This window comes from Ambystoma mexicanum, chromosome 3q, assembly GCF_040938575.1.
Source record: "Ambystoma mexicanum isolate Mex_15411 chromosome 3q, UKY_AmexF1_1, whole genome shotgun sequence".
In the NCBI taxonomy this organism is placed as follows: domain Eukaryota; kingdom Metazoa; phylum Chordata; class Amphibia; order Caudata; family Ambystomatidae; genus Ambystoma; species Ambystoma mexicanum.
Window position 1 is genome coordinate 138927741 of NC_090926.1, and position 144179 is coordinate 139071919.

Sequence of the window (144179 nt, forward strand, 5' to 3'; positions counted from 1 at the left end):
GGGCACACGTGCAGCATGGGTGAGGTCCCATGGTGATGTCGCGCATGTTCTCCATTTGGACGGCTGTCCGCAGGACACGTTTTGTGCAGAATATTTTGTGCGCATGTGCATAGGTGTCCTATGCACACCGTTGGGATCTCTGCACTGATTAATAGTGTGACACACGTGTGCTGACCATTTTGGGACTTGCTGGGTGTTTGTAGGGTATAGTAGGTGGAATGTTTACCTGTACAGCTACCTGTAGGACGTGGGTGGGCACCTCGAACTACTTAAAGTTCATCACAAGTTTCTTTGCATATGCTGGACAGGCGCTGTGTTACCAGGTGATAGAAAAAGAGATATGCATGCGCGTACTTGTGCAACGGACAAACGTCCTCTCCCACAACTAGTTATAGGTGGTTCACAAGGTGCAGACATGCAGTTCGTACTGGCATGGTACAGATGCATCCATTGTGATTGCGGATAGGCTGGGCAGGTGCATTGTCAGTAGGACACCTCCCTTTTGCTTAATTGTGGTAATTTCCACGAGTACTGTGCGCCGCTGAGTCATAACTGCGTTTTAAAACCAAAGGAAAAGCCACATGTACACTCAGCAACAACTTACATATCAATGTTTACTTCCACCCATTCATACATGCCATTAGGAAAGGGGTGGGGTAGCAGAAGGGGATACTTATTGTGGGGAATTGGGGATTTGCACAAGTTAGTCATGAGGGGAGGAAGTGATTGAGGTAGCAGCGTAACGTCTCTAATCACATGGATTTTGAGGGGATGGCAGGCTGCGAAATGGGGAAGGGGTACACATGCAGGTCGGGCAGTGGTGTACATCATCTTTTAAGGCGGCAAAATTGTTCGCCAATTCTTCCATTTTGCCTTCCAGGCTGTCCAGTTTGCTATTTACAGAGTTTCTTTCCTTTCCTGTGCCCGTATGCTGTTGCCGAAAGGGTGCTGCTTGTGCTGCCTTGCTTTCCTTTCCAATATGTTCTCTTAAAGAAAAATCTGTTAGGTGGACATGAAGCAATAGATATTAAATATTTTACATTTCAGACTATGGTGCGTACCAATGGGGTTACTATCGTAAGTCATTGCGTCATGAGGGACATTTTCTTCCAGTCAATTGAAGGTGCTTGCCATTACTGTGTAAAAAAAGAAACGTTATGCTTCTCAACTGTTGTATACTGCAGCACCTGTGCAATTATCAGACAAACTTCAGTGTGGTTAATACGCTGTAGTGACGTTCTGATCTTAATACTTTCCAGTCCTTACTCTGCCCATTCGTTCTTTGTTACTATGTAAAGTAGCAGTACGGTAAGATTATTGAAGGCAGACGTCACTTCTCTTGTTGGTGCATTCCGTTATGGTGTACTCCCTATGCCTTTGTGCTGTTTGTTTCATAAGTACACAGTTTGCAGACCTCCTACGTGAGAGAACCCCAGCTTTTCTAACCAGGTTGGATGCCACCCGAAGTCTACAACCAGATGCATAGTCTGCGACTGCTGTGAGCATTAACATGGTGCCAGCAAGTTCAGTATGTTCTACAGTACATCTTTACAAACTAAGGGTATCCTGGTAAAAAGTTATGAAATTCATTGAAAAAACGTTTTTACAGGGACGTTATGGTTACAGGTAAAACCAAAAACCCCCAGAAACTTGCCAGTTATGTTGAGCTAAGAAACCATAACTCGCGCTACCACTGTGCACTGCAAGTATTCGAAGCAGGGCAGGCTTCGAATATGCCATTGGCCATATGATTGCCAAATCAATTTGATCCTTGGCTCAAAAACCCCATGCAGCAGAATTTATGCCCTAACTGAACAAGAAAATATTAATTTGAAGACCTATTTAGATAATTACCTGGCCAATGGGTTCATTCGACCCTCTAAGTCCCCCACGGCATCTCCTCTGTTTTTCCGTCAAGAACCTGTACCCCCTTCCACTTATTCCAGTGTTAATGGATCAAGTTGAGGATGCCAAGATTTTTACCAAACTAGACCTTAGAGGAGCTTATCACTTAGTGAGAATCAAAGAAGGAGATGAATGGAAGACTGCTTTCCGCACAAAATACGGATTGTATGAATATCAAGTCATGCCCTTTGGTTTATACAATGCTCCAGCAGCCTTCCAGATTTTGATGATTGATGTTTTATGTGAATTGCTAGATGTCTGCACCATAGTGTACCTTGACGACATTCTCATTTACTCAAACTCGATCCAAGAACATATAACCCATGTAAGAGCAGTACTCCAGAAACTGCAACAACACAAGCTCTTTGTTAAACTAGAAAAATGCTCCTTTCATGCGACCTCAGTGGAGTTTCTGGGATTCGTTTTGTCGCCTATGGGAATCCAAATGGATAACCGAAAAGTTGTCGCAGTTCTAAATTGGCCTTCCCCTACATCAGTGAAAGGAGTCCAAAGTTTTTTAGTATTTGCACATTTCTACAGACGCTTTGTTGCAGGATTTACACAACTGGTTCACCCAATAACTTCGTTTTTGCGAAAGCACAAGACATTCTCCTGGACCAAGGAAGCAATTTCCACTGGTCCCATTTTGAGACACCCACAACCCGAGCTACCGTTTGTAGTGGAAACCGATGATCCAATGCAGCAATGGGAGCAGTACTATCCCAGAAAGATACCGAAACTGGGCAACTACATCCAGTGGCCTTCTGGTCCAAGAAGTTCACAACAGCCAATTAAACTACAGCATCACAGACCAGGAATTCCTTGCCATCAAACACGCGTTCAAGGAATGGAGAAACCACTTGTTAGGGGCCCGACATACTGTTACAGTTTTCACAGATCACCGAAACCTACAATATTTGCACAACGCCAAAGCTTAGTCATCCAGACAACTCCGTTGGGTGTTATTTTTCGTGTAATACGACTTTGTCATCACTTATCACCCAGGGGTACGTAATGGCAAAGTGGATGCCTTGTCAAGGATTGGACAAAGAGAAGAGATTCAGAGCACAGCAGATCCTGTGAGCATAATTCCTGAAGAGAAGGTCCTGGGAGTAACTGGATCCTCCGAAGAAGACTTGAAGGCACAAATTCTACTTAACATGACCACTTCAGAATTAGAGGCTTGGAAGTCAAGAGGACCTAGGTTTTGTCTTCAAGAAGGTCTACCTTATTTCCAGAGTCGGCTCTATCTACCCCATCAGCAGTTAAAAAAGAAAGTTATGGCAGATTATCATGGAGCCACAATGGAAGGCCACCCTGGAATCGCTAAGACAACGGCCAAAATCAAGAGGCATTTCTGGCGGCCAACATGGCGCAAGGACATCATAGATTGCATTCAAACTTGTGGTATTTGTGCTCAGAATAAAAGCCTAAAGCAGAAACCAGCAGGACTGTTTCCACCGTTACCCATCCCACCAGCGCCATGGCATACCATTTCTATGGACTTTATTATGGAGCTACCTCCTTGTTTGGGGTATAACACATTTCTTGTTGTTGTGGACTTAGTTTCAAAAATGGCACATTTCATTGCCCTTAAAGGGCTTCCTACTTCCTCAGCCTTAGCAAAGGTATTCCTGGAACAAATGGTACGCCTTCATGGATTTCCATCTACTGTGATCTCTGATAGAGGGAGCCAATTTGTATCCCAATTCTGGAGAAAATGTTGTGAGATGGCCAAAATTGAAGTGCGTGTATCCACCAGTCACCACCCACAGACGGACGGTCAAACAGAAAGAACCAATCAGACTCTTGAACAATACCTTCAATGTCTCCTCCACCAGATAGATTGTTCTTGGGTGGATGTCCTTTGAATCGCAGAGTATGCTTGTAATAACTCCGAACACACTTCCATGGGCTATACTCCCTTCTACATACAGAAAGGTTTGCATCCTCAAACCTATACCTTCGATCCCACAGAATCTTTCAAGCTACTAGCAGTATAAAGTCTTCATGATAACATTATCAAGGTACAAGAAGAGGTTCTACGACATTTGGCAGCAGCAAAGGAAAATCTCCAGAGTGTAAGGTGGGGTACAAGGTATGGTTGTCTTCTAAGTACATTGCACTCAAAGGCCCACACAAATTCCAGCTAGGTTTCTGGGCCCATTTCCAGTGGAGACCATTGTCAATGCCACAGTAGTACGATTAAAATTGCCATCCCACATGCAAATCCATCCAGTATTCAATGTTTATTTGATAAAACCCCTGAGTCCAGGGACCAGATTACAGCCACCACCAAAACCCATAATCATAGAAGGAGAACCAGAATTCATAGTAAAGGAAATGTTTAGATTCCAAGATTGTCAAAAGGAAATCATTCTACCTGATAGATTGGAAAGGGTTTGGTCCACAGCATAGGACTTGGGAACCCAGCTCAAACATTCATGCCCCCAAATTGCTTCAGACGTTTCATCAAAACTACCCTACTAAGCCAGGACCGGAGGGTTCATCCTTGAGAGGGGTTTTGTTGGTGGGGGGGACTATCATGATCCCAGTAAAGGAGCAGAGTTCCCATTCAAGCACACCAGGGAAGCAAAGAACTTCACATCAGTCAGTGAGTCAACAGTGGCTACAAGCCTGGCACAAATGGCATTTGTCTCATTCATAGCATTGCACCCATAGGCTCACAAAGTGCTTACATTGGTTATCATACTCTCAACAAGGCCATCGCCAAGTCCATTCTTAACTTACAGCACATACTACACCTATTGCAGAGGGAGCTACTTAAGACCCGCCTCCGTTGGAGCGCCCGCTTTGCGTCTTCTCCGCTGATAGGGGGTAACGCTACCAGCGATCTCCTGACAGAACCTGTCAAAGAAAAGAAAGTTCATAGACATTAGTTTCCACAGAAAATCAACAGAATTCCATTGTTTTTGAAAGGACTTACCGAACCGAAGTATTTTCGAAGCGTTTCTTCAGTCAGCTGTCTATTTCGTAGTCTCTGCATCTTCTGTCAGAAGTTCTGTCACAGCCGCAGCATCTTCTTCACAGCAGTCTTCGTTCACTGTTGTAGTTCCTTCATGCAGAAGCTTCCTCAGCTGACTCTGCATCATCCGATGGCATTTCATCTACAGCTTCCCAAAAACTTGCAAACAAAAAGGTATTTTTTATTAATTAATGAACTTATAGAAATAAGAAAGAAGAGGTTTTACATACGTTGCTTACCTGAAGTTCCAGCAAGTTTTCTTCGCTTAGTTATTACCGCGCTCGTCTCTGAAGGCTGCAATTTCTCAGTTAAGACGAACTTACGTTTGTTACACGTTTCCTCAAACCGAGTTTAGTCGCAGCCATCCCGCAGCATTTAATCTTGTCAGAGAACCAAGAACCTGCAAAAATAAAAGGAAAATATTAGAAAGCGAGATCTCTCCAACATAGGGACAGCCCAGAATCTGATGAACTATAATCTCTTTTCACCAAATACTTTACATTATTCTGACAAGAATCATTTGAACACCACAGCCTTTCAAGTTAAACGTTTTCAAACCAACGCGCCCCTGTAGAATACAGGATTGAGAGCTCCACAAAAGATAAAAATAGGTGAGAAGGGAGGGATTCTCAAAGGGGCACTGCTATACAGTTTTTTTCCCCAGCAAAATAGAATAGTTCTATTGTTATTATTGTCGTTTTCACAGAAAAAGAATCCAAAAAGTGCCCAAATAACAGATCCTTTGGCAGGGAAGGCATTATGCTCCCGCGGAGTCCCAGGTAAGCGTTACAGAGACTAGTCCTTGTGGTTCCCCTTAGTGATCACAGAGTATGTGACATAGAGCATGGAGCACTGAAAGGGGTCCAGTTCCGATTCCAGAAGCCTGGTTGGACTTTCTTCAAAATGCCTGTGTCAACAGTGCTGTGCATGGCTTCAGAACTCATAGGGGTTCCACCAAGGGAGGCACTGTGATCCTAGTGAAGCGGTGGCCGGGGCCCTCTAGCAGTCACCCCAATTATCAGCAGGGACACTTTGGCCCATCAAAGACTCCTCACCACAAGAATGGAAGACTCAGCCATGGGCAAAGTTACTGTCTTTTATTAGCATACAAAATGACAGGGATCACACCAGAAAAACAAGTATTCTCCGGAGCTCTCGTCTTCTGAGCATGCGCCACTCGGTTTCATCCCGGTGTGATGTCACAAGTTCAGGTTCCATACAAGAAACCCATCACACATTAACATTGGTCAGTTTGGGTGAGCTACATATAGAAGATATACAGGTTAGTTCAATTGGATTGCCATATCTAGTGGCTCATCCTAGGACCACCTCTACTAGTATCAATCTACAAGGTTGATGGGTTGCAGAGAAACCATTGGACCTTGCAACAAATTATATCCCCACGTGAAGGTTGAATCTGAATTGGGCAGAATTGTCCTACCATCCTGGGACCCCAGGTGGTTACCAGATGATTTGGCAATGGGAATGAACATGGAGGTGCAAAGCGTTCTCGAATGTTGCCATCTCTGATCACCTAAGCCTGGCAGAGTGCATTCAGTTAGCAGTTTGTGGGCAACACTTGTAACTTTTCCCCATCTGGTTCGATGGGAACAGTCCTTTTCGTCTACCTCAATTGAATGAGCATTGTTCTGTTTGGCTGGGTCACGTGTGTTGAGACCACACAATTAAGCTCTATTGCCTGTAATCATGAGGATTTTAGCCTGAATGTCTGCAGGTGGCTCACTGTCTTGGTAACTGGAACTTTCCATCTCCACTGGTCCTTGGTTGTGTGCCTTGTCTCTACACACCTCAGCATGTCCATGTACTCAAAGCCTGTCTATCCTTTGCCATCCATTTCAGAGACCTATAGCTTCTATATTATTCCTTATGGCTTCTCCATGTTAGTAGCAGTCAAGCATGTGCAAGCTAAATATATGAATACTTTGCATCTTGCGGTTTCAGTTTTGGTGAAATTTATGAGTATAAATATCTGTACATGTATCTGTCCTCTACCTACGTGGGTCATAAGCATGTGCTTCATGCCTTTATGCAATAAACTAGTGCATGTTCGCATAACTTCATGAATGGATGAATATGTACTTCATGTATGATGCAGCTACGTCATGATGTCAGTGATGACATCATTGATTTCTGGCTTTGCAGTCAGTCGACTTGCTCGATCGATGCCATTTACATATCATGCAAATCATCGATTGGGTATGGTCTGAATGGCTGCCTGAGAGAATAATGCTTGTCACACCTGCAATACATCAATGATTGCAGTGATGGAGCTAAAAATGTGGCACATCTGTTGTTTCTCTGCCTTCGTGTTGCAAGTTGTATGGGGGCATGAGGGTCAGATTTAGCCCCCCATCTGCACCCCAATGCCCAACAAATGTAGGAGTCGAGAAATGTGACAAATTACTGCTTAATTAATAGATTTCAAAAGCAGTGATAGGCACACGAAGTTCTGCAGATTCCAATGTACTCTCAACTCAATACAGGCTGGTAACAGGGTTTTTACTGCATGATGACATCACAACCAAATTATATATTCTGAGTCTTCACAGGGAACAGGATTGGGTGAACAGTATAAGCAAACATACGTTCTATAGGGGATAAATGATCTAATTGGTCTGGCCATATCGGCTCTCTCCGCCTAGGACCACCCACAAGAGACCAGCATGAGCCTTCTTAGCTTCGGAAAATTGCCAGCACATGAGCACAATGAAGGGTGGGGAGAATGGCCTCAGTGTACCGCCTGTTTCCAAATAAGGTCACCACTTCTCTGACTCCTCTGGCCTTTAGCAAGAACATTCCAGCCTCCAACGTCATGCTGTGTTACATTTTGTATCTTCTGTCTTCAGTTTGATGGGACCAATAGTCACTGCCTGCCTCGAATGAATGGGCCTTGTTCCCTAGGTTCAGGTCACGTGTGTATGGACCGCACGTTTGAGGTTCTCTGCTTGCATTTATAAAGAATGTCAACTTGCTGCATTTTCAGGTGTTCCATCTTTTCTGATGACTTGAAACACTCAGTGTTCTTGGCAAGGCTGGGCACAATAGCTGCACTGCCAGCTCTGTCTGCGTTTCTCAGGGAAATTGGTGCGCCAGGCCTCTCCCTGTGTTTTTGAGCCTTTCCAGTGCCTTCCATTCATTTCAATACAGCTGTGTCTTCTATCTTCATTTTCATGGCTGTTCAAGTTAGTTGCTTTTAGGCGTGAGCGAGCAATTCATGCGTGTTCTTGTGCAACTAGCTTAGTGAGTTATAAGCATGTTCTTCGTGTTTAAGTGTAATGTGGCCTAAGTGTCTGCGTAGCTTCGTGCAGGAATGAGTGTGCTTCATGTATAATGCATCAACATATGTTCTTTACGCCATGTCACCTCTTCATGATTACTTTGGTGATGTCATCTGGTTATGGTCTGTAGGGCTGCTTCAGTGAGTGGCATCTGTCATCTTGGTGGTATGCTTGGGGCGTGGGGTGGTTTGAGACAACCACAATACTAGGGGGCAGTGATTCTGTGGAGGCCAACTTGTGACAAGAGGAACTTGAGTGAGGAAAGATGAGACTGGGGTGTGAAGCGACATATTTGACAGAATTGAACACTGTACCTGGCCAATTTGGAGCTCATTTTGGGTTTAAGGTGAACATTTAATTTCAAATGGATTCACGATTGTGGATTTGTTGCTTAGAGTGTGGCATGGAATCAAAAATGCGCTTCTGTCAAGTAGTCTTAATTTTTAGTATACTGTGTGACTTGACACAGGGTCATACATGAGCTCATGTGTAACTCCGGACGAGGGCCATAGCTTGTTTGTTTATGGACTGGCAGAAACAGTATGGGTCTGAGCCATTATACAGAGCCTTGGAACAGCCTTCTGGAATGTGAAGTAGGAGCCATTGCCTAAATCCAAAAGTGTACAGCTAGCACTATAAGAACACTCATGCAAATAAAAAAAATTGCCACAGAACTAGGATTGCCTAAACAATATATAATCAACTTATTAAAAGGTAAGGGGCCGGTTTAAAACAAGGCTGCACTCTGGCACCCTTGCTATTTAGCCTATACCTGTCTGATTTGGGACTATCACAAAAGGAGATTGGAGCATTCCCTCCTAAGCTAAACAACTGTGAGGTTCCCTTGGTCCTATACGCCGATGACATTGGGCCTCATTACGAGGCTGGCGTCCGCGGAATGAACGGTGCCGGTAATCGACTGGCACCGTTCATTCCAGGCTGCCACATTACGAGGTCTGCAGAGGGTCCCGCTCTGGACGCCTGGCAGATCAGATGTGCAGATCGGGACCCGCTAGCAGTACAGGATACGAACAACGGGCCAATCAATAACAGGCCCGTTGTTAGCATCCTCCCCATTCCCATTGAGCCCTATGCAGGCTCAAATGGGAATGGGGACGTACCGGGTCCGGGTCCCGTGAAAGGGAATTACCGGGCCTGCTAATGGTCATCATGACCCGGTAATTCTCTATTTTTGGAACCCGGACCCGGTACCCGGTATTGGGGCAGCCATGCCGGTAAGAACGGCATGGCTACCTCCAAACTCGTAATGAGGCCCATTGTCTTTTTAGATCCAACGGCCATTGGCCTTCAGCGTCGTATAATGGCATTTAGCAAATACCTGGAGGAGAACGGTATGAAAATAAATGCCCAAAAATCTAAGGTAATGCTGATGACATCGGCAGGTAGGAAACTTAGGGTGCCCTTTAGGTGGACGGTAGAAGAAAAACCCCTGGAGATTGTTGAAACAATAGTTTACTTGGATACCATCATAAATTAAAATCTGAATGAAAAAGGCCACTATACTTTTCTGAGGGACAAATTGAGAAAGCTGACCCTTGTATTGCTCTCCCCAGAGTGGACGGAAAAAACATAAATCACCAATGCAATTACAGAGCAAATACTTTGAACGCAGACAGACGCAATAACTCACAACCACACACTCTTAGAAGATAATCAGCTCTTATACGGCTATTTATTCAAAGCTTACAAGCAACCAATAATAACATAGAAATAACTCAAAGAAGTAATATAGACATAAATCACAGAAGAAGTAAAGAATTCAAAAGGAAATACATCACTGTGAGCGTAACAGGATTCCTCATCTAACCCAGAAGCGGCTGGAAGACCCCGGGAACAGCCAGGCCGAGAGCACCACAGCTCACAGGAGTGCCGGACGTAAGCGTCCTTCTCCGGCTGAAGTCTCACCTGACCACCTCTGGGTTTCCGAATATATACACACTCCACAAAGGGGAGTCAATTCTCAAACCTTCTGGAAATTGCACTTGCGCAGTTGATGAGCAGCCGTCGGTTGCCAGCTGGGTCAATCAAGAGCTACCCTCAAGGAGCAGAGTGCCTCCCGCCTCTAAAAACACGCTCCACGGAGAACAGTAACAAACCCATAACAAAGTTAGCTTTCCCAGCAGAAATGTCCTTGACCGCATACCAGGTTTGGAAAGCATGTTTTCTCAGCACCATGAATCTAACACTCAGCAAAATGTGTGCAGCTTTTCACTGCGGCATGAAGTAAACATCCATCATGGCTCCGAGCGCTCCCAGAATGCATTGCGCACCAGCGCCATTTTAGTTCAAGCATAACAATTCCACCCTTGGATATTTACCTTCCATAGCCCGGTGGCAAAGGAGCCGGTCTCTGAAACCTACGAAATGTTAAAACTAAATTGGGAATACATTGAATACAACAACAAAAAGCTATTATGACAGCTACGATAATAAAAATGCAAGCAAAAGCATAACGTAGTGTACCCCCAATATCAGTATACATGAAAATAACCAATCCCACCAATTCCCAGTACGATCTTGAGACACTTGAGAAATGAGATCCCTCAAACCTCGAATATGACTTTCAATAGATCGTGAATGGTCACTTAAATTGAAATAACACATACCTTCAAATGCGTTGCACCCTAAATTATGCTTTAGCAATAGATAATCAACAGCAGCTCTGTTCTGCTAAGTTGCTTTTCTAATAACTTGACTATCAAGGAGTAATTCTTCTAATGCCTGCGAAGTATGATTAAGGCATTTGACTACTAAACATGCTAATTTCATCAAAGATTTGTAACCTCCAGCCGCTAAACCCCAAACTGCCACTAATGAAAGGGTTAAGGCTAGAACCTCAGCTTCTTATAACAAGTGTACATGTGAATCACAATCAGGTGATAGACCTACAGATTCGAAAGTTGACCTTTTACCTCGAGTTATCGCTGGGTGTAAAGGAAACATCATTAGTCCTAATCGAGTTAAAGCACATGGACCTCGGAAATGTTAGCTGGAATATAAGTATATGTGATGTTACCACATGAAAAGAGCCATCCTGTTGGAAGTTTCACATGATTCAAATGACTGGCAGCTATCACTGTATGATTACAAGACATTGGGCCTCATTACGAGTCCGGCGGTAACCGCTGCGGTAAAACCGCCTGGTTACTGCCGGACTTGTATTACCATTCCGCCTCCGTGATTCCCGGAATTACCGGGGCATTACAACCCCGGTTTTCCGGGAATCACGGAGGCGGAATGGTGTAAATCCCCATTCCCATCGAGTCCTATGGGATCATGGAAACACCGGCAGCATCTCGTAATGCCGCCGGTGTTTCCTCGTCCGCCTGCAGGCGGGCGGTGTTAAACCCGCCAGGTCAGACCTGGCGGGAACATCACCTCCCGCCTGCAGGAGTTGTGATCGCTCGGCATGGAAACAACGGTGGCGGCGGGTTTACCGCCACCGTTGTTTCCATACCAGGCAATTTGTAATGAGGCCCATAGTATTATTTACACTGGTGCATTTGCGTGGCACTCGCAAACATAGTCGTCTCTCAAACATTGTATGATTATGCCGGTTGGTTAAGTCGATTTGTCAGCATTTGCCAATTTCTTGTGCATCGCAGGTCATAAAATAACATACATCACCTTGGGTTATATTATAAGTAATAACACGTGTCAAATTTCTCCATTTACGGTCGGTCTCTTGCAGAATCTACAATATTCGTAAACTGAAAAAGATTGCCTAATATCTGAGTCTTGAACTAAAGAATCATTGTGTGTGACACCGAAGATATGCTTTAAAACCGGAACAGGCGTCGGCACTGCTACTAAACACGTAGTCAATAAAGCTTCAGCATTGGGCACATCAGTAAGACAAAAGTGTGATATGTTGAGTACTTGCTGTGCCAGATATATTCACATATATTCTGTTTGGGTGATCATAGGAGATGTTTTCGCCTTCCTGCAAATGCATCTTGCACGACTGGCATCAAGGTTGTTTTCACTTGCTCCTGATGTGTTTGCCGCATTTCACGAATCCATGTCTTCGGTCTGGCTGGCTTTTCGGCATCGGCATAAGGCTGCTTTGGGACAACATTATTCATCACTATCCCCTTGATCACTGGCACAGATGTGACATTTTTCATTGGTAGCAGCAGGCTGTTTAACTCTCCCAAATATAGTCCATTTAGTACCACAATTACACCAGCCAGAAACAGGATCTACAAGGCAAACCCAGAAAAGAGATATCAGTGTTGCACATCACTCTCTCAGGTAACATTTGTCTGCGGGTACATATTGCCATTTCTTTCTATCAGGCTCCATAACTAAAATTACTTGATCTTTGCCTGATGCAATGACATCTGCGGGTACTAGTGGGCCACTTGGCTTTTCCACCCACACCTTTGCACCCGGTACCATACTATCTGAAGAGCCAAAACCGCGGTCCCCACGGATAGTTAACACTGTAGGAGGCTCCCCCTTCTTAATCATGGACAACTTAACGGGAATAATTATCAATTGGGCCACTCGATCACCCTTGTGGATTGGTAACAATTGGTCCCCACTATTCATTAGGATGACTTTAATCTCGCCTTGGTAATCAGCATCAATTACCCCTCCCAACACTTGAACTCCCTTCAATGCTAGGCCAGATCTAGGGGCAATCCATCCCATATGCTCTGGGGGAATTTGTACTCCAATTCCTGTTTCAATTACAACTATTCCTCTTGGATCTAATCTGATTTCTTCATGGGAATGCAAGTCTACCCCTGCTGACTCTGGAGTTGCTTGATAGGGAGCTAAAGAACCTGGAGTAATTTCCCAGTACAATAGTGTTTCTCTGACTGAATTAGATTGAACCTGTAAAGTAGGAGTCATTAATCGCATCAAAGGAGTTTCATGTTCATACACAGGACTATTGTTTAATACTTGCACCACATCAAACACAAGAATACACCAGCCTGCCAAACTGCCGTCTCCAGATTTGCGCAACTGTTCTTTCAGTAACCCATTAATTTGTTCAATTAACCCTGAAGCAGCTGGGTTATAGGGAACGTGGTACAGCCACTCAATGCTCTTTTCCTGACAAAACTCCTGGATTCATTTGCCTTTGAAATGTGACCCATTGTCACTTTGAATCTGCAAAGGCACTCCATAATGTAGTATGATCTGACTAACAACCTGATGGTGTTCAGTTGTGTTGCACGTTTGCATGGCAAAACCATCAAATATCCTGAGTATGTATCCACAATAGTGCATGCATACTGACAACCTCTACTGATTGGCATGGGACCGATATAATCAATCTGTCAAATTTGACCTGGTAATTTTCCTCTTCTCAAGGTGCCTCGAACAATTTGATAGATAGGTCTATGCAGTTGGTGTTGGTACACGGGACATTGCAGAATGATTGTTTTCACTACTTCTAAAGGAAGACTGATTCCTCGAGCTTGTGCCCACCTGATAATAGCCTTTTCTCCAAGGTGCCCACATTTCTGATGGGCCCATTTGCCCAAACCCTCCAAATCGTCTTCCTGAGCCTCTGCATCCACAGATGAAATCTTGGTGTGCTCGTCTGCAACAGAATTAAACCAACGTTCTAATGGGTCTGTGGCACAATGCGCATCCACATGATATACAGTGACTTCACTTTGCAATAACATTTCTGCAATATCTTGCCACAGTTATTTTCCCCGCAACTCTTTTGAATGAATCTTCCACCCGTTCTTTTGCCAAGTTGGCAACCACACTGCCAATCCATTCGCCACTGACCATGAATCTGTGTACACATAACATTGACCAGGGGTCTCTTGTTTCAATGCTTGGTAAACTGTGTAAAGCTCTGCAAACTGACTGCTCTTCCCTTTCCCTGTCTTTATCTTTTTTGTTTTGGGATTGTACAACACTGCTTTCCAGTACCGCTCAGTTCCCACATATCGAGCTGAACCATCCGTGAACCAAGCATGCTCTCTTTGCTCCACAGTCAAATCGCTGTAAGGTACTCCCCATTTCACGGGAGACTCACGTTTTTCAGGCACTTCCGGTGGTATGTAATCTGAGGGCGGTATGTTGGCTACTTGCTCATGTAATTTTGCCACTCCACCCTTTCCTGATTTGGCTCTGTCTTGAATATACCATTTCCACTTAATTATGCTGGCTTATTGAGCATGTCCTATTCTATGAGTTTTAGGAGAGCTCAGTACGCACTGCATGATTGGTATTTCTGGTCTCATGAATACATCATGGCCCACCGTCATCTGCTCAGTATCAACAAGAGCCCAATAACACGCCAGCAATTGCTTCTCAAACGGAGTGTATGAGTTACCAGCGTCGGGCAACTTACGACTCCAGAACCCTAATGGCACACATTTCCTGTCTTGTTTCTGCCATACACTCCAGTTAGCATAATTGTCTTGTACAGACATGTTTAATTCCACTTCGCCTTCCTTCAAGGGCCATAAATCAAGCACCTGCTGCACGGTGTCTTTCGCCATCTCAAAGGCTTTCTGCTGCTCCTCCCCCCACTGAAACTCATATTTTGTTCATGTCACCTTGTAGAGGGTGGCCAATATCTGCCCTAAATGGGGAAAGTGCTGTCTCCAAAACCCAAACAGTCCTATAAACTGCTGAGCTTGCTTTTTGTTCATTGGAGTGGTGAATTCAGGTATTTTCTGTCAGGCTTTTGGCACCATTTCTCGATGCCCATGATGCCACTGAATCCCTAGGAATATCACTGTTTCAGCTGGACCTTGAATTTTACTCGGGTTAATCTCCCACCCTTCCTTCTTCAATCCTTCCATAATGACATCTAACTGGCTTTGCACACTGTGCTCATCCTTGCCCTGGATCAAAATATCATCAATGTAATGAGAGATTTGTATGTCATGTTTACAAGGTATCTTGTCTAAGTGCTCTGCCACCAGCTGGTGACAGATAGTCGGGCTGTGTATGTACCCCATAGGTAGGCTCGTGAAAGTGTACTGACGTCCACTCCACGAAAATGCAAACTGCCCTTGACACTCTTCAGCAATTGGCACAGAGAAAAATGCATTGGCTAAATCGATCACTGCATTCCAAGTACCCTCAAACCTTTGGACATTTTCAATCAAGGTAATGGCATCTGGGACTGCGGGCACTAAGGGAGGAGTGTGTTTATTCAACTCCTTGTAATCCACCGTCATCCTCCACGACCCATCTCCCTTTTTAATAGGCCAGAGAGGATTGTTCCATGCGGAGTTATAATAGGGCGTAATACACCCGCCTCCACGTACTCTTTGATGGTGTCTGAAATTTCCTTGTGCCCCCTCAGGAATGCGGTATTGTTTCATTGCTACCCGCTTGGTTGCCACTGGCACTTGCACTGGAGGCATCTTCAATTTGCCTACGGTAATGGGTGTACAGATTAATGCACTCACCCCAAACTGGTACGTTTTACCGCCAAGTCCCAAGGTTAACCCTTCCAAAATGTCAAAGCCAATTATATATTCAGGTATCGGGACAATCAATACTTGGTATTTCTGCCTATTCAAATTGCCTATTTTCATCTCCACTTTCGTTTGTACTGCGGGGGTCTCCTTTCCCCCTAGACCTGTAATAGTAAACTGTTTGCCTTTAAATCGTGTTGGATTACCATGAATCAAAGAGGCCTCCGCCCCGGTGTCTATCAATGCTCGCACCCCTTGTGTATTTCCTGGCCCCCAAAAAATCTTAACATTAACATGAGGCCGCCTATCCACTTTTATGCGGGCAGACGCTGCTGGAGCTTGGCCGAAGCCCTAGTCAAACTTCGAATGAGTGTGGCTCGACTCCGCCTCTAACATCACACTCACCACCTTTCTCAAATCAGCGTATGTTGGCTGGTACGGGGAAGGTGTCCCCATAGACCCTTCGTCTTGTTCTTCCGCAGGGGGAGCAGAAGGTGAGATGTCACCTGTGGCATGGTGACTACTTGTTTCTTAACCTGTTTATAGCACTCTTTGGCTGCAAGTCCTCGTTTTTTGTATAATTCATACATTACACTGGTTTCAATGCCATCAATTTCTTCGTGTGGCACACCATCTTTTAACAAAGCCAAAAACATGTATTTTCGGGACACTCGGGAGTCACTGCTATCTTGCCACCTGCCTTCGGTTCTTCTCTCACTACGCCCCTCTCTCTCCCGTGGCTTGTTATCGCTCTTATCCCACTCCCTCAAATCTGCAAGTTGCCGAATGGCATCTGCTACTTCATCAGTAGACTGGCCCGTTCTACCTACGAGCAAAGTCATAATGACACTTTTATATGCGGGTGGCGCAGTTCTAATCACCATGTTTCGAGTTGAAACTGAGAGCGGCACGGCTCCCATGTGATCAGGAGCATCTATGTGAATAGCCTCTTTCATAGCATGCTCTCTGACTTTTTGAATTGCTTCTCTCAACGTATACCACTTTGTTTCTTCACTAGGCCAATCTGTGCTAATAGGGTATTTATGGTTACATGCTTGGGCTACCTGGTGCAACAAAGACACCTGAGTATCTTGACCATTTGCATCAGGGGGCGGTCCTGCCCTTAAGACCTCCTGTACATTGGTGTCAATTGACAGGGGTAAAAAACACAGTGAATCCGTAGAATCTACCAACAACCCTGCAGCACCCCCATCTAGTAATCTCACCATCCATGTCAATAAAGCTTCCCCTGATTTTTGCCTCAAACGGGTAATAATTTCCCCAACCTCCTGTTGTGTGTAATCCTCCAGCGTGGTTAAATCCACCATTCCGCCAGCAGGATTCTGCGGGTGGGGTCCGGCTCGCCGTCTTCTAACAGGCTTAGCCGCCACTGTTTTCTGTTTCACTTCCATTTTGGGGTCAGACTCATTTGCGGAACTACTTTCTAGACTGGTTGAATCAAAAATATCACCATCCCACTTATCCGGATCCCTGTCCACACCAGCGGTAGCGATTACAGTTGCCACCTTTCTTTTGTTGACCCCTCCCCGTCTTTTCCTATACTTATACCGGGCTACTCTGACTGCTGCCCTCTCAGCCACCGCCTGATATGTGTCGGCCTTATCTTTAAACAGTTTCATTTGAATCTCTTGCATTAACGCAGTCTGCCGTTCTGCAGCTAGCTCTCTTTCTAATCGCAAAACCTCATTTTTCATTTCCACCTTCATTTGATGTATTTTCCTATAAGCATGCAAAAGAACCCAACCTCGCCTACCTAATGCCGCACATTCTTTGCCACGTTCTACTGGAACTTGTTGCAAGCATGCCATTACATCAGCTGGATCGGCATCTCCCAATCCTTGATCCCATGTTTCACTTAGACCTGCACCACATGCCCACGCCTGGGCCAACTTATCATATGGACTCTTAGTCCAGCCTGGAATAACAACATCAGAACAGTCACCGCCAGCGGTAAGTCTCTTCTCCTGAACAAACTACTCATTATCGCAAATCAAACAAAACCTCATTGTATCTATATATTTTTCTCTCCACGCTGCAATCACTCCCACAGGCACTCACACACTGACAAAAGGAAAAAAAAACTTCACTACTCAACAACTTCACTTACAAGACAACCGAATCCTATCTACGTTTCAACAGATTCTTGAATACTTGGATCAACTCATCACAAGTATCCTGTTCGCGACGCCAAAAATGTATTGCTCTCCCCAGAGTGCACTGAAAAAACATAAATCACCAATGCAATTACAGAGCAAATACTTTGAACTCAGACAGATGCAATAACTCACAACCACACACCCTTAGAAGATAATCAGCTCTTATACGGTTATTTATTCAAAGCTTACAAGCAAGCAATAATAACATATTCTCACAGAAGTCAATTCTCGAACCTTCTGGAATTTCACTTGCGCAGTTGATGAGCAGCCGTCGGTTGCCAGCTGGGTCAATCGAGAGCTACCCTCAAGGAGCAGAGTGCCTCCCGCCTCTAAAAACACGCTCCACAGAGAACAGTAACAAACCATAACAAAGTTAGCTTTCCCAGCAGAAATGTCCTTGACTGCATACCAGGTTTGGAAAGCATGTTTTTCTCAGCACCATGAATCTAACACTCAGCAAAATATGTGCAGCTTTTCACTGCGGCATGAAGTAAATATCCATCATGGCTTCGAGCTCTCCCAGAATGCATTGCGCACCGGCGCCATTTTAGTTCAATTATAACAACCATCCAGGGGGCGGCCATTGCTAAGAGATATGGTAGCTTCTCGTTGACACCAGTAATCGCCTTCTATAAACAGAAGGTGATTCAAGTGTTAATGAATGGAGCGGAAGCACTGCTAAACCTGACGTGGCAAGTGTGGGCCCTATTGGAGAGCTACTTTTGGCATACAGTTTTGAGGCTGCCAAACTTGCTTCCTGTAGCACTGATTTGATATGGACTTTGCCTGCAATCCATGGCATCTGTAGTACTATGGAAATCTATATCATTATATAGGAAATGTACGATGATTTGCGGGAGCGCTCCCCTTCGCTATATTAAGGGCCCCAAATCAGGATCAAAGGATTATCAAAGATTGAAAATTAAAGACAGAGAAAGTCCTAATCCATCATAACATCAAATCTGAAGTTCTCACAGGTAATCCATCAAAAGTTAAAGTCCTGCTTGAAAAATCAAATTGGATAGAAATTTCAGAAGCAAAAGAGAGGGCCACCCTAAACTATGGTCTGTGGAAAGAGAAGAAAGGTCTGAATGATATACCTATGTACCGTCAGAAGTTTCCATTGGCTCACTATAGAGACCTCCTAATGAGATGTCGGCTGAACATCTTGCCTATGAAAGAGGTGCAATTAAGAAGGCACCAAATTCAGGAGGAACATGTCCACTGTCAATATTGTGAGGAAAGGAGCCAGGATGAATCATTAGCCCATTTGGCAATTAGATGCAGGGCTTTAACTGAACTCCGAACATTCTACCTAGGAGAGCAACTGGGTAAAACACTATCATTGACAGCGGAAGAATGGTGGGAGTTGGTGTTACTGGGGGAGGGGCTTGGGTTGGTATTGGCGGTAATGAAATTCATTGAGTGAATTCTAAGAGTGGAAATTTCGCCTGAAGGGATTGATTGATGTTCTTGTTTTTGTTTATATTACTTGACCCGGGGAAGTCCTGTTCACTCTGAACGAAGGGAACGGCTGTCCCTTCGAGCTTCTTTTGTTTACTTTTCCCGTCTGGGAAAGGACTTCATAAACTCAAGTACTAGGATTTGGTATAAAGGTGATGCTTATAGTACCGGTTTTAATTTGCTTTGTAATTGGATGAACTGTTGTAAACTGTTAAAGGTTTCTTTTTGCTCTCTGGTATGTTTGCATGAAACCAATAAATTTATTAAAATAAATTATTAAAAAGGCAACGTAATGTACCAGACCCTCTACCTGGTGCAGGGAAAAATAAGGACAGTATCATTTCTAAAGATTATTGTGTACTGGTGTTGTTGATCTGTGCACATAGCAGCATCTGACTTTGGGGATTCCATACCTACCCGGGTTATCATATTAGATGTGGCTGGAGCCACTAAACTAATCATGCTTGATGTTCTGGTAGTAGTGTTGTATGGGCTGATTCACAGGACCAAAGACTGAGATCTGCAGCTGTGGAGGCACCAGTTGCCAATGCATGTATGACAGATTGCTATTGGTGGTTGTGCCAGATTAGTAAGCACACTTATTTTTTTGTTTGTTTTGTAAGCACCTTATTACAACACAGTCACTTCAAAGTGGTGTGTCTTATGAGTGAAAGAATGTTAGGGAAAGGGTCCTGGGCATTCATGTTGTTACTTTTATAGAGCTTGATGAGTGTGTGATTCAAAGTAGAGTGGTTGAGCATTGATGGAGTGGCAACATGGATGGTTGAGCCCTGTTGCAAAGGAGTTGTCAATAAACTACCTGGAAAATACATACACATTTGAGCTCATGAAGAGCACAACACATTTGGTGACGAACGAGGCAGGGAACATAAGGGGCCGACGGTCGGCATTGTAAGCGACACTGGAAACTCATGAGGGTTCTGGTGTCACACTCCAGGCAACACAAAATTCAGGTGTTGGGAGAAAGGGAACCTAACAACACGAGAACTACAGGTAAGGTGCGAAGTTCGATAGATTATCAAGTAGATAAGAGATTATCACAAAGAACCATCCGTTACGGGAGTCGATGAGTGTGAATGTAGCACTTCAAATGGTTAAAGGAAAGAACCTTATGATGGCATAGTACGCGAAAGATAACACCATGGTAACAGCATGAGTTAGATGGTTACTGAATAGATATCGTTGAGACCACCATCTACTTTAGAGTGAGGAGCAGAGAATAACAATAATTAGTATATACACATTTAGTAAGAGAAAAACTCACTCTAAGAAGTAACCATGCCAATAACTATGCCTCCTCCTGAAACCTTTTTACCCCCTCCCGGGGAACCAGTCATTCCCTGGCTAGAACGGAAACACTATTGGGGAAGTTATCTTAATGCAGTAGAACATTACAAACTAGCAGCAAAAAAAACACATTTTTTATCACACAAACTAGGACCAGAGGGTCAAAAGAGATGCAGAGAAATCTGTCTCTGTCATCTGAACAAGCAAGTGTGGATTTAAACATACATTATCTTGTTAAAGCAACTTGATGAATATTATTTACCAAAGACAAATGTTGCTAATTACAGATTCGACTTCTATACGGCATGAAAATTGCCCCATGAAAATGTGGAAGATACCAACATTACGCACTTTGGCAGTAGCATACATTTTCGGGAATAGCATTGGAGTGGATGAGTTGACCAGGGATCAGATCATTATACATACAAGTGATACCACAACACGGGAATGGAAGTGTGGAAATCCTTGAGTAGAAGAGACAATAGCGATTGCTAAAAAGGTGGAAAATACAACATTATGCTCAAAAACATTGAACGAAAAGAGATCCAAATAGAATGTAGGATACACAAAGGAGACAGAAGTACAACAAGTAAATGTTATGCAACCAATTGAGAAAATAATTGAAGAAAGCATTAAGAAGGATGAAGGAAGAAGAGAAAAATGTAGGTAGGATAAGGACAACATAAAATGTTTCAGATGTGGGAGGCAAGGACGCATAGCCAGCTCCCGAATACGTCCTTCAATACACCAGAAGTATGCTACATGTGTGGGTAAAGGCCATTTCATAGCAATATGTCACAGGAAGATGACAGTAGCATGGGAGAAAGATAATGACAGTTTAGATGAAGAACAAGTGATGTGCATCCAAGTTGTCCCAAGACAACAAGATAAGTTGAAATGTTCTTGTTGTGTTTTGTTGTGTTATGAAAGCTGAAGGTACAGCTGTTAAAATGATGTTAGGCAGCTGCTCACCATACACTATCGTCGCAAAAGAAAAATGGGAAACAATTTCAAGGAATGGACTGACTGAAACATTGAGAGAATCTGACATATGGGACCAGAGCGGATTCGAAGGATCACAGATTTCTGCTGTTGGAATGTTGCATGCTTTGATTGAATTTAAAGGCAAAAGGGACTTTGTAAAGGTCTATGTGGCTAAGAATGATGCAGAAGTACTGGGCTGGAAGGATCAAACTTCCTTGGTATCAGATTAGATCTCAGCATGGGGGATCTGGAATGTTTTGTTAACTAACAATTGATAGAAGAAGAAGAATGTTTGGAAGTATTCAGTGGTAAAGGTGGATGTTGGAAAGGATATAGAGACAAGATTATAGTGAAATCCAGAGGGATTCCAATAAATCACAAAATTAGGATAATTCCTTTGAGCTTAAGAGAAGAGGTGGCTAGAGATCTGAAAGGGTTGATGAAGACAGGGATAATTGAGCCAATTGATTCAGCAGAATGGATTAGCCCTATTGTAGTGGCAATAGTAGTGGCAAAGAAAAAGAATGAAAATATTCATGTGTGTGTGGATTTGAGAGATGTTAACAAGAGCATCTTGGTGGATTGCCATCCATACAAGAGATAGCGGAAATGTTGAACTATATACACAACGCAGATGTGTTTACCACACTGGATTATCAGATTTGTTTGACAGAGGACAGTAAACAGATAACTGCATTTATTGCACCCTTTGATCTGTTCCTGTATCAAAGAATGCCTTTTGGATTATCGTCTGCAGCAGTAGTTTTTCAGAGGGGGATGAGTCATATGTTGAAGAATGTTTCAGGAACATCGGTTTATCAGGATGATATTTTGGGATTTGGAAAAGGACCCATGGAACATGATCAATGACTTGTACATTGTTAGGTGGATTGAAAACGAAGGGTCTGACCATTGATAAAGGAAAGTCAAAAATTAGAGTCTCAGAAGTCAATATTTAGGTCATATAAATAGCATTAAGGGATATAAACCAAAAGCAGATGCCATCAAGGCAATTAGAGAAGTGCTTGAGCCTATAAATAAAGTCAAGGTGAGAACCTTCTTGGGAATGGCAGCATTTTACAGTACATTTATTGAGGATTTTGCCATAATATGTTATCTTGTATGACAGTTATTAATAAAAGAGGTTACATTTGAATGGGCTAAACAGTGTAGAAAGGCAATGCTACAGATACAAATGGAATTAGTGAGCAAATACATTAGGGGGGTTTGAAGCTGTTTATTTTCATTTGTAAATGTTTTGATATATTGTTGCTGAGATTGGGCACTGTCACAAGAAGGGGTAATTCTCTAAAGCATGTTTTCTTTAAATGTACAAGTTTATGTTTTGTGGTATGTCAGACATAGGAGACAGACACAAAGACATAGCTCAACCTATCTTTCTTCATAAAAATAAGAAGAAATCTACTATAATTCCTATCACTAATAGGATTTCCCTGTTCCATAAAACAATAAATGACTGTTCGTCAGGATGTCTAAAAAAAAAAACAAGTTCAGTCCTGGTCCAAAACCTATGCTAATATATCACTATCCTAAATAGTTTGAAAAGAAAGAAGAAAGAAAAGAACCCTAAGCATGTGCTTGGTTTGGGTTATTTCAGCCTGGTGGGACTGTGGCTGGTTTCTGATCTCTCCTCCAGTGGTTTGATCAAGTCTCTGGCAGATTCCTGTTCCAAATGGTTTGATCAAGTTTTTGGTAGTTTCAAACAAACAGAAAACTGGTTTACCCAAAACATAAAAGAAAATGTTTTTCAAAATGTCTCAAAGTTCTTATGGCCATGAAACAATGTTCTCCTTAGGTACCTGTATTTTAACCCATCTCCAGGGATATGTCACTCTGACACAGGGAGGTTGGTATTCCAGAGTCCTGTAGTGTTCATTCTCTGGCCCTTCTGGGCTCTCCCTTACACTTAGCTGGGTGTTCCCCTGCTCAGCCGCAGGTGGGCTTTGGGTGTCTTTGGCCAGGTTAGCTTTTCTGTCTCTTGGGGTTGTGCTTTGGAGGGCCCCTCATGGGCTACATGCTCCTTTGCCCTTGGCAGGTCTCAGTTTTCATTCAGCCCTGCAGGGTGTCCTTCCTCAGTGAGCTTTTTGTGGGCTACAGGTTTCATTGGCCCTTGCAGTTCTCCTGTTCACCCTGTGGTGGGATACTACTTTGGTGATTCCCCTCCCAGGCTATGGGCTTCTCTGGCCTCTGCAGTTCTCTGATTCAGTTCACCCCTGGATGGCATATTACTTCGGTGTGACTCTTTGGCTGTGGGCTTCTTTGGTCTCAGAAGCCCTCTGGTTCTGTTCACCCCTGGGTGGGGTATGGCTTTGATGAGCCCCTTGTGGGCTTCTGTAGCCCCTAGGGTTCTCTGGTTTTGTTCCTCCATTGGTGGGATATTGCTTCAGTGCTCCCGTTTTGGGGTGTGATCTTCTCTGACCACTGTGGTTCCCTGGTTTTGAATCCCCCTGTGTGGGGTATTGTATTGGTAAACCTCTTGTGGGCTATGGGCTTCGCTAGTCCTTGCTGTTCTCTGGTTTGGTTCCCCCCTTGCTGGGTATTGCTGTCATGACTCGCTCCATTCGCTCGCATTCCTGCCACTAGGTGGCCTGATTTGGGGTTTATTCACTATTAGACTTTCCTTCCGAACCTTATGAGACCGTGCTGTGGTGATTTAGGAGAGCTAAATCCTTATTTTCCATGTTCCTTCCCTTCTAGATCCATTCCAGGTTTTTGGCAGCTAGTATGCCGCTTTAATCAAAGAACTATGCTTCCCAGAATGCCTGGCTCACTGCTTCATCTCCACCCCTGCAGTACAAGGTTTGGTGGAGGATAAGCTGCACCTGTGGCTGGCAGGTGCTATGAAGGTGCACACCTTGACGTGTGCTTGTTAGCCCGCTTTAAAAGCCTCTGTTTGCTTCAGTCCAGTGCTGGCCATTGATGCAGTGTTCCTGTTTGTGTCCGGTCACTTGTTCTTAGTTCTTTTCTTAGAGTCTAGTTCCTAGTTTATTATTTCTTGATCTCTGGATTTCGAATTGAGTGTGCTTATAGCATTTTTCTGCTTTCTGGATTCCCTTTCTGTCGTCCTCTGTTTTGCAGTCAGCATTTTCCAGTGCTTTCCTTTTCCTGTGCAGCCCTGTTTGTCTGTCTTCTTTATTGCTTTGACTTTGCCCTATTCTGCAGTGTAATGTTGATCCTTTAGATACCCCTCATTTTCGTCCCATTTTCCGTTCCTTCTCTGGGTGGGGAGATGGGAGATTTAGCATTTGTAATTCCATTTCCCTGCGCTTGTTCCTTTACTTTCTCTTGGAGTCTGTTCCTGATTTTCCCTTGCACTTCTCCCTTTGTTCCGTATTGTTAAGTGTAGCGTGGTGTAGTACCCAGCTCCTGAGTGAATGTCTATGCTTTCCTCACTATTCTGTAATCACTATTCCTACTTGCCCATTGTCAGGAGTCTTATGTATTAAGTTATCCTCCCTTTGCTATTCTAGCCTTTCTGCATTCCTGTTTGATCAACAGGGTGTGTGTGCTTCGCTGACCTTTCAGGTGGTATTTCTTGTCCTCGTTAGTATTGTCTTTAAGTTACCTTATACAATACTGTCAAGTGTGTTAGCTCACAGATCCTGTCGTTGCTTGTCATGTATATGGGCTTAGCGCTGAAAGTCCATATAACAGCAGTTGCGAGTGGGGAACTTGCCGACTTTCTTTGTGATCAGAAGGAGCGTTTAAGTTGTCATGACCAAGGGGAGGGGTATCGACACTCCCTCCCGAACAACAGAAGCTGAATGTGTACGACCCCTCCCACCATGGTTGGCAAAGGTTCCTGATCCTAGATTTACAGGTAGACACGAGCCAGCCAGTGGGAGGAAGAGGGATTAGGTAGAGGTTGTGGATAGGTCGTTTTTTTAATAGGAAAACCGGAAAGCGGGTTAGGGTAACAAAATTGGATAGGACGGGGAGTTTAGGGAAAAATACATTGCACTTAACAGCCACTGATATTTGTGACTCCTCACGCTCACCTGAACACTTCGTGATCAACTCAATCCTGAGCGACCTCCTAATTCAACATGCAACCTACAACCTGTCAAGCACACCCTCTGCCCTTATCACCAGCGCACATTGTGTTGCTATGACTTCTGCCAACATGGCTGACCTGTTATCACCCTCATGGATAACACAGATGGAACATGACACTCATGGATAACATAGAAACATAGATATCACATGATACTGATGAAATAGTGGATAACATAGAAACATAGATATCACATGATACTGATGAAATAGTGAAAACATGTTGGGGAACAAGAATGGATAATACAAAACATGTACATGGAGACAGCTACACAATGAAACTCGTGTGAGCAGCTTTAAGAAGCATCTAGCAGCATGTGTTCACTTCATGTTTATCCCCACTTGTTCGCTTAGCATGTAACCATGAATTCTAACATAATTGCAGTTGAGTTCTTAGAAGCGTCCAGCCACACATGCTCACTTCACACACGTATATGAATTCAGAAATAATTGCAGTTCATCTCTTATAAGTGTCTCTCGCCACATGTTAACTTTTAAACATAATTGTAGTTCATGCTCCTTATTATATTGCAGTTGTACTTCCCTGAAGCTCGGGAGCCTCGCTACGCGCCCTGGGCGTTGGTTGCTGTGCAGAAATATCCCTGTCTCCTGGTCACCGCCTCGACTCGGGCTGAGGAATTCACTGCCGAAACCTGGGAAGGGACGCCTCCTGCCCTGTGTGCTCGCAGCATTCCTGTAGGGAAGTCCGTCACTCACCGGCGTGGCCTGGGAAATCAGCTTACTAACATCCAAGTCTGTGATGGCCTCCGCCCGTGCCTCCAGGCGATAATCACCAGCACCTGGTCCGGGCGGAGGCGGGCCTTATGCAGGCCAGCACATGTGACGTTCTGAGGTGAATGCACGCACCTGGACTCCTGAGTAATGTAGCCCGGGGCCCAAAGCACTACAACGCCTGGGCTTATTAGCCCGCCATTGGTGGCTAAGGCCACAATGGCAGTGACATCAGGGACGTCATTTGGGGGTCGCCAGAGGTCGCAAGAGCGACCGCTGGCGATTGGCCAGCGACCCCTGTCAATCTCTTGCGACCTCTGGCCGTTGACCAATCAGAGGAGGAGGGGGCATGGCCACAGCGTGCTGCGACGCTTGTGTTGGCCTCCATTTTGATTATTGCACGTGCGAAAAGCGTGTGGTGCAGTGCTTCTCGTCGAGTCGCTGCTGAGGCAGGCTGCATCGGACCCGAAGAGGAGGCCAGGCCAGTGACTTCGTTCCAGCCGGTGAGTCAGTGAGTCCAGCGGCGGTCGCCACCGCGCGGCCGACGGCAGGCAGCACCAAATTCATTTTACTGACGTGCAAATATGTGCCGGCGGCGGCTTGCAAGCTGCCAGCGGCTCATATTTGCAATGTAGTAAAATGAATTTGGTGCCGACGGCAGTCAGCACCAAATTCATTTTACTAACGTGCAAATATGTGCCGGCGGCGGCTTGCAAGCTGCCGCCCCGCCAGCACATATTTGCACGTTAGTAAGTAATATGAATTCGGTGCCGACGGAAGGCAGTACCAAAGAGGTCTGTGCATGCTTTGCCGTCCTCACAGGGCCCTGCCTGAGTCCACTGGCATCGCTGTGGTGCCTTGCTGCACCTCTCTCCCCCAAGCAGGAGCAGGAGGGCACTGTGATGTGGCAGGGCAGGCTGGGCCAGGGGCCCAGCCCAGGGCGTCTCTGTTTTCTCTCCCCCGGAGCAGCCTTTCGTTCTCCAAACAAAAAAAGAAGAAACAAAGAAATCGGGAGTCCTGATTTCTTTGTTTATTCTTTTTATGTTTTGCACGTGCGCTGGGACCTCCTGCCGCACACACCAGTAGGGGCCTTGCCGGAGGAGCCAGCCGTTGTCGGCGTCGGCTGCCCTCATTTCGCCTCGATGCTGTGAGCTCACACATCTTTCTGCATGTTCTTTCCAGGGTCGGATAATTGGGGAATCGGCCGTTCGTGTTAAGTTTCAGCACGTTACGCACACTGTTTGCCTGTCTGCAGGCTGCGGCCCTCCAGCAGCCAGGTCGCAGAGCGGATGGATTCATTAAAGAAAGTTAACACCTAAGTGTTGCCTTTGCTTTGATGAATGCTTCAGAGCTAGGTCGTGCTGGTACTGGCACAGTGCCCCAGCCATCCGCTGCGCCAACGTGGCGCCAATCAGGATGCCGAGGCAGCGGCTCCTATTGGTTTTCACATCATAGTAACAAGTGCACTTGCAACAAATTGTTCTGGGCAAGGGGTGGGGTGGGCCGGTGCTGAGGTTAGAGAGGCAGGCTGAGCTTGTGCCTCTCGCTCTCTCAACTGTTGCTGATGTAAGTTTGCTGCTTTGGGGTGAGAGGGTTCTCCTGAGACTGACCCTTGGGGCTGTCGCAGGGGCCCAGGGCTTGCCTCTTACCTGTTGTTTCTAGGCCACTACCTTCAAGCAGGCTGCTGCGGCAGCCAGTCATGCGCCTTGCCGGCCTTGACGCAGCACCAAATGTCCAGTCATGCACATGGTGTGGGGTGAGCCTGCGGCACCGCTTTGCACACTGCAGCGAGAGCAAGGTGCAGTGTCCGTGTGTCGCTTTGTAATTTTCACCCTGAGTCAAGGCTGACCTGGTTCCATCTCCTTGCATGTGCTTAACGCGTGTACTTATCGTACTCTCCTTTTCTTTGTGCCCATAGCGCAGCAGAAGCTTTGATGGGATAGCATTCCTAGTCTTTCTCCCTTCAACATGCAACGCCTTCTTTAGAGCCTTCATTAGAGCCTATCAATGATTCCAAAATAATGGAGCCATAATCGCACAAGCCCTATAAAATACAGGTATCTGTTTAAAAGACATGTGATATTGCACTGTTTCTATATATACCTTACTTACTAATTCTGAGGTGCTTGGTTTTCTTCACATTATGGCAGCAGGGGCCCATTTTCTTCATTGAAAGCATCCCCTACAATCACAACATATGTGGCTCTTTGCTACAAAACGGTGATGTCTTCAGTCTGCTTGACTCACTACCAATGAGGTGCATGGCAATGATGAGTTACAATTTTTTGATCTGCTGCTTTAACTATTATAGTTTAGCTAAATTTGAGGCACTTTGCTCTTGTTTTTACAGTGCTACTTGTGGTAATTAATTCTGTTTCTGAACACACTCTTTCTGGGGCCATTTCGCTGCATTAGGCTTCCCATTGCCACTCAAATAAGGGAGACACAGTGAGTGTACACTTTCCTTCTCGTCATTTTTGAGCGTGCATAGCATAGGCTAGCAGCTGTAGCTGTTTCAATTTAGGAGTTCAAATAGGTCTCCTTAGAGTTTGGCAGACTATATGATAATGATGCCAGCCTCAGTTTTTAACTGATGTGTTTTTTAACACTTGTTACGTCAGTAATAATGTCTTTGAGTGTACTTATAAGTTGCAAAAAGCACAAATAGTGCAATAAAGCCACATGACAACATGTAAATACTTATAGCAATGTTAAGCCAAAATAATATTATTGAGGCTTTAATTTTCACATCCTGAACGATGAACTATGAGTCCCAGAATGCACGATAATGCCAACCTGAAAAATCTAGTTATCTTCACTGTGTTTTCAGTGATTTAAGACATGCAATGAATGAAGCTGTGTAATAACAAAGATAGATGTGCAAATTATTTGTCCCAAACTTCCAGCTCCTTGTTATTCATGATGTTGAAACAACTTGATTAGCAACTTTATTGTTTTGCATATTAAGACAGTAGACATCATGGATATAACATCTTTTTAAATGGGTGCTTTGTGTTGCTCACTAGACCTCTCCTTTGGTTTCCGGTCACCTAAGCAACAACCTGCCTTCGAGTCAGATTCTTCACCTCACATGCCATTAAAACAGCAGCACCGGCACGTCTGTCAATCCCCTGTTCTGCTCAATCTGGTAAGAAACTACATTTTAAGTCTTATGATCAGAGTGAAGGAAGAGCAACTGTTGGGCATTATCCCAAAATCTATATAATAGTACTAATTGTTGGAATGTGTACCATTGTGGAGAGGTGCGGGGTGTGGAGGACAATGAACATGTAGGAACAGAAACCTAGGCATATAAAGAGTGTTGGTGAGTGTGGGAGTAATGCAAAATGCAGCCAGGATTTTTTCCCCCATAAAATATGGGGACAGGACTGATGAGGCTTTTGGTACTGAAGTTTGTATCACTCAGTAATGCACTGTATGCCTTGAACACATTTTGAACTAATCTTTTGGCCGCCAAAATAACACAAGAAGAAGAATCATTAAAAACTGAGGATGCCTTACATGTTTGCTGTTGAAATATTCTCCCTCTCCCATTTTATCCTGGCTTTCCCCTATCCCTGTCCCCCCAGAATGTGATTTCGCTCTGTAGTTCTGTTGACAATAACAGGGCAGATCCACATAAAGAGGGGATTGGGGTTCATACACTTCACGTGGCAACATGGACCTTGACACTGCTACATATGATGATCCATTCTTGTATGAAATGTCACAATACACTGATATCATAACCATTTTTTTCTTAGTGCACTGAGGGATAATGCTTTATGAGGCCACTTCCTGTGATGTCATAGTGGGGGCGTGGTCAAATGACATCACTTCCTGTGGGTGTGTGTGGTCTAATGACATCACTTCCTGTGGGGGTGTGGCCAAATGACATCACTTCCTGTGATGTCACTCTTGGGGGTGTGGCACTGTGATGTCACTTCCGCTACCCCTGGCATTTTGGTGAAATGACGTCCCTGAGTGACATGCCCCCACACGCCCACCATTCGTGCTTACCCCACACGCCTTTTCTTATATTTGTATCCTGATCATGTTCTACTTGCTCATCCTGGGTTTGAGTATACATGTTACTTGGTTGGAGTGCATCTTGTTTGACACAAAGCTATTCACTGTGTGATCTTGCGCTCATTTCCCTTTCCATGAGCCCCTCGGTGGTTGTGGGCTTCTCTGCGCCCTGTGATTCTTTGGCGTTGTGTCCACCTTGGTGGGGTATTGTTACATGCTCCTTGGGCCCTTGCAGGTTGGTGTCCTTGACTCACTTCGGATGAATGCCGTCTGCAGTTATGCGTTGCTTACCCCCTTTGGGAGCCTCAGAGTGGGTATGACGGAATTCCGGTTCCACTCACCCTGGGTGGCGCTGCCTCCTGTCTCAGTGGTTCCTCAGTCGTTGGGAACTCTGCCTTGGTCGAAGATACAGCACAACATGTGATGCTTGGTGTCTCCACCCACCACAGCGTCTGACTCACACTCTGTTCTGCCTCTGCGCGGCTCCGCAGCTGCGTTTCTCAGTCTCTGGTGGATGCTATCTCTTCCGGCTGGTTTCCAGTCAACCTTATGCTTCAGTCCATGATGAAGATAACAATTCCATTGGTCATCACTCTTACATGGGGGTGGTAATGAGTACAGGTCAGAAACCCAGCCATCCCTTCTTAAAGGGGCCCTGTGTAATATTGGTGAGTTCAATTCTCATTTAACCAGCAAACATTGTGGTTGGGTCATGCAAGAGTGGTCGGGTGGAATTGCCATTTGGACATACCTTGTCCTCAGAGGGAGGAAGACACCCCCAGAGGGATACCACTTGCTCTGACCAATAGAGAGGGTATCACGTTGCGGGCTCACCTCTCTAGTCCCAAAGGGGTTGGCTTCCCCTTGGGGCAAGGGACGAATCTCCAGTATTTGTTACAGTTTGTATTCCCCTGCTAATCAAAGTGTTATCTATCAGGTTAGTATGTCTTCATGTATGAGGAAAGGTCTTTTAGGGCCAAAAGTGAGTACCTTTCATTGAACAACAAAAATAATTCTAAACAAAATCCTGCATTCTACAGGTAACTACTAATGCAGGACGGTAGGGCCTGGGGAAATGGAGCCCTATGGTTTGAGACCTAGAATCATTTGGAATGCGTATTACAGAATGAGTCGAAATTCACATATTATTGCCTTATTATATACCTAGATTAGTCAGGGCTAATGTTTGGGTCAGCTTGATCTTCTGGCACGTCTCTAGATAAGGTAATATTTTCCTACGCATGTGAAAGTGGAAAAGTCATTTAATTTATTTGTGGGATGAATGGCAGATCTAGATCAAGAATAATGCTCAGGTTTTTTTCCCTCACGGAATGGGTGGGGAGGGTTACCCCTAGAGTCTGGCTGTTTCATTTGCAGGATTGAGGAGTAGGTACTCCAGTTTTTGAGACATTGATATGCAGATTGCTGTCAATCATCCCACCCACACCCGTTGGAGGCAATTGGTGATCGTGTGGTTGATGGCCTGATCAATATCTAGATTGAAGACGATTTGAGACACATCGGCTTAGTGTTGGAATTTTGTTGAGAAGGGCTACATTGGGAATGTCAGATAATGAATTTACAACTTAATGAGCCAGAGGAGAGGGTATAACCTCTTGGTACCCCGATTTTCAGAGAAGGAAAATGATTCTAACTTGAGCTGACCACCCATTTAGATAAGGTGATAGCCATTTCAGTGCTGTGCCATTTATACCCATTCAGGACTGTAGCCTTTTAAGTAGAAGTTCCTGTGGTATTCTATGCTGCTGATAGATTGAATAAGATTACTATGGCCAAGGACTTTAGAATCTGTTCTCTGATAAACAAGAGGAACATCTCTGTGCTCTTTCAGGGTATATACATCCTCATTGATTTTCATGTAAAAGATTGTGCTTTTCACTATAGTCAGATAGCCAGATAAGAGATATTGGAGATAGAATTATAGTAATTTGGGTTAGATGCAGCTAACTTTGTTTTTTCAGTCTGTGGGTAAAGATAGTTTCCTTCAGGGCAACAGGAACTGCCCTGGTTAAAAAGATGTGTTACCGGTTCTGTTTGTTAAAGGGAGTGCTTCATAGAGTTGCAGGACATGGGAGACTGTGTTCATAGGGAAGCTATGAAGGATCTTACTATTTGCATGATGCCATTAGTGGAGGCTAGTAAGAGATCAGAGAGATGTGTGTGTCCAAGATGTTCCTTCAAAGGGGGGTACCAAAACCGTGCACTTTTGCTCAGGGATCGATTGGATAAGATTTTGTTCTGGAAGGCTGTGACTCGAATGTTAACCAGATGTTGAGTTGGGGTGGGATTGGAGCTGATTTAATTGGGTGAGCCCAATTCCTTATATATTTTGAAGACCGCTGCTAATTCTTGTTATGCTAATTTGATGCAGCTTTTAAAAAATGCTTGCTTTTTCACTCACTAGTATGTGGTAGACTCTTGATTGTATTGTAAAGGTGAGTTTACCTCTGTCTAACTTGCAGATGTCTCATCTTTCACTTAATCATGTGCACCTTGTTGTCCAATGATGTAGTCACTCTTTTTACCTGGTTTTGGGCAGCTTTGAGATATGGAAGGCAAGCCCGTCAAGTGTTCTCATGATTACCTGATTGGGGACATCATGGAGATTATTTGGTTGGATATTATGCTTACTTTCAATTGGGCCGATACTAAATGCACTGCAGGGGTTGATCTGGAAGAAGGTGCTACATTTGCCCCTTTCTATGCCTAATTTGATCATCATTCATGAGCTAGGACTCAATTCTCTGGCATCTAAACTCTTGTGGCGAAGACTTGCTAATTTTGGAAAAATGTTAGATCCTGTTAAAAACTCACTATATGAAGATCTAGAATCCATGGTGATGAAAGGTATTCCTATATCCTTGCAGAAGGCAAATGCCGAATTACTTAATGTCCTGTCTATGATTGCACAGAACCTATCAGATTTGGTCCGATATCCTCAGATTGTAAAAAAAAAACTTTACATGTGTGATTGGGCTAACACCGCTGATAAGTGTTACTCACCGGACGGGAAGTATACCAAATCGGTGGCGGGAAGACACAGGACTGAACTATTGATTGAAGAGCTAGGTCGGGGCCTCCAACCTAGCCTCCTCTCTGTGAGGGCACAAGACCTTTTTAACGATATGACCCTCTGCGAGGTAGGACCAGGCAGAGGGACTGATCGCTCAAAAGGGCGGGGAGGACACGCCGCCAAGAACCCAGCTGTAAAGGAAAAACAAGAGGTGAGCAATTGGAAATTTAAGAAAGATCCCTTTCCCTCGATACTTCTTTCTAGTAGTACCTGAGCTACGCCCTCCCCTTGTTTCAAGGCAACCGGAACCACCTACAAGTAAGAGAGGAGAATGTAACCTATCCTGACTATAGTGGTCGATTAGCTAAGGAATATGGATAATCATACAACAGAAAACCCTTACCACTGATGTGCTGTTGAGTCTGTGTTGTCCCAAAGAGTTCATAAAAAACGGAAGTGCAAAATAACAAATGGGTAGGTTAGTTAGGGAGACTGAACCCGGGCGGAACGAGGGCCGCACTAGAGTCGGTAGGTGCACTATCCGCAAAGCGTCCCTGTACACTATTGAAGAATGTCCAATGGAAATCTGATTGTGGAGAGGATGGTAACAGCAACAATAAGGGACACAATTGAGTTGGAGTATTGCAGGTGATGTAGTTCAGCGGCAAGGTACAATGAGTACAGGAGATATGCTTGTTAGCAAGTGGTGAAAAGAAGAGTCTTACCGATGCCGTGATCACAAGGTTCCAAAAAGCGACAGGCAAAAGCAGTCTGTGAAGGAGGAAACAGGTCTGGTACACGGGTAAGTAGTTTTCCAAAAAGCGGCAGGCAAAAGCAGTCTGTGAAGGAGGAAACAGGTCTGGTACACGGGTAAGTAGTTTTCCAAAAAGCGGCAGGCAAAAGCAGTCCGTGAAGGAGGAAACAGGTCTGGTACACAGGTAAGTAAAGTAGGATTGAAGACAGAACTTCTAAATACCGGGATGCAACTTTAATCAGAAGCAGCGTTTCGCCAGGTTCCGAGGTTTAAATCGGGAAGGAGAAGGCGGAACTGGACGAAACCGAGGTTCACGCATCATCGCCTCTCAGCTGACAGCGGGAGGCGGAAGGCTGGGAATCGTAGTCCAACTTGCCGCAGAGTGCTGCGGAGTGAGCCGAAGCCACTATTTTCCAGGGCAGTTGCCAGTGGACGTAGAATGGGTTTGCAATATGACACATACCCTTACGGAGGGCAATAACCTTCCTCCGGGCCTGCTGAGGCGTAACAGCATCCACCCCCAAAGGCGGCACCACCCCCCTACGGGCATGAAAGCGGCGAAGCAGGGCCAGGGCATGAATATTAGATAAAGGCTCCCAAGACCTATCCTCAGGGCCAAAACCCTTCCAGTCAACCAGGTAAAAAGGACGTCCCCTCCGAAGTCGAAAATCCAGGATATCAGCCACCTCGAACTCATCATTGCCATCCACCCGCACCGGGGGTGGGCGGACCGGCAACCGCATGTTGGCCGGACAAGGCTTCAGCAAGCTGACATGAAACACTGGGTGCTGTTTCCAGGACGAGGGCAATGAAAGACGCACAGCAACTGGATTTGAGACCTTAGTGACAGGAAAGGGACCCACAAACTTGGGTAAGATCATTCGTTTACCAGGCATTCTCAGGTTGTGTGATGACAGCCAAACCTTCATACCCACACGGTAGTTGGGTGCAGGTGTCCGATGCATGTCAGCAAATTTCTTAGCCTTTGCCTGAGCATGCAGCAGGTGTTGACGAACGACCCCATGAATGGACTTGAGGTCCCGAACACACGCATGAGCCGCTGGATTGTCAATGGGAAGGTCAGGATCCAGGGGCAAGGACCGCGGATGGTGTCCGTAAAGTGCAAAAAAGGGAGATACACCAGAAGCGGTATGCAGAGAATTATTATAAGCGAATTCAGCAGGTGGTAGCAACGCCAACCAAGAGGACTGGAAACGAAGTGTGAGGCAGCGTAGGTATTGCTCGAGAGTAGCGTTGAGCCGTTCAGTTTGCCCATCTGTTTGTGGATGGAAGGCAGAGCTGAACCTGTCATCAATGCCAAGAGATGCCGTCAGAGCCCTCCAGAAACGTGACGTAAACTGCGGTCCGCGATCCGAAACCACAATAGAAGGCAGACCAAAGAAACGAAATACGTTTTTAAGGAACAATGAGGCCAATGTCGGAGCAGAGGGCAAACCCACACAAGGAATGAAGAGCGCCATCTTTGTGAAATAATCAATTACCACCCAGATGGTATCAAAACCGTCAACCGGTGGCAGGTCCACAATGAAATCCATAGAGACCATGTACCATGGCTTGTGAGGAACCGGGATTGACTGCAACAAACCCACAGGTTTAGACCGGGAGACCTTACATTGAGCGCACACAGAAAAGGAGGCCAAATAGTTAACCACGTCTTGAGACATAGACGGCCACCAGGCCCAACGACGGAGCAAGTCCAGAGTCTTCTTTTGGCCTGGATGAGCCGCTATCAAGGAGTCATGGGACAAAGCAAGAGCCTGGAGACGAGCTTTCCCCGGGGGCACAAACAGGCGGCCCTGAATATAGGGAAGTCCTTGTACCACGTCAAGATTTAGGGCTACACATTCCTCTTTATGTGTATTCACCCAGTCCGAGATTAAAGAACGGAGCAAAGGGCGTGGGGTACATGCACATACTATCCTAGAAGGCAGCAGAAGAGGGCAATCGGGTTTGCTTTGCTCCGAGTGAGAGGGCAGGCGAGACAAGGCGTCTGCACAAACATTGAGACGGGCTGGCCTATACGTGATGGTGAAATTGAACTGAGAAGAGAAAAGGTGCAAACGGGCCTGCCGGGCAGTGAGACACTTCATTGACTTGAATGCCAATAGACTCCGATGGTCAGAGAAGACAGTAACCGGATGACGGGCCCCCAATAGGTGATGACGCCATTCAGAGAAAGCGTCCTTGACTGCCAGCAATTCTCTTTCCGTGATAGGATAGTTGCGTTCGTATGGTGTCAGTTTTCTCGAAAAGAACGCAACCGGATGAATGTCACCCGAGTCCTGACAGGGTTGTGACTGTATAGCCCCGATGGCCATCCCAGAAGCATCAGCTTCCACAAAAAAGGGTAGGAGCGGATTGGGATGTTGCAGCACTGGAGCTGAAGAAAAAGCCGCTTTTAAGGCCTCGAAGGCGGATTGCGCTCCTGGTGTCCATCGGTATGGCTGTTTTGAGCTAGTTAAAGCCGTAAAAGGAGCCGAGATGGTAGAAAATGAAAAGATAAAGCGCCTGTAAAAGTTCGAGAACCCCAGGAATGACTGTAGGACTTTGGTTGTAGTAGGAACAGGCCATTCCAAAACGGCCTTAACCTTGGACTGGCTCATCCGGATGCCCCGATTGGTAAGGTCATAACCTAGAAACTCAAGCTCCGATGAATTGAAGATACACTTCTCGGCTTTGACGAAGAGACGGTTCTCTCTCAGCCTTTGTAAGACGAATCTCACATGTTCGGTGTGTTCACTCTTGGATGAGGAGTAAATCAGTATATCGTCTAGGTAGACCACAACAAACCGGTCCAGACAATCGTGAAAGATATCGTTCATGAAGGCCTGAAAGGTGGCCGGGGCGTTACACAACCCGAAGGGCATCACCAGGTATTCAAATAACCCGTACCGGGTCTTAAAGGCGGTTTTCCACTCGTCCCCCTCTCTTATGCGAACTAGGTTGTAAGCACCCCGCAGGTCAAGTTTGGTAAAGATTAGAGAAGATCCTAGCTGATCCAAGAGTACAGATATCAGGGGAAGAGGGTACTGGTTCTTAACTGTGATTGCGTTTAATGCCCTGTAATCAATGCAAGGGCAAAGGTCGCCTTCTTTTTTAGGAACAAAAAGCAGAGGAGATGCTGCCGGTGATCTCGATGGTCTGATGAACCCTGTAGCCAATGCCTTGTCAATGTACTCTTTTAGCACTTTGTCTTCTGGCAGTGTGAGCGAATAAACCCTGCCAGCAGGTATTTTATCCCCCGGTACCAGGTCGATAGGACAATCATATGGCCTGTGTGGGGGCAACTGATCTGCTCCACCTTTATCGAAGACGTCCCGAAAAGAAGCGTATTCCACAGGGATGCGAGGTTCGATGGCATTGGTAATGGCACCTATCAAGGCCATTGAGGCCACCAGGGCTTGACAGGAAGTACCGGAAATGCTACTAGTCTGAAAACACCTTTCGTTACAGACAGAGGAAGGAAATTGTACCACCTTCCTGGCCCAGTCGATGTCAGGATTGTGGTGTTGTAACCACGGAATGCCCAAGATTACACGAAGCTGGGGGGCCTTAATTAGGTCAAATGTGAGTGTTTCAGTATGTCCATCGTCCGTCTGCATACGGACGAGAGACGTGCTTTGAGTAACCAGACCCGAGACCAGAGAAGAGCCGTCTACCACATGTACGGCTTCAGGTTGTGGTTTAGAAACCACAGGAACGTTATTGCTCATGGCATAGTCATAATCCATATAATTCCCAGTAGCACCGGAATCAATTATAGCCTGAGAAGAGAAAGAACAGTCAGTTGTAGTGGTAAATACCACTGGCAGACTAACAGGTATGGTAATTGCCACATTCGAGTCCAAAGATAATACCCCCGGCGTAGGGACTCCTGCTATCGCCGGGTTCTGGCGTTTCCCGCCTTCTTAACGGGTCTTTTTGGACAATCCTTGAGTTGGTGCTCAGATGAACCACAGTACATACATAAATTGTTGGATCGTCGGTGTTCACGTTGTGCAGGAGACAACGGACCACGCACTGCCCCTATCTGCATAGGTTCAGAAGAAGCAGAGGAAGGAGGATTAACGGTATCAAGGGAAAGGGGTACTGGAGTCACGTTTTTCCGTTCTCCCTTCCTTTCAGATAGTCTAGCATCTATTTGTAACACCAAATCAAGCAACTCCCCGAATGTGGTAGGAATTACTGGCACAGTAGCAAGGATGTCTTTTAACTCCTCAGACAATCCTTTGTAGAATACCGCAGATGTCTTCTCTTCTGGCCAATCCGTCTCGGCTGCCAACTGATTGAACCTAGTGAGGTATGTAAACAAGGAAGAAGTACCCTGACGTAAATTTAAGAATTCTAGGTCCGTGGCCTGTGACTTGTACCGGGTATCAAACACCCTATTCATGGCTGTGATAAGAGCGTCACAGTCATACAAAACATAGCTATTGGATTCAAGCAAGGGATTAGCCCAGGCTGCCGCCGTCCCTCCAAGGTATGAAAGGACAAAGGCCGCCTTCGTGGTGGGATTGGGAAAGGCAGAAGGGCGACAAAGAAAATGCAATTTGCATTGGTTGATAAATGTCCGGTACTGCTTTGGGTCACCAGAAAAACGTTCCGGAGGGGCCAATGGGAATTGGGTGGCCATCAGAACAGGGCCAGAGGTGAACCCAGAGGCGGAGGCTGAATGGGCTCCAGAACCTGAGGCAGTAGCACCGGACGGATCAATCCCCAGAGTCTGGGGTGCAGGAAAGGGCCTCATGTTGTCAATCCGCTGGTGTAAGGCATCATGTGCGGCAGTCATGTCTGCCCGTAGTTCGGATACCAAATGAACTAGAGTGGCCAACGGATCCGCTTCTTCCATGGCTCCTGATTTTGTTACTCACCGGACGGGAAGTATACCAAATCGGTGGCCGGAAGACACAGGACTGAACTATTGATTGAAGAGCTAGGTCGGGGCCTCCAACCTAGCCTCCTCTCTGTGAGGGCACAAGACCTTTTTAACGATATGACCCTCTGCTGGGTAGGACCAGGCAGAGGGACTGATCGCTCAAAAGGGCGGGGAGGACACGCCGCCAAGAACCCAGCTGTAAAGGAAAAACAAGAGGTGAGCAATTGGAAATTTAAGAAAGATCCCTTTCCCTCGATACTTCTTTCTAGTAGTACCTGAGTTATGCCCTCCCCTTGTTTCAAGGCAACCGGAACCACCTACAAGTAAGAGAGGAGAATGTAACCTATCCTGACTATAGTGGTCGATTAGCTAAGGAATATGGATAATCGTACAACAGAAAACCCTTACCACTGATGTGCTGTTGAGTCTGTGTTGTCCCAAAGAGTTCATAAAAAACGGAAGTGCAAAATAACAAATGGGTAGGTTAGTTAAAGAAACTGAACCCGGGCGGAACGAGGGCTGCACTAGAGTCGGGTAGGTGCACTATCCGCAAAGCGTCCCTGTGCACTATTCAAGAATGTCCAATGGAAGTCTGATTGTGGAGAGGATGGTAACAGCAACAATAAGGGACACAATTGAGTTGGAGTATTGCAGGTGATGTAGTTCAGCGGCAAGGTACAATGAGTACAGGAGATATGCCTGTTAGCAAGTGGTGAAAAGAAGAGTCTTACCGATGCCGTGATCACAAGGTTCCAAAAAGCGGCAGGCAAAAGCAGTCCGTGAAGGAGGAAACAGGTCTGGTACACGGGTAAGTAGTTTTCCAAAAAGCGGCAGGCAAAAGCAGTCCGTGAAGGAGGAAACAGGTCTGGTACATGGGTAAGTAGTTTTCCAAAAAGCGGCAGGCAAAAGCAGTCTGTGAAGGAGGAAACAGGTCTGGTACACAGGTAAGTAAAGTAGGATTGAAGACGGAACTTCTAAATACCGGGATGCAACTTTAATCAGAAGCAGCGTTTCGCCCGGTTCCGAGGTTTAAATCGGGAAGGAGAAGGCGGAACTGGACGAAACCGAGGTTCACGCATCATCGCCTCTCAGCTGACAGCGGGAGGCGGAAGGCTGGGAATCATAGTCCAACTTGCCGCAGAGTGCTGCGGAGTGAGCCGAAGCCACTATTTTCCAGGGCAGTTGCCAGTGGACATAGAATGGGTTTGCAATATGACACATACCCTTACGGAGGGCAATAACCTTCCTCCAGGCCTGCCGAGGCGTAACAATAAGATTGGACAATACAGCAATCATACGGAATATGCGAAATTCCGCCACAAACAGCAATCTCTTCTTTTATATCTTACACAAATACCCAGTAAATGGGTGAGAATTTCTTTTATGCGATTTAGATTTGACCTTGTATTGACTAAAGATCGCATGAAAAATTGGAAAAAAAACATTCAACAAATAGACATGAATTGCAGATTATGCATGACAGGTGCTCAGGAAACCCTGAAACATCTTGTATTATATTGTACAGCCTTGGAATCAGAGAGGGTGAAACTTTTTGGAAAATATATATTTTCAGCTACTGGCGTTGCCTATGAAAAACATTGAACAAATAGACATGAATTGCAGATTATGCTTGACAGGTGCTCAGGAAACCCTGAAACATCTTGTATTATATTGTACAGCCTTGGAATCAGAGAGGGTGAAACTTTTTGGAAAATATATATTTTCAGCTACTGGCGTTGCCTATGAAAAACATTGAACAAATAGACATGAATTGCAGATTATGCATGACAGATGCTCATGAAACCCTGAAACATCTTGTATTATATTGTACAGCCTTGGAATCAGAGAGGGTGAAACTTCTTGCAAAATATATATTTTCAGCTACTGGCGTTGCCTATGAATCCTTGTGGGTTCAATGTATGTGGGGATTTAGGGTGCCGGTTGTACTTGCTCTGGTACGTCTGCTTCAAATTATAGAAAAAAGATCAGGCACGGTAAATGTTGACTGAAAAAGAAGAAATTAAAATATGGTTGTAAAGATATCTAGTTATAGCCTCTAGTTTGAAAAGGGAATATACTGTTCCTCTTAATCACTATCATAACATTTAATATCAAATGTGTGATAACAATTTATTTGGAAGCCTAAACTTGAATTGTGAAAATTGAATTTTCTTTTATATTGGACATGTCTGTCTGATTCTTTTATTGATTTTTATATCACATATGTGTTGTTTTAGTATGTATCGTTTGAAAAAGATGTTTTGTAAAGCTTGAAGTGTTTTGATTTATTGTATTGTTTAAATTATATGTTGTAAAGATGTTCCATCAAACACAACAATAATAAAAAAAAAAATGTTTTCAACATGCACCTTTGCCATGTGTCTGATCGGTATTTCCTGTTTTAGATCTGCCCATTGGTTTGGTTTGATAGCGTATTTCCTACGTGTTACCTTGTGGTCTGACCATGGAATTGGAATATGAGTCTTGTAAGTAAGATGTAGGTTGAGAGAAAAAATGTCAAGAGCATAACCATCTTTAAGTAAGGGAGTGGATGAAAAATCTCACTATATCCCTGTCAAACCAACTTAGATAGTGGATGACAGATATGGCAAATTCACGGTGATAAATTGTATTAAGTTTTACGAGGGAAAAATGATTTGCAAACTCTTATACGGGGTAGAAATACAAGCATTAACCATCTTAGAATACTTGCCAACACTGGCAGCGCTGATTTGGAGAAGTGCTCTCTGGATTCCTACCTCGGCCCCAATACATGCCATTAGATATGAGCTTGGTATCACCTCAATGCAGTCAAGAGCGTAATGGAAATTCATGTCACTCTTCAGGAAGATCTTGAGCCCAGTTGAAGGTTCCTTGTTCGCCGACTTTCAGGTGATAGATATGATATGATTGGTTATTTACAACGCGTTTAATACCCAGAGGTTTCTAAGAGCGGACCCGTGGATCAAACCTGTGTTGCTCTGTGTCGTCTTGCTTCCAAGGCGAGCACCATGCCCCTGGGTTTTACTCCCGAGACTAAGTACTGGAGGAGAGAGGTAGTGGGTTAATTCTAGAATACTCTGTGTTTTGCTGTGACCTCCTTAACAAAATTGGCTCCTCAATGATAGAACTAGTTGGGAATCCAGGGAGAGTCAAACGTTTTCTGCATGAATTTGACTGGATAAACACCTCAGTGGGACTTCACACGCACGTATTGCTTAACCATTCACATAACGAAGACAAAAAGTTAGTCATATTAGCGCCATATCTGGCAATATATCCAGACAGGAGCACTAGGCGTCCTTTCCTTTGGTTTAGATGGAACCGGGTCCTGACCAAGGAGATCTTGGTGAGATATGGTACGCTACAACCCGAAACTGACACAGTGTAGTTTCTGCAATAAAAACGACAAAAGCGAGTCACTAACATATCTGTCGGTTTCCTGTCCCGCAGTGCAGGGTCAAAGGTGGAATTCATTGAACGTGAGGGACTATTCATTGTGGTGATGAAGCGATGGTCTGGAAGTACCGCCTTGCCGGACGGATTACATCCACAGTACTGGCAGTGGTTGCTTTCTTGAAATAATTGCAGCTAGAACCATTGAATGATACAACATCTGCCTTTAGACCGTCATTCGCTCGGTCCGAGCTCATAGTCATTTGGCTCCATTTCTTGTATCGCCCTCCCCTTCTTCTCTTGCTGGGGATAATTCCGGTTATTGAGCAGGAGAGGCTAGGGCTTTCATTCATCCCACTAAATTGCATATGAGATTTGATCAAATTCGAAATCAAATAAAATGTTTCTTTTTAGAGATGCAGTTCTGAATTTGATTTTAAATTCACGATTACAAATTTAATGTGTATTGTTTTTTCTTTTTTTTTTGGTATTTTAATATTTTATTATTCTCTTTTTCCTTGTGAATTACAATGTTTCCTTTACTAATTATCTGTTTTTAATGTATTCAAAAATGTTGAAGCTTAAATGTAACGTTGTGTGTTTTTAACCATCTACGAATAAAAAAGAAAAGAAAATAGGCGTATTTCTGAGTAGATTTTGATATCCACGTGCCAAGACCGATTTTGGTGTTCATTCAGGAGTAAAATGTGGGGCAATTTTGTTATGGTAGGAATCTATTCAGAGATGTTTGTTTCTAACTGGTATTATTTTTGAAAGGCACTAGGCTTATTCTTACCAACTTGGCGCAATGGCATTGCAATAATATAGATTACCCCTGCTATCTGCGCAGGGAGTATTAATTCTATTAAAGACTAGGAGGCGAGCATTATGCATTATGCTTCAACTTCTTTAATTCACTACTCTTCAGCAGTTTCAACAAACTCAAAAACCATAACAAAACACTGAAAAATTAGTCTGAACAGACTTTTCTTCTTTAGAACTACAATCCCCATAGTCTCTGTAGTCCATCTCATTCCTTGCTCAGATATGACCACATCCTGCCCTGAGCTCCTCCTCTCTTTTACTCGCTCTGAAAGTCACACAGCGAACTCCACCTGCGAACTCCACACTAAGTCCTGCAACCGGCAATGACTTGAACCACTCCAAACGAAATGTCGAACTTCCTCGACCCAGGCGACTACCTCTGCTAGTCTCCTACATCAATTATTCTTCTGCTCCTCTCCTAGGAATAAAAGAAAGCAGAAAAATCAGGGAGGTGTCCATGTATTGACGATATCATCATATCATTATCAAATACTATCATCCAATATTATGCTCAATACATTACTCGGGTGGGAATTTAATGCTCGCCTCCTAGTCTTTAATAAAATTAATACTCCCTGCGCAGATAGCAGGGGTAATCTATATTCTATGACAAGACTGGAGGCGAGCATTATGCTTGTTCAAAGCTTCCCAACACTGTGACCGCTAAACCCTCGGTCGGCTTGAAATAGAATTCCTTAAAAGTTTGATCATTCGACCAGTCTGCTGCTAGCATGATATCTCTAAGAGAAACCCCTGTCTTAAAAGCTTTAGATGCCATAGCTCCGCGCACTGAATGCGCTCCATACTTCCCCACATCAATGCCTGCCGCTTGCATGATCTCTTTCACCCATCTGGCGATGGTTGCCGTGGATACCCCTTTGAAAGGCTTCCTGCGCGCTATAAGCAATTGCCTAGCGTTCGCTGCGCTGAATTCTGCCGTCCTACACTCGTACTCCTTCACGCAGCCGGCTACACACCACTTAGGTCTACTTGGAAAATATGGACAGTGGACGGAAGATGTCCCAGTCTTAGTTCTACCCACTATTGTAAAGGATACTCCCTCCGGCCCGAAAGCCTTGCGATCCACCTCTAGGGCTCTTACGTCTGACACGCGTTTACAAGATACTAGACACAGCAGCATTGCCAGCTTACCTGACAGATGCTTTAGTGACAAATATTTGTTGCTTGGCCAACTCTCCAGCAGTTTAAGCACCGACATCACATCCCAGATTGACTTATATCGAGGCTCTGGGGGTGCCGAAAACTTGACTCCCCTAATGAGTGGAACCACTGCTGGGTGTTCTCCTGCTGGGACGCCCTCGATAGGGAGGTGCCCCGCGGATATGGCAGACCTGTACACCCCTATGGTGCGAAACGCTTTGCCTCCTTGTAACAACTGGGCCAAAAAGTTCAAAATCATCACTACAGGTGCCGAAACGGGATGAACACCTCTCCCTCTGCACCAGGCAGTCCACTTGGCCCAAGCCACGTCGTAGCTCCTTCTCGTAGACGGGGCCCAGGATTCAGCGATAAGCTGGCAGCCTGAGCCGAAATGCCTCGCAACGCCCAGCGTCTCCTGATATCCTGCACGCGATGAGCGGGAGTGTCCCCTTCACTCTCAGAGGATGATATGACCCAGTTGGGTCCGTGAGCAGGTGTTCTCCATCTGGGAGAATCCTGGGGTAATCCACTGCTAGCTCCATCAGCGTCGGGAACCACACTTGCGCCTTTCAGCATGGTGCTACTAACAGCAGCTCCGCTGCCTCCCTCCGACACTTCGCCAGCATTCTGCTCACCATCGAGAACGGAGGGAACGCGTAATGAGGGCCTCCACTCCACTCCTGCAAGAATGCATCTGTCCCTTGAGCTCCCGGGTCTAGCCTCCAGCTGAAATAGTCCGCTGTTTGGGCGTTCAAACGGGATGCGAACAGGTCTATGTGTACTGGTCCCCATCTTTCGGTCAACTTCCGAAACACCGCCGGATCCAGTTTCCAATCGCTGGAATCCGTGAGGTAGCGAGAGTTCCAGTCCGCTATCACATTCAGCGTCCCGGGGAGGTACTCCGCTGTGACCGACGTCTCTGACTGTAGACAGAGGTGCCAAAAGTCCTTCCCTAGCTCTGCTAGCATTCTGGATTTCGTGCCGCCTAGATGGTTTATATATCGCACTGCTGAAATGTTGTCCATCTTCAGCAGAACACATGACCTAATCTTCCCTTTCGTGAAGGCTCTGATCGCAAAGGATCCCGCCAACAGCTCTAGGCAATTTATGTGCAACTGGAGCTCCTCCTCGCTCCAATTTCCCCCTGTCGGCAGGTCTCCACACCGAGCGCCCCAGCCCAGGCGACTGGCGTCGGATTCTATAATCAGATCTGGCTTGTCTCCGAAAATGGCACGACCATTCCAGGTGTCCATATTCTTCAACCACCATTCCAGCTCCGTCTTGGATTCCTGATCCAACGGCACTAACTGATGGTATCGCAGGCCTTGCCGCAGATGTCTTATCTTCAACCTCTGCAGAGCTCGGCAATGTAACGGCCCTGGAAATATGGCCTGAATAGAAGCTGCTAACAGCCCTACTATCCTCGCTAAAGTTCTGAGGGACACGACCTGCTTCGGAAGGCATATTCTCAATTCTCTTTTGATGTCTCGGATCTTCCGGGATGGAAGCTCGAGCGTCGCCTTCCTAGTATCCAGTATAAAGCCTAGAAAGTCTAGCCTCTGCGCTGGCTCGGTATCTGACTTCTCTATGTTCACCAGGAATCCTAGGGAAGCTAGTAGATCCTGGACCCAACGCGTCTGATACTTGAGGGACTCTCGATCCTCAGCCAGAAGCAGGAGGTCGTCTAGATAGATGATTAGTCTTATTCCCTTCTCTCTTATCGCTGCCGCTACCGGCTTCATCACCTTGGTAAAGGCCCAAGGCGCTGAGGCAAGCCCGAAGAGCATAGTCCTGAACTGCCAAAGCTGTCCTCTCCAGCGAAAAGCTAGGAAAGGTCTGAACTCCTCCGCTATTGGTATCGTTAGGTAGGAATCCTTCAGATCCAGTCTTGTCAACCAATCCTTCTCTCTGAGCGAATCCCGGAGCTGATGGATGCCCTCCATCTTGAAGTGACGGTAAACTACCCAACCGTTCAGCTCCTTCAAGTTTATAACTGGGCGCACCTTCTCTTTTCTGTGCACCAGAAACATATTGCTTACAAACATGGGGTCTTCCCGGCATCTCTCTATGGCGTTCTTTGCTGCTAGTAGGCCTAGCTCCCGGTCTAGGAGCAACTGCTCTGCGCGCCCCAGATGCTGCTGATGCGGCCTGCGCTCTTGTACGGGCGGGTGGATGAACTCTTAGCCCATACCCGCCACCGTTCGTAACACCCAAGCGTCGCTGGAAAGCTTGCGCCAGTTTCTCAAGAATTTGCCAGTTCTCCCCCCTACTGGGGGATAATACGCTGCTCTCACCTTGGGTGAAACCTTGGCCACGGCCGGCTCCTCTTCCTCTGCAGCCCCTTGGGAAGCGTCCTCTGGACGGGAAGAAGGAGTCCTGCTGCCTATTCTCCCAGTACTGTGCTCTGGGATTCTGGGATCTTCTTCCTCCTCGGTTGCAACCAGTCGAACGACCCCTGGAGCGACTGGTCCCTCCAAAAACTTGGTTGGGAAAGATTTTCCTGATGGAAGCCTGTGCTTTCTCAAGAGACGTGTAGGTGCCCACGAAGTGACCCATCTCTTTGCCGAAGGTCTCTCCGAAGAGAAGTCCTTGAGCCGCCTCTCCGGCCTCGTAAGAGGCTAAATCACTGAGCTTCTCGTCTATTTTCAATAGCAGGCCTCTCCGACGCTCGAAAGCGATGGCGCAGTTTGCATTTCCCAAAAGGCACACGGCCCGCTGTGCCCAGCCTGCCAGGGCGTCAGGGTCGACTTCTTCCCCTGTATCTCTGGCTCTCTCCGCCAGGTCCATGATCTTTGCGAGTGGCCCAGCCAGGTCCATCACCTTCTCCTGGCAGCTCCTCCAAGATCTATCAATGCCCTTACGAGGGTCCTTGCTCTTCTTTGAGACGAAAGTCAGCATCTTGGGGTCTAACTCCGACGTCTCGGCCACCTTTCCTGGGAGGTCTGGCCTCGGGCACTCCGCTCGAAGTCTCTGGCAGACCTCCTTGTCCAGCGCTTTTCTTAGTCTCTTGGTCATATCCTGTGTCACCCTCGGCGAGGGCTGCCAGTCTGACGACCTCGGATTCCGAATGCTGTCCGGATCAAACATCCCTTCCTCCTCTTCTTCGAGGTGTTTCTCCTTGCAGAGTCTCTTTCCTCCGCTGGGCTTGCACTCTTCCTCCTCTCTCGATTCCTGCTCCTCTTGCGAGGGAGGCTCCTCATCTTCCGGCTCCTCTCCAGAGCCTGGGTCATCATCTCCATCATACTCTTCCCCTGGAGCAGGGGTCGTGAGGTCCGGCACTGTCTGACGCCGCAGATATGCTTCCCGGAGCTTTGCGAAGGCGTCAACAACCTCTGGGGCCTTGTCTTTTGCCCCTTCCAAAGGGCCCGGGGGGTCGAGAGGGGCTGTCCTCTTTCGGGCCTTGATACTCACCTGTGACCCTCTCTCTGAGGGTTCTGTGGGCGTGCGTTCAGTCCGTATGGTGCTGTCTATAGGCTTTTGCAGTCTCGCTTCCAAGGACTCCGGCCTATCTTGTAGAGGTTTAACCGCAAGAGCCACTGCATCTATCAGTGAGTTCCCCAGCACCTCCTTGAAGCTGGCAGCCAGGTCGGAAGGCTGCTCTTCCTCGCTCCACTCAGATTCTGACATTCTTGAGGATGCTGTGTGCCTTAAATACCTTAAAAAGGTGTCGCAGCACGCCCCTTACACTATAGATGTTGCTGACGGGCCAGAGATCCTACAACCTCTTTATTCTTCCTCCCGTCTGTTTTATGTCAAATTATTGACAAAATATATATATATTTATTCATTTATTTATTTTTTTCACAAATCTCGTGGCTGCACCGGACTGTACTTTTTCTTGGATGCCTGGGATGGGCGTGTGTCAATTAGCGGCCCCTCTGTGCTGGGCCTCGCGTATCAGGCAGCAGATCGCCTGCTTTTGCCTCCAGCTGCTCTTCTGCACTAGCGTGCTGCAGCCTGCTCACGAGCGGGCAGCGCTGTCTCTGAGCGCTCCGCCCGCGTTCCGCAATAATGGAACTGCTGCTTCTTCTGAACGAAGCGCGTTCTTATTCACCGCCGGGCCCGGCTCCCCAAACATAGACCGCTCCATTCTGCGTCGCGAAGAAAACACGCGACGCGGAAGCGAGCGGGGATAAGGCCCCTCCTTCCCAAAGGAGGGGGCCGGGAGACTCCTCTGCTCCCTAGCGTGGCCGACCACGCCTCCTCGAAGGAGGGGGCCTGCTGCTGCTATGCGGCCCCGACAGCTCTCCAATGCTGTCGCCTCGGCTACCCCGAAGGGGATCCGGGCGGCACCCTGCTAACGCGCCTGAACGCTGCAGGTCCTCGCGACGGCGGCTCACACCCCCGCAGTGCCGGTCATATGGCACGGGGCGGCCGCGCTGCGAGCAGTGTTCGCCGCGAAAGTAAAAGTAAAATGCACACGAAAACGAAACGAACGCGTTCGAGCGTCTACGCGCTGCAAAAACTAAACTTGCGACCTAAGCTCACATCAGAAACACATATGAAGTGTACTCCTCGCCCGCCTATGCAGCATCCTTCCTCAAATAAGAGATTAATCCCCCACAAAACTCTAAATACTACAGTATAGTAGGGAGCTTAATAAAAAGGCACTTATCTGCTTGAAGAGCAGTAAAAGAAGAGGAGGAGCTCAGGGCAGGATGTGGTCATATCTGAGCAAGAAGTGAGATGGACTAAAGAGACTATGGGTATTGTAGTTCTAAAGAAGAAAAGTCTGTTCAGACTGATTTTTCAGTGTTTTGTTATGGTTTTTGAGTTTGTTGAAACTGCTGAAGAGTAGTGAATTAAAGAAGTTGAAGCATAATGCATAATGCTCGCCTCCAGTCTTGTCATAGAATAGAGGAATACCAGTGTGGAAGGCTGCCAGTTCAATGAAGTGAAGGTGCCATTGTGTGAGGGTGCTCTTTCGAGGGTGGGGTGTGTGTTTGGGGGGGATGTATTTTGGCTATCAATGCCTCGTGGATGGATCCGGGCCTGTGTGTGAAGGTGCTTGTGTGCCAGGACGGAATCTTTGTGTGTTGGGCACCTTTGTGAAGAGCTGTGTGTATTGCAATCTGGATGAGTGTGCAGCTGTTAGTGTGTGCTAGCACCATGTTAAACGCAATGCATGGTGCTTGGCAAATGCTTTGACCCCCGCCCCCCGTACCCTTCTAATATAGACATTTGCTTTCCCATTGCACATTTCTTTTATTTAATGGTTACAGATCTGACACAATGGGCTTCATTACGAGGTTGCCAGGTAAGCCGCCACTACTACCCGCAACCTTGGCTTAGCGTTTCTGCTGCCTGATATCTCAGTATTACTGGGATATTAGGAGCGGCAGAGGAACGGTAAGTTCCCATTGCCATGGAGTCCCATGGAGTCCCATAGGACGCATGGGATTCACTGAAGCACCAACGCTGTTGTTAAAGGTGCTGGTGCTTCAAACAGTGCTGGTGCTTCTGTGAATATTCTGTGGGTAGGGGCCTGAACTACTGGCAGGTCAGGCTTGCCGGTCGATCACTGTCCCTAACTGCAGACTTGGAGTATGCCTGTCTGGAAAAGGTGCTGGTAACCGTTATTACTAGCATCTTTGTCCGGATCGCATGCTCGTAATGAGTCCCAACGAGTGGTGCTTCTTAATGGCTATAAAAACAGACAGGGCCTCATTACGGACCTGGAAGTAGCCGTGCCTGTATGGCAGGCACGGCTACCGACATGCTCGCTACCAGCAACGCCTCCCGCGATAGGGCAATAACCGGCCCATTACGAGATGAATGGGCCGGTAATTCCCATTCGCGGGTGGCGGTATTGCCGGGCTACTGATCCCTGGGGGTGGGGAGCATGGATGCGCCGGCACCGTTGATAACGGTGCCGGCCGCATTACGAGTTATGCTCGCGGGTGCCACACAGCCCGCCAGGTGAGACCTGGCGGGCTGTCAGGAACCTGCGAGCAGGACTCGTAATGCGGCGGGACGGTATGAACGGTGCCGGTGCCTTACCGGCACCGTTCATACCGTGACCGCCAGGGTCCTAATGAGGCCCACATTCATTTTACGTGCAGTAAAAAGAGAAAATGCCCTAACTAAAATAATGTATTTTGAATGTAAATGTCACTGAGTTATGAGTCATTTGTGATTCGCCAATCTGTTATTGACTTGGCCTTGCAGCGCTGCTGCTGTCGTGGAGTGCAGACTTGCACTGATCTGGAATTCCCACAAGTCCATGGGCCCACATTGCATAACAAATGGCATTTCATACAAACCTTGCAGACTGATATGCACAGTCTACAGGAGAGATGGGTGGGGGGGGGGCATTTCCAATGATGCTCAGTGGCCCCCTTTCCTGCAGCTAGGAAAACCTACCTACATGTGTTAATAACAAAAATACATTGGGATGGTATAGTTCAAGGTTTTCAAATGCAAAGGGCAGTGGAAAAGGGGTACATATGTTTTTGGGGCGCACACAGTTGGATCTGGCAAGGTTGTATCCCAGCAGCACCTATCCGGTCACACAATCAATATATGTAACACAGAACAGGAAACATTCATTCAGTACAAGATTAGTAATGGAGGCAGCAACTAGGTGGTTCATTCATTTAAATGGTGTATATGTATCATAAACAAAATTCCAACGTGTGATGTCCCTTGTTTTATCATTAAGGTTGCATAACATGAACCCTACCAGGAACTTCATTAAACATTGATCAGCAAATGCATGTTTAAAGTAAGTGACACAGCCTTTTGTTTGTGAACACTGATGCCTCCTAAGGGAATGTGTGTATATCATCAGCCCCACTTTGGGGTTTCATTCTGTAGCAAAATCCCAGATAAATCAACAGAGGGAAGGAGCGAGTAGCTGCTGATTATCACAGGGCAGGTTTATTCCCCTCTGCAAAACAGAACCAAAAAGGCAGCCACTTAGTTAGCCCAAACCCTAAATGATCACCTACAAAGATGTAAGCTTTCCTTGTTTGAATTACAGCGGACCCCAAGATGTTGGGGCCCTTTGCAATTGAAAAGGATGAAAGGCCCTACCGGGCCTGGATATACATTTCAACAATGGCATGCTTAGGTTGCACAGGCATCAAACATTGCATGATCAATTGCTTAACACACAGAGGCATGGTCCTGAATCCCTTAAGCGTGGCCTGTGGGACAGTAGTGCTGCAGGCAGTATGTGTGGTTGCAGGCAGTGTGGTGTGTGGGCTGACTGTATCAGCAGATAGTACTGGATATGTGGCCAGCGGCGTAGCAGTGTGGCCCTGTGGTAGACTGCATGACGCTGCATTGAATTTGTGCATGTGAGTTGTGGATGAAGGTAGTGAGGTTGACGGCCAAATGAATACATTTCAGGCCAACTGGTCGTGGGCACCAAAGTATTTACTCCTTTTGGCAGCTATGAATTTCATACATTCTTTAGTGACGGGGTGGATTTCAGCAATTGTATGCTTGGATTGCTTAGATATCCTAAGATGTTACATGATGGGCTGTGTAACATTACAGTGGTGTATAGACTTCTATCATTTAGTTGTGCCATGGATTTAAAGATATGGCACACTCCAGATCAGGACTCTTTCCACTGGCCTTGGATGTGGCGCACAATAAATACGCTTTTCATTTTATTGATTTCGGATTCAGCTTTGAGAAGGCAGCCAACCCGTCTCACACCCCCCTTAACGTACACCCGTGTCGCAATGGACCGCGAGCCAGGTCGGTGTTTAATAATATACTATTTATTTATTTTTAAAATTCAAATGAAAATCAATCAGATTCAATATAGGGCAGCAATCACAAGTGGGGTGATAATTACACAGCAAAATTATAGGATACACGTAATTTAACTTTCTAACATTAGACACATCATTGCAAAAATGAATGAAAGCAAGATTACTTTTGGGTAATACTTTTAAATGGCACCAAGGTTATGCATCCCCCTGCAACACTCCCTCTAACCCCTGTTAACCAAGCTTTGTGTGTGTGGAGTGGAGTAGCAAGGAGTCAGGTATAACAGGCAAAAGTCAGATTAGAAATTCGACCTAACACCCCTGAATGGGAGGCTAAAATCGAATTGAAAACCCTTGAAAATGAGCGAAATGGCACTCAGAATTACTGAATATTTATTTTACATGTGCGGTTGAATGGATAAGACAGGAATTTGTGTGGCTGTACTAAATAGGCAAGAAAACTTACAAGATACAAGGCAAGGTACTAAATAGCAGGCATACAGGTTAGAAAATCGACTTTGGCCAGGAAAAATAGTGGAGCAAGAATCACACGTGGCAAATTTGCAATTTCTTAGTTTTCACGGGTTTAAAACAAGCAAACAGTTTCAGAAATGAGCTAAACAGACAGAATGGAAAATCGGTTTTGCTGATCAGGTACAAAGGCACACAACATGTATGATACTAAAGTGAAATGGTGACTCTTTATGGTTGACAGTGTGGGATTCTTAAAAGGAAAGGAAAAATCAGATTTTTAAAGGGGAAACACTTTCACGGGCAAACTCGGTTTTGTTAGCAAAATGATTTTTTCTACTGCAACTATATTTTAAATGGCTAGATTATTAAACAAAGACACGGTACGCAAGGAGGTTAATTTGCAAGGTTAACCTATTCACGCCGCGTTCATATCTATGGGAAATTAATTAATTTATTCAAAATAGTACTAAGGACTTACACAAAGGACTGAAATGATTGGAAAGAATTTTGCTAACACATGGAGAATAACACAGATTTTTCTAAGGACAGGACACACACAGCATTGTGACAATTTAAGAAGTTATTAGGGTACTTATAGGATTTCTTATAGGATTGGACAGAAGCAAGGTATGCAGCTTTTTGGTTACTGGGGAGGGGTGATACTTACAAAATGCACTTGAATTGGGTAGTTGGGACAGCTAACCGGGTCTCGTACAGTGGGACAAGGATCTGGTCACTGCGCAGCAGCGGGGCTCTCCTTTAAGGGAACAGCGGGGCAACTGGGGTCTGGTCACAGTGGACAGCAGGGTGCTTCAGCAGGGCAAGGACAGGTCTGGTCACTGGATTCAGCAGCCTTTCTCCCTTTCTCCCTGAATTATTGGGATTTTTGTAGGGTTTCATTCTGGATATGTGGTTCTGGATAGGTAGTTCTGCCTGGATAGGAGGTTCTGCCTGGATAGGATTAGCTACCTCTGGCCTGCCTCTGGAGTCTGAAGTCTTGCAGGGTGAATTGGGAATGTCTGGATCTCTGGATGTTGAATGCCCTGAATTTGGAATTTCGGATTTTGAATGTCCTGACTCTCTCTTTGCTTCCTCCTTTTATAAGCAGGATGACATCAGAGGATTTTTACTATGTGGGCAGAAATAACCTGGAAATACCTCTAAGATGGGATAGGCCAGGCTGTGGATGTCACCGCCTCCCTGTAAGTGGATTGGATCCAGGGAAGTGACATCAGTTTTAGGGTGGGTGTTTTATGATGTGCTTTCTTATACAACAATTACTTTTGCCAAAATCAGTTATGAAACAAAACCCTTATATTTACAATAGTTATCCTCCTAAAAATCAGATGGGCATAACCCATATTTTACAAGGAATATTCCATTCCAAACCCCAAGTTTGTGCAATGCTGTTTGGTCCTTGGTCAACATGCACTCTGGACACTTTTCAGTGCCTGCACAACACTATGGTGGCATTTTATGCAGTACACATGGCATCGTACTTGCCTAGCATTTTATTTCATAATGCAACCTGTGGAGAAATGCCGGGAGGTTAGCTCAGGGGCAACACGTTTGTCTTGGGAGCAAGACAACACAGAACAACACTTTAGAGACGGGTCTCCGGTATTGAGTGTGTTATAAAAGATTAATTAATTCAATGCAATTACCAGTGCAATTGCAGAAGCGTGAGATGTCTTGAATCCCAGAGAATTCTCACACACATTTACCAACACTTGGACTCATACAGAGTTTGGCCAACTAGATTACTGCTATCGAATGCGATATGGGCAGGATAATGGGAAGGATTTGCATGCTTCAGAGTCATGCAGACCCTTCAATTATTCGCCATTTTTGAGTCCCATAATACTCAGTGGGGATCAGCTATTACAGCATGCTGTAATTACTGCATGTGTGTAATGGTTTTGTATGGAAGACATTTTCTCCACACAAAATAAGGTGGAATTTCAGAGTTGCTTTTAGAAACTCTACATTAGGTGGTGTGGGAAAAGCAGCGGTAGCCCCATTACCACCACTTTTATTTTTACAACTCCACCACCCTCTGATTTGAGGCCATTTTTGCAAGTTGAGTAGCGCAGGGCCTAAAGGTTCAGGTACTAAATTGGTTTCGGCAAGAATTATCTATGATCTGCAGTGAATCCTTCCCTCATACATGCATGATCATGGGAACTTGAAGCCAGAGTACGCCACAATATTGAAAAAAAGAAAACATACATACACAAGATCTCAAACATATACGTTTAAGATGTCTTGCAAATTAAATATTGAAAAGTTGAAACCTGATCCTTACTGTGGGACAAAGCCTGATTTCCATATGGTCTTTCCCCTTTTGTAATGGCTTGACAGGCAAAGAACGATGGTCTGGAGGGTTGCACAGAGCAATGCCAGAGGATGATAACAATTGTAAACCTTCCAGCCATCACCCCTTTTGTTTGGCTACAGTCACCCCGAGTGTGACGGAAATATACCCAGATGTGGGTCCTGTGCCTACTGGGCCTAGAGACCTGAGCTACTCCTCACTGCTGAGACCCAACAAGGCCAAAACATCTTTGGGGATGCTTGTGGTCTCATGCATACAGGATGTGACCAAGCAGGTCCAGCTGGACTACTCCTTTTGGGGTGGGACTAAGCCTGATTTGCATATGGTCTTTCCCCTTTTGTAATCACTTGGCAGGTGAAAAAGAACGATGGTCTGGAGGGTTGCCTAGAGAAATAGCAGAGGTTAAGATTAATTCTAAACCTTCCAGCCATCACCTCTTTTATTTTGCCTTACTGGTATCCACCTATTGATCCAGGCGCAGTCCAACCTTTCTTTGTGGCCAGTCGTGAACCCTGCCATCAGCAGGCTAACTCTTCCTTGTGGTTCCAGGTCAGCCAGCAGAGGAGGACCTGTATAAATGACAAGCGACTTCCCGCTTCTTAGCTGGGCTGTAGGAGGGTGAGCCACGACTGATCCACTCTTGGAGGTGAATAGTCAGTGAGCGAAAGAGGTAGGAGCTTTTTTTATCGTATTTTTTTCTTTATAAAGGTAGCTCACTTGGTGTGCTATATTGGAGGTTACCTTTTCTTATCTTTGTTAGCTTAATTCTCGCTCATTTTTTCTTTGTGGGATTTGCTTTTGTTCCATTCATTTCCATCTCCTTATTTGTTTTCTTTTCCTTGTTTGCTGTTCTGTATTGTGTAATTCTTTTTGCGGGTGTACTCAGCCCTGGAATCACCAGAATGGGCCACATCAGAGACCTGGAATACCTCTCCGCTTACCTCTGCAGAGCCGGAAATGCACACATCAACACTGCAGCAAAAGCAACCCTGTGTTCTCCAGCTGATAACGTCCCACCCACACAAGCTCCAAGCCCCCCCATCGTTGACAGGGCACTAAGCTCCAAGAGGCAATGGCATTGGCAGACGTTGCGTTATAGAAGACCCAACAACACACATTACATTTGAACATGACATGACAGGATTCTGAGAATGTGGACACACTAGTGAAGACAGTGATGCCAATATCGACATGCTCTCCTCCTTTTAATAGTGCAATCAGGGTCGGATTGGCCCGTGGCCGGGCCAAACTCGTCCCTGGGGGGTGGGGGCCAGTTTCTGGCCACGCCTGGGCTGGTTTTGAAAAAAAAGATATTGAAAAAAAAGAAACTTCTATTTTTTTTCTTCCAAAAAAGCCTTTCTTCTTAGGTCGATAAATGAGCACCAACACAGGTTGGGTAATATTGTATGCATATTTGTTCTATGAAAAAGAGCTTAAGCGTAAGTGCTGTACAATAATATATTATCATTTGGCCTTGGACGTCTGCTTGGATTCACAGTAATTTGACAATATGGATCTATACACACAGATAGTAATGATACATATGGTGATCTATTCTTGTATGAAATGTATATCACACTAATGAAATCATAACCATATTTTTCGTAGTGTGCTTAGGAACAATGCCATTTGATGCCAGTTCCTGTTCTGTCAAGGGTTGAAAGGTCGTGTGTCATCGCTTCCTGAGATGTCACTTTGGGTGGGGTCAAAAGACATCTGGTTCTGTCATCAGAGGTCAAGGGTCGTGAGGCGATGGGTGGGCCACTTTTTTGAGGCAAGGTGTGGGCCATTTTTTTGGGTGACCGGGCCTATTTCTTGTCCCAGTCCGACCCTGCCTGGCACCCAAGTTTGGCTTCCTTGGATGTTGCTGCTGCTTCTATGCCAGTGACGACGAACGAAAAGGCACAGCAAAATGGAGGAGGCACCCCCGATAGCCCTGGCAGTGTCCTCATTGTGTCCTCCCTCCACTGGAAGGAGGGGGAGGCGCCGGGGGAAAAAGCGGCAAAAGGGAAGAAAGCCCGCGAAATGGAAAGCATAGCAGAACTGGGGCAAAGCCCGCGAAGGGCAAAACAAAAAAAAGGGGAGGGGTTTCACCCTTTATAACGAGAAGGTCAGCTCGGGAAGCAGCATCCAGCCGCAGCCGAGGGACACCTGCCCGTTACACAGCAGAAGAAGAATTTGTTTGGAGGATCGCTACAGCTACAGTCGTGAGCGTGAGAAGAAGGATCGCTGTAGCTACAGTCGGTAGCAGGGAGATCGCTGGATTGGACGGAGCGGGAGCAACAGCGGGAGAGCCGGCGTGGGCCTGCACATCGTTGGAAGACACTTCGACGCAGAAGGTGAAAGGAGCAGCCGGGTGCCCAGTCTGCAGAGGAACGGCTGACGAGGACACAGAGCCGCCGAGGGGCATCACTCGCTGGGGAAAAGCAGCGCCGCCATGAGAGGAGAGCCGTGGTGGGTCCGACCAGCACAAGGGCCTCGGAGGGGTGCTCCGGGACAACCGGTCGTCGGCAACCACTGTGGGAGGCAAGCCGCCGAGGTGGCACGGTGCAAATCAGCGTCGCAAAAGGGGTGGCAAGAGCAACGGAGAAAGCGGAGGCGCGCAATGGTCACCGGACCTAACTCCCAAGGAGAGAGGAATACTCTTGCAACGGCCTCACAGGACAGCATTCTGAACCAGCAGCCGTAGTCGCACACGGCGCTCCCTATACTCCGGCAAGGAGACACGAGGTGTGGGGCACACGGGGAGAGACAATCGTGAGGGACATTTGATCATTGCAAAGTGGAGCGCACCTCAGCCACACACGGCGCCTCCACTACTACGGGCAAAGAGGTACAGGAGGGTGTTGCGCACACATGGTTAGACAAGCAAAGCAGTGCCAATTAGAGCTAGCGCAATCTAAGACAGCTAGCCCAAAACAGTCAGCAGAAAACATGGATTTGGATGCTTTATCACAATGGCCAAGCTAGTGGTTGCAAAACATGGCAGCAATTGGATGGAAGCCTTGGTCACTCAGCCAGGGGAAGAGCAGCCAGGGCCGAGTGAGAGCCCAGAATCCCCATTGATGTTCCATGAAGAGGAGGAGCTGCGAGAGCAAGAAGAGGAGGAAGAGGAACCAACAGGAAAAAGGAAAAGAGTGATGACACAAAGGGCCAAGGCAAGCAAAGAGCAAGCTGACAAGAACAAGAAAGCTAGGGCAGCTGCAGCAAGAAACAAAGGAAGGACACAGGAGGTTGTAGTCGTATCGGCGCCCATGCCTGTGGTAGCGCCAAGGAAGCAGGGACCACCCAGCACGCCTGCAACCAGTCCGATGGCTGCGAGGGAGGACGGACCCACATCCTTGGAGGCTGTAAAAGGTATGGTGATGCAATGTATGCAAACCTGGGGGAGTGGCGGTAATGGTCAATTGTTGAGTGGGAATGTCAATGCATTTAACCAGATTGGAAATGGGGCAGCGGTACTACAACAGAGGGGGGAGCAACCGGACCAGGGGGCGGGGACCTGGGGGTTACCCACAACCGGGGGGCTTCTCCAACTTAGAGGTACCAGGAACAGGGAGTCAGTGGCCTGGTGGGTGGTCCGCTACTCCAAACTTGAATGGGGGGGTCAACAGCAGAGTCAAGGGGCCAACACGGTTGGTAGTGTTGACACCGGGAGCCTCACGGCAGGGCAGTCTCCACAAATCCTACAGCCCATGGCTGTGAACGGTAGAAACCCAATAGGTGGGGGTGGCCCGGGGATTCAATTGGGTGTAGCTACAGGAGGGGCAACTCAGCCACCCACGTGGTGGGGGCAAGGGGTAGCTAACACAGGCGTGCCTCCGATTGTCAATGCAGGACAGGAGGGAGTATGGGGTATTATGACGCAGTATGGGAGAACAATGCCAGGGTTTGCCCCAGTTAGGGTCTCAGTGAATTCTTTATCATGGCACATACCAATGACAGTCAAGGAGAGAGTATGGAGGAAAGAATTCATAGAAATCCTGGACTTGGTGGGGATGGAGCCATTGGGTAACGGGTTAAAAGAATTGTCTGAGAAGAAGGAGAAAAGGGATGAGGAGACACCCAAGACTGAGGCATCCATTCATAATTGGCTAAAAGCATTCATGGTATATACTTCAATAATGATAGAGAAATACCCGCAGGATGCTCCAGCAATGCTAGCATATGGGCATTACATCCAGGATATTTATTTGAAACGGGGGGCGAGGGCTGGCTACAGTATGATCGGGCATTCCGCTTAAAAAGTCTGGTGTGGCCAGCCTTATCCTGGGATGAGATGGATGTGGGCGGGATTTTGGATAAACTTGTGCTCACAGGAGAAGGGGGTGAAAGAACCACAGTAGAGAAGCCTCAAATATGGAGGGGCAGTGGGGGGTTTCACCCGGCGGGGAAGGGCGTCCTTTCGCGGGCACTCCTTCTGGAACAGCAGAACCAGCCACCAGGGGAAGCAAGCCGAATGCTGGAGGGTCAATTCAGAGGAAGGCTGCCCATTTGGCAGAACTTACCGATTCAAATACCCACGGGGTGGGAGTAACAAGGAGCACAGTTCCTCGGCCAGCGAAGGGAGAAGCAGGGGCAGCCCAAAAGGAAAAAACAAGGTTCAAAAAGAATGAAGGTAATAACATGCTGTTAAAGTTTACTCCAGACAAAATATGTAATGATTTGATTAAAAGTGGGCTGCCCACCCCGGTCAACTTGCAAGCATTGACTCCATGGTTGAATATGTATCATAACAGTGAAGATGCTAGGTTGTTGTGGGAAGGTTTCAGGTGGGGGTTCAAGATCCCATGTTTCAAAGTGAAAAAGGGTACCGAGGTGCGTAACTTGCGATCAGCTCTGGAGATGCCTGAGGTGGTGTCTCGGAAGGTAGCCAAGGAAGTGGTTTTGGGCCGGGTGGCGGGGCCTTTCATGCAACCCCCAATGCCTAACCTAGTAGTATCACCATTAGGGCCGGTCCCGAAAAAAGAAAAAAGGGCAATACCGGCTGATACATCACCTATTATTTCCGGACGGGGAGTCAGTCAATGATGGGTTGGCGAAGAAAAGTGCAGGGTACACTATTCATCCTTTGATGACGCAGTGGAAATGGTGCGAGCAGCAGGTAGAGGAGCCCTCATGGGAAAGGCTGACATTGAGTCAGCATTCCGCTTGTTACCCATTCATAAATAAAGTCAGCATCTATTGGGTTTTAAGGTGCAAGAGCAATATTATTATGACAAATGTTTAATGATGGGGTGTGCCATTTCATGTGCCTATTTTGAAGCGTTTAGCACCTTTTTGGAGTTCAATGTAAAACAAGAATGCCAGGTAGGGACAGTGGTGCATTACCTTGATGATTTTATGTTTATTGGGAAAAAAGGGGCCTCAGAGTGTGAAGAAATCATGGGTACTTTTCAGAGGTTGATGAAGTTAATGGGGGTCCCGTTAGCCAGGGAAATAACGGTAGGCCCTGTGACTGGTTTGACCTTTTTGGGAATTGAAATTGACTCTATGAAAGGGGAATGCAGGCTGCCACAGGACAAGGTAGCAAAACTAAAGGAGAGCATCAAGGAGTTAAGGTACAAGAAGAAGGCAACCTTGAGAGAACTTCAGGTCATGGCAGGCAACCTCAATTTTGCAGGGAAAGTCATCCCTGTGGGTAAAGCATTTGCAAGGAGTATTGAACTGAAAACAGTATGTCTGCAGCATGCAGGTCAACATGTCAGGTTGGGTGCTGAGGTTCGGGAGGACTTGGCCATGTGGGATACATTTCTAGACAACTTCAATGGGGTGCTAGTGTGGAGGACAGAAAACAACTGCAAGGACAAGCGCAAGTTGTTCACAGACTCATCTGGGGCCCTGGGGTTCGGGGCAATCCTTGACAACAAGTGGTGCGGCATGGCATGGCCAGAGGAATGGCATCGACAAGGGGTCACCAAGGACATCACGCTGTTGGAACTCTTTCCCATCGTGGTAGCATTCAAACTGTGGGGGGAACAGCTGAAAGACAGCAAAGTCATGCTCTGGTCAGACAATCTAGCAGTGGTTCAAATTATTAATCAAGGTTCTGCCAGCGTCCCAAGGGTTTTGCGGTTGTTAAGGGAACTGCAGAGATGTATGCTAGAAAAGAACATTGAGGTGCGTGCTAGACACATCCCTGGGGTGCAGAACACAGCTGCTGATGCTCTCTCTTGTTTACAGTGGGAGAAATTTCGAGAGTGCTGCCCTGGAGCAGAGAAAGTGATGGCCCCGTTCGAAACACAGTGGTGGGACATGATTGGGGTAATCTGAGCTCCTTGATTCAGACGGCACTGGCACCGGGCACGACAAAGAGGTATCAGGCCTGGTGGGAGCGGTACATGAAGTTCCAACAAGAAGTGCTGGGAGAAAACCAGCGGGAGAGACCAGTGAGGGCCTTCGTGGGTTGGGGTTGGCAGGAAGGGAAAACCAGGTCATGGATGGCACATCACCTGGCAGCCATAGCCCATTTTTCTAAACTGGGGGGGAAGAGTGACCCTACCAAGGAAAATTATATTTGTATGGCTATGAAGGGTTGGGCCAAGCAAGTTAACCCTAAAGGAGATGAAAGGCGGCCCTTAGATGTTGCCAAGCTACAGAGGGTGGTAGCCTGTCTCGAGCAAGTCTGCCACGGGGGATTCAAGGTAGCATTGTTCAGAGCAGTATTTATGTTAGCCTTTTTTGGGGCATTCAGGGTGAGCGAGCTGGTACCTGAGAACAAAGGTGCGAAGGGGACAAGGTTTCTGCAACTGCAGGATGTCCACTGTTCAGAGGTGCATGTGGCATTGTGGTTGAAGAGATCAAAAACAGACCAGGAAGGAAAGGGGTGCACAGTGTCTCTACAGCCCATCGCAGGGAGCATGGTATGCCTGGTCAAGGCAGTGGCAGATTTCCTCAAAGTAAGACCTCCATCAAGAAAAGAGGCCCCGCTACTCATCCACCAGGATGGTTCCGCACTAAGACGCTTTCAGTTTAGGAAGGTTATGGAGTTGACACTGGAAGGAATTGGGGAGACGGAAGGGGTATTTGGAACACACTCATTCCGGATCGGGGCGGCAAAATCAGCCGCAGCCGTGGGGATGGGGAGGTGGCAATCAGACAAATCGGGAGATGGAAATCTGGTTGCTTCAAGAGATTTATTATGCCTGAAAAACTGTAAAATTGACATACCTCCTTCTTTCCCTCACCAGCACCAGCCCGAAAGAAGAAGAGATCCGTATGGGTAATAGGACACTCATTTGTGTCTAGGGCAGGGGCAAGCTGGACAGCGGAACAAGAAAAGCTGACGGCGGGCGAGTTCAGGATTGGGTGGCATGGGGTGCCAGGTATGAGATGGGCGCAGCTACAGGGGCAGGTGCGCAGATTGTTAATCAGTAAGCAGAAACCGGACGTTTTGATCATTCACTTGGGGGGGAACGATTTGACAAGCCTGGGGAGGGGGGCTCTCATGCGGGAGATGATGTTCTCCTTGCAGGAGCTGGAAGGACAACTAGGGGAAACAGAGATCGTTTGGTCAGAGATCATTCCAAGGCTGGAATGGAGAGGTGCGGATAAGCACGCAGCTGTGGAGAAGTCCAGGTGTAAGCTAAACCGCGCAATGGCAAAGTTCTGCGGGGGCAGAGGCTTTGGGCAGATCAGACACGGTCTGATTAATTTGAAATCTCCAGAATACTTCCTGAAAGATGGGGTGCACCTTGCACCATTTGGTATGGATCTGTTTTTCTGGAATATTTGCACAAAGATCTTGGAAATGTAGAAGGAAGAGCACGGGGGGAGCCACGGTGGGCGGTAACCCACACGTGGCGTGGTGGTGTTTGGCTACACAAACACATGAGACAGACTCCTGATGAGCCAGGAGAAAGCAGGAAGGGTCTTCGCTCTTCTCAGACCCAGCACCCCTTGGGAGCCTAAGCGGCAGGGGCGTCTGGGAGGAACAACTAGGGCTCAGCTTCCCCCAAGGAAACGGCACTCTCCCCGTCCAGGAGCGCCTGCCAGGACAGGAGAGGCTTGGACGGAAAGGGTTGGGAGTGTTGGGCCAATTCTGGACTCTTGGGGAAGGAAAGGGGGAAGCAGGTTCTTCTGGGCATGGAGCAGTCACCGCATCTTACGTACAATTTTACACAAATGTGTGCAGTGTGGGTTTATGTTATTGTGGAATAAATCTGCGGGCTTTTTATGCCAAAAATAAACAGGTCTCATTCTATGCTTTTCTGAGGAAAAGGGGAATGATCTATGGGTTTGTGTTGCATACGAATGGATGGATGCCGGGGTTATGCCAGTGACGACGAACGAAAAGGCACAGCAAAATGGAGGAGGCACCCCCGATAACCCGGGCAGTGTCCTCATTGTGTCCTCCCTCCACTGGAAGGAGGGGGAGGCGCCGGGGGGAAACGCAGCAATAGGGAAGAAAGCCCGCGAAATGGAAAGTGCGGCAGAACTGGGGCAAAGCCTGCGAAGGGCAAAACAAAAGAAAGGGGAGGGGTTTCACCCTTTATAACGAGCAGGTCTGCTCGGGAAGCAGCATCCAGCCGCAGCCGAGGGACACCCGCCCGTTGCCCAACAGAAGAAGAATTCGTTTTCCCACCCACCAACCCTATGAACGGAACATGCAGGACACCTGGTCGTCGGCATTGCAGGACGACAAGGCGGTGTGGTGGTGTTTTGCCAAACAAACACCTGAGACAGACTCCGGATGAGCTAGGAGAAAGCAGGAAGGGTCTTCGCTCTTCTCAGACCCAGCGCCCCTTGGGAGCCTAAGCAGCAGGGGCGTCTGGGAGGAACAACTAGGGCTCAGCTTCCCCCAAGGAAACGGCACTCTCCCCGCCCAGGAGCGCCTGCCGGGGCAGCAGAGGCTCGGACGGAAAGGGTTGGGAGAGTTGGGCCTATTCTGGACTCTTGGGGAAGGAAAGGGGGAAGCAGGTTCTTTTGGACACGGAGCAGTCGCCGCATTTTACGTACAATTACGTAATGTGTGCAGTGTGGTTTTATGTTATTGTGGAATAAATCTGCAGCCTTTTTATGCCAAAAACAAACAGGTCTCATTCTACGCTTTTCTGGGGAAAAGGGGAATGATCTATGGGTTTGTGTTGCATACGAATGGACGGATGCCAGGGTTATTGCTGTTCCATCCACCTCCCTGCCCCCTGTTTCACTGCCTCTGCAGCGCGCTAATACCGGGAGGTCAGCGCGTGGTGTGGGGGAAACCAGTCTCTACCCTTTCCATGAGTTTCCTATTCTCGGGATGGAAAAGGGATGGCTCCTCTAACCCGTCTATCCTCTGAAAAACCTGGATGCACAGGGAACCAGCACTGCTACCAAGGGTGCACGGACATTGCACTCCCGTGACCAGGCGTCTGGAAAACAACGTCACAGTGATCAGGTATTTGACTTATGTTCATCCTCTGACATCAGAGGATCTTTTCATGACATCAGAGGATCTTTTCATTAAATTGCTAGCAGAGGTAACCAATTGCAATGAAGGCATACACATAATGTTTACCTTTCAGCAAACCACAATCCCAGAAGCGTACAGAATGAGGGAAACATGTCACATCACTTAGGCAGATGTATTTTCATACAAAACATTTGCAACCTTCCTTCAAACGTACCAATACCTTTTCTCCACTAGGTGCTGCTGATGCGACACCTATGAGCCAAACCCTAAAAAAAGGTTGAAGCCAAAAATCGAATGTGTGGCCCACTTCTTGCACAGTCAAACTAGTCTTTCACAGTCTCATAAGTGGGCACATATTAAACTGGCATTAATTCAGCGTGGTGTGGCAGTCCTCTTAGAAAGAGAAACTAGAAGTCTGCTGCCACAATTACAGGCCCGAAGCATGTCTCATAGATAACCAAAGCACTTGCTTCTTAAAAAAACAGATTGCACCTACCTCGTTCACAAACCCTTCGCCTGCCAGTGTGTGATATGGATATGTGTTCTTTGTGTTTTGTTTATAGAGCCACAAATGTTGCCTTGAGACCACTGTCATGCCGCCGTCCTTTGGTGGCCGCTGGCGGTTATGGAAGGCTTGGCGTTGGCGGCGCCATTAGTTGTTCCGTGTGTTTTTTCTTTTCACTTCGGTTTATCGGTCTAGCCTTTTCTCTTGTTTCCGTATTTAACCGCGCCCCTCTCTGGGCTCTGTGCGTTGCAACTTGTTTCTTTCGCTTTGTTGCCGTGCTACTGTGTTTCCAGTACTTCCTCTATTACCTAGTTTACTCAGTAACTATAGCAGTGATTCTTTCTACTGCTTCTTCCCTTCCTTTTTTGCCTGTTTACTCCATTCTATTGATTTCCCGTGCCTTTCGGGGCTCCTCTATTCCTTCCTGTTTTCCGGATCTCGTTCCGGTATCTGGCAGTGGTGTGTTTTCCTCCATCCCGGGTTTCCCGGGCTTCTCATGCTACAACTTCAAATACTACAGCTTGACAGCTTCGGAAAGACTTTCCTGCCTTTCACCTGCACTCCGGACTCTCCAGTCAACTCCTCCAACACGCATTTGTTATCAACAACATCCGGCGAGAGGTTTTTTTTTAAGCGGCTGCTTTTTTCCTCTCTTCCTGGCATCTTCGGGACGGGGCCGGCTGTTTTCCTGTTTATCAGGGAATCAGGGTGGCTTCTTCCCGCGGACGACCTTATCTCTTCACAAAGAAGAAAAGACCAAGAGGCAAGTTCTACAGACGAGGGAATCTTCTGGAAGAAACAGGTGAGGAGAAAGGGGAGGAAGACATAGACTTATCTGATTTGGAAGAATCTCCGTTATATCCCAGCACTTGTGACAGTTTGCAACGCCCAGAAGAGAACACAATGTCTATCCCGGAACAGGTCCAAGATTTGCTCGCTGCAATGCAGAATGTGACGTTAGAATTACAGGCGGTGAAAGCCGAAAACACTGCTTTGAGGCAGCGTGTCGATCACTTCGAACAGTCCCGGAGTGATTTGCCTCCCATGCCCTTAGCCTGCGGTAAATACGATGGCTCTCCGGCTAGTTTCAAAGAGTTCATGGAGGCATGCATAATCTATTACACTTTCAGACCACAAGCATATGCCTCAGACTCAGCCCGTATAGGTTTTCTAATTTCTAACCTTACGGGTAACGCCCTTTCTTGGGCTACCCCTCTGGTGACCGGTGCCAGCCCTTTACTCCAAGATTATGCCGGTTTCACCGCCCAATTCAAAACGGCTTTTGAAAGGCAAGAGTCTGCGGCAGTCGCCAGCGAACAGCTACTGGATATCCGACAAGGAAGTACGGATCTGCTGACATACATCTCCCGTTTTAAACGGGTGGCTGCTGACGCAGGCTGGCAAGAGAACGCTCAGTACACCATCTTTCGAAGAGGATTAAGGGAGGAACTCAAAGATGAATTAGCAAGGGTTAACCGACCAGCTACTTTAACCGATCTGTGGTCTACTGTTATTCAACTGGACTTCCGCATCTCAGAACGACGGTCCGAACGTCGTAAACAACGTGGATTTCCTGCTACACTTGATCCTGGATTACCCCCCCCTTCTTCCACCTGTATGTCAAAAGAGGAACCAATGCAGATTGGAACTACCCGAGGGCCACTCACCCCGGAAGAAAGAAGAAGACGCAGAGATAACAACCTGTGTATGTATTGTGGATCCAATCAACATATACTTAGAGACTGTCCTAACGTACCTCCCAGACGTTCGGGAAACGCCAATCCTCGGAACTAGTTGGGACAAGTTACCGAGGGGGATTACCTGGTCCCTTCGTCTCTTTATCGGTCACACCCACGCCATCCACAGTAGAAGACAACCGTCTGATGGTAGTTGGAGTGGAGTTAAGCCTCTCTCAGCAGTCCTATGAGGTTTTGGCACTGCTGGACTGTGGTGCTGCCGGTTGCTTTATGGATTTGGTTTGGGCGGAAAAGGTTGGCATTCACCGTTTGCAAAAGGACGAGGATCAAAAGGTGGAGGGCGTAGACGGCAGACCACTCAGCTCGGGCCTTATCACTCATACTACACCTCCTATGCAGATGAAAATCCTACATCACAACGAGACCATTCAGTTTGACCTCATCCGAGCTGCACATTTTCCATTGATCCTGGGAGTCTCGTGGCTTCGGAAGCATAACCCGACCATAGATTGGACAAAGAATCAACTGTCCTTTACATCAGCCTTTTGTCGTAGTTCATGTTCCTCACAGACCCAACATACTACGGTTCATGTTTGTCCGGAATTAGACTCTAGTTCAGAGGCACTTAAGGTAAACAGTATTCCCAGAGAATATCTCCGCTACCAGGAGGTATTTACGGACGATGGTCCTCAGAAGTTACCACCTCATAGACCAGAGGACTGTCAGATCGTTCTCCAGCCCAATGCTGTTGTACCTTTTGGAAGGATGTTTTCTCTTTCTCTTAAGGAAAAGAAAGCACTCAAAGAATACCTGGATGCAAATACACATCATGGCCTGATCCGACCTTCGTTTTCTCCTGCTGGGGCTTCGCTTTTCTTTGTTCCAAAGAAAGGTTCCGATGAACTTCGCCCTTGCATTGACTATAGGGGTCTTAACCAAGTTACTCTCAGAGATAGGTATCCCATGCCACTTATCGGAGACATCCTAGAAGCTGTTCAAGGGGCGAAGATCTTCTCTAAGATCGATTTAAGAAGAGCCTACCACCTTTTGAGGATACGATCCGGTGACGAATGGAAGACGGCTTTTCGCACTCCCTTCGGTCACTATGAATATTGTGTTATGCCGTTTGGTCTTGTCAATGCTCCATCTGTATTTCAGAGATTCATGGATCGCATTTTCTCCGATCTACTTTTCCATTCTGCTGTCGTCTACCTCGACGACATTGTGGTGTATTCTAAAGACGCTCAACTTCATGCTAAACATCTCCACCAAGTCCTTCAAAGATTGCAAGACAATCTACTCAAGGCCAATGCTGACAAGTGCATTTTTCAAGTCTCCGAGGTCAACTATCTTGGCTTTATCCTGTCTTCAGAAGGTATTCGCATGGATTCCGCTAAGACCGACGCCATCTTGCAATGGCCAACACCCCATACCATCAAAGACGTCCAAAGGTTTTTAGGTCTAGCCAATTTTTATCGCAAATTCATCCAAGGATTCTCGGATCGAGTTCTTCCCATTACAAGGTTGCTAAAGAAGTCATCCATGCCCTTCTCCTGGTCTTCTGAGGCAAACCGGGCTTTCCAACTTCTCAAGAAGGAATTCTGCTCTGCCCCGGTACTTCATCAACCAGATCAGAATCTAAGATTCATTGTGGAGACTGACGCCTCTTCTGCAGCAATTGGAGCAGCTCTCCTACAGGAACACGGGGAGCTAGAACATCCCGTTGCCTACATGTCCAAAACACTGAACGACAGTCAAACACATTATTCGGTGATTGAAAAAGAACTTCTGGCCATGAAATCCGCATGCGAAGAATGGCGACATCTCCTACAGGGAGCTACTCATCCTTTTGAGATCAGAACAGATCATAAAAATCTTAAGATCCTGCAGAAGATGGAATGCGTCAACTCGCGTCAAGCTCGCTGGGCACATTTCTTCTCCCAATATGATTTCGTACTGACTTACTTACCAGGTTCCAAGAACATACTTGCTGATGCCCTTTCCAGAAGGCCAGTACCAGACAGGGTTCTGAAGGAATTTCCCAGCCTCATGCTACCAGACGTTAAAGTGATCTGTTCTGTGGATTCATTTCTGGACAGAGTCCGTGAGGTCACACGGTCCACTAACCCTCTTCCGAAGGATCTATCCATGCAAGGTGGTTTATGTTTTCAACAACAACGACTATTTCTACCAGACAGCATCTCCCGTCAGTCGGCATTAAAATGGTGCCATGATGATCCAACAGCGGGACACAGAGGTGTAAAGAACACCTTGGAGTTGCTTCTTCGCAGGTTCTGGTGGCCTGGGATGGCCAAAGAAGTTACAACCTACGTCGAGTCATGCCCTGTATGTTGTCGATCAAAGTACAGCACTCAAAAGGCAATAGGGCTTCTCCAACAACAGGACCTTCCGAAGAGACCCTGGTGCGTTATTTCTACAGATTTCATCGTGGATCTGCCACCTTCAGAAGGTTGTTCATGCATCATGGTAACGGTCGATTGCTTCACCAAGATGGCACATTTCACTCCTTTGGCGGGTCTTCCTACTGCAGCCGAGATGGCGGCAGTGTTTGCCAGGGAAATATTCCGCTTACATGGTACCCCGGACAAGATTATTTCTGACAGGGGATCTCAGTACACCTCGAAGTTCTGGAAGGAACTTTGTGAAAGACTGGGTATGGAACGAGCTTTGTCATCCGGTTTCCACCCACAGACCAATGGACAGACAGAAAGAACGAACGCCACTCTGGAGCAATATCTTCGGTGTTTCGCTAATGCCCAACAGGACAATTGGGTTAGTCTGTTGGTTACTGCAGAATTTGCCTATAACAATGCAGAGCACAGTGCCACTGGTCTCAGTCCTTTCTTTTGTTCCTATGGTTTCCATCCTAGCTTTACTCCTTCTCTCTCTTTTCCTCCTTCTACAACTCCATCTGTTGATGCCCTCCTTACCAGTATCTCAGATGCACACAAGTCTGCCACGAGTTGCTTGCGAGCTAGCAGTCTCCGGTACCGATCTTACTGCAACCTTAAGCGCCAGCCGGTTCCGGCATGGCGTAAGGGCACCAAGGTCTGGTTGTCTACTAGGTTTCTACCTCGTTGGCTACACCCCTCTAAACTTTCACCCCGCTATCTGGGTCCTTTCCCTATTCTACGCCAGATCAATCCTGTGGCCTTTCGTCTCCAGTTGCCGAAACACATGCACCGTCTCCATCCGGTGTTTCATTCCTCCCTCCTTAGGGAATACAAGAGTGATCCCTACCTTCGCACTTTGCCGCATGATCCGGTTCCCAAAGTGGTTCCTTCTGATGAGTATGAGGTGGCCTCCATCCGGGACTCCCGCTATCATCAGGGTCGCTTGGAGTATCTCATCCACTGGAAAGGATATCCGCACTCAGAGGACTCCTGGGAACCGGTGTCTCATGTTCACGCTCCGGCATTGATTCAGCGGTTTCACCGTCTGTTCCCGGGTAAACCGGGGGGGGTGCCGTTTGGGAGGGGGCATACTGTCATGCCGCCGTCCTTTGGTGGCCGCTGGCGGTTATGGAAGGCTTGGCGTTGGCGGCGCCATTAGTTGTTCCGTGTGTTTTTTCTTTTCACTTCGGTTTATCGGTCTAGCCTTTTCTCTTGTTTCCGTATTTAACCGCGCCCCTCTCTGGGCTCTGTGCGTTGCAACTTGTTTCTTTCGCTTTGTTGCCGTGCTACTGTGTTTCCAGTACTTCCTCTATTACCTAGTTTACTCAGTAACTATAGCAGTGATTCTTTCTACTGCTTCTTCCCTTCCTTTTTTGCCTGTTTACTCCATTCTATTGATTTCCCGTGCCTTTCGGGGCTCCTCTATTCCTTCCTGTTTTCCGGATCTCGTTCCGGTATCTGGCAGTGGTGTGTTTTCCTCCATCCCGGGTTTCCCGGGCTTCTCATGCTACAACTTCAAATACTACAGCTTGACAGCTTCGGAAAGACTTTCCTGCCTTTCACCTGCACTCCGGACTCTCCAGTCAACTCCTCCAACACGCATTTGTTATCAACAACATCCGGCGAGAGGTTTTTTTTTAAGCGGCTGCTTTTTTCCTCTCTTCCTGGCATCTTCGGGACGGGGCCGGCTGTTTTCCTGTTTATCAGGGAATCAGGGTGGCTTCTTCCCGCGGACGACCTTATCTCTTCACAAAGAAGAAAAGACCAAGAGGCAAGTTCTACAGACGAGGGAATCTTCTGGAAGAAACAGGTGAGGAGAAAGGGGAGGAAGACATAGACTTATCTGATTTGGAAGAATCTCCGTTATATCCCAGCACTTGTGACAACCACTTGCTTCGTATGCAATAAGAACACATGGGGATATAAGCCTATAAACCGAGCATAGAGGCAGTCATTGAAAAAAGGCTGGGTGTAGGAAAGGTTGTGGATGTCCTTCCTGTTCGAAACCATGGAACACACAGAAGTTGGGTGGGCTTCTCTAATAATGTCCTTATCTACTGCAGGCTCACCGAGTCGGTGCTCTTTAGACCATCCATCGTAAGTCTCCCAAGTGGCTCTCGGTGCAGGATTAAAGTCAGTGTAAACCATCTACCGACCCAATCATAGTGATAACCCAACAGGCATTCAGAGGGGGGTGAAAGTATATAGTTATAGTTAAGTTGCTAAACTCATAGGAAGACCACCTTTTCGGTGGCTTATAACTTCACTAGACTGAACTATGGTGTGCTGTGAGAGGTAAGTCCATAGCCCCATCGGTGCATGGCTGCAGCCCTAGCAGAGAAAGGTATGTCCATTGGTTGAAAAGGTATGTGCACTAGGTGAAAGTAGGTGCCACATTGATGCTTTTTGTGTGTGGTTCGGCTGCAGTGCACACAATGTTGGTTGCATGGGTGTGGTGATTGGTAGAACAACCTACAGTTGTCAGTGTATGGGTGGAGATGCTGCAGTGACCAGTCGTGCAGTGTGTCCACTGGGTGCACTAGTGGAATAGTGTACATATGGAAGAGGTCACGGTGCAACTGGTTCTCATATGTGCTTGCGTAGTGTCCATTGCACAGATTAGTAAGTGTTGCAGTGCACTAAGCACCATTGGTTCTGTGCACGTACAAGAGAGTTGGGAACAGGCCCAATGCTGTGAAGATTGTCTTGTTTGGTTGGCATGCTTATAATGCTTTGTGATTGGAAGTGGGTAGTGGTGCCAAACACAGCAATATGTTTCTGCATTACGGTAAGTGGAACACGTGTCCTTGCCTCCCTGCTTTATGGTGCGGCGGTTGGGTGGAAGTGCTGGTGCGTATGTTGTCTTTGTGATTTCTGGCACATGCCTACATGGTCGCCTGCATGGCTCTGTTATGTTGTGGTTAGCGTGGCCAAGGCCTATACTGTTGGGTGAATGGCCAAAGGCCGTAGGCCGTCCGCCATGCACCCAAAAGCCTAGGCCTTCATCACAGCCACTATAACATAATGCAGCGATGCAGTTGTCACTCTGCATGCATTTGAAGTTGGTGAGTAGCACACAATGGTTGCGGAGGACATGGGCGTAGGACATCGGGGATAGAGGGGACAAATTCCTCCCACAATTTTAAGTGGGGGGGATATAATGGCATTTATCCCCCCCAGAATGTGCATACTCGAAGCCCTTTGATGAAGCAATTGCTACTGCTCCCTGAAGGTAAGTACAAAGGCAAATGTGTGTGTGCCTGTCTCTGTGAGAGAGAAAGCGATACTGTCCATGTGCAAGTGCTATAATGATATATGAATGTGCGATGTGAACAGGGTCGAATTGGGCCGTACAATTGTCTCAGGCACCAATGAATAAGTGTCCCACAGTTGCAAATTGACATTCATTCCTTTTGTGACACGGTTTGAATATTAACCAAGGAGGAGTATTTTGATAACGTGTGATGCAAATTGTGCATTTTAAAGAATATTTATTCAGCAACACTGGTCAAAACTACTAGCTGCAGAGTGAATGAACTCATCTACTGGCCCAAATTGGCCAAAAAAGAGGCCCATTTTGATCAACAACTGGCCCACATCAGCATTTTGTATTTTTGGTTCGGCCATGGGCCTATTGCCCTATAGGCCAGTCTGGGCCTGGATGTGAGCATATGTGTGGTTTCAAGTGTGAGTTTGTGTTAGAGTATTTGTGTGTGAGCTTGTGTGGTTATGAATTCTCAAGTGAGATTTATCTGTGTGGGGATGTTGTGTTTGTGATGTGATGAAAAGAGATAGGCGGTGGCGGGCTGTGATGGAAGGAGCTGGTGCATGGGCACTTTGCGAGACAATGGTGATTGGTAACGTGGACAATCATTGATCTTTTTTTTTAATGTGACATGGCAATATTATTGGCATTATGGGAAATGGCAGCATGACTGTTCTTAAGGGTGTTATCGCCTATGTTGGCATAGCTTGATTGAACATAATTGTATACAATAGCCTGGCAATGTGGCTAACATTATGGTCTAAGCCAACATGAGTATGCTTACATGTAGGTAGTTATCTATGTTGGCACAGCCTGCATTGGCATTTTTTTACGCTGTGTCATTGCAATATTACTGGCATTATGAGCAAAGCCAAAATGAGTGTTCTTATATGGGTAAATGTTATACAACCTGCATGGATATGTTTACAGTGGCAACATGTGCAGACTTTCTTCATGTGTCATGTCAATAATACTGGCATTTTTGGCAAAGACAATGTGAGTGTTCTTAGGAGGGACAATGGCCTACAGTGGCATAAACTGTGTGGCCATGTTTATAATGGCATGGTAATATTACTGGCATTATTGGCAAAGGCATCACGAGGGATCTTCCATGGAGAAACTGGGCACTATTGCCACAGCCAACATTGACACTTTTTTATTTAGTTACATATGCAGTATTGAGGTATTATGTGAAAAGGCAATTTGAGTTTTATTAGATAAGGATATTGCCCTTAATTAGCACAACTAAGATGTGGCAACAACATTATGGGCCAATCTATCATAAGTATTCTTACATGGGAGTACTAACATATGTGGGAATACCGCCGTATATGAGTCCGCCCAGTGTGAACTTTTCTTCTTACAGTGGCATTGCTGGCATTATGGGCAATACCGACATGAGTGTGTTCTTATTTTTGGAATACTGGTGTATATTGCAACATGGAGATTGAACATGTCTTTTGACACTAGCGGAATACTGGGATATATTGTGTGCAGAAGGATCCAGAAATGCACTGAACAATACTCTTGTGTACTGTTGGTAACCTACCATTCAATTTTTGTATAGTATTTGTGTGATACCCTGCACAACCAATTGTATGTTTTATAGGCATTTACCCATTGTTTCAAAAAAGCTCTGCCATAAAATGCACAATTGTAAACTATTATAAAAAAAAATCTAAGGGGGGGTGCGGTTTATCCCTCCGTTCTCCCATTGCTTGGTTTTGGAAGCCCTCACAATGGTTGGTTGCTCACACACATCCATGAGAAATATGTATTCCCGTCCAATGAATACATGAATTCACCTGCAGACTCATGTGTTATCATTCATTAGCACAATTGATGGATGCTACAGCCAAAGAGTGTGCTTGGACATGGGCTTTATCCATTTTAACCAGCCACTTTCTTAGTTGGCTAACAGCATTTGCTCACTATCCAGCTCCCCTGCTTCCCCCTGTTTTTTCATTTGCTTCTAGATTTGGAATTAATGGTATTAAATTAATCAACATGCATATGTCTGCTTGCTTACTCCACCCTTGCTCCTGGCCCATATTTACTCAAGCACTGTGACTGCCATTGAAACGGAAAGGGGGATATTTATAAAGCTTCCATTGGATTCTCCAAGACAGCCACCTTTTTGTAGTTGTATTTGTTTTTGAAAACCAAGTTTGCACTTCCAACTTGCATCTGTTTGCCACAAACAAATTGGGTGTTAGTGGTGATAAAACATGCTTTGAAAGGCCATACTGGCAATAAAGAGCTCTGTGCAGCACCTGCCAAAAGTCCTCACTGCATTTGCGCCTTAATTTAGGTGGTGGGCCATTCCTGGTTGCTTTATTATGCCAACACTTTCTGCCTCAGTTGAACAATACAAACAGAAATATGAGCTAGAACATAGAGTTGGATCAGCATAGGTACAAATATATTTTAGGACCCTTTCCAGAATGTTAAAGGTGGCCCACCCAATCAGAGTTGTTCAATTCTGGGCATTATTAACTGTTTGTTGCCCAGAATTATCCTCTCACGGACGGCTTTCTCCAATGTTAGTTCCATTCCCTCTGTGATTGTTTATTCTGTTTGTCCCCGCAAATTACATAATCATGGCTCCCAACTCCTCTTCAATCCTTGCATACAGCTCTCATTCTCTCCCCTACCCCTTCCCTCACACTCTGCCTGAACTGTTCTCTTTCGCATCACCAAGCTCTTGGGCTATGTGATCTCTGCGCTGTTACTGACACCATTCCCCCGAAAGCCATTTCACACTGCCTGCATTTAACCCAAATGACTCTAGTCTTCTTCCTTGACCTACTGCCACTGCCTCTCATTTTACATGCGCAATTCAAGGGGGGTGGGCAGCTCAATCTACTCTTTACTGTGCCACGCTCTCTGGTCTAATGATGTTGGATTGCCCTGGTCATGCTGTCATACGCAGGCTCCTTTTGTTGCAGAATCCCAGTGCTCCCATTTGCCATGGCAACACTGCACAGGTGGAACATAGGGGCTTATTAAAACCACTTTTCTTTCTTTTTGGGACAACACAACCACTTGGACAGTACTTTGACACCCTTGGGAAGAAGCAATGGCAACCATTATGTGGCGTTAGTTACTGGCCCATTTACACGCACGCAACACACAGGGCCATATTTTACCTGCTTCATCTGCCGTCACGGAGCGGGCACCGCCCACCAAAACTTTCCCTAGGGAATCGCAGCTTCTACAATTAGGGGGAGACCTGAGATAACTTCCTGAACCCGGTTGCTATGTAATGGCATGGAGATGCATGTAACAACTTGTATAGCAGTAGGGCCTCACACAACAGGGCGCACAACATGTACTGTCCGGCTGCTGGTCTGATGGATCGTGTCATTTTACCATGCACAGTCCCCAAGGTGTCCCCTGTCCCCCCAGATTGTATGTGTCTCCTATGCCCCTGGAGGAGGACATTATACACTTGGTAGAACAGCAGAAGTGAGCTGCTATGCGTACATTAGCATATGGTGTTCATCATTGCCCATGTTGCACAATAGGGAGCCAAATGTCACCATTTGCGTTTGCAATGATTAGGCCCTTATAAGACCCTTGCTTGAACAAGTGTTTGACCACATTGCCCCATGAAAGGAAGTCATCAGCATCAGAAGGTTGCAATATGGACAATGTACACTGGACACAGCCACTCACTTACCGTTCAGCACAGGCAACACAACAGCATGGAGCCATGCATGTAAAGATGTGCCCAGGGTGAAAGTTGGCAGGAGTAATTGCAGATGGGGAGTGCATTACACATGACATGAGAAGTAAAACATGGGTTGTACTAGGGTGTGCTGTGTGTGGTGAGGCCCTAGCGGTCAGTGATGGTAGAGCAGTGGCAGAAGGGGAGTACAATGAAGACCACATGAAACTTGAAACGTACACTGCAATACGGTGTGTTGTAACGCTCACCTGAATCCCTCGGAGGCGCAGGTCTGGGCTGGGGGTTCTCGGAGTCTTCTAGGGTCACGCGCAGGCCTCGAATGCCACCCTGGAAAGGCCCTTTCCTCACTGAGATCTTGATCTGAAGGGTGAGGTGTCTGCAATTAGGAGAGCAAGGGGTTAATAAGGATATATAAGCCTGACTGGGCAAGCTGACTCCCCTTCCTGGTACTCCCCAAGTAGTTCGTAGGCTAAATGTGCTCACCTTATATAGGTGAAAGCGGAGCTCTCCATCCTGCGTCTGTGCAGGGGCGCCGAAGCCAGTTACTTCACTGGTTAATTGCCCAGCCTCTTGGTTGCAGAGGATGAAGATTTGGAGCTAGGCCGTCGTTAGCAGCACGAACGGCGGTTGCTTGAATATGGAGGTCCGGAGAGCGATGGAATGGCGAAGGTATTGCAGGCGAGTAAGTAGAAAATGTCAATTCGAAGTTTAAAGCACTTCTTAATGTCTCTTTTCCTTTTTCAGGTTGCAGAAGCAGCTGGGTAGAAAAATAGATGTCGAGGAATGCGCCGAGGAGTGAGAAAGATGAGAGCTGCCCAAAACACGTGCGTATAGATGGAGTTTTGTATTTCTTAATGATGTCCTTTTGTTTTGCAGATGCGAGTAGCAGCGTCGGCGGAGGCGAGAAGAATGCAGCGCAGGTAAGGAAAGTTTCACGGTGGTTACTAACCAATGTCCTTGCTTCCACAGGGTGCCGAAAAATGGAAAGCTGCAGCCCGTGGCTTGAGATGCACCGATGGATTGGGTAAGTGCTGCGCTGGTTTTTATCTCGTGCTAACCTGGTGTTCTTTTCCCTTCTCAGATGCTGCAGAAGACGAAGATGGTATTTCAGAAGGTAAGATTACGGATTTCTCTTCCCTAGATGCAGAAGTTGAAGATTCTCTGGAGCTGACACGGTGAGCGTCCTGCTGCTATTGCAGAATAACGCGAAGCACGTTGCTCTGATCGGGCGTGGTTTAAATAGTCCTACTGGAGTGCTTAGGTGTCTCCTTGCACAGCAGCCTCGCCCAGGTAAGAAGTCCCAGCTTCCAGAATAGTTCCAGTATCCAGTCCCAGGGAGTGGTGCTGGCCACACCCAGAAGGTAAAGTAGTTCCAGCCATGGATGGATGAGGATTTCATCCTGCAGGTGAGTGAGCAGCATGGTCTGCAGCCGGTAGGTCCACCCAAGCACCATTCCTTACATCATGAGCCCGGCACGTCCTGTGCCGGGACTGGGTCCCCTTATGAGCCTGGCGCCACTGGCGCCAGGACAAGGTCCATAAGGCTCCTATGGGAGCCGATGGGTGCCTGAAAATGAAGTTGTGACCCAGCTTCCGAGGCAGTTGGGCTAAACCTGACTCCTTGGAGGCTGCGGTCATGACAGCACCCCCCCTCAAGGCCCCTGCCAAGCTTGTCTTTTCCGGAGGTTTTGGCTTGTTGGGAAAAGCCCGATGAAATTTTCGGACTAAACGAGGTGCATGTACATATTCTGAGGGTTCCCAAGATCTCTCCTGGGGTCCATATCCCTTCCAATCAATCAGGTAGTATAGTTTTGATTTGGAAATTTTGGAGTCCAAGATGTCTCGAATTTCAAATTCGGATTCTCCGTCAACTTGGATTGGCTCAGGAGGTTTAGTCAAACGGGTTCCGGGTTGCACAGGTTTCAGGAGAGAAACATGGAAGACAGGATGTATCTTCATTCGAGTAGGTAATTCTAGTTTGACAGCCACTGGGTTAATCACGGCCGTGATCGAGTAGGGTCCTAAATATCTTGGGTTGAAGGTGCGTGGCCCTTTTAAAGATAAATGTTTAGTGGACAGCCAGACTTGATCTCCTTTTTGATATTGAGGAGCCTCTTTTCGATGTTGGTCTGCTCCTTTTTTGTATGATTCTTTAGCTCGTTGAAGATGAGCTGTGGCTTCTTTAAATGCTTGGGTTATCGTCGAATGCAGATGGTCAACAGCAGGTGTTCCGAGAGCTTGAGGTGGGTCCAGATTTGAGGTTCGAGGATGACTTCCATACAGCAGGAAAAAAGGGGTTTTTCCCGTCCCAGAATGGATTTAATTATTGTAAGCGTATTCAGCAATCCAAAGGACATCCTTCCAAGTACCCTCGGATTGATGCAACATGCAGCGCAGATATTGTTCTAGAGTCTGGTTAGTTCTCTCAGTCTGCCCATCGGTTTGAGGATGATGGCTGGTGGAAAGTCGTACATCAATTTGTGCTAAACGACAACAACTCCGCCAAAAATGGGAAATGAATTGGCTCCCTCGGTCAGAGATTAGTACTGAAGGGAAACCGTGCAACCGGACAATGTTTTCAAGAAATTCTCAGGCTAGAATGGAAGCTGTAGGTAAACCCTTCAGTGGGATAAAATGAGCCATTTTTGAAAAAAGGTCCACGATCACTAGAATTGTGTTGTATCCGAAGCAAGGGGGTAAATCCGTGATAAAATCCATCGAGAGCGTGTGCCAAGGGCCTGGTGGAATGTCTATTGGACGTAATAATCCTGCTGGTTTTTCCTTCTGACTCTTGTTTTGTGCGCAGATACCACAAGAAGCCACAAACTCCTTAACATCTTTCCTCCAAGATGGCCACCAAAAATGCCTTTTAATTTTCTCTGAGGTTTTGGCAACTCCAGGATGTCCTTCCATTAGAGAATCATGGTAGCAGGTGATGACCTGTTTTTGTAAGTCAGCGTAGGGTAAGAATAGTCTTCCTTGGAAATGCAATAGGTTCTGATCTATTGTAAAATCCTTTCCTTTCAATTGCCAATTCGATGAATCTTCGGGAGTTATGAGTTGATTGACCCTTGCTTTAATCTCTTCGAGGGATAATGTGTTGATTACTCCTAGTATCTTTTGTTCAGGAATTATTGGCACCGGCTCCGGATTAGCTGTAAGTTCGTCTACCCCTATCCGGGAAAGGGCGTCTGCTTTTCCGTTCCTAACGCCTGGTCGAAATGTGATTACAAAATCGAATTCTGCGAAGAATAAAGCCCAGCGTAGTTGCCTCGAAGATTGAGCTTTAGCTGACTTCAGGTACTGGAGGTTACGGTGATCCGTGATTACAGTTACTGTGTGCCGGGCTCCCAAAAGATAATGCCGCCAGGCCTTAAAGGCGGACTTAATTGCCAAGAGTTCTTTGTCCGTAATTGTGTAGTTGATCTCAGGAGCCGAAAATTTGCGAGACCAAAAGGCTACAGGGTGTAACTGGTGCGTTTCGGGGTCTCTTTGTGACAGCACCGCCCCCATTGCAAGACTGGAAGCGTCTGTCTCGACGATGTAGGGAAGTTCTGGACGGGGATGCCTTAAGACTGGAGCAGAGATAAATTTGGCTTTTAATTCTTGGAAGGCTTGTTCGGCTTCTGGAGTCCACTCGAATTTTTTATTCTTTTTCAGAAGAGCCGTGATAGGTTGGACTACCCGAGAGAATTCAGGAATGAACCTTCGGTAAAAATTAGCGAAGCCCAGCATGCTCTGCACACCTTTCACGGAAGTTGGGGAAGGCCATTTGGTGATAGCATCCACTTTTCTTGAGTCCATGTGAACTCCGTTGGGTGATAAGATGAACCCTAAAAATTCCACTTCCTTTGCGTGAAAGGTGCACTTCTCCAGTTTAGCAAACAAGCGGTGTTGGCGAAGTCTCTGTAAAACCGCTGTGACGTGGCTACGATGATCAGTTTCTGAGGCTGAGTATACCAGGATGTCGTCAATATAAACGACTACGCACACATCAATAAGTTCTCTGAGGACATCATTCATGAAAAACTGGAAAGCGGCCGGTGCGTTACATAGTCCGAAGGGCATTACTTGATACTCAAATAATCCATATTTAGTGCAAAAGGCCGTCTTCCATTCGTCGCCCTCCTTAATGCGTACCAAATGGTAAGCTCCTCTGAGGTCTAACTTTGTGTATATGCAGGCGCCTTTTACCTGGTCCAATAATTCAGGAATCAAGGGCAACGGGTATCGATTTTTGACTGTAATCTGGTTCAGGGCGCGATAATCGATACACGTTCTTAGGTCACCTTCCTTTTTCGGGACGAAGAACAAAGCTGAGGAAGCCGGGGATTTCGAGGGGCGGATGAATCCGTTAGCCAAATACTGGTCCAAGTATTGCCTGAGATGGAGGTTTTCTGGTTCAGTGAGGGCACATATTCTACTGCACGGAGGGGTGGACCCAGGTATCAGGTCTATCTGGCAGTCGTATGACCGATGCGGAGGCAGGGTGTTGGCTTGATCTTTCTGAAAGACGTCGCTGAACTCTTGGTATTCCAGAGGTAATCGGGGGTCCTCGGAAGTGATGGCTGCTAGCTTGATTTCGGGCTGAGGATAACAGGTTGAAGCGCATTCTGGAAACCGAATCACCTTGGCTCGCCAGTTTATCTGAGGATTGTGCTTTTCCAACCAAGGCATTCCCAGAATCACCTGAAACTGCGGGGCCTTGATTACATCAAACACGATCTTCTCCCGATGTCCGCCTTGACATAACAACGTTACCTCCATGGTGGTATGAGAAACTGGTCCGGAAGCTATTTCAGTACCATCCACTGTAGTGATTACGTCCTTTACCATCTTGGGACTTAGGGGAAGATCCATCCTGGTAGCCAAGTCGTGGTCCACATAATTACCGATTGCTCCGCTATCAATGTATACTTTGATAGCATGCATGCGATCTGGTCTATTGGGACTTATGAGGACCATAGGCATTACCAAATGCGAGGTCAAGGAACTGGTTCTAACGCTCGGCAAGCGGACCTCTACGCTTGTCGGGTGAGGTCGTTTCCTGATTCCAGTTTCTCAGCATTTTTATCAGAAGCTCCTACGGTCTTCTTGACCGGTTTCACTGAGCAATCACGAAGGAAATGTCCAGAATTCCCACAGTATAGGCACAGCTGTAATTGCCTTCTTCTTTCCCGTTCTTTCTGAGTTAATGGTCCTTTTACTACTCCTATTTGCATTGGTTCCACGGAGTCATTCCCTTTAGCGGAGCTCTGAGGTCTTGAAAGTACCCGGGTTTCAAATCTGGATCGATCGGTCTTCCTGTTCTGTAGCCGATGATCTAATTGGACCACTAGGTCGATATAATCTGAACAGTCTTGCGGCGGATTCACCACCTGAGCTAAAACGTCTTTAAGTTCCCCACGTAGACCTCTGTAGAAGAGCGTGATTCTCTTATCTTCAGGCCACCTGGTCTCAACCACCAGTCTATTAAAGGACGCTATGTAAGCCAGGAGATCCTGATTACCTTGTCTGAGTGACAGGAGTTCATTGTCCAAGGCCTGCCCCTGTGAATGTCTTGCGAACAACTTTTCCATACTGGTCTGAAAGTCTTGAAAGTTATAGAGGAGCGGGTCATCCTGTGTCACGAGAGGAATGGACCAATCTGCAGCACTACCGCTAAGATAGGAAAGTACAAACGCTACCTTGGCTTGGTCCGTTGGGAATGCGGCGGGTCTACACAGAAAGTGCAAGCGGCATTGATTGATGAATACTGCATATCGCTTTGGATCACCGGAAAAACGTTCGGGCGGGGCCAAAGGCACATTCCCTGGCAGATTAATTTGCACCGGATTACTTGAGGTTGTAGGAGTGCCGCCCCCTCCATAGGAAGGCAGTGGCGTCTGTCCCGCTTGAGCCTGTAGCAACTGTCTGGCCAGATCATCCGTCCGTTCCTTGGCAATGATCAACTCCCTTCGTAAAGCGTTTGTTTCTTGGCGAGATGCGTGTACTTCTGCCCCTAGTTCCCCAAGCAATTGAGCCAGTTGATCTGTGTCCGAGGTTTCCATTGCGCCTGGGTGGGAATATTGCGGTAGGCTTCGCGTTCTGTAACGCTCACCTGAATCCCTCGGAGGCGCAGGTCTGGGCTGGGGGTTCTCGGAGTCTTCTAGGGTCACGCGCAGGCCTCGAATGCCACCCTGGAAAGGCCCTTTCCTCACTGAGATCTTGATCTGAAGGGTGAGGTGTCTGCAATTGGGAGAGCAAGGGGTTAATAAGGATATATAAGCCTGACTGGGCAAGCTGACTCCCCTTCCTGGTACTCCCCAAGTAGTTCGTAGGCTAAATGTGCTCACCTTATATAGGTGAAAGCGGAGCTCTCCATCCTGCGTCTGTGCAGGGGCGCCGAAGCCAGTTACTTCACTGGTTAATTGCCCAGCCTCTTGGTTGCAGAGGATGAAGATTTGGAGCTAGGCCGTCGTTAGCAGCACGAACGGCGGTTGCTTGAATATGGAGGTCCGGAGAGCGATGGAATGGCGAAGGTATTGCAGGCGAGTAAGTAGAAAATGTCAATTCGAAGTTTAAAGCACTTCTTAATGTCTCTTTTCCTTTTTCAGGTTGCAGAAGCAGCTGGGTAGAAAAATAGATGTCGAGGAATGCGCCGAGGAGTGAGAAAGATGAGAGCTGCCCAAAACACGTGCGTATAGATGGAGTTTTGTATTTATTAATGATGTCCTTTTGTTTTGCAGATGCGAGTAGCAGCGTCGGCGGAGGCGAGAAGAATGCAGCGCAGGTAAGGAAAGTTTCACGGTGGTTACTAACCAATGTCCTTGCTTCCACAGGGTGCCGAAAAATGGAAAGCTGCAGCCCGTGGCTTGAGATGCACCGATGGATTGGGTAAGTGCTGCGCTGGTTTTTATCTCGTGCTAACCTGGTGTTCTTTTCCCTTCTCAGATGCTGCAGAAGACGAAGATGGTATTTCAGAAGGTAAGATTACGGATTTCTCTTCCCTAGATGCAGAAGTTGAAGATTCTTTGGAGCTGACACGGTGAGCGTCCTGCTGCTATTGCAGAATAACGCGAAGCACGTTGCTCTGATCGGGCGTGGTTTAAATAGTCCTACTGGAGTGCTTAGGTGTCTCCTTCCACAGCAGCCTCGCCCAGGTAAGAAGTCCCAGCTTCCAGAATAGTTCCAGTATCCAGTCCCAGGGAGTGGTGCTGGCCACACCCAGAAGGTAAAGTAGTTCCAGCCATGGATGGATGAGGATTTCATCCTGCAGGTGAGTGAGCAGCATGGTCTGCAGCCGGTAGGTCCACCCAAGCACCATTCCTTACATCATGAGCCCGGCACGTCCTGTGCCGGGACTGGGTCCCCTTATGAGCCTGGCGCCACTGGCGCTAGGACAAGGTCCATAAGGCCCCTATGGGAGCCGATGGGTGCCTGAAAATGAAGTTGTGACCCAGCTTCCGAGGCAGTTGGGCTAAACCTGACTCCTTGGAGGCTGCGGTCATGACATGTGTTGCATGTGCTAAGCCTGTAGCCCCTTCGATGAATGGGTGGCCACCTTGCACCGCCAAATATGTGCCCTGGGGTGAAGTAGGTTTGACATTGTTGCCTTCGGTGTGCGGTTTGTGATCATTACATAAACTGTTGCTTTCATGGTTGTGGGGATTGGTTGCAATTCTTACACTGTGTAGTGCATGCCTGGACTTGATGGAGTGACGACTCCTCTAGTGTGTCCTGTGAGTGCAGTGGTGAAGTAGTGGATGCTTAGAATTGGGATCGGGGTGTCCTGCATGTTCCTGGCCACTTGTTCACCTGCATGACTCTGTTATGTTGTGTTGGGTGTGGCCAAGGCCTACACTGTTGGGTGTATGGCAAAAGGCCGTAGGCCAACCAGGCACCGAAGAGCCTAGGCCTACACCATAGCACGCCACCATAACGCAGACATGCAGTTTTAAGTATCCGATGGTGATGACTTTCAATAAATGGTTCTGCAGGACCTTGTAGACGTGGTAGAATAGCACAAGTGACCTGAAATGTATCCAGTACCATGTGGTGTACATTATGCCACCACCTTGGACATTACGGAGGCACATGGTGCTGTTTGCGTTTGGTATGAGTTGCCCTTTGCACCACCCATCCTATGGTACGTTTGTGGATTGTGGTATGTGGCAAATGTTCCCCTTCATGAGACCATTATGTTGTGCTGGGTGTGGGTAAGGCCTAGACGATTGGGTAGATGGCCAAAGGTCTTTGGCCATGCACCCAAGAGCCTATCCCTTGACGACAGCCAGCACACCATACTTCAGCCATGTAGAGTTGCCTCTGCATCTCTCTGAGGATGGTGACCTTTGAATAATGTGTGCGGAGAGCATTTTACACTTGGTGGAACAACCAAAGTGAGGTGCTATGCGTTGACGAGCACATGGTGTAAGTCATTGCACGTGTTGCACATTATTGAGCCATGATAGCATTTCCGTTTGCTATCGGATGGCCTTTACAAGACCCTTGCGTGAGGAAGTGTTTTAACATATTGCGCCATGAAAGGAAGTCATCAGCATGAGAAAGTTGCAATATGGACAATGTACAAAGCCACGCACATACCATTCAGCACAGCCAACCCAACGCCAGGGTGAAAGTTGGCAGGTGCAATTGCAGATCGGGAATGCAATACACATGACATGAGGAATACAACATGGGGTGCACTAGGGTGTGCTGTGTGTGGTGAGGGCCTAGTGGCTTGCATGCATGGCTGGAAGCCTTACACAAACAGCTATGTGGGATGCTTGCAACTACTCCTCGGATTGTTGCGTTTCGTATGTGGTTTCTGAGTTGTGCATTCATTGTTGATTGCATGGGTGTGCTCATTGTTTGCACATGGTACAATTTCCAGTGCATGGCAGGAGCTTATGGAGTGAACAGTTCTGCAGTGTGTCCACTGAGTGCTGTGGTGAGAAAGTGTGTGTGTACCAGTGCATAGAGTTCAACTGCATAGTGTATGTGCTTGATTAGTGTGCATTACGCAGATTACTAACTACTGTACTGCACTTTGAAGTATTTTATCATTGGAGTTGGTGGAGTGCTGGGAGGAAAAAAAACTATGGCTACCTGCAGTTCGTGGTGCTGGGTGCTGCTCTGGGTGAATGTGGATGCTGAAAGCGTGCATAGGTTTGGAGAGCTGTTACCTGGAGGTGCTTTTACATGACACACGACATGTACTGTGAGTGTGTAAAGGTACGTCTGCAGTTCAGTTCAGAAATGATAGTGTTCGATGCAGAGGTCTTGGATGTGAATGCTACATGCATGTGTGACTATTGAATACTACCTAATGCGGGAGTGTTGCATATACAATAGTGGAAACTGAATAAGGAGTGTCTGTGCTTTACTGGGGTGTGGCCCTCGCTGTAGCTGGGGAGGCGCATGTGCTACAATCTCCCCTTCTGAGCATTGTGCCTTTGCAAATGGAACTGTGGGGATTATCCAATCAGTTGTCGAGCGAGTGGTTCACAGGAAACGGCGGTGATATATTTCCCCAAACCTCGATGCAGTGAGGTTGACAGAGATGGATAGACGCAGAGTGCTCATTGTGGGTGATACCTTTGTGCAAGATCTGCACAGGTATGCCGTGGAAAGAGGCTTTGATACTAACTTTCAGTTGGAAGGAGTGGAGGCTTTTTGGGGCACAGTGTATGAGTGGGGTTTCGGTGCCATGATTCTCCTTTGTACACGAGTGGCCTCTGTCGGCAGTTTGGATGTTGTGGTCGTGCATTATGGATCACTACATTTGGGGTACATGTCGTGCACACATTTGCTCCGTCACCTCAAGAAGGTGATGACAGCAGTGATGCAGATTTTTCCCACTGCCAAGGTGATTTTCTCCTCCATACCACCAAGATGGGCATGGGACCATGGCGGTGTAATTTGCCCACAGCCAGAGGTTGGGAGGTGTTTCATAAACAGAAGCATGTGTGACTTTATGTGCAGTGCTGGGATGTTCTGCACCGACTATGACAGCATTAGCGAGCAAGATTTGCAGTGATTCCAAGGAAATGGCATTTTTTTTACCTCCATTGGCAATGCTGTTTTTTTGCCACTCTGCATGCAGTGTTGCAGACAATCCTGTAGAACTGTAACAGAAGCGTTGACGTTCAGTCTGTACAAAATTGAGGAGGAGAAGCAACAGAAACTCATCGAAAGAGATTAAAAGAATAATAATTGTATGCAAGCACGTACATAACAAAATCAGACAGCACTACAGACCTAAACCCCTACCCTGTTTTACATTTACCCGCCTCCCTCTCTAGCACGAAAACTCAGCAGATTACGCTGTACTTTCACTCTTCCACGTGCCACATCCAGCCATTTTCTGGATGGGTGCCATGGAAAGGAAATTGTGGAGTGAAAGACACTGCTCTATGAGGTTGGTGGGCCTGCTGGGTACGCAAACACTGTGCCAGAAGGTCTCTTTGCACAAAGAAGTGCAGAAGGCTATGGTGGAAGTGTGTTGAAGGTAAGGGGCAGACATGCTGGGTGTATCCTCTGCCTTTCCTCTCCTTCCCTCAGAAGTTCACTGTCTCCCAAGCTCTGGTTCTCTCTAGGTTGGACTATTGTAACAGGCTCTTTCTAAATCTACCTGCCTCTACTCTCAGCCCTATGCAAATTATCCATAACAGGACTGCGAGACTTGTCCTTGGCCTCAAGCCCTGGGATCGTATCTCTCTAGCTCTGAAATCTCTCCATTGGCTCCCAGTTGATGCAAGGATTACATTCAAAACCCTCTGCATTGTCTACAAGGCTTTCTGGGGCCTGGGTCCAAAATACCTTCAGCTATCCCTCCGCAAATACCTCCCCCTTGAGCTCTTCGCTCCTCTACCTCTAACTCCCTCAGGGTCAGTCGTTTTTCAAAGAAACGAGCTGGGGGTAAATCTCTGTCTTTGGCTGGGGCCTCCCTCTGGAACAGCCTCCCTGCTACTCTAAAACTTGAGGAGAACCATCTGTGGTTCCAGAAGCACCTCAAGACTTTCCTCTTTGCTTCTGCTTTCGCTCCCCCTCTCCCCTGCTGTTCTGCTCTCTCTTGGCACTGTGCACCTGGCCACCCTCTGTCCCCTGGGCCCAGGTACCTGCTCACTCTGCCACCCTCCTGCACTGCTTACTGGCCACCCCTTGCACTCGGGACTGTATCTGTACCCATGCAGCCGCCACCCCCATTTCCTTCTTTTTCTGCACTTATCACACTTACCCAGTCTGCTGCTTAAACACAGCACTTGCCACTTGCTGGCTGCACTACCACTGTTTATTGCCTCCCTTTTCTATTTATTTGTTTTTTATTTTTATTTATCTGTTCTCCTCTTCTCCGCACTTTCCACTCTCCCCCTTCCATGCACTTTTTCCCTTTTCCCTTTCCCATGCACTTGCGCGTTCTCAATGTCACTAGGCCTAGTAAGATTGTTGTTGTGTTGTGTTGTGTTCACCCCTGTTCCAGTCGCTTGCATAGGCGCGCTCTGAAACACTTGTGTACGAGTGCGATACAAATAAAATATCATATCATATATCATATGCATGAACTGTATGTATTTGTTTGCAGTTAGTAACATGCAAGCTGTGCTGTATGTGCGCAATATATTTTGAAAAGTGTGCAATAAGTGGTGTACTGCGGAAAACAAAAATAACTTTGCAGTGTACACGGTAAGAGGCAGGCATCCTACTGTTGTGCATGCATTGTGTGTATGATATCATATGATGTGCAGTTGTATGCTATGGAATTCGTAATGCGCCTACACACATGTCTAGCAAGCGCAAGGAAACAGAGGGGAGACAGAGACAACGACCCTACTAGACCAGGTGTGACTTAGATCGCCCAGTGCAAGGGAAGAAGAACAAATGACAGTAAGTAAAAATAAGGGCCAATTGTGGTGGCATACAGACAACAGTCCTCAAGTGCTGGGTTTGCTAGAAAGCCAGTGCAGGGGTTCGCCTGGTGGGGGAGGTGACATGGGCCCGACATCACAGAGTCGCCAGGTAAGTAGTTCAGAATCAGTTTACTTCAGGCAGTTAGCCGGGGAGAGGAGCACAAACAGCAGAGAAAGGCTTTGAGGTGCTTCCGGAACCGGCAATGTTTTCCCTTAAGTGTCGGGGAGCCAGGGAGGCCGTTGCAGATGGAGGCCGCAGGTGATCAAGCACAACTACCACCAACTGTTTTTTTGCAGAAGCGCCTGACTGTGAGGGAGTTGGAGGCAGATGAGGGAAGAGCTTGCGCACGCAAATATATAGGGAGTTGCAGTTGAAGGTATTGATGTCCCAGGGGCCAGAAGGCCTTCCGCATAATGCAGAGTCTTCTCATTTTATTCCTCACAGCCACTGGGAGCTAATGGCGACATTTCAGTGCAGGAGAGATACCATCCCAAGTCGCGCACTCCTCTTCTGGATGCGTTCCAGAGAGCGGAGAGTAGAAGGGGGCAGATTTAAAAAGAGCCTGTTGCAATAGTGCAGCGTAGAAAGAAGTATAGCTGTGCAGACAATGATCTTTTGGAAAGTTGCTTTCGGTTGGTACCATTCATTCAATGCTGCTATTGGTGGCATATTTTAACGCCTTATGTAGAAGGTGGGTTAGTGGGCAAAACATTTTGTAGCAATGTCGGAAGGAAAGCAGAGCGTTCCTGTTTTGATACTACACTGTATGATATGGCTAAATGAGAACGTTACAAGCACATATCACTGAAGTGCCACTTCATGGTAGGGAATGGGAAAAAAAACAGTATGCTTTTAAAGAAAGTAATGTCGGCTCAGTGCTCAGAGGCCCTTATAACACAATCATACCCATAGTGCAGAAAACGTTTCCATGCCTCCATTTTGTGGTGATGGGTGCACAAGTGGATGAATGTGGATGCACAAATCTTGCAATCTTTAACTGAACTTTCTACTGGATGTGCTATCCAGTGACAGTACACTAGCAGGCTGAATTTGTAACGGTACCAATGAAGTGTTGTGCATAACTGGCAGTGTTAGATGGTAATGTCTTGGATGGCATTGGTGGAATCGTGTGTGCACATTTACCCATACCCAATGAGGTTGTGCTGGACAAAAGGTAGAAAGGGAAGAAGGACTGCTCCTGCTTTACTGGGATGTGGCCCTCGCGGTACTTAGGGCACTGCACGTGGCACAATCTGTGCTTCTTATCTTGCTGGCCAATGGACATGGGACTTTTGGGATTATCCAATCTGGTACTGTGGGTGTCGTTCACAGGTAGGGGCGGTCAAACTGCTGTAAATTACACTCTGCATAGTGAGCTGGCTGATATGGTGAAATGCATTGTGTTGCCCATAGGTGATGCCTTTCTACTAGATTTGCACAAGCATGCCCTGGAAAGAAACTTTGATGAGAATTTTGGGTTGGAAGGAGTGGTCGCATTGTGGAACAGTGTCTACAAGCGCAGTTTCGCCGACATGCATGCACTTTGCAAAGACCTGGCCACTTTTGCTAGAGCCGATGTTATCGTCATCCACTAAGGTGGCATGCATATGGGTTACATGTCTTGTTTAGGCTTGTTCCATCGACTGAAGAGGTTGCTAAATCTAGTGAAGAGGCTTTTTCCCACTGCCAAGGTGCTTTTCTCATCCATAACACCAGTATGGGACATTGGTCCTGGGAGTTGTTCTGAGCTAGAGGCAGGAAGGTGTCTCATCAACAGAAGCATGTATACTTTTTGTCCGCTGCTAGGGTGTTCTTGTGCAACAATGACCTCATTAGTTGTGGACATGCAGAATTTTTCCAAGCAAATGGCATTTCTTTGTCGCCGATTGGTAATGCTGTTTTGTTTGCCCGTGGTGAAGAGTTTACTGTAACAATGTCACTAAAAAGTGAAAAAAGGTGTTTCTCTAGAAGCATATAAAAAATAAAGCTCTTTTCAGAGCCGCCCCTTGCAACGAACTCCCCCTACCCTAGTTGCAAATTATTCCCCCACGCTCGCACGCAGCACGAAAGCCACATCCAGGGATTTTCAGGGTGGCAGCCATGGAAGTGGGACTGTGGAGCCACAGGGATTGCGCAACAACATTTCTGGGTGTGGTGTGTATGCAGAGGACTGTTGTACAGAACTGATATTGTTAAATGGAGGGCTCTTCAATGTCATTGGTGGAACCGTGTGGACATTTTTTAACAGTATGCAATGACGGCGTGCTGCAAAGAAGAAACTGGAAAGGGAAGAAGGAATATTTCTGCATCATTGAGACACGGTCCTCGCTGTGCTTGAGGAAACGCATGTGCGCATACTCCCCTTTGCCGCTAGCTACCCATGAGATTGGGACAATGGGGACTATGGCAGCTGTTGGTGTGGGTCACAGCAAGGCCCGTTCATAATTTTCTCCATCAATGTGCGTACTCAGCCGTACTGACATCGGTGCTATTAGTTGCAGACGCACTGTAGCACAGCAGATTTGGTGCACTATTACTTACAGGGCAAAACTATGGGGCATGCTACTTCGTTCTGAAAAGCTGCAAACAGATTGCACAGCACCTCTGGGGTGTGCCCTTTTGTAGGGTTGCTGTAGACAACTTTCACCGGAAAGCAGGCCTACATTGTTCCGAAACATACATACATGTGCAACGGCACATTGTGGTGTGTTTGGAAGTGTGTACTTTCTGAAAAACACTCTGTACATTGCTCAACCCTGCACTTTGCCCCTGTTCAAGGGTCCGGCTCCTGTCCCCGAAATAATGCACGTGGGTGCAGTCGCATGGTGACATCGCCACTTTTCTCCTTTGGTATGGCTGTACGCTAGACGCGTTTCTGGCGGAATGCATTGTGCGCACGTGCATGGGTGTCCTATGCACACTGTTGCCTCTTCGTACTGACTAAAAGTGCGCCACACATGCGCCGATCATTTTAGGAGACGCTGCCTATTTATAGGGTACAGCAGGTGGGATCTTTATGTGTATAGCTATCTGTAGGACGTGGGTGGACGCCCTGACCTAATTAACGTTCCTTTGCATATGCTGCACAGTGGTGATGTTACAAGGACACAGAGGAACAGCTACACATGCGTGTACTTGCACTACACACAAACGTCCGCTCCCAAACGCATTGATAGATGGTGGACAACATGCAGACATGCAGAGCCTGCTGGCGGCATACGGATGCCTCCATTGCCATTGTGGATAGGCCGGACAGCTGCAGTGTCCGTAGGACACCTACATTTTTCTTACTTACGGTCATTGCAACGAGGACTGTGTACCGCTGAGTCAGAACCCCATTTCAGGTAAAAAAGAATACCGCACAAACACTCAGCAACATTCTCATTATTACTGTTTACTTGTACACATGCATACACCCCATTTGGAAAGTGAAGGGGTGCATTATTTTGCAGGTTCTGCAAAATAATTCTCTCCGAGCTGCATTAAATATACCTAGGAGAGAGCACATCTCTACAACCAGAAAATTGTGCAAATGGATCTGCATACAAGAAAAAATTGATTTAAAAAACATCTGCATCACCTACAAAGCTCTGAACCACCAAGCCCCACCTTATCTCACAGACAAATTTACCCTGAAATAATCAGCCAGAATCACCAGATCCACCAACACATCTTGCCTGGTGGTGCCCGGTATACCCTAAAAAGATCTGGCGGAACCAGTTTCCCGGTGGGTCCCTTGCTCGCTGCGCCACAGGGAACCAGGCTGCACCTCACTGAGGAGGTCCAACAAGGCCGAAACATGTCTGGGGTTGCTTGGTTTTCTGTGCAGAGGGGACCTGGCCTAGCAGTTCAGACTGGGCTGCTACCTTCGGTGGCGGCAGCTGCTGACTGATTTGCACATGGCTGGTCCCCTTTTGCAATGGCGCAGACGGGCTAAAAAACGGTGGTGTGGAAGGTTACCCAGAGCAATTGCCAGTGGTTTAGATTCATTCGAAACCTTCCACCCATCACTTTTGTGGTCAGTTTGTTTCTCCTTGTGAGAGAGGGTATGCCCAGACGTGGGTCCCTTGCTCGCTGCGCCACAGGGAACCAGGCTGCACCTCACTGAGGATGTCCAACAAGGCCGAAACATGTCTGGGGTTGCTTGGTTTTCTGTGCAGAGGGGAACTGGCCTAGCAGTTCGGGCTGGGCTGCTACCTTCGGTGGCGGCAGCTGCTGACTGATTTGCACATGGCTGGTCCCCTTTTGCAATGGCGCAGACGGACTAAAAAACGGTGGTGTGGAAGGTTGCCCGGAGCAATTGCCAGTGGTTTAGATTCATTCGAAACCTTCCACCCATCACTTTTGTGGTCAGTTTGTTTCTCCTTGTGAGAGAGGGTATGCCCAGACGTGGGTCCCTTGCTCGCTACGCCACAGGGAACCAGGCTGCACCTCACTGAGGAGGTCCAACAAGGCCGAAACATGTCTGGGGTTGCTTGGTTTTCTGTGCAGAGGGGACCTGGCCTAGCAGTTCGGGCTGGGCTGCTACCTTAGGTGGCGGCAGCTGCTGACTGATTTGCACATGGCTGGTCCCCTTTTGCAATGGCGCAGACGGGCTGAAAACCGGTGGTGTGGAAGGTTGCCCAGAGCAATTGCCAGTGGTTTAGATTCATTCAAAACCTTCCACCCATCACTTTTGTGGTCAGTTTGTTTCTCCTTGTGAGAGAGGGTATGCCCAGACGTGGGTCCCTTGCTCGCTGCGCCACAGGGAACCAGGCTGCACCTCAATGAGGAGGTCCAACAAGGCCGAAACATGTCTGGGGTTGCTTGGTTTTCTGTGCAGAGGGGACCTGGCCTAGCAGTTCGGGCTGGGCTGCTACCTTCGGTGGCAGCAGCTGCTAACTGATTTGCACATGGCTGGGCCCCTTTTGCAATGGCGCAGACGGGCTAAAAACGGTGGTGTGGAAGGTTGCCCAGAGCAATTGCCAGTGGTTTAGATTCATTCAAAACCTTCCACCCATCACTTTTGTGGTCAGTTTGTTTCTCCTTGTGAGAGAGGGTATGCCCAGACGTGGGTCCCTTGCTCGCTGCGCCACAGGGAACCAGGCTGCACCTCACTGAGGAGGTCCAACAAGGCTGAAACATGTCTGGGGTTGCTTGGTTTTCTGTGCAGAGGGGACCTGGCCTAGCAGTTCAGACTGGGCTGCTACCTTCGGTGGCGGCAGCTGCTGACTGATTTGCACATGGCTGGTCCCCTTTTGCAATGGCGCAGACGGGCTAAAAAACGGTGGTGTGGAAGGTTGCCCAGAGCAATTGCCAGTGGTTTAGATTCATTCGAAACCTTCCACCCATCACTTTTGTGGTCAGTTTGTTTCTCCTTGTGAGAGAGGGTATGCCCAGATGTGGGTCCCTTGCTCGCTGCGCCACAGGGAACCAGGCTGCACCTCACTGAGGATGTCCAACAAGGCCGAAACATGTCTGGGGTTGCTTGGTTTTCTGTGCAGAGGGGAACTGGCCTAGCAGTTCGGGCTGGGCTGCTACCTTCGGTGGCGGCAGCTGCTGACTGATTTACACATGGCTGGTCCCCTTTTGCAATGGCGCAGACGGACTAAAAAACGGTGGTGTGGAAGGTTGCCCAGAGCAATTGCCAGTGGTTTAGATTCATTCGAAACCTTCCACCCATCACTTTTGTGGTCAGTTTGTTTCTCCTTGTGAGAGAGGGTATGCCCAGACGTGGGTCCCTTGCTCGCTGCGCCACAGGGAACCAGGCTGCACCTCACTGAGGAGGTCCAACAAGGCCGAAACATGTCTGGGGTTGCTTGGTTTTCTGTGCAGAGGGGACCTGGCCTAGCAGTTCGGGCTGGGCTGCTACCTTCGGTGGCAGCAGCTGCTAACTGATTTGCACATGGCTGGGCCCCTTTTGCAATGGCGCAGACGGGCTAAAAACGGTGGTGTGGAAGGTTGCCCAGAGCAATTGCCAGTGGTTTAGATTCATTCAAAACCTTCCACCCATCACTTTTGTGGTCAGTTTGTTTCTCCTTGTGAGAGAGGGTATGCCCAGACGTGGGTCCCTTGCTCGCTGCGCCACAGGGAACCAGGCTGCACCTCACTGAGGAGGTCCAACAAGGCCGAAACATGTCTGGGGTTGCTTGGTTTTCTGTGCAGAGGGGACCTGGCCTAGCAGTTCAGGCTGAGCTGCTACCTTCGGTGGCGGCAGCTGCTGACTGATTTGCACATGGCTGGTCCCCTTTTGCAATGGCGCAGATGGGCTAAAAAATGGTGGTGTGGAAGGTTGCCCAGAGCAATTGCCAGTGGTTTAGATTCATTCGAAACCTTCCACCCATCACTTTTGTGGTCAGTTTGTTTCTCCTTGTGAGAGAGGTTATGCCCAGACGTGGGTCCCTTGCTCGCTGCGCCACAGGGAACCAGGCTGCACCTCACTGAGGAGTTCCAACAAGGCCGAAACATGTCTCGGGTTGCTTGGTTTTTTGTGCAGAGGGGACCTGGCCTAGCAGTTCGGGCTGGGCTGCTACCTTCGGTGGCGGCAGCTGCTGACTGATTTGCACATGGCTGGTCCCCTTTTGCAATGGCGCAGACGGGCTAAAAAACGGTGGTGTGGAAGGTTGCCCAGAGCAATTGGTTTAGATTCATTTGAAACCTTCCACCCATCACTTTTGTGGTCAACTTTCACCGGAAAGCAGGTCTACATTGTTCCGAAACATACATGTGCAACGGCACATTGTGGTGTGTTTGTAAGCATGTACTTTCTGAAAAACACTCCGTACATTGCTCAACCCTGCACTTTGCCCCTGTTCAAGGGTCCGGCTCCTGTCCCCGAAATAATGCACGTGGGTGCAGTCGCATGGTGACATCGCCACTTTTCTCCTTTAGGATGGCTGTCCGCTGGACGCGTTTCTGGCGGAATGCATTGTGCGCACCTATGCACACTGTTGCCTCTTCGTACTGACTAAAAGTGCGCCACACATGCGCCGATCATTTTGAGAGACGCTGCCTATTTATGGGGTACAGCAGGTGGGATGTTTATGTGTATAGCTATCTGTAGGACGTGGGTGGACGCCCTGACCTAATTAACGTTCCTTTGCGTATGCTGCACAGTGGTGATGTTACAAGGACACAGAGGAACAGCTACACATGCGTGTACTTGCACTACACAAAAACGTCCGCTCCCAAATGCATTGATAGATGGTGGACAACATGCAGACATGCAGAGCCTGCTGGCGGCATACGGATGCCTCCATTGTCATTGTGGATAGGCCGGACAGCTGCGGTGTCCGTAGGACACCTACATTTTTCTTACTTACGGTCATTGCAACGAGGACTGTGTGCCGCTGAGTCAGAACCCCATTTCAGGTAAAAAAGAATACCGCACAAACACTCAGCAACATTCTCATTATTACCGTTTACTTGTACACATGCATACACCCAATTTGGAAAGTGAAGGGGTGCATTATTTTGCAGGTTCTGCAAAATAATGCTCTCCGAGCTGCATTAAACATACCTAGGAGAGAGCACATCTCTACAACCAGAAAATTGTGCAAATGGCTCTCCATACAAGAAAAAATTGATTTAAAAAACATCTGCATCACCTACAAAGCTCTGAACCACCAAGCCCACCTTATCTCACAGACAAATTTACCCTGAAATAATCAGCCAGAATCACCAGATCCACCAACACATCTTGCCTGGTGGTGCCCAGGTATACCCTAAAAAGATCTGGCGGAACCAGTTTCCCGGTTCTAGCCTCCCAATTATGGAATACAATTCTACATGACATTAAATCTATCCCAACCTTTCAATCATTCAGAAGTCACGTCATCACATGGTTATTGAACAAAAACTAACACTACCTACCTCACACTTGACATCACCTTTTACCCCACCCCTTCTAACTGTATATATCTCTGCCCTTGCCCTTCCACTGCTATTTGAATGTATTATTTGTACTATACCTGTATATACTGTATAAACTGAATAAACTGTATAAACTGTATCCTGTAACCATTACCCCCAAACGCCCAGATACCCCTGGGTCAGGCGCACTATATAAGTAAAATAAACAAGCAAACAAACAAACAAACAAACAGAAGTGGATACTTATTGTGGGGAAATGGGGATTTGCACAACTTGGTTGTGAGGGGAGGAAGAGATTGATGTTTTACCGTAACGTCTCATATGAAATGGTTTTTGGGGGAATGGCGGACTCCGACATGGGGAAGGAGTACACATGCAGGTGTGCCAGTGCTGTTTCATTTTGTCCAAACTATATCCTTGTACGCAACCTTTAAAGCGACACAATTTTCCACCGATTTCTCCACTTTCAGTTCCACGCAGTCCATTTCCCTGTGGACAGAGTTTCTTTCCTTTCCTATGCGCGTATGCTGCTGTGGAAGCATTGCCGCTTATACTGCCTTGCTTTCCTTTCCAATATGTTCTCTTACCGAAAAGAGAATGTGTTTGGTGTACATGCAGCAATATATATTACATAATTTACATTTCACAGCACTGTGCGTACCAATAGGATACTATAGAAAGTCATTGCTTCATGAGGAAATGTTCATCCTGCCACTCTAGGGTGCTTGCAATTGCTGCATTACAAAGAGACACGTTCTGCTTCTGTACTATTGCATAATGCAGCACCTGTGCAATTATTGGACAAAGTTTGGGTTCCTTACTACATTGTAGTGACGTTCAGGTCTCAGCAATTTCCAGTCGTTACTCTGGCTGTTCGTTCTTTGTTCCCCTTTACAGTAGCAGTGCGGTAAGATTGGTGAAGGCAGACGTCACTTCTGTTGTTGATGCATTCCGTTATGGTGCACTCCCTATGCCTTTGTCCTGTTTGCTTCATAAGTACACAATTTGCAAACCTACTCTATTTTCCCTGGCAATTCTTGCACATGGTGCTGTTTGTCTATGTTCTTTGCGTTTGGTGATTGGTACCACTATGTAAGAGTGCACGTGCCTTCCTCAGCAGGTTGGATGCCACACGATGTCTGCAAACAGACGCATAGTCCGCGACTGCTTAACATGGTGCCAGCAGTTGCACTATGTTGCACAGTACTTCTTTACAAACTAAGGGTATCCTGCTAAAAACCAGTGAAATTCACTGATGAAAAACGTTGTTAAAGGGATGTTATGGTTAAGTTGCACTAGTAAAAACCTATGCAATTCAATGGACAAACGTTGTTACAGGGACGTTATGGTTACAGGTAAAACCGAAAAAACCCCGAAATTCGCCAGTTATGGTAAGCTAAGCAACCATAATTCGTGCTACCCCTGTGCACTGCAAGGACTAACACCCATGACATTCATGACATGACTGATGACTTCACTTGTGTGGCTCCATCTTTTTTTGTTGTGACATATGTACACCGGGTGCTTTTCTTCACTGGGAGTCAGGAACTAAAAGTGGGAAAGGTGCTATATTTGTTGACCTTACCCTTCTCATATGTTCAGACACTACTTTCCTTAAGTTTGAGGCACTTCATACTTTCCTACTTTCAAATTTCAGGTGAAAGAGTTTTGTTCAAACCCTTTTAAACCCACTATAACTTTCTTGGCGTTGTGAAAACATGGCCAAATGCTCCAACTTCAAGGCTGTCAGAACTATACTGCACTGATGATCCCTAATTAGGGTCAAACCAGGTATGTGGTTGCCCTGGCAGACTTGCAAATGTTTGTCTTGGGTTGGTTAAGCTACTGCCCTCTTAGACAAAGACAATTTCCTGGAGAAAAAGGTTTGCATTTGAGCTCATTTGCATACCCACACTGCCGTGTTGTTGTGGCTTAGAACTGGAGGTGAACTTCCAGTGATGGCTACTAGGTGGCGTTGTGGAATGTGGGACTTGGCTCAAATGGACTTTCCTACTTTCACATTTCAGGTGAAAGTTTTTTTTCAAACCTTTTTAAACCCAAAATAACTTTCTTGGTGTTGTGTGTGTCTGTATAAATGTATATATATATTACACGGCCCGTGGTAGCGGGCGTGTAGTTATGGTAAAGTTGCTCATCTCATAGGAAGACCACTTTTTGGCTGGCTAATAACTTTGCTCCCCCTGTACGAATTTGCATGAAATATTGCCCACTCTGAAGTATTTTGGGAAGTTGGGTGAGGTTTCTTGGAGGGGGGGGAAATGTTATAGTGGGGTCCCATAGACTTAATGGAGAAAATCTTTGTGCACGCTCCACAGGCCAAACCACTGGATGGATTTTCATGGAATTTGGACCAGGAGCGGCGGATTGGTTCTGAAAGCGGGCTTTTGTAAATTTGGTGAAAATCCATCCAGTACTTTCTTTAGAAACAGTTGAAATGTACGTCTCAAAAAAATAGTGTAATCTGGCTCCGCTCCGCGGTCCCATTTCCCTGTTCGCTGCGCGGTCAAAAGTCTCATTGCCCTAGAGAGTGGCGTGATGTCGTTGAACATTGGACGTGCCCGGTGGTTGGCTGGAGGAAAGCGTGATGTGCATCACAATTTTGGGAAACGTCGCCATGTTGAATCAGAGGATAGTGCAGTGCCGAAAGGGGCTGGAAAACATGGTTTGCGGCATCTGGTGGTGGGAAGAGGGGATAAAAGGGTGGTGGAGTAAAAAGTGGTTCATATGATATATCTATTTTGGTGGAAGAAGACGGTGGCGTGGGAGCGGTATCTGAGAGTGCTGCGCTAATTCGCGGGTAGCTCGCCAGGTCGACTAGCTTCTGCGGTGACTGCAGGGAGGGTAGATTGGGGATGGGGAGTGCATTGCAGATGATATAAGGATATTTCCATTCGGTGTAGTGTGTTGTGTTGACTGTGGTAAGCACCTAGCGCTTTGGGTGCATGGGCGCAGCCCTTACACTGAAGAGTATGCCACTGGTTGCAAGTATGTTTGACACTGTTGGCTTGTGTGTGTCATTTGTGCGCAGTGTACACATTATTGGTTGCATGGCTGTGGTGATTGTTAGCACGTCCTACAGTTTTCAGTCCATGCCTGGAGGTGAAGGAATCAATAGTCCTGTAGTGTGTCCACTGGGTGAAGTGTTGCAATACTGTGTTTAGAAATGGATAGGGTTCCAGTGGGTGGATTATGTGTTTGGGTTCTGCCCATTGGCTAGATGACTGAGTACATTACTGTATTATGATGTATTGGTTATCAGTACTTAGTACAGTCGGGGATGCAGGGGCAATGTTCTGAAGACTTTATGGTTTTGTTGGAAGTAAAATATTAGTATGCGATCGTAAGTGGGTCGGGGTGCTGGAAGTTGTGCTATGTTTGTGGGTTCTGGTAAGTGGCTACATGTTTGCATGCATGGCTGTATTATGTTGCCAGGTTGGGCAGGGGTGCCTGTGCCTGTGTTACGTTTATGGGTTGTGGTAAGTGGCCACATGTTCCCATGCATGACTGCATTGCGTTGCAGTGGTTGTGGCCAAGACCTAGCCTCTTGGGTGCATGGCCGGAGTTTGTAGCCTCAGCATGCACCCAAGAGGCTAGGCCTTGCCCACGCCCACCCCAATGTCATGCCGCCATGCATGCAAACACTGTCATACTGGTATATGGATTCCACAAATAGGTTTCTGGAGTGCATGTTTTTTCCTTTGCTCGTTTGGGTAAGTTGTTATAACCATACTTTGCTCCATTGTACACCTTTACAATATGCATCTCTCCTATGGGTGGTCACCATTACAGATTGGTTGTGGAAGACATTTTACACTTGGAAGAGCACTAGAGGTGCCATTGCAGATGATATCAGCATATTTCAATTGGGTGTAGTGTGCTGTGTTGACTGTGGTAAGCACCTAGTGCCTTGGGTGCATGGGCGCAGCCCTTACACTGAAGAGTATGCCACTGGTTGCAAGTATGTTTGACATTGTTGGCTTGTGTGTGTCATTTGTGTGCAGTGTACACATAGTTGGTTGTATGGCTGTGGTGATTGTTAGCACGTCCTACAGTTTTCAGTCCATGCCTGGAGGTGATAGAGTCAATAGTCCTGTAGTGTGTCCACTGGGTGGAGTGTTGCAATACTGTGTGCATAGACGTGGATAGCGTTCCAGTGGATGGATTATGTGTTTGGGGTGTGCCCATTGCCAAGATGAAAGAGCACCCAAGATTTTGTGGTTTGGTTGGAAGTCAAATCATAGTATTGTAAGTGGGTATGATATGATATGATATTTAATTTCTATTGTGCTCGTACACAAAGTGTTTCAGAGCGCGACAGGGCAAGGGAGGGGAACAAGGGAGAACAAAACAACATTGTTACTAGGCCCAGTGACATTAAGAACGCGCAAGTGCATGGGAGAGGGGAAGGGGAAAAGTGCTTGGAAGGGGGAGAAGGGGAAAGTGCAGAGCTAAGGAGAAACAGATAAATAATAATAAATAAATAAATAATAAAGGCAACAAACAGTGGTAGTGCAGCCAGCAAGTGCTGGGTTTAAGGCAGCAGACTGGGTAGGACTGATAAGTGCAGGAAGAAAAAGGGTGGGGGGGACTGTATGGGTACAGATACAGACCCCAGTGCAAGGGGTGGCCCGGAGATGGTGCGGGTGGCAGGGTGAGCAGGTTCCTGGGCCCGGCGGACAGAGGGTGGCCAGGTGCACAGTGCCAGAAGAGAACAGATCAGCAGGGGAGAGGGTGGGCGAAGGAAGAAGTAAAGAGGAAGGTCTTGAGGTGTTTGCGGAACCGGAGATGGTTCTCCTCAAATTTTAGAGTGTCAGGCAGGCTGTTCCAGAGGGAGGCACCAGCCGAAGACAGAGATCTACCCCCAGCTCATTTCTTTGAAAAATGACTGACCTTGAGAGAGTTCGAGGTAGAGAAGCGAAGAGCTCGGGAGGGGAGGTATTTGAGGAGGGATAGCTGAAGGTATTTTGGACCCAGGCCCCAGAAGGCCTTGTGGACAATGCAGAGGGTTTTGAATTTAATCCTTGCATCCACTGGGAGCCAATGGAGATGTTTCAGAGCTGGAGAGATATGATCCCAGGGCTTGAGGCCAAGGACAAGTCAGTTCTGTTCTGGATTAGTTGCAGAGGGTGGAGGGTAGAGGCAGGTAGGTTTAGAAAGAGGCTGTTACAATAGTCCAACCTAGAGAGAACCAGAGCTTGGCAGACAGTGAGCATCTGGGGGAAGGAGAGGAAGGGTAGAGTACGTCTGAGGAGATGCAGTAGGAAGTTTGATTTTTTAGAGACATCAGAGATGTGGGCGGAGAAGGAAATTGTGGAATCAAAGATAAACCCGAGATTCTTAGCCACGCAGGTGGGTGTAGGAGGAGGGCCAAGGGAGGCTGGCCGGAGAGTGAGGGGAAAGGATGGAGAAGGTGGGCCGATGAGGAGGATCTCAGTCTTGCTGGTGTTCAGACAAATATCATTGACGGAACACCAATTTTGAATGGCAGTAAGGCAGTCAGAGATGAGAGAGGGAGAGGAGGTGGGCGAGGGCAGCCTGAAAGTGAGTTGAGTGTCGTCAGCATAACACTGGAAATTTGAGCAGAAAAGAGCAATGCAGCGGGCGAGAGTTGCCAGGTATTGGTTGAAAAGCCAGGGCGAGAGGTTGGACCCCTGGGGAACATCACAGGTAGAGAGGGAGATAGATGATAGGAAGGACCCCAATATGACCTGGGAGGGTCAATCAGAGAAGAAAGAGGTCAGCCAGGCCAGAGCCAGATCGGTGATACCCAGGTTATCATGGAGATGGTTCAGAAGGATGGTATGGTTGACCGTGTCAAAGGCAGAAGAGAGATCGAGTAGGATGAGGACAGAGGGAATGCTAGAGTCAAAGTTGGAGAGCAGGTCTTCACGGATGTTCAGGAGAGCAGTTTCTGTGCTTCTGGCAGCTCTGAAGCCAGACTAGTGGTCGTGGAGACAGCCAACAGAATCAGAATGAAGGTTAAGCTGGGAGATGGCCAGCTTTTCAAGGAGTTTGCCCAGAAAGGGAGTAATGGAAATTGGGCGATAATTGGCAGGACAAGAAGTATCAGCTGTGGGTTTCTGTGAGAAGAGGATGCACAAGGGAATGCTTTAGAGAGGAGAGGAAGGATCCTGAGGCAAAAGAGTGGTTGCAGAAATCGGCAAGGGCCAGAGCGAGGGTGTCAATATGGTCTTTGATGGTTTTGGAGGAACAGGGATGAACCTGTTGTGACAAGGCTTTCATAGATCGGACTTGTCTAGCGACCTCATCGGTGGAGAAAAGAGGAAAGGATGAAATGGAGGGTGGGGGAATGGCTGAGGGAGGGTGTAAAGACTGGAGGGGGGTGTCTGTACCTCTGCTCTCTATAATGTAGAGGAGAGGCACAGAGGACCCCAGCCAAGATTCTCTATTTCGGTAGCAATGGATGAGCAATCAAGGCCTAGCTTCTCAGGAGGGGATGCAGGCTGGTTCTTAAGTACAGTGCAGTCCCCAAGCACCCACAAAGGAATGTCCACACACTGTATTAGTTAAAACACAGTCTTTATATAATTAATGTTCAAGGTTATGTACAATATCACGATAACTCACTTTGTGCTCGGTTTTCTACAATGGCAAATATACAGTTCTACGTGGTACCACTATTACTATTGGATCTCATTAAAGTGCATCAACTGTACAGTTAAATGTCACACAAGTCAGTTTGTAAAGGAAACCAACAATAGAATAGGAGGAAAGAAAGATGATGAGAACAATAGGCAGAATACTGGCCTCTACCATTAGACACAGTTCCTTGTGGAGATCCCCCCACCTGGGCAACCTGTAGAATAAAGATATATCACAAGCCCAGTCCATATATTGTTCACAAGAATCTTTTCAATAGTTCAGCAACCCCAAAGTACTTGGTGTTGTAGAGTTCCTCATCAGGAAATCGACGGCCCTTCTTGAGTGCACTCCCTTTAAGGCAGGAGCCAAGAGTCGTCGAACGTCCGGCGATGAACACAGTGAACTACGGCGGTGAAGTTGCAGCTTCGTTCCTAGCCGTGTTCGTTGACGGGGAAGCGCAAACGCCCTGCAAGGAAGAGGTGTGCGGGGCACCTCGACATTGATAGTTCTGGACCGCAAAGAGTTTGAAGAACTGTGGCCCAGCAAGTGCGTCGAGGCGTCAGCGTCTCTGTGTGCTTTGGGTGGCGGGAAACCCACCAGCGAATGCTCCTCGGTGCGTCGATGGCCTGGCCTTCTCCGGCGGGATAAGGCAGGCCACGGTGCGGGCGAGCATGTCCGTGAATCAGGCAACGGGAGCACGGTGGCTTCGGTCAGCGACGGTGGCGGACAACAGTTCGGGCACTTCTCTTTGGGATTCCGCGGCAGTCCCCGTCTCCGGTCGGCAGCCTGTCGTAGGTCTGTCTACCAGGGAGCTTTGGCAAAGATCAGCTGGTGCAGGATGGTCCCTCGTAGCTCGGAGAGAAGGCGCCTTACCAGGTCCTCTCTGGGTCAGTCCTTGGAGACACCGCAGCTTTCAGATTGATGAAGTAGAGCAACAGCAAGACTTCTCTTCCAACAGGGATTCAAGGTTAAGCTTCAGTTTGAACTCCAGTTTCTCTTCAGCTTCTGAACACGAATTCTAGCAGTGATAGGCGCCCAGATACACTAGTTGATTTCCCATTCATTCTGCTGGGTCACACTCAGGCAACCAATCGGTCAGAAGGGCATTCATGCAGACAGGCATTCAATCATGTGCATAGTGCATTCAGGCCATTCATTTCTCTACAGACACTCACAACAATGTATGTGTATTGGGCCAAGTACCCAGCCATTCAACACTCCACACTGCATTCATACCAGTTTCGGGCAGGGCTGTCTCAGTCATTGTGTCAAACACCAGATACTAGACATCCACAACACAGAATGCGTATTCGTCACACACTCCATTCACCCAGGTCCCACCCACAGGGTGTACCCACAACATACAGTCACTGGGAAGGCTCCAGTCAGTCTGGCCTGGACTTCACAACAACACCATATATGGAACTTCCACCCAACAGCCAGTCAGGGGGAAGGGACAGAGTCAGGGCTTCCCATGACTTTGGGAAAACAAGGTAACAGGCAATAGAAAGCAAGAGGCCACAGGGGCCATCTTGTTTCCTATCAGGAATCAACTGATTCCAATGGCAGGGCCTGGGTATACCAAAATGGAGGATACTCAGAGCACCTGTCAAATTCAGCATGGAGCTGCCACTAGCCCATACCCTGCTCTGTGGGCCACACACAGGTGCCCAAAAACATACACTAGGGGCACAGGGTTGTACCCCCACCCATGGGGGCCATAAGGGTACCCTATGGGTCTGTACACCAAACCAAAAGAGAGAGCTGCACCGCCAGGAGTCCCACATGAACTCCTGCACGGAAACATGACAGAACACACGTTAAAAGGCAAGGACAAGGATACAGAGGCACTGTCCCACTGATGCATTTCCAGCATCACAGAGGGTCAACATGCAAAGATGGAGAGGGAAGAGGAGGGGAAGGATAGGAGAGGGTGGACAGGATGTCCTGGGTTTTTGAGATAAAGTGAGAGGCAAGGGCATTGCAAAGAGCCTGGGAGGCAACAGGAGGGGTAGAGACTGCAGCAGGGTTGGCCAGCTCCTTGAAGATTTTAAAGAGTTCGGCCAAGTTGTTTGATGCCGCTGAGACACAGGTTTGAATGTGGACTCTCTTCTTGGTGCAAACAGAGAGTCGGTATTGCCTTTGGAGCACGCGGCAGGCCAGTTTGTCTGAGGATGAGCATGAAGTCCTCCATTTCCTCTCAGCCGCCCTATGCTTACGCTTGAGTGTAGCTAGGTCGGAGTCAAACCAGGAATTGCACTTGGCTTTGGACTTCAAGCGGATCCTCATGATAGGGGCAAGAGATCAAGAGTATCATTAATGGAAGAGTAGAGGAGGGATAGGGCTGGTTCCGGGTGTGAGTCAGCTAGTGGATGAGGGGGGGGAGAAGGTAGAAGCAAAAGCCTCAACTGACAAGCGCTTCATCAGCCGAATGTCCGAGAAGGTACGTGGCAGTGTAGCGGTAGGCTTGGCTTGTGGGGAAGGGAGTGAGAGATGAGAGGAGAGGAGGCAGTGGTCACTCCAGGAGAGAGAAGTGGTCAAAGGGATCTAGAGGAAGAGGCCAGAGGAGATCAAGGCGTCAAGTGTGTGACCAGAAGAGTGAGTCAGCCAGATGGGAGAATAGAGAGAGAGCGGGAATCGCAGAGGTCGCGAAAGAGCAAAGAAGAGGGACGGGCAGAATCAAGATGGATGTTGAAGTCACCAAGGAGTCGAGTGTTTGAGGCCAGGAGAGAGGAGGAGAGATCCTCCCACTCAGAGAGAAAGGAGGTGATTTGACCAAGGGGCCGGTAGAGAGTAGCGACAGTAAGAGAGTGAGTAGGAGAAAATGAGAGCCTGCAGACAAGGCATTCGAAAGAGGAGTAGATCTGAGTGGGAATGCTAGTGGCAGGAATCCACTTAGGAAAGATCAGGGCTACACAACCACCGGGCTGGGTGGATCTGGGCACGGAGAGGATCAAGTAGCCGTCAGGAAGGAGAGTGTCAAAGCTTGTGACAGAGCTGGCCGTGAACCATGTCTCAGTAAGACCGAGTACATCAAGGTCCAGTTCTTCGAGGAGGCGAGAGATGTCAGAGGAGTGCTTGACAGCAGAGCGAGAGTTGAGAGTGGCAAGATGCAGAAGGTTGCCAGCCTTAAAGACCATCCGGGGAGGGGTACAAATCAGAGGTACGCCCTGCGAAGGAGTGGAGGTAGTCTGAAGTGGGGCAGAGGAGGAGGGAGGAGTGGGCAAGGTAGCCAAGGAATGAGAGGAAGGTACCGCCAGAGAGGAAATGTAGTTGATGAGGCGAGAGAAGCGCCTATCGAAGAGGAGGAGATTGGCCTGAGGACCTTGGGCCATGACAGTATCATTAAGGTAGACATTAAGGATTAGTCTAGAGGAGTCTAAGGAAGCCATGAGGATGCCCCAGCGAGTGCCACCATTAATGGGAGAGGAGGAGACAGGACAGAGCACAGAGATCATATGTGGGGTCCATAGATCCAGCGAAGGAACGACAAAGAGGATGTTGGTGAGGGTCTGTCTGGAAGAGGTGCTGGAATAAGTATCAGCAATAGGCAGACCTGGGTTAGAGGCCAAGATATCCTTTTTAAATGTCTTCTTACCAGACTTAGTGAGAAAGGAAGGAAAGTTGATAGAGAAGCAGTTGGAAAAGATGGGAGAAACAGAAAGCGCCATGGGTGGGAGAGAGGGGGCAGAGGGAGGAATCAATGGGCAACGTTAAATGCAAAGTACAGCCAGATTTGATACTCAAATTAAATGCAAAATACAGCCAGATTTGATTCACAAGTTTCATATATGGCCCTGTTGTTCAGGAAATGAAGTGAGAGTAAGAGGATAAAGGTGAGTACAGAAATGCCTTGATTTGTATATAGCAGGGAGAAGCTGAGAGTACAGGCAGAGATGAGGTTACAGGGCAGTCAGGAGGAGGTGACTAACCCATGCAGAGTGAGGTAGCGGAAGCATGGTAGTCCAGGGTTTGAAACCTCAAGGAGGGTTGGGTTGCGGTAGAGGTTCCATGTAGCGGCCTGTCGGCGGACAGGGAAGCAGACAGGGGCCTTAGAAATGGGCCTTTGAAAACAGGCTGGCTCCACGCCTCCCGGCCCCACCAATCGGAAGGTATAGAAGGGGTAGGGATGCCAGAGGTTGTGCTATGTTTGTGGGTTCTGGTAAGTGGCTACATGTTTGCATGCATGGCTGTATTATGTTGAGGGATTGGGTAGGGTTGCCGGTGCCTGTGTTCCGTTTGTGGTAAGTGGCCACATTTCCCATGCATGGCTGCATTGTATTGAGGTGGTTGTGGCCAAGGCCTAGCCTCTTGGGTGCATGGCTGGAGGCTGTAGGCCTCCGTATGCACCCAAGAGGCTAGGCCTTGGCCACACCCACCCCAATGTCATGCAGCCATGCATGCAAACATTTTCATACTGGTATATGAATTCCACAAATAGGTTTATGGAGTGCATTTTTTCCCTTTGCTCGTTTTGGTAAGTTGTTATAACTATACGTTGCTCCATTGTACACCCTTTTAAATATGCATCTCTCCTATGGGTGGTCACCATTACAGAATGGTTGTGGAGAATATTTTAGACTTGGTAGAGCACCACAGGTGACCTGAAATGCGTGGACTTGAATATGGTGTACTTCATTAGACTTGTTGCACTTTACGGAGTGACATGCCAGTATTTGCGTTTGGTATGGTTTGCCCCTCATCACGCCCTTTGCTTAGGGAGTGAAGTAAGATATTGCGACATAAAATGAGTTCCTTACCATCACACATTTCAAATATGGCTAATGTACACAGCTACTCACATACAATTGAAGGTGTACTTCATATACATGTGTATACAATGTTTGCCTTACAGACATGCTTTGGAAAGAAAACATATCCCTTTATAAGAAATGGAGCACTTCAGAATGACTTAACCTTGCGCTATATAATTGTTCATAGAAATATGTTCAGCCAAATCAGTATGCTGTTATTCTTTTCTCCCCCATCCAGCATGGAAGGTACAGCAGTACTAGACACATTACTGTGGGAGAAAAAGTGTACATTTCACTCTGAAAATTACACTCTTGCTTGCTAGACACCATGCTCCACTGTCGCTTCTATTCACTTTAAGTGCACATTTCTTAAGGGACAACAGATGTTTATCTGCTGCCATTGCAGTGCTCTGTTTGCACAGAGCAGCATTTTCAAATGCCGCACATCCTCAGAGAGCTCCCCTAGTGCCTTTCTGCTTTGGGGTTCAATTATCACACAGAAGTGTGAGCTCAGGGCACAAAAGGTTTTACTCAGCAGGGGGTGAAGGCAACATCGGCATGTTTAGAGGTCTGCAGACATTGCCAGCAAATCACCGGACAAAACCATCTATACGGGTAAGTCCCGCAAAATACAGGACGGTTGGCTATCTCATACATGCCAACATTCTGTGACCAAAAATATGTAGGAATCTTAATGTTTCAAAAATAGGAATTAGCATGATGATGAGATCCCAGGAAATTATGTCACATCATCTTGACCCGATGAAATGACAGGAGATGACATCACAGGAAATTATGTCACAAGAACTTTGAACTTACAACATCACAGGAAATGACTTCACTTGACATATGGCCTTGAAGAGATAACAGGAAAGGACTGCCAGTCCTCTGACCCAACATGACAAAGAAATGTACCAAATGTGTGAGCTGTGAGCACTCAGACCAGCTTCGTCCTCATTAAGACATATTTTTCTCTTCAAACATACAATGAGGTGATAACATATCTGTATACCACAAGGTAAGTGACGGGCACACGGGAAAATGCAGATTGTAAAGCGAGCGCTGCAAAGGGCACATTTAAAGCCCCAGAACAAAAGTAATATGTACAGAAATATATTGTTGTTTTATTACACTGCTGACTTGCAACATGAGGTAGTTGCTGAGGGCCTCCCTGCGCCTCATGGCCACTTTCTACTGAAAAAGTGGAAAGGCCGTGATTCCGTCCCTACTTTTGACACGTGAATTGGCAAATATTTTTTTTAAAGTATGGCAGTGTGAAAACAATGAGGTGAGAACACTTCTGTATGTATACACAAATGGAAGTGACAGCCGCAAAGGCTCCAGCAAGTGCAGCTTGTAAGACGAGCGCTGCAAAGTGCACATATAAAGCCCCACAACGAAAGTAATATAGAGAGAAATATACTGCTGTGTTATGAGACTGCTGGCTGAGAAAATATAACAGTTGTTGCCCCCCCACCCCTCTCGGGCTGAGGGCTCCTTTGAACTGAAAGAGTGGAAAGGCCCTGATGCTGTATTGAGACAGAGCACTGGTTCAGAGCTCTGAACAAACAGTATGCATGGAAGAGCTCATACAGACAGCTCTGAGATGCACTGGATGTTTGTGTCCGGAGCTGCTACAGGAGTCTTAAACCTTTGGATCTCCAGATGTTTTGGACTACAAATCCCAATATCCCTCTGCATTGACATTGATAGCTAGGCCGTATGGGAGCTGTAGTCCAAAACAGCTGGAGTGCCAAAGGTTGCAGACTTCTACGCTATTGTATTCTATATGAAACAATTTTTAGAAATCGATTTAAAAGACAGAATCTTTGTTACTGTGCCCTGGAGCTGGGAGCCATTGCATTAGGAAAGTGTTTAAAAACAAATAGTAAAGCGTGCTTTTCTTGTTTGCCGTTGTCATTTTACTTTTCTGGTCTATGTTTTTTTAAAGGGAACGAAAACATGTGCACTGTAATCTCCACCTCATGTACAAACCCTTACCTGCTGAGCTACTGAAAAGGAGAGAGCATGGGAAAAGTGTCAGAGAAAGCTTCACAATAGTGAGAGTGACATTGAACAAACACCACAACACAGCAAGGGCCCGATTCATGGAATATTTGCACAGTTCAAAGTCCGTGCACATGGTTGTTTTTGCAGTAGTAAATGACTTTGCACTGACTTTACACTGCAAAAATACACTTTGCACAGTTCCATGATTCAGGGTTTGTGTCCGCAGTGCAAAGTCATTTTTAAGCAGTGCAAAGTCACTTTGAACCGTGCAAAATGTAAATGAATCGGGCTCCAAGTTCTCATTAAAAAGTAACAGGAGTTGAAAGAAAAATACTGTCTGACATTACGTAACCAGGTATCTGGAATATTTTTAGACTTGTTAAAAAATTAGTTCATGTGGTACTAGCGTTCTATCGCTTTCCACGTCTCAAGCCAAATCTACTTTTCAAATGCATTTCAGACCGCTCTGTCATGTAAACAAATCTGTCCCAAAACATAAGCATTGTTACTTCACTTTTCCATTTTTGGGGGGGGCCTGGAAAAATCGATCGTGAATATAAACTTTGTAACATATCCAACATTATAGCAGTGTATATATTCTTGTTAGCAGGTAATTACAATAGCTATTACAAAGCGTGGGCAGGGATTTGGACATGCATTGGGAATGAAAGCCCATGAGTTTAACTCACCCCCAATACCCTCTCTTTTGCCTCCTTTTTGCCTGTCAATAAAGCGACCGAAAACAGGTTGCTATTAACAATGCAATACTAAATGGAATGTATATATCCAACGTCTGATGCACTAATCACAAAGAACTTGTGCCGTGGCGGTGCCATATCTCCAAATCTCTCAACATGGGCAACGGGTTCTTGCAGATATTGAACTGCAGCATAATTTATGACATCTGTCATGCCAAAAAACTGGTAATTGTAAGTCTTGAAATATAGCAATATGTGGATCGAAGGCAAAGTATGGTCACTTGAGGCCATGGCATTAGCCGTAGCACCAGCATTCACAGAGATGAGTACATTCTGAAATACAAGAATGCGTTCAAGAAGGAGAAACGCAGCTTCATTACATGGAGGAAGAAGATAATTATTCAGGCAGCCCCACGTGGCCACAGTACCTTTGAAACCGCAACTGATATTCTTTTAGATCTGAAGATTCTGCTGTTTACTTAGTTGTCCTTAGATTTAGGTGTATGGGGGTAACCAAGCAGCAACAGGGATGCCATTTTCCAGAATGACTAGAGACTGTCACACTTGCAGTGAAATCCTTTCTCCAACTCTACAAACCGCAGGGGAGAACTTGACACTTTACCTCACGGTGCTCAGTGCAGAGACAGTGGGCCTCATTACAAGGAATGCGGTAGAGGGATAACGGCGCTGGTAGAGCTGCCGGCCCCGTTATCCCTCTATCGCCCCATTACGAGGTCTGCTGGTGGGTTTCGCTAAGGACGTCTGGTAAAACTAACGTACATGGAGAGAGGATGGTATCTTACAGATACTGCAGTGGATGCCCAGATTACAAAATACATAAATGTAAATTTACAGGCCCTATGTACTATTTATATGTGCAGTGTCTGAAGCAACAGTGTACGGTGGCAGATTGTGTGTGCGATGGCTCCACATACGTGGGTAGCAGGGCCATGTTACGCAGTTTGGTGTCTTGTAGCACGAAAATATTTGGGGCTGTAGTTCATGAAACAAAAGGAATTACTTAACTCCTTTTTCAAACATTGTAAGGGGGTATGGTTTTCAAATTGTGTCTCCTTTACACATTAAAAAAAGAAGCAGAGGTTTGACATTTTAGGGAGTACCACAGACTTTACAATATGGTTGCTGAGTTGTGCACCAAGTGCTGCACTCTATTCTGTGTTCTATACCTTCCAGGGAAATGGTGAACATAACAACAAAGATGAACTAATGCCCTAAAAGGTGCCAGGCAAGCAGACAAATCTCACAGCACATGGGATAGTAACTTAAGACATATGGATGCATTGTTATGTTTGGGTTGTTGTGAATTTGCACATTATTGTGTAGGTTACTGTACTATAGTGCATTGAATGTGTCCACTTATTACAGGCTTAGGTGAAGAGGGTATTCAGCAAACAGGTTGTCCACTGTGTGGAAGTAGTGTAATACAATGTGAACTGAAGTGGCTAAGGGGTAGGTGGCTGTGTTATGTGTCGGGTTTGTGATAAGTGGATAGATGTTTCTATGTATGGTTGCACTGTGGTGTGGTACTTGTGGCCAGAGTCTACAATATTGAGTGCATGGCTGGAGTCCGTACACTGCACGGTGTGTAGTGAAGTGTGTAGGCCGGGGGCACAAGCATCACAGTGTAATATAGCTCTACATTGAACATTGTGACATTCATATGTGGATTGCAGAAATATGTGGACACATTAACCTTTGCAGATTATGAAGAAGTAAGATACCAATAATTTGATACTTACTGTTTCTATTGTGGAGGGCTTGTGCAGTTTTTTGTGTATGGGGTGTGAAATGTTGTAGTAATTGTTGCTTCATTATCTGTAGAAAAATAGAGCATAATATGTTAGAGCAGGTATTTTGTCATTTTGCAGTTCATTACATTGCAGAAATGTTTACACTTTGTGGACCCTGATAATGAGTACTTCATAAGTACTATGCTTTAAACAAGTGCACTGTGCAATGTGCGCAGTTCCTGTGTTTCTCTGCATAATCATTGGGTCTGTGGGGAAAAAAGAAAAATCCATGCTGGATTTAAATAAAGTTTGCACTCATTATAGAAATGTTTAAGGTGCACTGTTGTATTAGGAGGAATTGCAGTGGTGTACGATTTCTGTTTTGTACGTGTTGGTAGTATGGTTGGAGTTAAATAGCAGTTGGTGTATTGTAACTGTTTACCTGCTTCCTTTTGTTTGCACTGTTTCTTTATGCGTTTGGTTGCTGTTGATGTTTTGTAAGTATTGTGCCATTGCACTGTGCTACTGCAGAATTTTGAGGGCAGTTACGTACCTTTTGGGGTACTGTAACTGTTCATACTTTGGAAGTGTTTGCGGATATGCTTGTAGCACAGTGGTTGCTGAAGGTTTAGTTGGCCTGTTTCAATGCTGCAAGTAATAGTGCAGTATTATGGTTACAGTTAGAAACCAGTTGGCGTATTCTAACTGTTTACAGTGTCCTATTTCTATAGTGTACGTTTCGTTGCTTGTTCACTCCTGTTCGTAGTTTCACATCTTTCCACATTTTGAAGTGGTGGTGCACCATTATGGGTTTACTTACTGATATTTGCATATGAATTAAATTTGTATGGGCATTGTTAGGCGGGTGGTGACGCATTTGCGTAGTTGGTGGTTTCAGAGGTTACTGAGGATAGTTTTGAACCCTCATACTTAGTAGTTTTTCTTTTACGTATCATGTAGGAAACAATATTAGTGTCATTTTTGTACACTTATTGTTTTTCTGAGTGCAATCATTGGGTTCATTGGGGAAAAAATTGTACAACAGACACATTGATGTATTTGTTGGATACTTACTGTATGCTAAGGGTATCCAGTCTTTCCATCGAAAAAAATGTTTCATTAAATTAAAATCCAATGAAAATTATCCATTGAAATGCATTTCCATTTTAAATACATATTCATTGAATGGATGGGTTGAGGAAAGGGTTAATTTAAAATTTTTGAAAATGGGTTTTGGGGAGGAGAGGGGGGAGGTCCCATGGGGAATACGGGGAGTTTGGGGGGGCAATAAAAAAGAAATATCCCAAGTTATAGGGAGCTGTCCAGTGCTGAAATATATTAAAGATTTCAGTACTAGACAAGGGTTACATGTTTAAAGTGGGGTTTGAAGGGGTGTTAGGGGGGTGGACCCCTGGGGATTGAAGGGGGTTTGGGCGGACCCCCCGAATAAATAATAAATACCCCAAGTTACAGGGAGCTGTCCAGTGTTAAAAATATAGATTTCAGCCCTTGGACAGCTCCCTCTACCGTTATGTTTCATCGAATTTCCATGCAAAAAAATGGAAAGTGTCTATATAACGAAACCCTATTCGATGAAAGGGTTTTGATGCATAAACACTTTGCACTTTATGTATGGGAATTCGATTTTGGTAGTTGATGCAGTATGAGCTGATTTTAATTTCTTTGGTGGTACTGTTTGGAAATCATTTAGAACTTCTGATTGCATGAGTTTTCTTTTAAAACCTTTCAGTTTTTGAGGAACAGGGTACATTTTGAGATGGGATGTGTAGACTGCACGTATTCTATTGTACTCTATGATGCAAGGAATGTCAGCGCTGACTGCACTTGCATCAAAACTGACTAGGTAAAGTCCTTCAAGTGTACGTAGGCGTGACAGTGCTACGTAACTCATGACTTCTTTAAAGACTGTTTTGCCAATATCAATTAATGCTTGATCTAAGGTTAGACCTTGCGAATTATGAATAGTCACTACATAAGCTAGCGACAGAGAAAACTGTTCTCTGCGTACATACATGTCTTTGAAAAGAAGGAATCGAGCTGTTGTGCGTCCTATCCTTTTAACTTCTGAAAGTTTGTCAAACTGGACGTTGTCAAACTGAATGCTGTTGTCATGTGGATATGTCTGTAAACCAACAACTGTTCCAAGTGCTCAATTAACTAAACCTTGCTCTATGTCAAGGTTACGTTTTAGCATTACTCTACAGTTAACACATAATGTTAACATTTTCTCGACACCTGCTGTGTTGGAGATAGAGTTTTCTAAGGTATTTAGTCGTGCTATGGCTTGTTGAGACATAGGTATTGTCATACCGTGTACGTCCAGTTTGTCTGTGGAGTGAATTTCCACTAGTGGTTGCATTTCTTTTTTCAGCATTGTTGCATTGAATTGTGCACAACTTGCTAGAGTTGGCATTAAAGACATACAGTTGCCATTTTTGTGAGCTAATTGGTCCATGACATCAGTAGCACATGTGTTATGCCCGTACAGCTCATGGATGCATCTGGTATTTAGGGTAGACTGCGCTTCCTTTGATAGTACACCAATCTGCATGTTTTTTTTAAATGTTGGTGTAGGTGAGGTCTGCAGACTGATGCATGTTTTCAGTTAGTTCTCTGTATTGGAAATGTTGCCAGAGATTTACATTCCCGATACTTCCAAGACTTTTATGGCACAGTTTGTGTCCTAAGGTTTTAAAGATAGGTTTATCTTTCACTGGTTTTAATTGAAGGAGATCTCCGAAAGCAATGACATGTTTTCCTCCAAAGAGTTCTTTGTAGTCTGTTTTGAGGACCTCTTGCAATCTGAGGTGAATCAAAGCTAACATTAGGTTGGAAACTATGCTCACCTCATCTACTAGGAGCATTTTCATTTGTTTCAAAACTCTGTGTAGCTCCATAGCAGCCTCTGCTGAAAGTTTGTAGTATTCTAATTTGTTTTGGTGTTCTACTGGAAGCAGTAGCAATCGGTGTAAAGTGACACCACCTATGTTGTAGGCAGCTAAACCTGTGGGGCGGTAACAACAGCTGAAAGGTTGTTATTAATTGTTGGAGGAATTTACTGATAATTTTTATTAAGAATGTTTTTCCTGAACCAGCTTCACCACTTACGTATAGCAGTACAGGTTTATAGTTTTCACAGGTACAAGTTTTAGTTTCGTGCTGTATACCATGTTAAATTTATTTACTTACTTCTAGGAAAATAGTACGCTGCTCATTGTTTAGTTGGGATTTTAGTACAGCAAACTCTTCTGCAGATTGCTCATACTGACACATGGGGGGTCATTACAAGTTTTCTGGTCTTGGAACTATGGTACCGGTAAGCTTGCCGGTACCGTAGTTCCCAGACTGGCAAACTACGAGTTGTGCTCGCGGGTGCCTTCCTGACCACCAGGTCTGACCTGGCGGGCAGAGCGGCACCCACTAGCACAGCATGTCGGTTGCAGCGCCACCATTCATGAATGGTGCCGATGAATCTGACCTTCCCATTCCCATTGAGCCCTATCATAATTCCCCATTGATGGGACGCTATTTTTACTGGCACGACTACCACCAAACCCTTAATGAGACCCATGCTTTACTTCTGTCATGGCTAATTCTGCCTCATTTGCTATGAGTGGCTGTCCAAGTGGTTCTTGGCTTCCTGTCACAGAAGGTTCACTGCTCTCGGGAGTGTCTACATTTAGTTGTGCTTGAAGTTCTTCTTCTTGTTGGCGTTCATTGTCCAATATTGTTTTGTACCGTATATTGTTTATATCTGTTATGGTACTTTCACTTGCATTGAAAGCATCTTCATAGGAGGCGTGGGTGGCTAATAACTCTTCTTCTTTTCACCATGGTTTGAAAAGTTGCAGTAGAGCTATGTAGTACAGGTCTTTGAATTGAAGAGTTTTTAATGATAATTTCATATGATTAATCAGGCTGCTTTTGGTAAGTTTTACCAGGCTACCTCCACAACTTTCGACTCCGTACCTGCCTTTTTTTCTCATCTGGTATAATGTTATTTTTGTTTGAAAAGTTTTGGGCTATCTGGTACAGGCACATGTTTTCTAAAGTAATACTCCTGTTTGGGTAGTATGTATCCAATAAGTTGTTTTTCAAAATGTCCTGCCTTTTGGGATAGTTTTTGGCTATCGTTTCTATATCTTCGTACGATTTCAGAACTCTTTTTCTGGATGCTGCAGGACCAAGGCTTAGCCACACTATGTTTTCAGATTTCCCATATTAGGCGGTGCCGGTTAAACGGTCGGCGGCTTCATAACTGCCACATTCTCTATGGGACAGCATTTTTATGCCAAAGCTGTACAATTTCTGTGCCAGTGTTTTGTCAGATGAAATGTCATACCAGAGGTCTTTTAGCTCTGTTTTCTATGCTTTGGTTAAGTAGGCTGTGATATATCGTGCAACTGCAGTGGAATTGTCTGCAATGTACTGTACATCTACATTTGCAATCCATAGGAGGGCAATTATTGCATTGTAATCATTGATGTACTTTGATGCTTTGGTTCTTTTTATGTAGTATGTGTTCTTAGGAGGTTTCCCTTTCACACTGTGTCGAACCAAAGACATTAAGCTGTTCATATGACCTGTTGCTGAAACTGGTCACGGGAAACCAAAGCAGCATTTGGTGTAGTATTTGCCTTTGTTCTTGTATTTGCGCCAACAATACTTGCCACACTTGTGGCATAGTGACCTACATGCAAACACTGCAAAATGTGTGCATGTAGGTCACTATGTGTACTTTCTGAAGGAATGTCGCAAGTGACATATTTGTGAATGAACTGCAAAACAGTTGCATCACTGTCCTCACCAAATTTATGAGCGTGGTGATCCTCTGGCTTGATATTCTTTTCTCCAAAAGAAGTGTTCCACTTCTCCGAGGGGATGAAGTGCTTTATTGCAAATGAAGTGCAGCATGGTAATGAAGCGATGATGGGAGTACCTTGATACATTTACAGGATCTAGAGAGCATAGTCCTCTGGTGTTTTCATGCCTACTCCTGTTTTGTTTTTGTTTGCTATGCGTAGGAAAGTGTGCAAGTCTCCCCATGCATACTCTGCACAACTTAAAGTGACAAACCAGGTGGGTGGGCCAAGGTTGCATAGCATACACCGTACATCTGTGTACCGTTGGAACAAGTACTCTTTCGTACCACACATGCTTGCCAAGTGATTTGTAATACTTGCCTGTAAAACTTCATCCTTGTCTTGCACCTTTTGAAGTAGCTGTGTATCAGACATGTTTTGAAAATAGGTACCGGTTTCAATGTGTGTGCAACTCCATAATATAGCTTTGCTAGTTAACTTTCAAAAAGGAGGTGAAATATGTATTCCACGTTTTGTCTAAATCTAGGCTCTTCAGAATACCGTTCTAAAGAGCGGTATTCTGATGCTGTTATTTGTTTACATCTTTCATTGTATCTCCCACCTTTTCCAGTTCGGAAGAGTAGAGGGAAGGCTCGTGCTTCTATGCTTTTTTCCTATATACTAATTGGCGATCCTTTGGCTTGCCTCATTTGATATGTTTCTAGTGCATCATCTATGGTATGGTGTCTTTGGAGTGCAGTGGGTGAATTGTATAGTGATCTAAAATATTGGAGGCTGCAGTAGGATCTAGAAGTTCAAATTGGCCAGTTGTTGAGGAGTCCTGAATTATTTTGGTGGTTTCTTCAACTATTATTTCTTTGTAGTATTCATTGTTTTCTTTAAGGTATTGCAAGGCTTTCCTAACTTTGTTTAAGTCCACTAGTTGCTGCTAATTTTTTTAAAATCTTTTGTAGGTACACCATTTACCAGGACAATCAAAGATTATTCTATTGGCCTTTGCACAGAGTGTCCACATTTTGTTTCAGATCTAATGGTAAATAAACTACTTTCCCACAAATGCCTCTTAGTAATTCGGCGGGAGGCAATTTTGCAGTTTTTGGTTGAAGTCGTATTATTGCTTGAAATGGGTGTACTGTTGGATTATGATGCTCTCATACAAATGAAGCTGCTGGGGTGCGTTTGGCAGTGGAAATAATTCTAAATGATTACTGATCGCCGGTATTGTGTACCTTTTCGTACCCTCGTCCACTGCTATGTATGGCAATTTGGTTTGTTTGCTCTTGTTTGTGTGATTCTTCATTGAAGTATGGCTCTGTGCTGGTGGTGTGACTCCACTCACCTGTACAGACGGTGCCAAAGGTACCTATGCTGACATTGCATTTGTTTCAAAGTAATGGTTGTAGTTTACCAATTAATTTTGTTAGTGGGTTCATTCTGTTTAAAATTAATATAAACAATTTCCGTTTCAAGACCATTGCACTGTCTACAAGAGCTTCCAGGATTACTTTTCTGGAGTATGTTTTAAGGATTGAGCGTGATTTCTCCTCTCTATTTATAAGGTACTGAAGGACTATGTGGTGGACATTTTTTGGTAAAATACATTTTGGAATGGTTCCTTGTGGTGACATTACCATTTGTACGTGCTCTGTTAGCAGTACTGCGAGATACACTCTTTTCAGTGCATTTCTTTTCATTTCTACATTTTGACAGAGGAATTACAGTTTCCTTACTGGTAGGTGATTCCCTTTTCATTAGTGACTGTATTAGCTCTTCTGTTTGAACTGTCTGTACAAATTCTGCTAGGGGTGGATAGCTACTTTCTATGCTTTTAGGTTACACTGATCTATTTCTGCGTGGTTTTCTACAGAGTTGCTGTTTGGTAGGCATTCTGTAATAGCTGTTGGAGAATAAAGGAAAGTGTGGGTGTGCAGATTTTGAAATGTATATGTGTGCAGTGTGCATGAGTGGTTGAATATGAGGGTAGACATATAAATGGAAGTGTGTCACTGTGTAATGGGCTCTAATTTCAGTTGGGAACACTATATTACTATGTGGGGGTTAGTATTATGGTGGTGTGCTGACAATATACAGTGAGGGACTGTAGAGGTGGCATGAGTAAGAATGAAGCACATACCGGTGGGCTGACGCAATTCTGTAGCTTACAATGCAAGAATACTGCACTCTTTTAGTAAGACGTAACACACTATGATGGTACGGTACTTACTTTGTTGGTTGGTGAGAGTAGGTTTATTCTAGGTTATATTTTCAAGTTCACACACCAGTGTTTTCAGGATACAGGTGGGTACTACAACTGTATGAGAAGATGGTAAGAAAATACATTTGTTAATGGAATAGTGATTGCATTTGGAGAATACATTCTTTAAAAGTGTAGGGGGATGTCTTGGCAGGAAGAGTTAGTGTGTGTGTATAAATGGATGGCTTAGTATATGAATGTGTACTTGGGAACATCAGCATGTTTGGGAAGGGGGTAAGTGCGTTATTTGTAAGTGTAATGTATGACATGCTCTTAGCAAGTGTCTGTATTGGTGTACGACTATTTACTTTGAAAATTGATTACTTCTCATTGTAGAAGGGTAAGAAAAAAGTTTGGAAACATGTACAGATTTCAAGTTTTCGTATGTGCAATTACATTTACTTTTCTGCATATATATGCTTGCTTCATGAGTGGAGCAATTGTTTCAGTTGTTTCATTTATTTATGCCCATTTATGAATGGTACTGTTGTCAATGCACACATACATTTTTTTGTTTTTTAAGTACTGTTGCAATCTGTGATGTGTGCAAGGAAAGTGGCAGGCACCTTGTTGTTATGTATGCAATGTATGTACTTGGTTTACTTTGGTAGGATCTATTCACTGATCCTTTTCTGTGAGATTATTACGAATTTCATAGGTGTGTTAATGGGGGAAAAGGTTGTAAAATTGACAGAAAGAAAGAAGAGAGTAACTGTTTGCATATTACAATGGCTGATATGGGTAATTGCCAACTTTGCAAGCACATAGCACTGTAGGTGGCATTTGATGGTAGGTGATGGGAGAAATTACAGTATGCTTTTTGAGTATGTTATGGGGGTTCAGTGGCAGGTACCCTGTTGTCAGGCACTTACAAAAGAGTGGCAAATGTACTGTATAAAAATTATTGATACCTGCAGGTTGTGGTGATGGGTGACGATGTGGATGAATCTGGATGCAGAAATCGTAAATAGCTTTAGAGTAATTTCCAGTGGAGATGCTTTTCATTCACAGGACACTTGTACTCTGAGTGTTTAACGGTTAGTATGGAGTGTTGAACAGAGATGGTACTGTTAGATGCAGAGGTCTTGGATGTGATTGGTGGATGCGTGTGTGACTGTTTAACAGTACCCAACGAGGGAGTGCTGGAAAAAGAGTACTAGAACGGGAAGAAGGACTTCCCCTGCTTTACTGGGGCGTGACCCTTGCGGTAGTTGGGGAAGCGCACGTGCCACATGCTATCCTTCTTACTATGCTTAGCATGGAAATGGGACTGCTGATTATCCAATCCGGTGTTATACTTTTTTTTTTGCTGTGTACCGTGATGATGGCAGAGATGCAGAGAGTGCGAGTGCTCATTGTCAGTGGTTCGTTTGTGGGTCACCTGCACCCATATTACTGTAAAACTATTTTGATGTATAAAACTAAGACTAAGTATACCTGTAAAACTACACAGTGATACCTAAGGGTTTGGGCATGCTACAAATGCAATGAATAAATAAATAAATAATAAATAAATATGCCCAGGGTAGCAGCGTTGATTAAAATGTAGAAGGAGTGTACGCTTTGTGGCATAGTGTGCCTCTACCGAGTTTGCAAGCTTTGCATGCAGAGTGCAGAGATGTGGCCACTTGGAGTACTGTTAACATAGTAGGTCTGCATTGTGGAGCACTGCATGTGGCTTTTTGCACTGCTGCAAGTTTGCTCAGTGAACTGAAGGAGGTGCTGAAAGCAGTGATGTGCCTTTTTCCCACTGCAATAGTGATTTTCTCATGCATACCACTAAGACTAGTGTGGAACAATCCTGATGTACTTTCTTCCAAGGTAGAGAAGGAAACGTGTCTTGTAAACGGTGGCATGTCTACTTTTCTGTTCAGTGCAAGGATGTTCTTTTGTGGCCATGAGAACCTTAGCGGTTCTAGTGTGAGGTTTTTCAATGGAGCTGATTTTTGTCCCCCTTTGAAAATGCTCTTGTGTTTGCGAATCTGAAAGCTATTCTGGAGAAGCTCATGTAATAATGTAAGGAGGAGAAGAAGAGAACAATACCCAACAAATACAAAAAAAGGTGTTTGTTTAGAAGCACCTTTACAAAAACAAAAACAAAACAAAAAAAACCACTTTTCACAGCTACCAATAAAGAGGGGATCCTCTACCCTGCTTGAAATGTGTTCCCGCACCCGTGCACAAAGGGCAATATGTCCAGCGACACAGTGGTATTTGGAGGTGCGCACGTGCCACATGCAGCTATTTTCAGGGTGGCTGACATGGAAATGGGACTGTGCAGGCGTGGGGATTGGTAAATAAGGTTTCCATGGTGTGGTGTGTAAGGACAGATTGTGCCAGAAGGTGTGTTTGCAAATAGGAGTGCACATGGCTATGGTTATGGCTGTGCTGTGCAGGAGGCAGAGTGTATGGCTTTTGGGCGACTCCTGGATACATTGGGTGAAAGTGTACGCAGAACACTGTGGAGTGGCTGCACACCTTGGGTTCCATAAAGAGGATGTCCAATGGTACGGAGTACGTGGGATGCAGTGACTGCATGTGGCTCCTCTTTGTGCCACTTTGGTGACTCTCAATCATCCAGACATTATTATTATTCATTGTGGAGGGAACAGTTTAGGACATGTTTCCGGCATCTCACTACAGTTTGCGATGAAGAAGCCACTTCGAAATGTCATGGAAATGTTTCTAAAGTCACAGTAAATTTTTTCTCGCATTACCCATAGACAGGTGTGGCTGCATTCTTCCTCATTTGGGACACAAATGTAGAAAGTGAGGCGCAATGTGAACAAGGCTGTTTGCCTTGTTTGCGCTTTTTTGTGGGACGTTGGCATGTGGAACGCTCACCTGGTATCCACGGGGACGTCACTCAGCCTGTTCTGATCTCTTACGATCTCGAACCCTTCACTGGAGTCTACTCGACTGGAGACTGGGCCTGAAACACAGGATTGGTAGAGTTTAACTCCCTATTGTCTCTGTGTGCTTGAACACCCTTTTCCCCGGGGTCCAACCCTTCCCTTTGATCCACAGCTTACCTTGTTTTCTTGGAACGTGTGCTCTCCGTCCTGCATTCAGCGCAGGGGCGCGTTGATTGATGCGGGCTCGTTGCTGCCTAGTTACTTCACTGGCAAGGCATTTTTTTTCATTCTGTCTGCGTAGCTTATAGGTTGCGCAGTGACATGCATCGTTTTATTGGCATTCTATTTATGAACTGTGAATGGTGACTCTGAATAGAGCCTTTTTCTTTTTGTTTTTCCATTTCTGGTGGTTTTTGCTTTTCTCTTGTTCTTACAACACATGACACAGAAAGAAAGGAAGGGAAGAGAGGTTAGGGAAAAGGCACCAACCACAGGGATAAGAAAGGCCAAGTGGAGACAGGAAGATGTTGGGTGGTCCTTACTTAGGTATGGGGCACTCCTTGTCATGCTCCCGGACCAAAGCCTCGAAAGCACTTTGAAGTTGCTCTCTCCTGCAGAGTACCACGTTGCACTACATGCACAATACAGTCACCTTGAAAAGGTACGGGTCTGCTGCGGTGCGTATGCCCTGCAAGTCTGGTTTAGGGATCCGCTGCCCCACTGGAGTGTCCCTAGTGGTGGCAGGAGCAGAGGCAGAGGATGCTGTAGAGGTAATTAACGTACTGACTTGTTGGAAGGGGACAACCCTGCGAACTCCTGCCTTGTGGTTCGATTTGCCACCGCATGGAGGTGGTGCTGTAGCTGTACAAGCCTGGTTTACCGCAACTGAGTACTGTCTTGCACTCAGTGCATCTCACCTGGTTCGCACAAGATTTGGGTATGTCTTCTACAGTGGTAAAGAGTTTCCACGCCCATGACTCACGTTGGCTGCAGACAATGGGGAATTCCTCTATTTTATCCTTGTTCTCCTCTTGATCTCTATCTACATTACCACGTCTGTTCCCTTGTCCATGCCCTTCGGAAGGAGGTGGTGGTGGTGAGGGTGTAGGTGCTGCTGAGTTGGAGGCAATAGCAGCAGCCATGGTTGCTATTAGTTGCAAAGGTAATATAGCAGAGCAGAATTGCTCACAAAGCAGTTTGAGCACGAAGCAATGTGCACTGCTGCTCTGCTCTGGAAAGCCAAACACAGAATGCAGAGAACCTGCCCTCTGGGAAGTGGCCTTTTATAGGGCTGCTGTGGAGCACTTGGAACCGGAAAGCGGCCCTAAATCTTTCCCAGAAAAAATTAGATGTACAAGGGCAGAGTGTAGGATCTCTGTAAGGGTGCACTTTCATAGTTACACTCCATACATTGCAGAAAACAGTACATTTTCAATGTCCAGGGGCCCGGATTGTGTCCGGCAAATAAGGCCCCACGGGCAGCTTGGGTGTGGTCCATGGTGAGATTACAAATGTTCACTATTGGGATAGCTGTCCGCAGGACGCGTATTGGGCGGAATAAATTGTACGCATGTGCATAGGTGTCCTACGGATACCGTTGGGATCCCTGGACTGGTTGACAGTGCTACACATGTGCGCCAAACCTTTTGGAACAAGCTGGTTGTTTGTAGGGTACAGCAGGTGGGATGTTGAGGGGGAGAGCTACCCGCAGGACGTGGATGGCCTCCTCGAACTACTAAACGTATGTCAGATGTTTCTTTGCATATGTTGCAAAGGGGCGGTGTTACCAGGACACAGAGGAAGAGATACGCATGCGCGTAGTTGTGCAACGGACAAACATGTGCTCCCACACCTAATTATAGGTGGTTCACACGATGCGGCCATGCGGCCCGTAGTGGCGTCCTACAGAAGCCTCCATTGTGATTGCGGATATGCTGGGCAGGTGCGATGTCCGTAAGACACCTCCATTTTGTTTACTTGCTGTCATCCCCACCAGTACTGTGCCCCGCAGAGTCATAACAGGACTTTGAAAACAAAGGAAAAACCACATGTACACTCGGCAACTCAGCAACAACTTACATATGAACCTTTATTTCCACACATTAATAGATACTACTAGGAAAGAGAAGGGGTAGCAGAAACGGATACATATACAGGGGAATTGGGGATTTGTACAAGTTGGTCGTGAGGAGAGGCAGGGATTGAGTTGTCATTGTAACGTCTCTAATCACATGAAACTTGCGGGGATGGCGGGCTGAGAAATGGGAAAGGGGTACACGTGCAGGTGAGGCAGTGGTATCTTATTTTCTCCATTATATGTCCTTGTATGAAATCTTTTAAAGCAGCAAAATTGTTCAGCAATTCATCCATTTTGGCGTCACGGCTGTCCAGTTTAGTATCTGCAGCGTTTCCTTCACTTCCTGTGGCCGTATGCTGTTGTGGAAGAGGTGTCTCTTGTTGTGTATTCCTTTGCTTTCCAGTATGTTCTGTTAAAGAAAAGAAAAGGTGTTTGGTGTACATGAAGTAATATATATTATTTGTTTTACTTTCCAAACTGCGGGGCCTACTACTGGTGTTACTGTCGTAACTCATTTCGTCATGAGGGAAATTCTCTTCCAGTCACTCTAGGGTGCTTGCCATTGCTGGGTAAAAAAATAGAACATCATGCTTTTCCACTATTGTACACTGCACGCACTGTGCAATTATAAGACAGACTTTACTGTACTTACCACATTGATGTGACGTTCTGCTCTCAGCACTTTGCAGTCCTTGGTCTGGCAGTTTGCTCTTTGTTCCTATGTAAAGCAGCAGTGCAGTAACATTGTTCAAGACAGACGTTATTTCTCTTGTTGGTGCATTCCATTATGGTGTATACCCTATGCCTTTGCTGTTTCTTTTATAAGTACTTAGTTGGCAGACCTACTCTATTTTCCCTTGCAATTTCCATACATGGTGATGTTTGTATATGTCCCTTGACTTTGCTGCATGGTACCACTATGTAAGAGAACCGCTGCCTTTCTGAGCATGTTGGATGCTAACCCGATGTCCGCGAACAGACTCATAGTCTGTCGACTCATAGTACCCATTAACATGGAGCCAGCGGGTTCAGTATGCTGTACGCTACATCAATACAAACAAAGGGTATCCTGGTAAAACACCTATGAAATTCAGTGAAAAAACGTTGTTAAAGGGACGTTATGGTTAAGTTGCGCTACTAAAAACCTATGAAATTCAGTGAAAAAACTATGTTAAAGGAACGTTATGATTAAAGTGCCCTAATAAAAACCTATCAAATTCAGTGAAAAAACATTGTTAAAGGGACGTTCTTGTCAGTTGCACTAATAAAAAGCTATCACATTCAGTGCAAAAGCTTTCTTAAAGGAACATTATAGTTACTTTGCAACATTAGGTGGTGGTGCAATATTAGGACATAATACTCATACCCCGTTTGTCAGGGTTGGACTAGGACATGAAGTCAGCCTGGACACTAATGAAAAAGTGGCACCCAGTTGCAAAAATGGCTGGAAGGCTGTTTGAGTACTATGCAAGGGGGTGGGGATAGTAAAATACATTTCCAACTCCCTTTCTCACTTAGGTTGGCTTCCTTTCCACTCGCAACTTAAATTCCACTTCCTTTGTCTTGTCTTTAAATCACTTCACGGCCTTGCTCCTCCTTACCTCTCCTCTCTCCTTCTCTACACCCCCTCTTGCTTTCTTCATTCCGCTGATCTCTTCTGACTCTCGGTTCCCCCACCCCCTTGTGCCTCCTCTCGTTTCCGCTCTTTTCAGCTCCTTGCCCCCTTACACTGTAACTCCCTACCTTTTTCTTTCCGCTCCTCCCTTACCTATTCCTCCTTCCGCTCCTCATTGAAATCTCTCCTTCTTCATTCCCCTCTCTGACTTCCTTCCCCCTCTCACCCTTCTCTCTCTCCCTGATAGTACCCTTCCTTTTGTTCTCTTTATCTTTTCCCTTCTCTTCTAAATTCTCCTAATCTTCACTTTACTCACTACTTTCTCTCCCTCTTCCCTCCTTCCCCACCCCCTTCCTCTCCATTCCCCCTTTCTTATGCAAATTGTTCTACATGCCGATTTTCTGGTTTGATTCATGTTTACTGTTATTCCTTCTACTGTTCCGTTTTTTATGTGTTCTTGTTGTTAACTGTAAAGCACCTTGGATTAAGGCGCTATATAAAACAATAAATACAAATACAAATAAATACAAAATACGTTGCAAATACCACTTTTACCTATATTTGTGCAGGAACATGTAGACTCCTTAGGAGTCAGGAGCAGCTCAACCACACAGCACCATAAAGGACACAATCAAGGCGCAGACACAAGCTGCCTTGTGACACATCTTTATTGATCACATTTCAACATGTACTAACTTCCCCCAACTTGTCTCCTCCCTTTCCGCCCATCGCGAGCCCTGTGCCTTCTGGCGCCCGGCCATCACGTGACATATCACGTATAACATTACAGAACATTGGTCAGAACTATTTTGGCCCAAGAAACAATCCCACTTTGACCAAATAACAGGTCCACACTGCATACTTGCCAACCCTACAGATTTAGGCAGTAGGCTACTGCGTTCTAAGCAGTCCTACCGCCTACAGATTTCAGTGACAGGTCCTACTGCTTTTTACAGTGGCAGGTAATTAATGTGACTCTAAAGCAGGCTCCAGGACAAAGCATGCAAAACATTAATTAGTCTGTCTGTACAGTGGGCTGGTAGGTGAATACTTCGATTGGGCTCAGACCAATCCACTGACCTGACAGCCACTTGACTCTGTCTTGCACTCTTGTCGGGACAACCCTTAGGTGAACCACCAGCGAAAGCAAGTGGCAGAGTGTAACACCATCCCCCAGCATCTGCCTATCAGACTCAAGGGGGTATCAGTCATCATGTCATTCAGTCTTCAACTTGCGATAAATATGTACTTGCTGGGCTGCTGCTACAGAGCAGTGGCAACCGTTGCCTACCAGCTCTGTGTGATTACCTTCTGTGAAGTTAGATCATTTGATTTGATGTTGAGTTACCATTCTGAATTCTACAGTTTTTTTAACATTTAAACATCTTTCCATGTTGTGCTGTTTGATGGGTTGTGTATTTTAGAATGCTTCAATGGTGCCAACAATGTATGTTTTGTATTTTCCTGTAATGTCATTTTTATGGGAATTATTATTTTTGAAACTTGGAAAATCCTACATCTTTTTGTTCACAGAATGTTAGCAAGTATGACACTGGCATGCTGGGCCCCATGGGACAGTCCGAGCCTGCCATGCAGTTATTCAGTGACCTGGAAGTTATTAAATTCTATGGCATCCGGCCCCATGATTCGAGGCATCCATCCTGGAGCCGTCCTGATTTTGCTGTGTTTCCATGTGTTTAACCATTGCCCGCCTACATCTGTCAGCGTCACGGAGTAGCCTTGAAATCAGCATCTCGCGCGCACGCGCCTCCACAAGGTGCAGCACGGTACATATGCATTCACCCACCTAGTGCCCTTCCGCTGTGGATCTCACGGGGCTTGTTTTTATACCTCTGGGGGCGAAGATGAATTGCCAGCTGTGTTTTCTTTCCTCCTTTTGTGCTATGCAAGGACTTTCTGGCACTCTCCTCTGTGACAGCGCTTGGCTTTTCGCTGAGCAAGCTTGTTTGCCTGCAAAGAATGGGGTCAACGTTCGCGGTTTGGATTCTCACTTTGCGGCGAGTTGAACCTGTTCCCTCCGCTCGCTCCCCTCCTTGTCGGCCTGACCCAGTTTCGCACCCCACGTGGGTTTAAGTCCCTGCTGGTGTGCGGTTCCAGAAACTCAACCCGGGACGGTAGCACTGCTCTGGTGCCAAGGGAGAGAGCACTGGGTCGAACACGCGCTGATTCTGAAGCTTTTTGCAGAGTAGCATGAGCTGTTCAGAAGGGTGGTGTGCCAGGGAGCGGGTTTGGAGTAGGAAGCCGTTTACATTGCTGTGTTCCGGCACTGGAATATCAGGGTGGCCGACTGGCCGCAAGGCAGTGCGAAGGTATATTGAGTGCAACAGTAGGGGCACGGGTCGGGCTGAGTTTCATTGGTGGAGCTGCTAGCAGACCCTTCTGCTGGAACTGCCAGTGAAAAATCCAGTGACTGTTGCAGTTGAAGTGTGAGATGCAATGGCCTTGCAGGGCTACAGCTAGATCCACAATACAGAGATAAGGCTAGCACTTAAAATGGCGGCTTCCTTCTCACACGTTGCTGTTTGCGGGCAAACACATATGTGGGGCTGGCTCCCTTGCTGTTCGCCCAAGGAAAGATTGTGGGCACTAGGGTCAAATTGGCAACAACTGGTGCAGTTTAAAGCACATTGTGCCAATGACCATGGGGGCCAACTTTTGATTTTCGCTGTGGGGCAGACATTCACACACCGAGCGAAGCGAGGGAACCGTACAAATCCCCAGGTCGAAACAACCCACTTCAGAGCACATTTTTCAGCAAGAATTGGAAAAAGAGAAATAGGATTTGCAGGCATATCTAAGCATGTAACATTTCAGCAACAGTCACCTAACCTGCTGAGCTGTCTTTCTCAGGATTCTTCTTTTGGGTGTCCACCTTCCCCCTAATTGTTCTGCAGTTGCCAGACAGCTCTGGCCTGTGCACCCCTATCCTTCTACCTCCACCATGCAATTAAGGCTCAAGTGGTCCTTTGAGAAGGCAGCATGCCTTCTTTGAAGTGAGCAGCACGTACTCATTTTGCAAAATGCATACTGACATTTGACATAGCCTCAGCCGAGCAGGAGAGGAACCAGAAGCCCTGTCGTGCAGAGGGATTGAAAACACACTGCACTCAATCCTTTTTTTATTGTTTTCTTTTTTGGTGCCCCCCCATTCAAATGCATGCAGAATACCCCAAAACATCCAAAATGACACTCCTACCCCCATGGTTCAAGGAGTATGCAGTCAACTGCCCCATCTGCTTCCATGTACTCGGCGCCTATGCCAGTGTCATTGGGATTTAGAGACAGTGTGCACATTTTTAGTTTTGCTGAAAGTTGGCAAATTCATCTTTTGACAATGTATTCCTGTGTATGTGGGCTTTTGGTCTGCTGTTTGAATGATAGGTGAGTGCATGCATCCTATCCTGCTCACTGCTGTGCATCTAGTCATTTAGTTTGTGTCCTGTAGCTCACCATTCTATATTCTGCCAGCACGTCTAGGGGGAAGGCACACGTTGTTAGTATGTTTCTATACTGTAGCATCATAGCCGTTTACAAGCATCCAAGTTTGTCCTTAGAGTGCAATATTGTGTGCTATATTGTGACTCCACCGCAGGAGTCCAGACTTTAGTCTTCTGGAGGAAAATGAGTAAACCAGTGGAAGATAAGTAATAAAATGAAAGATGCAAAGCCCTTTAGTTTATGTACATTTTTGGAGTCTCAGTCACAGTCTGTCTTCTTCATCTCTGTCCTTCTTTATTAGATTTCTTCTCCTTCATCCCAGTCCCACTCCTTCTGAGTCCTTCTTCTCCGTCTTCTTCATAACAGCTTTTTCCTTCATCCCTGTTCTTCTCTTTAATCCCAGTCTTTCTCCTATTCTTCTTTCCAGTCCTCCTCCTTCCCCTTCCTCCGAGTGTTTACCTTCATCCCAGTCCTCTCATTCATCAAAGCCCTTCTCCTTTTTCTTTTTGTTTCAAGTTCGTATTCTCCTTCATCCCAGCCTGTATCCCTTTCCTTTGTTCCAATCCTCCTTCTCCTTCACCACCAGTCCTTCTCCTTCGCCCCATACCTTCTCCTTTATCCCCTTCCTTATTCCTTCTAGTACTTCCTCTTCCTCCCAATCCCTGCTTCTTATTAATCCCAGCCCTTCTTCTTCATTTACTTCATCTAAGTCATTCTCCTTCATTGCAGTCCGTCTAGTTCTTTGCACCAGTCCTTCTTCTTTTTTGTTCCAGTCCTTCTCCGTTGTTGTTTCAGTCATTATCCTTCATGCCAATCCTCCTCATTCTTCTTCTTGTCCTGCTTTTCTCCTGTGTCTCAGTCCTTCTCTTTCTCCTTCATTCCAGACCTTCTGTTTCTCCTTCATCCCAGTCCTTCCCTTTTGTCCCAGTTCTACTCCTTCTCCCTCATCCAGTCCTTCTCCTTTGTCTGTGTCCTGCACCCACTGATTCAACCAAGTCCTATTCTTTCTCCTTCATGCTAATCTTACTTTCAGTGTTTGACCCTGTCTTTCAGCGTTGCCCTTCTTCTTTGCCCTGGTGCTTCACCTTGGCCTTAGTCCTTCTCCTTTGTTCCAGCCCTTCACCATCACCCAATTCCTTCTTATTCATCCCAGTCCTTCTTCTGCTTCATCATAGTCTTTCATCATAGCCCTTCTCTTTTGCTGCAGTGTTTCCTGTTTTCCTTAATGCAACTCTTACTCCTTCTCGTTGTCCCAGTCCTTCTTATTCATTCAACTCCATCTCCGACCTCCCATCCTTTCTCTTTTGTCACATTCCTTCTCCATTGGCCCTCCTGCTACCCCCACCTGCGAGGCTAAGAACCTCGGGGTCATCTTTGACTCCACACTTTCCTTCTCCGCCCACATCTCTGAGGTCTCTAAAAAGTCAAACTTCCTACTGCACCTCCTCAGAGGTACTCTGCCTTTCCTCTCCTTCACCCAGAAGCTCGTTTCCCAAGCTCTGGTTCTCTCTAGCTTCTTTCTAAATCTACCTGCCTCTACTCTCCGCCCTCTGCAACTAATCCAGAACAGGACTGCGAGACTTGTCCTTGGCCTCAAGCCCTGGGATCGTATCTCTCCAGCTCTGAAATCTCTCCATTGGCTCCCAGTGGATGCAAGGATTAAATTCTAAACCCTCTGCATTGTCCACAAGGCTTGCTGGGGCCTGGGTCCAAAATACCTTCAGCTATCCCTCCGCAAATACCTCCCCTCTCAAGCCCTTTGCTCCTCTACCTATAACTCCTTCAGGGTCAGTCTTTTTTCAAAGAAACAAGCTGGGGTAGATCTTTGTCTTCGGCTGGGGCCTCCCTCTGGAACAGCCTCCCCGCCACTCTAAAACTTGAGGAGAACCATCTCCGGTTCCGGAACCCCCTCAAGACCTTCCCCTTTTCTTCTGCCTTCGCTCCCCCTCTCCCCTGCTGATCTGTTCTCTCTTGGCACCGTGCATCTGGCCACCCTCTGTACTCTGGGCCCAGGTACCTGCTCACCCTGCCACCCTCCCGCACTGCCTCTGGGCCACCCCTTGCACTGGGGTCTGTATCTGTACCCATACAGTCCCTCCCCCTTTTTCTTCCTGCACTTATCAGACCTACCCTGTCTGCTGCCTTAAACCTAGCACTTGCAAATTGATGGCTGCACTACCACTGTTTGTTGCCGTTATTATTTATTTATTTATTATTATTTATCTATTTCTCCTTTGCTTCGCACTTTCCACTTCTCCCCCTTCCGTGCACTTTCCCCTCCCCCTCTCCCATGCACTTGCGCGTTCTCAATGTCACTGGGTCTAGTAAGATCGTTGTTTTGTTCTCCCCTGTTCCCCTCACTTGCCTTGTCGCACTCTGAAACACATGTGTACGAGCGCGATAGAAATAAAATATCAATATCTCTGCTTCATCACAGTCCTTCTCTTTCTCCTTTGCCCCAGACCTTCTCCTTCTTCTGAGCCCTTTTCCTTTTTATTCCTAGCCCTCATTCTCCTTTGCCCCAGTCTTTTTCATTCATTCCATCTCCTTCATCCCAGTCGTTCTACTTGCTCCCAGCCCTTCTCCCTCATCCCTGTACTTGTTTGTCCCATTACTTCCCGTTCTCCCTGGTCCCAGTTATTCTCCTTGCCCCCATTCCTTCCCCTTTGGCCCACATTTTTTAATGTAGTGTCTAGTAGCCTACATAAATAGGCCTTAACACAAGTTGTTACAAAAAGACTGTTCAACCATTTTGAAATTAATCAAAAACTAAATATTACAATAATTCAACAATGAAATCAAAACAAAAAACAAACAAAAATAATTGTACAGTTCCAATTTTGGTATAAAAGAATACACAGCAATCCATAAAGAACTTCAGCAATAGCCTGTCTGTAAGCACTCCCACAGGGATTCCCAAGGGTCTAAACTGAGACCTTTAATGAAGTTGGCAAAAATAATATTCTTGACACATTTTCTCCTTCATCTTAGTCCACCTTCTGCTTTGTCCAAATTCTTACCCCTCCTCCTCATTCAAGCACTTCTCCTTTGTCCCAGCCCTTCATCCCAGTTATTCTCCTATGTACAAATCCCTCAGCCCATGCTTCAGAGTAGCCATTCTTTTTCTGCTTTGTCACAGTATGTCTCCTTCTTCCCAGTTCTTTGCCTTTTTCTATTTGTTCTGAGTCGTCCTCCTTCACATTTGTCCTTCCTCTTCTCCTTCATGACAGCCCTTCTTTGTTACAGATCTTTTTTTTGTACCATTCCTTCTTCTTCATCTCAGTTCTCCTACTCCTTCTGCCTCTGCTTTGTCCTAGTCCTTCTCCTGCTTTGCTCCATTCCTTCTTCTTCTGCTTTTTCCTAGGCCATCTCCTACTTCCACCCAGTCCTGGAACTTCTCTTTCCTCCAAGTCTTTTCCTTCATTATAGTCCTGCCCCTTCTCTTTTGGCCCAGCCTTCTTTCTTCTCCTTCATCTCAGTCCTTCTCCTTTACCTTTTTTTCCCAGCCCTTCGCCTTTCCCCAGTCCTTCTTCTTCATCCCTGCCTTTCTCCTTCTCCTTTGTCCCACTCCTCACTCTCCTTCATCCCAGACATCGTCACTTTCATTCTAGTCGCCTTCTCCTGCATCTCAGTCCTTTTCCTACATCCTAGTCCTTTCCCTTCATACCATTTCTTATCTTTCATCCCAGTCCTTCTTCTTCATCCCGGTATTTCACCTTCACCCCAGTCCTTGTCCTTTGTCCCACTCCTTCTCCCTCTTCCTTGTTCCAGTCCATCTACTTCATCCCAGCCCCTCTCCTTTCTCCCATTCCTTATGTTACAACTGTTACAGTTACAGTTCCGTTGATAAAGTATCTCTCAGTTTTGTATAATCAAATCCCAATAAGAAATTTTAGGAGAGCATACACTAACCTGATCGGATGCCAACTTGTTCGGAGCAGCAACTGCTGAGGAGAAGGATCACCCCGGAATCCCTGTTCCCCCCAAACACCGGACATAAAAAGAACCGGTAAGGGGAAACACGAACCCCAGGGAAACCCTCTGGGGGGAAAAAACCCTGGAGATCTTGACTCGATCTTCTTGGATCAATGACTCAGGACGTCAGGACTGGTTTTCTCAAAGGATGGCCCTTCTCTAGATGGTGTAGTGGTGCAGTGGAAATAGACCTACAGCACGAGAGAATTTGATGTGACTGGAGTTAGGTCCTTCAAATGGGTCTTTCCTGGCAGTGGAAGCTGTTGAAATCCAGAGAGGAGGAGAACAACTGGCAAGGGAATAATGGTGAGTATGGTCCTCAACAAGAAGGTAAAATAAGTCAAACATAGGAGAGGGGCTTACTTCCGCAAGGCGGACTTGCTGTCTAGAGCCGGATATCAAATTGAGAGCCCAGCTTGAAGAAATAGGAGAAACCCCTGGACTAATCGAGGGAAAGGAAGTGAGCAGCCCGCGACGGACACAATTCTACAACAAAAGAACGTTAGTCAGAAAAAGAATTAGATAGTTTTCAATAGGATAGAAAAAGAGGGTCAGATTCTTTGCGGACTTACGGAACATCACATTCAACAGAAGCGAAGCGCCGGAGCGGAGTTCCGGGTTCCTTAAGAGGGATCAGATGATCGATCACGTGTTCCTGACGGCAACGTGAAACAACTAGACTGCTGCCACGGGTTTCCCTTGCTGTACCGGAGTTTCCTCGTATCATAGCTCCACACAGGGACCAATGACGCCTAATCTGCCATCGGCGGAATGGTGTAACACCTTATCCTTCTGGTATGTCTCAGTCCTTATCCTAGTAGTACACCCCAGTCATTTCTTATATGCTTTGTCCCATTCCTTCTTTATCTGCTTCTTTCCAGTCCTTCTCCTTATCCTTTGTTCCAGTCCTTCTTATTCTCCTTCATCCCTGTCCTTTTTCTGCTTTGTCACCAGCCCTGATCCTTCTCTTTCATTCTACTCTTTCTCCTTCATCCCAGCCCTTCTCCTCCCTCAGAGATCTGGTGCTTTATCACAGTGCTGCTCCTACTCCTTCATCACAGTCCTGCTTCTTCTCATCTGTTCCAGTCCTCTTTCTTCTCATTCATCCCCGTTCTTCTCCTTCTGATTTGTCCCATTCCTTCTCCCTCTGCTGTGTCCCAGATCTTCTCCTTCATCCTAGTCCTTCTCCTTCATCCCAGTCCTTATTATTCTGGTATGTCCCAGTCCTTATCTTTATAGTACACCCCAGTCTTTCTTATCTGCTTTGTCCCATTCCTTCTTTTTATGCTTCTTTTCCTTCTGTTCTGCCCCAGTCCTGATCCTTTTCTTTTGTCCTAGTCTTTCAACTACATCCCAGCCCTTCTCTGTCCTCCCAGTTCTGGTCCTTCATCATATTCTTGCTCCTACTACTTTGTCCCATTCCTGATTCTTCTCCATTGTCCAATTCATTCTACTTAACCTTTGTCCTATTCTCTCTCCTTCTTCTTTGTTCTAGCCTGTCTCCTTTTTCCAGTGCTCCTCCTTCTGTTTCATCTCAATCCTTCTCCATCTCCTTTGTTTCAGTCTTTTTTCTTCATCCCAGTCCTTCTCTTTTGCTCGTACCTTCTTCTTTAAGTCTTCCCAGTTACTCCCCTTCTGCTTCACTCCAGTCTTGTTCATTCTCCATCCCCCAGTCCCTCTCCTTTGTCTCAGTTCTGTGCCTTACCTTTAAACCAGTCATGCACCTTCTTTGTCATCCAAGTCCCCCTTCCTCTGCTTCATTTAAGTCATTTTCCTTGCCCTGCATCCCAGTTTTTTCTTTCATCACAGTTTTTCTTCTCCTTCATTAACAATCCTTCTTCTTCCTCCTAGTTATTCTCCTTTCCCTTTACCTTCATCCCAGTCACGTTCCTTCTCCTTCATCCAAGTCTTTCACATTTGTCCCTGCCCTTCTCTTTCTCCTCCATTCAACTCCTCTGTCCTCTGCTTCATTTCATTTGTTCTCCTTGCCCTGCATCCCAGTCCTTTTCCTTCATCACAGCTATTCTTATCCTTCATCCCTGTCCTTCCACTTCCTCCTGGTCCTTCTCCTTCATTCCCAGCCCCGACTCTCCTTTTTTCCAGTCCACCTTCTGCTTTGGCAAGGTTCTTCTCCTGCCTCTTTATTTGAGTCCTTCTCCTTTGTCCCAGTCCTTTTCTTTCTCCTTCATCCCCTTTCTTCTCCTATATCCCAGTCCTTCCCCCTGCTTCTGCACAGCCATTCTTTTTCTCCTTTGTCCCAGTACTTCTCCTTCATCCCAGTCCTTTGCCTTTTCCTATTTGTCTCAGTCGTCCTCCTTCACCCCGCCCTTCTCTTTCATACCAGACTTTCTTTTTTGTCCCAGTGCTTCTCTTTTACCCCTTCCTTCTCCTTTGTCCCAGTCCTTCTTCACACTAGTCCTTTACCTTCTATTTCATTCCACCCCTTCTCACTCTGCTTTGTCACAGCCCTTCACATCATTGTTCATTCCTTCATCTTCTGCTTCCTCCTAGTCCTTTTCCTTCTACTTCTCCCCACTCCTGGACCTTCTCTTTCCTCCCAGTCCTTTACCTTCATCATAGTCCTTCTCCTTCTATGTTTACTCTTACTTTGCCCTGTCCTTCTCGTTTATTCCATTCTGCCATCTTCTTCATCCGTGTCATAATGCTTCATCCCACTCCCCCTCGCTCTCTTTCGTCCGAGTCCTTCTCCCAGCACTTATCTTTCTCCTTTGTCCATGCCCTCCTCTTAGTCCATCATCCTAGTCCTTCTTAGCCCATCCCCTTTGTCCTAATCCATCTCCCTCTTCTAGTCATTCTCCTACCACCCAGTACTTCCCAATCTCACTTTTCCTAGTCCATCACCTTCATCTCAGTTCTTTTACTTCATCTTATTCCTTCTCCATTTTGTACAAGCCAGTCCTTCTCCTTCATCTTAGTACTCCTTCATTCTAATGCTAGTCCTTATTCCCAATCTTTCATACTAGTCCTTTATCTGAATACCTCTACTTCATCCTAGTCGTTCTCCATTGTCCTAGTCCTTGTCAAACTCTCAGGCAGTCTCTCCCAACCTACAGTCTGCATCACTTCATCTATCCTTTCTTCGTTTCCCACTCCATATGTTTCTCTCTATGTGTGTCTTGGTGCCAGTCTGGGTAATTAATTTGATGCCAATGGATCCTTTGTTCATTGAGTCTTGGGGTAAGTTACATAGAGCATGGGAGAATGAGTTAGGCTGTAGTTTATCCGATAGTGAGTGGAACCAAACATTGGGGGCGGGCTCTAGGAATACACTGGCTTTAAAATGGTGACCTATCCAGCAAAAGATTTTGGGTTGTTTATATTGGACTCCAGTACGTATGTATGATTTAGTTTGGATGGACTATGATAGATGCTGGGGTTGTGTTGTGGAATGGGGTACTTTAATAACATATGCTATGGGACTGCCCTAAGTCAAGGTCCTTTTGGAAGGAGGTATTGGATAGAATGGATACGATATTGGTTATAAGCTTCCCAAGGACACATCTTCAAGTACTTTTACTATCAAAAGGAGGAATATGTATGATTGCTAAATGGTTTGGTCAATGGATTGACAAAGTTTTGTTGATGGCGACAAAACAAATCCTGAAGTTGTGGAAGACGAAGAAAAAGCCCTTAGTAGAAGACTGGTTACATGATGTTCAGATTCTATCAGACTTTGAGAACATTCTGTTACATAAACGGGATTGGGAAGACCTTTACTTGGAACTTTGGACGCCCTTTAATGATCTTTATGAAACGAAAGGAAATAGTTCATTTTGAGATTAGTTGAATCAATAATGTACATTCTGGGTGGATTGCGTAATTTGAAATATATATGTTTGTGTGTGTATGTGGAGTTATGTTTTTTTTTCTTTACATTTTTGGGGGTTTTATATTTTTAAACTAACTTTTATGGTTTTACTGTACTTGTTATTATATTCGACATATGATTGTTTTGCATTTCTTTTGTAACTTGACAATATATTCAGTTGATGCTTAAAAGGGTTGGGGCGATATTCTCTTAGGTGGCGGGCCTACCCTGTTGGTTATGGTCTGCCACCCAAGTTAAGAGCACAAGCATAGCATGCCTGCCCTTTTCCCTTACAGTTTTTGGCGGGATTCCACACTTTACTGCATTGACCAAAGTGACTGTATATATTTTACAAAGTATGTTGTTTGAGTGGTGATTTTACTGTGCATTTCATTCTTCACTTGTGTTTATTCTTGGGGCTAATAAATTGGAAATGTTCATATACTGCTGTCTAGGGGTAATTCTTGATGTCCTACTGTGTGTGCTCATCAAAGACCTCATAACACCCCCACTCATCCTTTGACTTAGCCTTGACTGTTCTCCTAGCTACCGTGAATTGGTCTTGCTATACTTCCAGAAGTGTTCCCAGTTTCACTTACCAGGGTGGCCTACTAAACATGAGTTTAGAAATCCATTCTAACAGCTTGGTGTTCAGTGGTGGAATAAGAACTGAAGTACTTTGGTGTTGCACACTGGTGTGCTACCTGGATTACAGTTACACAGTAACACAGTGACTTCTGTTAGCTAGTAATTGTAAACCACCTGCTAAACCTATAAATTGGAATCCATCACTGCTATTGCCTTAGGTTCTTCTAAGTCTGAAACATTAAGAAGGCTGTGCGCTGAACGGGGTATCATTGCACAAAAACAGAATTGATACAAAAGATTGTAGATTGGCAGGAAAGTAGAATTATGCTACTCCCCTCCTCTGATAGTGTAGAAGGTGCTGGGGCTGCTCCCAGTAACAATCATCATGTGTCTGTTGCTGCCATGAGAGAGAGAGGAAGAGAGAGAGAGAGAGAGAAAGAGAGAGAGGGAGAGAGAGAGAGGGTGAGGAGGATGGTGTTCAGTCAAATGTGTCATTTGTTTCCTCTGAGGCTGAGGTTGCGTTGAACCTCAAGAGACAAAAGCTCAGTCTTAGAGAAAAGGAACTTGAGTCCAACATGGCTAAGCTTGTGATGGAACAGTTGGAGAAAAAGAAAGATAGGGAACATCTGTTGGAGCTTGCAAGGATTCGAGCTGCCAACAGCTCCTCAAGAGGGTCTGCTACTGGTTCTTGTCCCTTCTCACATCCTAGATTTCCTAAAGATCTCAGCATGTGTATAATGAGAAAAGCAACATCATGGACCGGCTGACTGCGTGTGAGTATGCCTGTGAAGTACAGGAGGTTATAGATGCTGATAAGATTGCATGGTTACGCAGTAGACTGCCCCACTTTAGCTGCAGTCCGATTGTGAACATGTGAAAGACTGAGAGAAAAGATTTTGCTAAATTGGAGCAAACCCTGATCTTAAAGTCTGGGAAGACTCCTGCCCAATACTTGAAAAGATTCATGGAGTACAAGAAAAGAGAAGGTAATACCTGGGTCACATATGTTACTGAATCTTTAAAGAAACCTGACTGGTTGGGTGGAAGGTTATAAGGTTTCCAATTTTGAAGGCATGATCCATTTGGTTATGCTAGAACATATTTTGCCTCATGCTCCCCTGAGCTTAAGCAGCATCTGACTGACTCTAAGCAGATAGATCCAAAGGAGTTGGCCACTGCAGCAGATGTATATTTATCCCACAGTGTGTCCCATAAAGACAAGCCTGTTTCTGGGAAGCAGGAAGAGAGAAAGAAGCAACAAGAGAAAGAGGGTGGACATCTGAATAATCATCTTTCCAACATCCTTAACAAGTTTAAAAAGGGTAGATCACATGCCCATGTACCATGATCATCCCAAGCATAACTCTGGTTATTCTAAGGCTCCCTATCTCCCAATACCCAGTGGATTGTGGAACAAATGGCCATGTGAAGGGGGGCTCCAGATGTAAGGTCAAAGCCTTGGGGGTCCACTTTGTGAATCTGGCCTTCTCTCATGATGAGGAAGAAATGCTCGCAGGGGCATCCATCTCTTCTGGCTTCTTACCCTGTCAGATAGGATCAGAAGTAGACTTAGTTTCTCTGTGATTCTGGGAACCTAAAGTAGCTGAGGCATATGCCTCTATCCCTGATAACACAAACCATTACTTTAAGAATAGTGTCATGGCACAATGGGGCCAGCTGAACTGTTGAACTTGCCAGAGCCCCTCTTATGGCCGATGGACCCCCTCTGAAGTTCCCAGTTATGCTTGTAACTCTAGCTGTGAATGGTGGAGTAGTTGGAATACATGTGAGTGTTCAGAGGTAAGTCCCTGGGAGAGTTATGTTGGGAAATGGTCTTGGGAGGTACAGCAGAAGGACCCTGCACTAGGTCTCAGACCAAGGCTGCCTTGGCCAAGACCAAGGCTGACCCAAAGCCAAAGGCGAAACCCAAGGCTAAGGGAGTCAAGAAACAAAAATTATGGAAAAACATATTCCCCCCAACTCACCTACCACTGAGGTGGAGGCAGTTGGCCAAGCACGTGAACCTGACGAGGAGGAGGGGCTGCCTGAAATTCTAAACTCCCATGACCATCCTGAATTGCATAGCTTGCTTGCAGAAGGTGGTCCTGACAGGCAGGAGTTTAGTAAGGGCCAACATGAGTGCCCATCTTTGGAAGGCCTAACGAGACAGGCCTGTTTCCAGCTTGACGGTGAACCTCCTGTGAAACACAGAATTTATTCGGAAAGTGGGCTCCTATATAGTGAGCCCACAGAGTCCACTGAAGGAGACCATAGGATGTTTGTGCTCCCCCCCCTTCGAATGTGGTACTTCCTTCTGCAACTGGTACATGAGGTCCCCCTTGCAGGTCATCTTGGCATCAAGAAGACTAAGGAGAGGTTAGCCATTCACTTCTACTGGCCCAAGATGGGGGTCCAGATAGAAAGCCACTGCAGGAGTTGTTCCACTTTCCAAATCTCTGGCAAAAGTGGTGCAACAATTCAGGCTCCATTGGTACCACTCCCTGGCGTGGGTGTACTATTTGAGAGGGTACGGGTTGACATAGTTGGTCCCCTTGACCCTCCAACATCCACTGGCAGCAGGTGTATTCTGGTGTTAGTTGGCCATGCCACCAGATATCCTGTGCTGTGACCATAAAGCTTTGAAAGGGTGTTTGCCCCCAGGCTAGGAAGTCCTGATCATGAATTCCGTAATGGCTAGGGCCCTACCGGATAAGTGGTCAGGCCCTTACAGAGTTGTGGGGACACTTGGTGAGGTGAACTATTTAGCGGACCTTGGAAGGGCTGGGCAATCACCAAAAGTGTTCCATGTAAATAGGCTGAAAGCAGTCATCCCTAGGGTTGAATTTGTTGCTCTGCTCTTGGTCTCAGACAGAGAGGAAGAGGAATCTGAACCCCTCCTTCATCTGTTCCAAAGTAATCCTTCAGATGGCTTCATTGAGGGTGTCAAATTGGCTCCTCATCTTCTCAGCAACAAGGTGAGGTGTGAGAACTTTGCAGAGGCAATTCTCCCCCTTGTTTTCACTTACTCCAGATTTGACACCTTGGTGGAAACATGACATTAACACTGGAGATAGTGTGTCTACCAAAGGTAGGAGCAATAGGATGTCAGACAAAGTAAGGTCCCACATCATGTGTGAGGTCAACAAGATGTTGTATCTAGGGGCGATTGAACCCTCCAGTAGTCCATGGTTCAGTCCGTGGGTCTGGTGCCAAAGGCAGGTCCCCCTAAATTGAGGTTCTTTGTGGATTTCAGGGCTCTGAATTATGTCCCCAAGACAGATGCTCACCCCCTACCAAGAGCAGATGAATTAGTAGACAAGCTGGATGCTTCCACTTCCAAGTATCTCAGCACTTTTGATCTCACTGCAGGGTATTCACAAATATCCCTGACAGAAGATGCCTAGGAGGAGACTGCATTCCCAACTCCAGAGGGGCTTTACCAGTTCAGAGCAATGCCATTTGAATTCAAGAATGCACCTGTGACTTTTCAGGGGTTGGTCAACCAGGTCCTGAATGGACTGGATACATTCTGCATTGCCTATCTGGATGATATAGCAGTCTTCAGCCCCCACTTAGGAAGAACGTGTGAGACACCTAGGAATAGTGTTGTAGGCTCTTTAGAAGGCTGCCCTGACCATAAAGCAAGTGTCAAATTGGTCAGGGAGCAGTGGTCTACCTTGAGTATGAGGTTGGTGGAGGTAGGATTCAGCCTCTTCCCAGTAAGGTACAAGTAGTACAAGACTGGTCTACTCCTACAACCCAAACCCAAGTGAGGGGTTCCTGGGCCTCACCGGGTATTACATGAACTTCATGGCAGGGCAGACTATGGTACCATAGCTACCCCCCTGACTGCCCTCACCACTCCAGAGAAACCCAAGAAGATCACTTGGTCTAAGGAATGTGAGAAGACATTCAAATGCTTAAAAAGACTCGTTGTTCTCTGGGCCCTATCAGAAACCTTTTATTCTGCAGACAGATGCCTCTGACTCTGGGATAGGTACAGTTCTATCACAGAAAGATGACAAAGGAAGGGAACACCCTACTGGATTCATCAGTCGCCAGTTTAAGGACAGAGAGCTCAGGTGGTCTACTGTAGACGAATAATGTTTTTCTATTGTGTGGGCCCTTCGGAAGCTGAGGCCCTACCTCTTTGGGACCCACTTCACTGTGCAGACTGACCATAGGCCCTTAAAGTGGCTGATGAATATGAAGGGTGAGAATCCTAAGTTGCTCACGTGATCCATTAGCGTCCAAGGCTTTGACTTCACTATTGAGCATAGGCATGGTGTCCAACATAGCAATGATGATGGTTTGTCCAGAATGTTTAACCGACCTGAACATGAGATTCATCCAGGGGTACATTAGTTCCCCCTGTCCTTGGTCTGGGAGGGGTGAGTGTTAGGGAATATTTCTCTTACGACTAATTTAGCTCTATATTTGTGGACCCCACCAAACATTTTGCTTTTGTTGCAGCATCCTTACCTGACTTTTGCCAGTGGCGCACAGCCTTCAGCTGCACACATCTGGGCCTTTGCGCATAGTTATGGGGAAACTGGCACGTCCTTCAGGTTGTCAGTCCTGAGAAACTTTGTTTCTCTTAGTCCTTTGACTTTGGTAACATTTTATCATTGCTCCAAGTACATTACTGTACCATGTAATGGGGTCCTGTTTTCAGGCCCTAGTCATCTACTAAGAGTTATTTTGTGACTGGACAATCTGCCTAGGAGTGGACTGGTGGCAGCAGAAGCTTTTTCGTGTAATTTATAACTTTTTACCGAGCCATACCGCACTTAACCGCATTTGGCTTATGACTGTGGCTAGTGTCTGTCACGGCCGTGACACACAGTCTTTTGTTTCCTCCTTTATTCATTTTGTCTGTTGGCCTTCCCCCTGGTCTTTGTGACCCAGGAATTCCTTATTTTGGCATGCAGTTGCCTGCAAAAGCTGCGTCTATCATGGGCAACTTCAGGTCATGTGTGTAGATACCCAGGAAGTGGGCTGTGACTGTCATGTCCCAATCCACGCTACCGGTGCCAGGATGGCTGGTGTGCATGAGGGCATGCGAGTTGCAGTGGTCCTTGATTGGATCACTGCTGGCATGCATGAGTGGGGCAGATATCCTCATTGGCTGGCTGGCTGGGTGTGAGCACTCACTTGACTTGTGGATATGAGGAGGGGTCCTGAATGCAGACCCGCAGATCAGCAACAGGTCTGAATCAACCTGTATACATAGCCAAGTATCCAGAAGAGCCTAGCAGACATAAGGACTATCTGGAACTGTGCAGAAGAAGGTTGGCACCCTGAGCCTGCTGTTGTCCTGACAGAACCCTGGTTTGCACCCGATCTCCGAAGACCGATGAAGGTGCTTCAACCCCTTGGAGTTGAAGCACCTTCTTTCTCGATGTCTCCTCGTTGCCCTGGAAAAAAGCCTGTTCAGAAGTGTCCCTGGGCGATCCAGTGGACTGTCCAACTCAAACTTTGGCACCCATGGAGAGGTGTAGTTGCATCGAGTTTTGCCTCAGAACTTTGAGGTATCCTGACTTGCACTGCAAAGCACTTTTTCACCGAATGTCATCATCCCAGCTGCTTTGAGCCGTGCGAGAGAGAGAGAGAGAGAGAGAGAAGCATTCATCAAATCGTGAGAGTTGGGTGCCCCTGCGTCACTGTGTGACTGTGACGGTCAATGAAGGTGGTTTTCCCACGTTCCTTCTTGTGCCCTGAGACCAACTGCATCAGTGTTTCCTTTATCCTTCAAACGAGCTGAGAGATAAAGCTCCTGGTGTAAACTGGACCAGTATCTGCACCTGCAGCGCCTGTGCACTTTGAAGTCGAATCAAGGGTGGGAAATCGTACCTTATTTTATGCACAGGGGATCCCTATAAGGTCCTCTCTTTGGCTTGGGTTGCCTCTGCTTTGTAAAGTCCTCTGAAAGTTGGGAATAGGTTGTTTCATCGCAGCAGGTCCACCCCAGACTCTTGGAACCCGTTTTCATCCTTCAGACTCCTTTCTCTAAATTTGCCAGCTCCCTAGAAACTGTACTTTGTGACTTTACGCACGAACAAGTGCTTTTGCCATGCATCCAACATTGAGCACAAGGCTCCACACATCGTAGGGCTGGACTTGTAAAGTTAGGGTTATCCATCTCTGAACATTGTCGATTCTATAACATTTGCCTGCTCTTTTCCCTTAGAAGTTTTGGTGGGATTCTGCACTTTACCGCATTGTTCCAAAGTGACTGCATATATTTTACAATGTATATTGTTTGGGTGGTGATTTTACTGTGCATTTCATTCTTTTCTTGTGTTTATTCTTGGGCCTAATAAATTGCATATTTTCATATACAACTAAGCTACAAGAGAGCTGAGTGGTCCTCTTTTTTCGGGGGCTGTGTGGATGAGGACCGAAAATATGTGATACAGAAAAAAGATTCCACAAAACAGGTACCCACCTTCACACGCACAGGGTGTGAATATCCACACTCAATATTTTCATATATTACTGTCTAAGTGTAATTCTTGGTGTCTTACTGTGTGTGCTCATTAAAGACCTCAGATCACCCCAACTCCTCCTGTGACTTGGCCTCGAGTGCTCTACAAGCTACCGTGAATTGGTCTGGCTATCCTCCCAGAAGTCTTCCCTGTTTCACTAACCACGGTGGCCTCCTAAACATCTGTTCACCAGAGCAGAGTTTAGAAATCCATTCTATCAAATATCATGTATGTCTGTGTTGTATTTTAGTGTGGATCCGTCCTACTTTTCTACCCTGTAGTGAACAGATTTTTAGAGCTTACACTTTTCTGTTGGGCATTGGTTAAGGACCTGGGCAATTGGGGTTGAAGGTGTGTTTTAATAATATTGAAGAAACCAAGGCAGATGGTGAAGGCTGCATAAACTGCAAGCTTCGTACCTGCTGCTGATGTAAAATGTTAGATGTATTTTAATATCCATTTTGCATGTTGTTTGAGCTGAGCCCATTTCTTATGAGGCTGACATAAATTCCATCCTATAAATGTAAAAAGCAGTGACTAAAGTCAAAGCTATTGGCTTTGCTACTGCTTTTTATATGTGCCTGCCGGCATAATAATGCGATGGCTGTAATGTGGTGTGTGGTTGACTTAATCAGATGGTAATGCATGGGGTGTGTCAAGCTGC